General features: G+C 45.0%; 4 protein-coding genes and 1 long non-coding RNA gene across 12 annotated transcripts; 3 read left to right on the forward strand and 2 right to left on the reverse strand.

Moving 5' to 3' along the window:
* Positions 1–42307: 42307 nt before the first annotated feature.
* Positions 42308–53858, forward strand: NXT1 (nuclear transport factor 2 like export factor 1). The gene is made up of 2 exons (XM_054467138.2): positions 42308–50140; positions 53067–53858. The coding sequence occupies exon 2, from the start codon at positions 53128–53130 to the stop codon at positions 53548–53550; it is 423 nt and encodes a 140-aa protein (XP_054323113.1). The 5' UTR covers positions 42308–50140; positions 53067–53127; the 3' UTR covers positions 53551–53858.
* A 1788-nt stretch (positions 53859–55646) lies between these two features.
* LOC134738912 (uncharacterized) lies at positions 55647–57301 on the reverse strand. Its single transcript, XR_010125191.1, has 2 exons — positions 57010–57301; positions 55647–56191 (listed from the first exon to the last, which is right to left on the reverse strand). It is a non-coding gene; the product is annotated as an uncharacterized LOC134738912 (long non-coding RNA).
* Positions 57302–60584: 3283 nt separating this feature from the next.
* On the forward strand, positions 60585–71629 carry GZF1 (GDNF inducible zinc finger protein 1). 6 transcript variants are annotated; one of them, XM_063659368.1, is made up of 6 exons: positions 60585–61092; positions 63834–65221; positions 66481–66575; positions 68251–68418; positions 69078–69235; positions 69632–71629. In XM_063659368.1, the coding sequence occupies exons 2-6, from the start codon at positions 63855–63857 to the stop codon at positions 69875–69877; spliced, it is 2034 nt and encodes a 677-aa protein (XP_063515438.1). In that variant the 5' UTR covers positions 60585–61092; positions 63834–63854; the 3' UTR covers positions 69878–71629. The 6 variants fall into 6 exon arrangements, with proteins under 6 accessions (XP_063515438.1, XP_063515436.1, XP_054323105.1 ...); XM_063659366.1 differs by having other exon boundaries at positions 60981–61092; positions 69586–71629; XM_054467130.2 differs by lacking the exon at positions 60585–61092 and adding an exon at positions 61458–61706 and having other exon boundaries at positions 69586–71629.
* A 2290-nt stretch (positions 71630–73919) lies between these two features.
* NAPB (NSF attachment protein beta) lies at positions 73920–120909 on the reverse strand. 3 transcript variants are annotated; one of them, XM_063659369.1, is made up of 12 exons: positions 120706–120819; positions 105160–105211; positions 102302–102381; positions 96409–96525; positions 94477–94523; positions 94260–94337; positions 89564–89619; positions 89301–89385; positions 80625–80729; positions 79241–79309; positions 78819–78869; positions 73920–76865 (listed from the first exon to the last, which is right to left on the reverse strand). In XM_063659369.1, exons 3-12 carry the CDS (start codon positions 102348–102350, stop codon positions 76755–76757), a joined length of 768 nt encoding a protein of 255 aa, XP_063515439.1. In that variant the 5' UTR covers positions 102351–102381; positions 105160–105211; positions 120706–120819; the 3' UTR covers positions 73920–76754. The 3 variants fall into 3 exon arrangements, with proteins under 3 accessions (XP_063515439.1, XP_054323111.1, XP_054323112.1); XM_054467136.2 differs by lacking the exon at positions 105160–105211 and having other exon boundaries at positions 120706–120909; XM_054467137.2 differs by lacking the exons at positions 94477–94523; positions 102302–102381; positions 105160–105211; positions 120706–120819.
* A 12030-nt stretch (positions 120910–132939) lies between these two features.
* CSTL1 (cystatin like 1) lies at positions 132940–138222 on the forward strand. The gene is made up of 4 exons (XM_054467389.2): positions 132940–133101; positions 133439–133781; positions 137224–137334; positions 138060–138222. The coding sequence occupies exons 2-4, from the start codon at positions 133563–133565 to the stop codon at positions 138141–138143; spliced, it is 414 nt and encodes a 137-aa protein (XP_054323364.1). The 5' UTR covers positions 132940–133101; positions 133439–133562; the 3' UTR covers positions 138144–138222.
* The last annotated feature ends 1287 nt before the right edge of the window (positions 138223–139509 follow it).

Below are 139509 nucleotides of genomic sequence, written 5' to 3' on the forward strand. Positions count from 1 at the left end.
TCCCCAATAAGCCTGTCCCCCAAGTCTTATAAGGTTGGCAGCCATGCTAATCGTTTTTAACTGGCTGAAGTGGGCCCCGTATTTGGTTTGATTTGGTTCTAAAATGGAGGCTGAGAGCCTCGAAATGCAAGGACAGAGTTGGAGTCTGCCCCTCTACTCACTGTTTCGATGAGTATTGTACCTTGGTACCCTGGATGAGGTCCCCAGTATGAAGCAGCTACATTGTCTGGGGTATATACCTTGGGGTTCATTGTCTTGCACCAGGAAAATTTCGGACATGAACACACACGAGGAGTTTAGGAGTGAAGGTTTAACAGGCAGAAGAGAAGAGAAAGAGAAACAGCTCTCTCTCTCCAGAGAGAGGGGTCTCTGAGCAGAAAATACCCAAAAAGGGCAAATGTAAACACAGAGACATACACAGTAGAACGCCATGTGAAGGTGAATGCAGAGGTGGGAGTGATTGGTGTCTACAAACCAAGGAACACCAAAGACGGCAGCAAACACCAGAAGCCAGGGAGATGCATGGAACAGACTCTCTCTCCAAGCCCTCAGAAGGAGCCAGCTCCATGGCACCTGGATCTCAGACTTCTGACCCCCAGAGATGATACATTTCTATTGTCTGAACCACCCAGAACAGGTAGCATTTAGGGCAGCCCTAGTGGATTGGCTGAGTGGCTTTCTTATGTGGCTCACCGTGGGAGCTCAGCCAGGGCTCCTGAAGCAAGGACCTGCACAAGGCCTCCCTGTGGGACTGGGCGACTCACAGTGTGGTGGCCAGGTGGAAGAGTGAACGTCCCGAGAGGGAACATCTGGAGAGGGAGCGGGGTGGAGACTGTGAAGCTTCTTGGCCCACCTTGGCAGTCCTGCAACATCTCTCTGCTGCAGTCTGCTGGTCAAGTGGGTCCGTATGGCCAGCCCAGACTCAAGGGGAGGGGACTGAGGCACCACCTCTCAGTGGACAGAGCAGCAAAAGGTTTTCAGCCCTCTTTATCAGCCGCAAGCAGCTACTAACAAATAGACATTACATTGACGTGTGCATCTGTGCTGGGAAGTGTCCTATTGGCAGGAAACGTGGAGGGAGAGCAAGGTCAGAGGAGATCTACTCCTACCACGAGGAGAGTCTGCGCATTTGGGACCTATATGAGGCTGTCCCCCAGGAGGACAGAGAAACAGGGGCAGCTATTTTAAGAGAAAGGTCCAGTGACATGAACCGCAGTAGAATATATTCCATGAACTAAAATGCAGCCACATGGAAATATCATTAACTAACAACGGGCCACAGAGCCAGACATGGTGGCCCACACCTGTGGTCCCAGCTACTTTGGAGGCCAAGGTAGGAGGATCACTTGAGCCCAGGAAGTCAAGACTGCAGTGAGCCATGATCGCACCACTGCACTCCAGCATGAGTGACAGAGAGAGACCCCATTTCCAAAAAATAATGTGCCACTGAGACCAAACTCTCAACAGTATGAGCATGAATCAGGGACTTCCATACAAAACACTACCAAATGTGAGGGCACTTCCTGAGTCTGAAGTCTCGTGCTGCATCCATGAGCACAGGTGCTCTTCATGCTGCCTTCTCAGTGGAGAGTAGGGAGGTGGGCTCACCTCCTCCCCCTCCCTGCCGCCACCCTGCGCCCGCTCCCTACCACCATTCCCCCTCCTACTCCAGCTGCTTGTCCTGAACCAGCGCATCACAGACACGGGCAGTGCTGCCTCACCAGGGCCTGTTTGTCTTGGAGCCAATGTGCTGGGGTGAGGACTTGCTGGGCCAGAGCCTCTGTGATGTGCTAGGGAGGATGTGGCTTGGGGGCTCAGTCTTCCAGTAGACATCAAAGACCCTGTTCTCCCTGCTGACAGGGTTGTGGGGAAAGCACACTGCAGAGAGCTGAAAAAATACAGGGGCGGCAGTCAACAACAGAGAGACAAAATTCCTGCGGCACCTCTGATGCTTCCTCCTACCTCTTTTCCCAGTAGTCCTTATAAAGGAAAGTAGTGTGTACAGGGTGGCGATGATGGAGAGTTTGAAGGAAAGTCGTGTGTACAGTGTGGCAATGATGGAGAGGTTGAAGGAGAAGGGACTGACGATAGCTTCTCAGGGTGCTTCCGCAAGTCCGAGCAGGAGTCGCTGCTAAGACCCCAGGGTGCCCTGCAAGGAGCCCTCTCTGCCGGCTTCTGCAACACAAGCCCCAGCAGCTGAGCATCAACATTTCCAAAATTCTTTCTAGGTGCTGACTTGTGGCTGCATTCTCAAAATTATACACTGCATGTGCCAGGCTGCTTGCACATCTGACTTGTTTTCAAATGACAAAGCATTCAGTGACCAATGAGGAACCTGTTGTCCTTCTCCAGGGAGCGGGTAGGGGCCTCACATTCTAGTGCACCTGGCGCAGAAACGACTGGTGATGGGAAAGCTGATCTGGACAAGTTTGACCCAGGAAGGCAGTGATGGGAGCAGCCCCTACCTGACCTAACTTGAACTCAGACTCTCTCTTTCTCTCTCTCTCTCTCTCTCTCTCTCTGTCTCTCTGTCTCTCTCTCATTCTCTCTCTCCAGAAGAGTGGTGGGAGGCCTTCAGCTCCTTTGGCTCCGCTGAGGCATTCACACTGAGGCCCCGCTCACCCAATATGACTGAGCATGGTGGGGGACTACAGCCAAGCCATCTGCCCAAGGCAGCACCCCAACAGTGAGCAGCCTGTGCGCCAGGGCTCCCCCGCGGGGCTGGCTGAGGATTTCTCAGCATTTCCTCCCCATCCCTCATCCTTCACCCTCTCCTTGTCCCAGGGTCAGGCTACACAGCACGGTTCCCCAGCAGACCTTCCATAAGTCACATTTCATCTTGGCATCTGCCTCTTGAACCAATGCATCATCCAAATTCACCTTGAGCTTCTCTAATGATAAGAAACTCACCAGGAAGCCTGTTCTGCTTTGATGTGATTTAAAGTTTTCTTTCTTTCCTTCTTTCTTTCTTTCTTTCTTTCTCGCTCTTTCTTTCCCTCTTTCTCCCTCCCTTCCCTCCTTCCTTCCTTCCTTCCTTCCTTCCTTCCTTCCTTCTCTCTCTCTCTTTCTCTTTCTTTCTTGCTTGCTTTCCTTTTTTTCAGATGGAGTCTTGCTCTGTCACCCAGGCTGGAGTGCGGTGGCGCAGTCTCAGCTCACTGCAACCTCTGCCTTCTGGGTTCAAGCAATTCTTATGACTCAGCCTCCCGAGTGCCTGGGATTACAGGCACGTGCCACCATACCCGGCTAATTTTTGTATTTTTAGTAGAGACGGGGTTTCACTATGCTGGCCAGGTTGGTCTCGAACTCCTATCCTCAAGTGATCTGCCTGCTTCAGCCTCCCAAACTGCTGGGATTACAGGCATGAGCCACCACGCCTGGCCTAAAGTTATTTCTTACTGTATCATTGTAATGCTGGCAGAAAACAGATTTCTACTCAGAGGGTTCAGATGGGAACCTTTAATGGAGGGGCACTTTTCCAGGTGTGAAAGAGACAACCAGGATGACGAGCATCCGTGATGGGCGATGCCTGGGAGCTGTTAAAGCCTTACGCTGCAGGGCAGGTCTGCTTGGCGTTACTGCAGCCTAGAGAGGTGGGGCCATGTGGGTGCAGGTGCTGTCCCCTGGGGTCTGAGGCAGGGAAAGAAGGGCCACACTGTCCCCTCTCCCTGCTGGCCTGCTCCCCCTGTTCTTTGCACTGACTGTGCCTCATGGGGAAGGCAGTCTGCCAGAGCACTGGGCAGAGACAGTGCCCTGGTGTACAGGGACAGCCAGAGTGAGAACAGCATCCTGCCTTCCCAACAGCATCCCGCCTTGCCCGCCTCCCCAATAGCATCCCACCTCCCCGACAGCATCCCGCCTCCCCGACAGCATCCCATCTCCCTTCTTGGAGACCATGGGTGTGATTCTGGGCATCTCCTTTGCTGCTGTTCTCATCTGGAGCCTTACCTGTGATTCCCCTAGAATTTACTTTCAGATTTCAGCCTTGAGATTCCCTCCATCCCTCTCTGGGCTCATGCTACAGGCCTCAAGATGAAGCATCTATCTCCCACCGACACTCTCCTCTCAAGACACTAACCGCAGCCAGAACTAGCTGTTACTGAGGGTGTGCCACTGACAAGGCCCTGAAGTCATCACTGTCTGCTCTCTACTCATGGTGTCTTGGGTGGAAACACTTGGCCAACTGAAAATATTTACCAAACCACAGAACTCTATGAACTTCTTGTTCACAGTTACTCATTCCAGCAGGCAGGGACTGCCAGAGCCTGCCTCCTTCCACAGACTGTGTGTGGCTGAGACAAGTTTCCAGCCGACCTAGGAGCCTCTTTCATGCCAAGTTTGCAGACCTCTGGGAACTGTGCACACAACACTGTATGCCCAACTCTGTGCTTTCAAACCAGAACCAGAGCCCAAGGAAAGTCAGCATCATTGAGTTATAATGTACAAAAGATGAAATATACAAAAATCCAAATTCACCCAAGGAGTCTCAAGGGAGCTGATTGCTTAACCATTGTGTTTTCAATGGGATCTCCATGTGATGCACAAAGCCTGGATTTTTATCTGCAATAGCAGCTTAACTGATGCACTAGTCCAAACATAATGCTGTAGCTTGCTCACGTAAAAGCCAGGGAGCCCCTCACAGGGATAGGAATGAGGTTCCCCTTTATCAGCAGTGCCTTGGATCAGAAGTGTAGTGCCCCAGACTGTGTGACTCTTATGCAGGAGAATTAGGGCATTAAATTACAGCAAGCTTTTTATTCCAACACTATATCATAGCATGAAATAAAGTCTCAAAAATGACAACAGGCTTTGATTTTTAATGAAATTCTCAGACCGTTGTTTTCCAGACATACATCTGCTGCCGAAGGAAAAAACACATCTCCTCAGTTATTTACTCCCACCCTGAGAGTAACAATGAATTCCTAGGAGCCAATGACCAGAAGCAAGGAGGAACTCAAGCCTTCCCCACTCTGGCAGCACATACACCAGCTCACCTGGGATGCTGTAGAGAGAGAAACAGCTGACTTGGAGACCTCAGGGAGCCCAGAGCTCCTGGCAACAGCTGGACCTTTAAGCCACAGGCCTTCATACAGATTGCCCAGCCTGCACTGAATGCCTGCAGGGTGGAGAACCCACTCCCCGTGATGCTGAGTGGAGGACAGGCAGGCTTCACTCGCCACCACATTCTCAGGCCCGGCCTTGCTCTAAGTGGGTGTCAAGGTGGTATCTCACACATGCCTGTCCTTTGGAACCACACGACAAGGCTAAACTTCACAGGAACACTGCAATCTTAGAAAACAGCGAAGGTTAATGACTTTCTTCACAGGATTGGAAAAAACTACTTTAAAGTTCATGTGGTACCAAAAAAGAGCCTGCATTGCCAAGTCAATCCTAAGCCAAAAGAACAAAGCTGGAGGCATCACACTACCTGACTTCAAACTATACTACAAGGCTACAGTAACCAAAACAGCATGGTACTGGTACCAAAACAGAGATATAGACCAATGGAACAGAACAGAGCCCTCAGAAATAATGCCAGATATCTACAACTATCTGATCTTTAACAAACCTGACAAAAACAAGAAATAGGGAAAGGATTCCCTATTTAACAAATGGTGCTGGGAAAACTGGCTAGCCATATGTAGAAAGCTGAAACTGGATCCCTTCCTTACACCTTATACAAAAATTAATTCAAGATGGATTAAAGACTTAAATGTTAGACCTAAAACCATAAAAACCCTAGAAGAAAACCTAGGCAGTACCATTCAGGACATAGGCATGGGCAAGGACTTCATGTCTAAAACACCAAAAGCAATGGCAACAAAAGCCAAAATTGACAAATGGGATCTAATTAAACTAAAGAGCTTCTGCACAGCAAAAGAAACTACCATCAGAGTGAACAGGCAACCTACAGAACGGGAGAAAATTTTTGCAATCTACTCATCTGACAAAAGGCTAATATCCAGAATCTACAAAGAACTCAAACAAATTTACAAGAAAAAAACAAACAACACCATCAACAAGTGGGCGAAGGATATGAACAGACACTTCTCAAAAGAAGACATTTATGCAGCCAAAAGACACATGAAAAAATGCTCATCATGACTGGCCATCAGAGAAATACAAAGCAAAACCACAATGAGATACCATCTCACACCAGTTAGAATAGTGATCATTAAAACGTCAGGAAACAACAGGTGCTGGAGAGGATGTGGAGAAATAGGAACACTTTTACTCTATTGGTGGGACTGTAAACTAGTTCAACCATTGTGGAAGTCAGTGTGGCGATTCCTCAGGGATCTAGAACTAGAAATACCATTTGACCCAGACATCCCATTACTGGGTATATACCCAAAGGATTATAAATCATGCTGCTATAATGACACATGCACACATATATTTATTGTGGCACTATTCACAATAGCAAAGACTTGGAACCAACCCAAATGTCCAACAATGATAGACTGGATTAAGAAAATGTGGCACATATACACCATGGAATACTATGCAGCCATAAAAAATGATGAGTTCATGTCTTTGGAGGGACATGGATGAAGCTGGAAACCATCATTCTCAGCAAACTATTGCAAAGACAAAAATCCAAACACCGCATGTTCTCACTCATAGGTGGGAATTGAACAACGAGAACACATGGACACAGGAAGGGGAACATCACACACTGGGGCCTGTTGTAGGGTGTGGGGAGCAGGGAGGGATAGCATTAGGAGATATACCTAATGTTAAATGACGAGTTAATGGGTGCAGCACACCAACATGGCACATGTATACATATGTAACAAACCTGCATGTTGTGCACATGTACCCTAAAGCTTAAAGGTTAATTTAAAAAATAATAAATAAAAATGAATAAAAAGAAAAAATTAGAGATAAAAAAAAAGAAAACATCAAAGGTTAAGAAATCACCCCACCTTTTATGTTCTGAGAACACTGAAAAAACCCCTCATACGACTTAGATAAAAGTCACAGTTGCCCACCCCCATTTACCTATGATAAGGTCAGATACAGACCCTCAAACTCCCATTCCTTGAGTCATAAGTGATGCACTGAACTTCCTGTCCCACTGATCAATTGGAACAAAATGCTTGCTAACCACACTTTGGCAAAGCATCTCTCCTTCTGAGCCAGCACACAGCCCCTCCTGAGAACACTCTGGGATCTACCGTCTGGTCTCAATCATGCCATCTCTACTCCTTCAAGCCACTTTCCCCACTTGGTGGCCTTGTTGGCTCCCCTTCATGAAAGAAACGCCCTCTTTGCCTCACCGTTGTGACGCTGGCAGACCCCACAGTTGGAGTGATCTCCTTCCCTGTGGCAATAGCCCTCCTCCCCGTGCAAGAATCTTTTCCAATAACGTCTCTCCTTACTAAGACCGGGTTAGTTTTCATTTGGTGTGTAACAGCCATGATATCAACAGTAGTCAGCACCATCCCCATAACTGCGACACACACCTGCCATGCCCCTTGTTGCCTGCATGATCTAATTCTGCACAGCATTACTACTACCAGAAAGAGAGAGCAAATGGCAGAGAGAGAAACTGAGGTGCCAGGGCATCGGAAAGTGAATGAAGAAGTGCTGAAGCCATCCCAACTCATTCTGAGCCAAAATCTCCCCACTCCTCTGCTCATGCACAATCCATCGATTCCTGAGTTTTGCACAGTGTTCTAGTGTTCCTCAGTGTCACAACCACCTCACCACCCTCCCCTGCAAGATCTCAGAGGCCTTTCCTCTGTGGTTGAATGACGAACATCTGCAATGCTTGTGAAAGATTCTGTCAGTCTCCCAGAAGATCTGAGATTCCCAGGTTCTGAGAATAAAGTGGGCCAATAAATAAAGTCAACTGGGGTGTGGCTCTGTAGAGTTGAGAGGGTGTGACACAGACCCTGTTTCAACGGTGGCCATAGCAGTCCTGTCCTGAAGCTCTTCTCTGATGTGACCAATGTTCCTCCCACCCAGGGTGGGTCTACACCCCCGCCCCTGAAAATGCGGGCTCTTGATGCCCCCAGGGTGGACACAATGCTGTGTGACTTCTCAACTGAGCAAGATAACAAAAAGGGTCAGAGGCCACCAGTGTCTCCCTCCCTCTCGCCCTCCTCCTCCCCTTCCCTCATTCCCTCCTCTGTGTCTCCCTCCTCCTCCCCTTCCCCCATTCCCTCCTCTGTGTCTCCCTCCTCCTCCCCTTCCCCCACTCCCTCCTCTCTGTCTCCCTCCTCCTCCCCTTCCCCTGCTCCCTCTTCTCTGTCTCCCTCCTCCTCCCCTTCCCCTGCTCCCTCCTCTCTGTCTCCCTCCTCTCTGTCTCCCTCCCTTTTGCCCTCCCTCCTCCTCCCCTGCATCTCTCCCTCTCTCCCCCATCTCCCTCTTCCTGCTCCTCCATCTCCCTTTCTATCTCTCTCCCCCACTCCTCCATGCTTGCCCATGGAACCGGCCACCATGTTATAAGGAAGCCCAGTCCACATGGAGAGGCTCTTGTGGTGTCCCAGCTGAGAGCCAGCACCCTGTAGGCTTGTGGCTAGATGAGTTTTCAGAGATTCCAGCCTATGACCTTCACATCTTCCAGCTGAGGCCCATGGTGGAGCAAAAGCAAGCCATCCCACTGTGCCATGTCTGAACTTCTGACCCAGAGAAACTGTGGGAGATAGTAAAATGATCACTGTAGTTGGAAGCCCCCATGTTTAGAGGACATATGTTATGCAGTAAAGAACAACCAATCCAGGTGGAGATGGAGATGATATGCCAGTGGGTCAAAGCTCCACACCCTCCTTCTCCTGCCCCCTCACCTCTGCCCAGGCCACCCACCAGCTTCTCATGCTCTGCCTGTCTCTCCTGCTCACTCTCTCACGGAAGGCCCCACTTCTCATGCCTGGTAAGGCTGCTCTCTTGTTTCTGCTGCCAGTTCCTGTGGACCCATCTGCAGTCATCACCACCAGGTGTTCCTGCTTCAGCCGTCTCTGCAAGGCCACAGATCCAGCAGCCAAAAGTTGCGTACAGCCTGGCCATCTGTGAGATATGTGGCTTCCCAATTAGAGGTGACATTTCAGACGAGACAACCCAGGAGCCGCAGCCTCCACACAAAGACGCACTGTGAATAATCACAGTGATAACAAAGTGACTGCTAGAAAGAATTCATTAGTTGGGATCATCTTCACCCCAGAAATACATGTGAACATGACATTTGACAGCATCTAAAGTCTAATTTCACACCTGTCTGCAGCCACTACCTCCTTTCTCCTTCAGCTCATTCACTCTGACACCTCCTGCTATCCATCCAGAGCTTCACCCTGACACCATCCCACCCCACCCCTGCTTCCTCACCCTGCAACAGTCCCTCCTACACCAGCCTAGGTTGCAAGACCCTGCAGGGAGCCCACCAGCCCCCACGACATGGGTGCATCCCACCTGCCCTGGGACGGACTCTCCCTCCAGGCCAAGGACTGTGCGTTCCTCATCTTCCCCCCACACTTGGTCCTACCCCTGCTCACGACCTTTGCTCCTATTTCACCCCAAAAAAGTAGAAACAGGAGCCGGCTCTACCCTTAGGCCTGGCTGCCCCTACTGCCCCCAGTTGCTGGTGAGCCGAGGGTTCCACTGGCCTCGGGGACTCACACCCACCCACAGCTTCTCTGGGGCTGTGCCCCTTCCCTGGCCCTGGCTATCCCATCAGAGCCTGGCCTGCTCTCCACTTCTCTCTCGCCCTAAATGCTCTTTTCTTACCCCTGGAAGTTCTCACTATAGACACGTTCACCCATTCCCATAAACTCAAATAACCCTATAAGCCTGATGACTCCCTGTTATAAATCCAGACCCATTTCTCCCCTCAGCTCCAGTTTTGATTTTCCAGGGGTTACCCCATGTGGATGCCTCATGAACTTTATACACAGAAGGGCTCACATGTGCTCTGGTTTCCTCCACACACAGTAGGTCAAGGCAGGAAAGGCGGAAATCCTGGTTCCTCCCTTTCCTCACCCCAACAGCAATGCCAGATTATGCAATCCCCAAAATGCGTCTCACTCATGGCCCCTTTGCTCCGTTTTTCACTCCTGTCACCTTCCCTGACCACCACAACCTCTCTTCAAGTGCTTCAGACTGTGCCCATCCATTCCTATCCACCACCACCCCCCCGTCCCCCTCCCCTCCCACTCCAGCTCTCCAACCCATTTCCCACAGAGCCAGGGAGGGGGTGCCTTTTAATGTGCATGCATTACACCACTGCTGCACCTGCAACTATTTTGACAGCTCCCATTAGGTATGAACAGCATTTCTCCCCGTTCCTTGCCACACCAGGCCAGGCGTGACCTGTCTCCAGAGGCTCCTCCAGCCTCATCCTATGCCACTCTGTGGCAGGAATGCCTTCCCACCAACCTTGTGCACCAGCCATGAGGTCCTCCTTCTGCTCCTTGAACACTCCCAAATCTAGTCCACCACAGGGCCTTTGCATTAGCTATTCTCTTTGCCTACGATGATCTTTCCCCCCGATCTTCACAGACTTGACTAAAAGCCTACTCTTAAAGGCCTTCTATTGACAATCCTGTCTACGCCCAGTCTTCCCTTTCTTACTTGCTAGTCACTCCTTCTTTGCAATTCCTTTATTTATAAATAGGTCATGCAGGATTCTAGGTTCTGTTCCCTTCATAACATACAATGTGCCCCAAATTTCTTTATCATCTTCTGTGTTTGTGTGTGTCTGTGCGTGCGCATGTGTGTAATCTGTTTTGCCACCCAAGGGCAGGGTCATGACTCTTGTTTATTGCTGTATTTCACATTCAAAAGTACACACCTGGCAGTAAGTCGATGCCCAGTTACTATCTGTTGAACAAGCGAGTGAAAGAGTGAATATGTGTATGTCATGAGCAACACCAAGGACACTGCAGGGTTTTCCTTTGTAATCCTGAATCCCAGAAGATGAAAAAGGATGAAAAACGCTGTCATCAGTAATGTTTTCTATTGTGTGCAACCTCTCAGGGATACTGATAAACAGGACAAAAATGTAGAGACTTGTTAATCACAGGAAAAGAGCTGCCCTTTCTCCAGGAGGTGTCACTCTGACTTGTGCACTCTGTCTGCGACCTTCTAATAAAGAGCTGACAAATCAAGTCAACTCAGACGGCTGTCATTTTGTGCGTTAGGAGGTGTTTGAGGTGACAGCTGTCTTTATTCCTAGGAGTGGTAAGGCAAGAAGGAGCTGTCAGTATTTCCCACACTGGAGGCTGCCTCAAATAAAAGCATTCCTGGTGTTAGGACAGCCATAGATGTTACTGCACTAAACAGCAACCTGGTAACCTTTGTCACCAGGGTTCTCAGCTAACAACATCTTGGTTCATTGCTTTGACTGATGAAGCTCTGGAAACCTAAGTGATTTTCTTTGTGTTTGTCCTGGACGATGCGGCAAGCAGAGAAAGATAAATCAGAAAGTTCTTTGTAAAACATTGTCAGGTTCCCAAAATGATCCTTGGAAAAAAGGATATAGGCTTATCTGTCTTTACTTTTTAGAAATAGAATTAATGACAGACACAGACTATTTTAGTGTCCCCACATCTTGTCTATCAAAGACAGGGAATCAGATTGTTCTTTCAAAGATTGCACTGTTCATTTATTTTAAAAACATCTTGAGCACCCATCTTGAGCCAAACACTAAACCGGATCCCAAGAAATAGAAATAACCAAGACACAATCCTGATCTCCATGATCAGGATTGTTGGTAAGTGAAGAAGGCAGAGAAATAAGCAAAAGATCCCAAAACAGCAGGATAGGACTGTGATGGAGGTGTTCCCAGGGCTTCACCAGATGGGTAAGTGGAGGAGTGAGAGAGGGCAGCAGCAGAAGAGGCAGAAAGAGCTCTGGCGGGGGTGGTGGGGAGTGGATGGATGACTGGAGGAGCTTCATTCTGGGCAGAGGCCAAGAATGTCAGTGCTGGAGGGTGATGGGATTCAGTAGACTGGCCTATGCTCTTTGTCCAAGCCTTGGCATCTAACATGTTTAAATGCAGAGCTCTGCCCACAGGAGTCCAGGCAAAGGAATGGTCAGTGCTGGAAATATACCTTTTATAGGAACTTGGTGGCCATAGTGTATGGCACCTTCTCTTTGTAGAGCACTCAATGAAGACATGCTTTTATTGGGTTATGCCCCATCTTCCCAAAGACCTGGAAAGCTCTTTCCTTCACCACTCACCCCCACCACCAAACATCTTTTGGAGACAATCCTAGCCCAGGCCCAGGGCCAGGTGTTGAGGACACAAAGATGAGGAAGATGCCATCATCACCCCTCAGGTACAACAATCAAGCAGACCTTGAAGGCCAGGACCTCCTTTATCTCCGTAAACCCCCACTCCATGCATAAAGTAAAATGGGAACCTTACAAATCATTGTTGGCTGAGTTCCTTCCCCAACTCTGTCATTCCCTTCCTCCCTCCTGAATTCCAGCCAATGGCAGATTCACAGGGAACACACTTCCAGAAAGCAGAGAGCACAGAGCAAGGGAGTGGATGAAAAATAGCAATGCTGAAACTTTCACCATGTTTGGCAGATGTCATAAACACTTAAAAAATGATTATACTGATTGTGACAATATTGGAATATGGAATAAAGAATTTTTATAATTGTTAAATATGTGAAGCATACCCCAGACATCATGATATGTCACCTCTAAATACTTGGTATGAGGACATTTTAAAAACTGACTCTGGTAGATTCAGGGCCATGTCTCCAGAAAAAATACTAACAATAATAATCTTTGACACAGAAAGAACAAGTAGAGGAATTAGATTTTTGGTGTAGAGCTAAGGAGTTCAAATATATATATAAATATATTTGATATCTATATATTTGATACATAAATATATATAAAGATATTTGATATCTATAAATACATATAAATATATTGATATCTATATATATTATATATATTTGATATAAATATATTTGATATCTATATATATCTATATATATTTATATGTATAAATATATATAAATATATTTGATATCTATATATATCTATATATATTTGTACATATAAATATATATATAAATATATTTGATATCTATATATAAATATATTTGATATCTATATATTTGATATATAAATATATATATATCCTTCAAGTTTTTATATAGATAGTGAATTTCATGGAGTGGGTAATTGAAGCTTTATTTATTTATTTATTTCATTTTCTGAAACAAGCTCTCATTTTGTCACCCAGGCTGGAGTACAGTGGTATGATTATAACTCACTGCAGCCTCCAACTCCTGGGCTCAAATGACTCTCCTGCCTCGGCCTCCCAAGTAGCTAGAATTATAGGTACACACCATTGCTCCCAGCTAATTTTTTTTTAGAGACAGGGCCTTGTTATGTTGTCCAAGCTGGTATGAGACCTCAAGAGATCCTCCTGCCTCAGCCTCCCAAAGTGCTGGAATTACAGATGTGAGCCACTGTGTCCGGGCAACAGCAGCTAAATTTAGATTGTCATTTATTTACTTACTCTCATACAGAGTAGTTGATGCTGCTGTCAAAGTAGAAGAAATGGCCCCGGAGAACCTTTCAGCCACTCTCAATAAGTTGGTCTAGTGTCTGTCTGTTTCAATTATCTATTGCTGCGTAACAAACCAACCCAATGCTTGTGGCTTAAAATAACAATGTACTATATATATCACAGTTCTGTGGGTTGCCTAGGCAATTCTCCTGTACTAGTCAGGGCTTGCTGCTGTGGCTATCTTCAGCTGATGGCTGGGCTGGGCTGGGCTGGACAGCCCAGGATGACCTTGCTCCCACGTCTGGCTGGCACTGGTGGTGGCTGCTGGCTGGAATGTCTCAGTCTTCTTCCCACAGGCTGCACCATACTTCCACCTGTCATGGAGGTCTCAGACTCCAAGAGAGTGAGAATGGGAGTTCTCGAGACCAGGACTAAAATGTCATTCCTCTAGTCTGCGGGTCAAAGCAATTCCCAGGGCTAATCCAAATTAGAGGCTTCACTTCTTGCTGGGAAGAGCAGCAACATCACGTCGCAGAGGGGTATAGCCCTAAGAGGCTTCGCTGGGAACCATTTCACTATAAGCATGTGTCACAGTGCCAGGAAAAGCACAAAGGAACCTCAGGATGTGCAACATTTAGACCTCTGCTAAAGGTTGAAAGGAAGGCAGATATTCCCCAAGAGATCCTCTGATGCTCAAGGGGACAGGCTGCTACACGTGGGAGGGATGCCTGGCTCCCGTGTCAAAGCTGCACATTTGCTATGTCTCATTAAGGTGTTTCCTTCAAATTCCTGGGGAAATGACCATCGGCATGTCTCCCTATGGCCTTCGCTAGAAAAGCTTTTTCACTCAGAAATACAATTACAAACAAGCATGCACCCAGGGAGTACAATCCCAGCCGGCATGTGTCAATGCATCAGCCGCCGGTTCAGTGAATAGAACTATGAGAAAACGTGTTTTTCTGGTCTCACTTTGGGCTGAAGGTCAGTTTCATTCCTATTCAAAGAGAGCGTCGGATCACCCAAGGCTCCTCCACACCCTGGCTGATTCAAACAAACATGCTGTTCTTGGCAGACCAAAACCCCTGTCTCTGCAGGATTGCTCTCTGGAGTCCAGCATTTTCATGCTCCATCTCCAGACTGGGGCCACGAGGGAAATTGCTCAAGACACAGAGTTTTGATCAGCACAAAATATACCCCTCCTGAGAACGTGAGCACACATGGAGAGCCATGTATACCAGGTAAGAACCAGCTTCAGTCCCATCTCCGTGCCCTTTCCCATCAGCCAGCCCTGCCCAAGCAGGGACATTCGCCCCACTTTCCAAACAAGCTAAACTGAATTCAACAATATTCTGGCAAGTCATGAAGAGCCGGTGTCTCATTCATTTTGGTCCACCATCACCTGGCAAAAGATTTCAGTGTGCTCTAGCTGCAGGCTCCTCCTGCTGAGATCATTCCTGTGTATCCCCCACACATCCACCCTCATTCGTTTCCCCTGTCCTCACAGACCAATCCAGGGTACCTGGAACAGTCAGGGACCTTGTTTGCAAGCAACAGAGTCTGAAGCTGTCTAATGCAAGCCAAAAGGGAAATTTCAATAGAAAGCTGCCTAAGAACTCACAGAATCAATGCACAGTTTGGCAACCAGTCTTACATGCTCCTCTGGGTATATCATGCACCCCTAATGTGGCTGAGAGGTTCCAAGAAGCCTCTGCTGTTTAATAATATCTACACTGAGACCTGGGAGATATATAAGACTCACCAATGCAAGGTATCAGGAGGATCCAGCAGAGCCACTCCCTGCCAGCCTCCCTCAGTTTCCATCAGCTCTCTTTCACTAGACTTCACTAGGCTTCCAGACCTGACGCCACATAGGGATGTCCTAGTCTGGTCTTGGGGAAAGAGCGCTCCTTTGGGAGTCAGGAAATGGAAATATTTTTTCCTGCCCCAGGATCCAGGGAATGACACTGCTCAGCTATGGGCTTAGTTCCTTCCAGATATGGAAGCATGTGGACTTCGTGACTTTGAAGGCCCACCCAGTCTTATGTTCTATTTAGGAGCAGAGAATCCCAGCTTCTCTGTGTTCTACCTCCAGCTTTATAGAATCATGGCATGTTTTGCAGAGTAGTCACTGTGACTACTACTGCTTACTGAGCACCTAGTCAACCACAGGCTGTGCCCTGAGCTTCACAGCAACCCTGAGCCAGAGGACCCTGGACTCCTGTTTACCTGTCCCCCAAATGTCTCTGGGCTACTAAACTCTCACAGTACAAATTATCCCAATGTGCAAATAAAATGGTTCCAATCCCCACTCCGCTCCCAAATGGCAACCATACCTGAGTCCACAGGCTATTCAGCAGCCAGCACAGAGTGTCCACGATGCTCCCTGTCCACTCAATGGCTGTTCCTTGTTAACTTCTGCTGTCCACAAACTACCTGCCACTTGTGCCTGTCACAGGCACACCACGCTCCACATCCTGAGCTCTCCCAGCTATTTGGATGTTGAGGCAGGGCTGGGCTCTGTGTAGGGTGAGGGGTTCTTCCATCATGTATGTGGTCCCAAGGCAACTTGGTCTTCATCCAGATGCCTCGTGGGGTTATTTTCTCAAGGCCCATTCTTCCAACTCCGCCTTGCCCAGACCCTGTCCACAGCACTGAGTTCAAATGTCCTGCCATCTTCTCTAAGGGCCACCATGCACAGTCACGTTGCTTTTTCCTCCTTTGAGTAAAAAACCAAAGTTCCAGACAGAACAAGTCACATAATCTGCAGGGCCCAGTGCAAAATGAAAATGCAGGTTCCCTTGTTCAAAACTGACTAAGAATTTCAAGACGATGACCACAAAGCATTAACCTAGCATGGGGCCCTTCTGAGCCCTGTGCAACTGCACATACAATGTGCTGGGAAGTCAGCCCTGGCGCCAGGCACCTGGGTGGCCATGCACGGGTGGTGAGGAGGATCTAATGTGCATGTCAGAGGCCAAAAGGTCCCATGAGGGAAAACCAAGATGCTCTATGTTTGTGCAACTTTCCCATGGCTTTCTTCCACTCCACCCCTCCAAAGTGCTCAGCAAATGAATTTAACAACTGAATGAAAGCAGGGAGGAACAAACCTATGAGTTGGCAGGAAGCAGGACTGGTGCTTGGGTTTTCTGGCTCCTTCCTCATTGTTTCCATTCTTCCCAACTGCCAACCCTGTGCTGTAGGAGTTGTTTGCCTTAAGGGAAAGGTATAATTTTAAATTTATAACTAGGTCAGAGTAACCCAGAAACTTTTTCTACCCTTGCTAGGGAGCTCGTGCCCCACCCTCTTGAGTGACCTTCTCAAAATATTTTGCAAATGTCCTCTCCAGTTTCCAGATTCGCCTGTGTCAATACAAGATTGGTAAATTAACCAGAAAGTATAGGACCCAAACTCAGATGCTCAGATTTGAGGTCCCTGCTTGAAAGTGAGAACTCAAGCACCCTCAAAAGGGTCATAAAGCAAAATCACCCGGCTGTCCTTCCATCTCCATGGGGGAAGATATTTTTGGAAGGGCTTCAATGATTTCCCTACAATATTTTTGCCGTGTCACTACAGGACTGTGTCCTAAGCCCAAGCAGAAGCCCCTGTGAGAAGCTGCAAGAGCAAAACTATATGGTATAGAGGGAACCACTTGCAGACAGGCTTGTTTTGCAAACTACTTGTATTTGTCTTATTTTTTATTTATTTTTTTCACGACGGAGTTTTGCTTTTGTCACCTAGGCTGGAGTGCAATGGTGCGATCTCTGGTCACTGCAGCCTCAGCCTCCTGGGTTCAAGCAATTCTCCAGCCTCAGCCTCCCAAGTAGCTGGGATTATAGGCATCCTCCACCACACCTGGCTAATTTTTGTATTTTTAGTAGAGATGGGGTTTCACCATGTTGGCCAGGCTGGTCTCAAACTCTTGACCTCAGGTGATTCTCCTGCCTTGGCCTCCCAAAGTGCTGGGATTACAGGCATGAGCCACTGTGCTCAGTCCTTTTTTTTTTTTTGTCTGCCCTATTCCTCTACATAAACAACAATTAAGCTAACAGCAGCGAGAGGATAAAACCAACATAATCTCTTCTGTGTTCTTGTTGCATCCAGACCTTGCAGGCACCATGCACCCTGAATTATGCTTCTTCATCCACCCCTCACCCTTACCAACTGAACACATTATTCCCCAAGGTGAGATGCAATGTTGTAAATGGGTCCTAGAGCGATGAGCGGCTGAGCTCTGCAGGAGAAGCCCACACAGGGAGCTGTGCAGAGGGCGGGGGCCAGTGCTGGAAGAATTCTGGTTTTCATTAAGTTTAGGCAAAGTTAACCACATGGACGTATTCTTTTCTGCCAATTTCAGACATTCTGAGTTTTAAAGTGTGAACTAAATGCATTACATATCTAGAAGATACTGGAAGAAGGCAGAAGGGATATAGTCTGTTGTGGAAATCCAGTAGTGGACTTCCTCAAAGGGCACATGGCAATGCAATTATGGCAAAGCATGGCTGCTGGAGGATGGAGCTCTTTAAAGCAGTCCCATGAATCTTGCTGTGCCAATGTCAATCTTCACCTGCCTTCTTTCCCCGCCCCAGCCCTGCCAGGTGTGTTTTTGTAAATCTTGATTTTCGTGTGAAGCAAGACCTTGTTAATTAGAATGGAAACAGCAACAATTTTCAAACGATATGTTTTTTGGTTATTCATCTATCAGAAAGAAGAGAAGTTGACATCTGGGAATAACTGGGAACAATTCATGTTTGGGTTTTCCCTATAAAATGGAAGAATAGAGCTTCAGTTAAATAAGCCATCGTGGAACGGGAAAGGCCATGGTGAATGCTGTGTTGTGGTTTCCCAGACTCCCCTCATCCCCTAACAGACCACGATGGTGGCTGCCAAAGGCTCCCTGCTAAGCCCCTGTCTGGGAAATTTCCTTGGTCCAAAGACAGCCACATGGCCCAACGCCCACCCCTCCACCTGAGTTCCATGTTGTCTACCTTCTGATGTGAATTTCCTTTATTCATTCTTAAAAGAGGTTTCACGGTAGAGTAAGATTACAAAAGTCCAGTGACAAGGCCTAGAGGTGGGGTGTGGAGGGGAGCAGAGGTGGAGAGAGAAAGAGATAAGAATGCAATAAACCAGTACGCCACACACTTGGGATACCCAGTAAATGTTTGTTGGGTTATTGATCTATTTATGGAAACACTTGTAAATAACTAAGGACTGATGATCCCGAAAGCAAAATATAGTCTTCCTCCCACTTCTCCTGAACTTGAAGAATCTCACAGAATTCTGTATTCATACCAGCAGCATATAATATGATTTGCATGCTGTGATTTCATGAGATGTTTAAACCAGACTTTCTCAATCTCGGCATGATTGACATTCGGGGCTGGCTAATTCTTTGTTGTGGGGTATTGTCCTGTGCATGGAAGTATTTTCTAAGTAATGCCCCTGACCTCTACCCACTCAATGCCAGCAGCACCCCCAGTCCCAGTGTGACCAGCTGTCTCCAGACACTGTCAAATGTCCTCTGGGAGCAAAATGTCCTGCCTTGAGAACCACTGATTTAGAGCAATGACCCAGAAGAACTAAATAATTATTCAAGAAAAGAACTCTGAATTATTTTGACTCAGCTCTGCAAGAAACTTTTTATTTTTTTATTTTTTTATTTTTTGAAACAGGGTCTCACTCTGTCACCCAGACTGGAGTGCAGTGGCATGATCTTTGCTCACCACAACCTCCCCTCTCTCAGGCTGAAGCAATTCTCCTGCCTAAGCCTCCTGAGTAGCTGGGATTAAAGTTGCATGCCACTACCACTAGGCTAATTTTTGTATTTTTAGTAGAGACGGGGTTTCACCATGTTGGCCAGGCTGGTCTCGAACTCCTGACCTCAAATAATCCACCCGCCTCAGCCTCCCAAAGTGCTGGGATTACAGGCCTGAGCCACCATGCCTGGCCTGCAAGACCCTTTTTCAATAAAAATTGGCCAGCTGGAAACAAGATCCCAGACTCCACAGTGATCTGTTCCAAGCATCCTGGTTCTCCACGGTTGTTGTGTCCTCCTCCCCAGAAAAGCCAGGAGCCCCTCTCATGCTGCTTATTTGTTCCTGCATTCATCTAGCTGAGCACCTGTTGCACATCAGGCACTGCTCTGAGTAATGCGGATAAAGCTGCACACAAGATGGAGGCTAGCCCAGCCTCAAAGAACTTTCCCTCTAGTGGAGAGGAAGGGGACAGCACACAAGGAAATGAATATACAACTTCAGTGGGAAGTCCACGTGAAATGGAAGAGTTCCCTGACCCCCCTCGCATGACACACAATAGGGGTGTGGCTCATCTGTTTGGCCAGCTCACCTGCGCAAACCCCTTACAGGAAGGGGAGCATGCAGACGAGTAGGTGCAGGAGCCAGGGCAAGCATCTTGGGGCTCCAACCCCATGGTAGCTTCTAAGGGTGGGTGCCTGCAACTCCCAAAGCCCAAGTAGGCATGTGTTACAGTGCATTCTTTTAGCTTTGCTGCCTGCAGATAGCTTAAGTGTTAACCAGCTCAGTGCCCTCTTGGTACCTAGGTCCTCCTCCGGCATCCAGGAAGAATCAGGTCACACACAGACTTGAGGATGGTGAATGCAGGGTTTTATTGAGTGGTGGAGGTGGCTCTCAGCGGGATGGATGGGGAGCTGGAAAGGGGATGGAGTGGGAAGATGATCTTCCCCTGGAGCTTGGCTGTCCTGTGGTCTATGTCCTCTCTGACCTCCCCCAGCTGAATTTCTCTTGGCGTTCAGATGGTCCCTCTCTTCTCTCTGCCATGCCATTCTGCTGTTCTTCTGTTCTGCTCGTTCCCTCATCTGCTTCTGGAGCCTGGGGTCTGGGGTTTATACAAGTACAAGATAGGGGAGCATGGCAGGCCAAAAGGCAATTTTTGGGCTTGAAAATAGGAATGTCTGTTCTCATTTAGGGCCATGGGTTTCCAGGCTTGAGGGTGGGATCTTTGCTGGGGAACTGCCCACTTCTACTCGTATTTCCCTGTCTCCTGTCCTTATCACATGTAGAGAAAAAAGGCACTCAGCTAGAGAGGGATGGGGAAGGTGTGAGCTGTTTTAGGTAGGAGGGTCAGGGAAGGTCTCTCAGATGAGGTGACATTTGAGCAGAGACTAGGATGAAAAGAGAAAGCCAGCCCTGTTAGTGTCCTCTGCAAGAACAGCTAACCCCTAACCCTCAGCCCTGGGAAAGGAGCAAACACAGCTTGCTCTGAGAACAGCAAACAGGGCACTGGAGCTGAATTGGTGTGAACAAGGGTACAAGGGGGAGAAGATGAGGTGGGGAGATGGGGGGTGCATGCCATGCAGGGACTTGGCTTTGATTCGATTTTGGCTTATAGTCAGGGTGAGTGGGAAGCCATAGGAGGGTTTGAGCAGGGGGGGACTGACAAGTTTCTAAAGAACCACTGTGGTTGCTGTGTTGGAAATAAACAGTGAGGGGGTTGGGTAAGGGCAGGGGCAGGAAACTATATCAGAGATGTAGCTAATTAGGATCAGCTGCATGGGGCCAAAATTCCCAAATAACAATGACTTCAGTAACACAGATGCTTCTCTCTCTAATGTAAACCAAGTATACAGATAGCCCAATTGAGGCTGGTAATAGAGACCTTAAATTTTCTTCCAGCCTGCTTCCCCACCATCCAACATTGCTGCCTCACAGTCCCAGAGGGTGGTTCAGTCCCAGCCAGCACGCCTGCATTCCAGCCAGCTGCCGTAAGGAAAGGTCAAAGAAGAACCTGTTCTGTCCTTTTAAGTGTATTTCCTGGAAGTCGTATAGGACACTTCTGTTTATTTCCTATTGGCCAGAGCTCCAGGAGAGGCTGGCAAATGCAGGTCTGTATTCTGAGCTACCATGTGCCCTCCCACTTCAAAATAATCAGGAGTTCTGTTCCTAAGGAAAAAGGGAGATGAATGTTGGGGAGACCATTAGCCATCTTTACCTTGGAGGAGACTGCACCAGTCCAGGTGAGAGATGATGGAGGGTCAACTGGGACAGGGAGAGTGGGGGTGGGGGTGAAAAAAGAAAAAAACTTATCTGAGGAATATGAGTCTTTTTAAATGTCAAGCCCACAACAAGCATGTTAAAAAAAATGGTTAACATCACTAATCATCAGGGAAATTCAAATTAAAACTGCAATAAGGTACCACCTTACTCTGCAAGAATAGCATTAAAAAGTCAAAAAACAATAGATGTTTGTGTGGGTGTGGGTGAAAAGGGAATGCTTATACACTGCTGGTGGGATGTAAATCGGTATGACCTCTGTGGAAAACAGTATGGAGATTTCTTAAAGAACTAAAAGTAGATCTACCATTCAATCCAGCAATCTTACTCCTGGGTTATCTAAACAAAGCAAAATAAATTATTGTATCAAAAAGACACCAGCACATGTATGTTTACTGCAGCACAATTCACAATCGCAAAGATATGGAACCAACCTAAGTGTCCATTGACCAACGGGTGGATAAAGAAAATGTGGGATGTATGTGCCATGGAATATACTACACAGGCATTAAAGCCAACAAAATACTGTGTCTTTTGCACCAACTTGGATGGAGCTGGAGGCCATAATTCTAAGTAAAGTAACTCAGGAATGGAAAACCAAATACCGCATGTTCTCACTTATAAGTGGGAGCTAAGCTGTGGATACGCGGAGGCACACAGAGTGGTGTAATGAACACTGGAGACTCAGAAGGGGGAGGGTGGGAGGGGGATGAGGGATGAAAAACTACATATCGGGCACAATGAACACTACACTACTCAGGTGACAGGTGCACTGAAATCTCTGACTTCACCACTATACAATTCATACACGTAACCAAAAATCACTTGCACCCAAAAGCTATTGAAATTTAAAAAATAATTTTTAAAAATAATCATAAGTTGAGGGTAAGGGAGTACATGGATCTCACTGTACTTTCTGCTCAGTTTTGTTGTGAACCTAAAACTGCTCTATGTAAAAGAATAAAATCTATATAAAAGAATTTTTAAAATAAAAATAAAAATAAAAAATAGAAATAAATAAACATCAGGCCAGAGAGCTATTAAAATGAGACAGCAATCACGTGCTACTTCTGCCTTGAGCTATGAATTTATCTCCTGAAACTGCTTGCTATTGCCACAAGTAGCTATAACGTCTTATGTAGCTAATTAACATAATAATGCTTCAGCAGACACTATAACCCACACTCTATAGCTTAACAATGTGTAGCCAATCAATCACTAACCAATATTATTGCAGTTAAACCAATAAGAATTCCTAACAAACAACTTCGTACTGGCCCACTCCCTGTCCCCCTTTTCTGCCTTTGAAAATCCCCTTGTGAGTGCTGCTAAGGGAGTATATGTATTCAGGCAACTTGAATCAATGCTCCCAGCTTGCAATCCTCAAGGTTGGCCCGGATCAACTCTACTTATATAAATTGTGCCCCAGCTTCTTCTTTTTAGATTGACAGTGGATATTTAGAAGTGGTGAAATTCTGGAAATATCCCGGAGGCAGAGCTGACCTGTTTTGCTGATGACTTAGGTGTGGGTGTGAGTGACAGAGGGGAGCCAGGAACCAAAATTGTTTTCGGTTTCCATGGCTGCACAACAAATTACCAGAAACCAGTCTCTTGAAACAACACAGATAAAGCAAACAGTCCTCTAGAAACCTGGTGCAGGTCTCACTGGGCTGAACTCAAAGTATGCATGGGGCTGGGCTTCTTCTTTGGGTTCTAGGGGAGAATCCTTGCCTTGCCTCTTCCAGTTCTAGAGGCTGCTTGCATTCCTTGGCTCATGGCCACCTAACTCCAGCCACTCCTTCTGTAGTCACCTCCCCTTCTCTGACTCTGATCCTCCTGCCTCCCTCCTATCAGAACATCAGGCCCACCCAGACTGGGAAGCCAGGATCATTGCCCCATCACAAGATCCTCAACTGAACCACACATGAGAGGTCTCATTTGCCATGTAAGGTCACGTAGTCACAGGTCCCTTGGATTAGGACATGGTCATCATTAGGGGGCATTATTCTGCCTCCACAGAAGTTTTAGCTGAATAAACAGAAGACTGGACTTGTCATTTAGTGAGATGGAGAAGAAGGTTTGTGGGGAGGGGCAAGAGTCAAGCCCTGGTTTTGGCGGTGTTGATTTGGGACATCCTACTAGGCACCCAGTGAAGAGAAGTGGAGCTGGCTGGTGGGAGGTTGAATATGAAATTCAGGGATCTGAGCAGGAAATGTAAGTTGTGGGGTCAGCAACAATTGGATAGGATGTGCGACCCCAGGACAGGCTCTGTTTATATTGGGAATGGAAAGAAAGTGGTATGGGAACTGAACTCTGAATGCCAGTGCTTAGAAGACTAGGCCATGAGGAAAAACCAGCACAGGAGACTGAGAAGGGGCTTCTGGTGGGGAGAGGGAGACCCAGAGAGTGTTTCTTGTTCCTTTTATGAGTTTCACTGGGAACAGTAAGAAAAAGGGCTCCCGCTCTGGCTTTTGCCCAATACCCTGCCACTGCACCCCCTGCTCAGGAAGAAATGCAATAGGTTGAGGCAGCAGAAACAGGACAGAGGGCAGCTGGGAGGTTGAATCCACCTTAGGAGTGAGAAGGGGTAACAAGGTCCTTTGGGACTGACAGCTCCTGCCTTTTGGGTGGCAGCAGCGTCTTCCCTGGCACCAGGTCCCATCCTTCTCTGCAAAATAGCTCTTTCTGTAGGATGTTACCTTTCCTGCAACAGTGGACCTCAGCCTCAGCTATGCAGCTTTGAAAAATGCTTATGCTTGGGAACCACCCCAGAATTTTGGATTTAATTGATCTAGGATGAGGCCCAGATAGGGCAAGCTTAAACGGCTCTCCTGCTGATTCCAGCATGCAGCCTGCTCTCCAGCTACAGCAAACTCTCCATCCACTGCAATCCCTGCAGGAGACTGTTTTGCTAGCTTATACCTCAGATAAAGTCCTTTGTGTTTTAACTGTTCCTATGAAGTCCTGGTAAGGACGTGGAAGAACAAGAGCTCTCATGCTGTGCTGGTGGGATGTAAGATGGTGCAAGTGCTTTGGAAAACTGGCCATTCCTTAAGGAGTGAAATGTTCACTTAACCACAAGATCGCAATTATACCCCTAGATACTTACTCGAGGGAAATAAATGCTAGGCACGGTGGCTCATGCCTGTAAACCCAACACTTTGGGAGGCCGAGGCAAGTGGATCATTTGAGGTCAGGAGTTAGAGACCAGCTTGACCAATATGGTGAAACTCCATCTCTACTAAAAATAAAAAATTAGCTGGGCATGATGGTGGGCGCCTGTAGTCCAAGCTACTGGGGAGGCTGAGGGCAGCAGAATTGCTTGATCCTGGGAGGCGGAGGTTGCAGTGAGCCGAGATCGTGCCATAGCATTCCAGCCTGGGCACATGGGCACAGAGCAAGACTCTGTCTCAAAAAAAAGGGAGGGTGTGTGGGGCAGGGGAAATAAAAAGATAACACCACAAAAAGGCTTCTAGACAATATCCCCTAGAAGCTCTATTTGTCCAAAACTGGAAACAGCCCACAGGTAAATAAAGAGATTGTGGAACAGCCATACATGGAACGCTACTCGGTGATGAAAAGAGACAGACCATCAATGCACTGAACATGGATGAGTCTCGAAGATATTATGCTGAACAAAAGAACCCAAGTGCAAAGGATCACATATAAATGCAATTCCCCATGGGAAGCTCTAGAAGAGGCACACCCAATCCACAGTGACAAATGCAGGCTGTCTATCAAGGAAGAAAATGGTCCCTCAATATCCATTTTCTCCATCTCCAATATTCCTCTGAGCACATGGCCACTCAGCATAAAAGCCACATTCCTCAGCATCCTTTGCAGCTGTGCATAGCTATGTGCCTAATTTCCAGCCAGCAGGAAGTAAGCAGGAAGAAGTGTACAACTTCTTTAAAAAGAAGAGTTAACAATTTTGCCATCTAAGTGATGATGAGGACGTTTCCAGCCGCCAAGAATGCTGATGCCGAAAAAGAAGAGCTGTCTCCCCTTTCCTTCCCACCTTGGTCAAAGTATACCATCTTGCTTGGGTCAAGAAGATAAGGAATAGGACAAAAAAGTACCAGACACCGTGGACCATCACATTTGCCTGGGCTTCCTACACCTGCACTATTACATGGAAAGAATGCAAGTTATGCAAGTTATTTCTTTGTGGAACCTCTCTTATTTGGGGTGGCTATCAGAGCAGACAAATCTAGGTCCTAACCAATTCAGGTTCAGGGGATGAAGGGGACTGAAATCACAGATTCTCAGGAGGTTATCACAATGTAATTCCTCATTCAGAGGACATGAGGAATTAGCAGACAAGCTGTGGGGAAGGAATGGAGCCTCCCTGTCTCCAACCTCCCTGTCCACCAGGGCAGCCACTGGAAACCCAGGGCTTGGTATATCCCACAAGTAAGAGAAACACATGGTGTCCTCCCTCCCGAGCCAGGCCTCTCACGCGCGCTGATGATGGCAGCAGCCATACTGCTCTCAGGACCAAGGAATCCGTCCCACAGCCGCTGGGAGGTGTGTCGGCCGATACCTTCAGCTGTCAGCTCTGTCCAGGAGCTGCCTCAGCCCAGCTGAGTCCACATGAAGTCTTGTCTCTCCTGGGAGCAGCTGCACCCAATACTGATCCACCTGGAGGGTGGAGGCCCTCCCCTGAGCTGACCAGCTCTGAAGAGCCATTATAGCCTGACAGGTCCCCAGGGGGTGGCTGAGGCCTCTGTGGAGACACCTGCAGTCTTGTTTTTCCCCGGTGAACCTCCTGCTCTCCAGTCTCAACGCAGAGCTGCTCCCCCTATGGAACCAGCCAGTGACAGGCAGACAGCTATGTGTGGAACACAAGAACCACTTGCAAACATTCTCTCCACACATGCCCACAAGACCCCACAGGCCACTGCTACTGAGGTCAACAGTGGGTTCTACCAGTTTTTTAAAAATTAGATGAGGCTGGGCATGGTGGCTCACGCCTGTAATCCCAGCATTTTGGGAGGCCAGGGTGGGCAGATTGCCTGAAGTCAGGAGTTCGAGACCAGCCTGGCCAACATGGCGAAACCTTGTCTCTACTAAAAATACAACAATTAGTCGGGCGTGGTGGTGGGCGCCTGTAATCCCGGCTACTTGGGAGGTAGAGGAAGAAGAATCGCTTGAACCTAGGAGGTGGAGCAGTGAGCCGAGATCATGCCACTGCACTCCAGCCTGGGTGACAGAGCAAGACTCTGTCTCAAAAAAAAATAAAAATAAAAATAATAAATAATAAATAAAAATTAGATGAAATGAGGAAGAGCCAGTGTCCTGGGTTGGATGTCATCCATATCCCAGATGAGGCACATCATCTTGGGGGCACATCACGAACTTACCCACAATCTTTGCCTAAGTCACAGGAGGGCTGTAAAGAGAGCCAGGAGAGCCCCAGACACACAGAGGAGGCTGCAGGCTGGGAAGGCTTGAGGGGAGACCCTCAACCAGGGCCACGGGGCAGGATAGTGGGGATGGCTTAGACGGCTAAAGCCTGCTGAATGACAGAAACACCCTTATCTCCCCAGACGGCCTCAAGAAGATATCATTTCTCAACAGTGCCATAGCAAGGAATTTTTTTTCTGGGAATTAAGCAGTGCAGCGCAAGGGAAGAGGGAACCGTAGGAGGCCATAGGATCCCAGCAGAAGCCTGGGGATTTCAGCATCACCTGCATCTGGAAGGCAAGGACCTGAAAGCTGTATACCGCTCTGGCCGCTGGCCACCATCCGAAGGTCTCCCCAGCAGCCAGCACCCTGCACAGGGTTCACAGGAGGCTCAGTGTCTGCACAACACAGACTGCGGCAGGATCAGCGGGACACCACACTGGCACCAGCCACTGGGCCTCAGTGGGCCCCTAGAGATTAGATTTCTCCCTTCTGGCAAAAGAGCAAAGTGGCCGTCTCAAGCTGCAGGTCAAAAAGTTCTCCTATGTAATTGTCCATTTCTTATATTTAAGAACTCAAGGTAAAAACAAATTCTGCTGTAATTGACAGTTAGACCTCAGGCTGCTTGATGTTCACAGTTCCCAGACCTGAGCCACTGCTGGTCAGCACGGTTGGTGGTTAAGAGGACAGGCTGGACCTGAGCAAAGGAGGGCCATGCCACGCCGGGACCTGTTGGACATCTCTGCATCTGTCCATCGCCATATCCGACCTCAACCATGCTTGAGAGTGACTACTGCCACCTCACTGCAGCCTCCTGGATCTCAGGCAAGTTTTTCTTTGGCCAGCTGTAACCTGGAGCCATGCAGGGAAGGGGTTCAGGTCACAGAGCTTGGCCAGGTCGAAAGACACCATCCAGCCAGAGGCCTGAGGTGTAGCTGGCTGGTTCTTCAGGTGTGTGCAGCCCCTCCCTGGAGTCCTGCCCCAACAAAGAGCATGACGCTGCTTCTCACAGTGCCCCAACCTCATCTCTCAGCCTTGGTTTCCTCATCTGTACAATGGAGAGAGTCATAAAACCCACCTGACAGGACCATTGCAAAGATCTTCAAAAACTACAAAGCCATACCCAGATGAAAGCAGTCATCACCATTTAAGATGAGAAAATCAGCAATTAACTCAGAATCTTAAGAACAACGTTCAGTTTGGAGCATCAGTTTGCTTTTCCCTCCCCCTAAAAAAACTCCACAATTTAGGAGCTGCTGCCAATCATGAATCCTGACAGTGAATAATGATAATTTTGCAATTGTTTTACACAAGTTATTTAAAATAAAATATCTGATGTGATTTCCAAATTACAGGGCTTGTTCCTAAGCAACAGCACAGGCTTTAAGAAATATGCACAAGAACAGAGAGAATCCAGGGCTGTGTTTTAGCAGCAGCTGTGCTGGGTGAGGGTAAGCCTTGGCCGAGGATGTCTGCCTTTCCCTCACCATTGCCCTCTGCCTTAGGGATCTCAAGAAGAAAGTGGCCTTCTCCTCTTCTCTGGGGAGGCAGTTGACTCCTGACACATTGGCCTGGTGGGCTGGCTTCTACCCTGGCTGCCCTACTGCTCCCAGCCATTGGGCCTTCATGAAACCCCCAAGGTTCATGTACCACATTCTTATTCAGGGCTGGGAGTGCAACTCTGCAGGCCCTTGCACCTACAAAGGGCAGGTGGCCAACTTCTGGCTTGTTGGGGCCCCTGCTCTGCACACACACATGTGGGTGTAACTGCCCTCCTGAGACCTCTTGGTTTTCATGGACCATGGTACCACCAAGGCATTTCCCCTTCTCAGCCCAAGCCTTTAGAACCCCACCTCTTCCTCATGCCTGTAGTTGCCCAGCAGGCTCTCATTCAGTCCTTGTCCACTCTTCTTGGTGGGCCCAGACCCATCTCTTCAGTCTTTTTCCTTCATGGTGCAGCCCATAAGACATGGGGCCAACTAGACCCCACTGGGGCTTGCTGTTGCTATGGTTAACAGTGGGCTCTATCAGTTTTTAAAAATTAGATAAAATGAGGAAAGCCCAGTGTCCCTGGTTTGGATGGATACCATCTCTTTTGCTGAGCTGCTACCTAAACGAATGCCTTTATTTGCCATCTGCTAGAAAGATTAGGTCCTTGAGAGCTGAAACGACTACCCTAGCTGAAGAATTGTATCTGATAAAGTGAGATGCTGTTCTTTGCTCCATAGTGCCTATTGGAGTCATTCCTTGTTGCCACCACCCAATGATTAAGATTGGGATAATTTCTCCATCAAAGGCAATTTGTGGAACTCAGTCTGCTTTTGCATGGCTGCACCCTATTCTCAACAGTCAAGGATATAATAAAACTTCACCAAGTGTGATGGTTGTTTTGTGTGTCAACTTGACTGGGTCACGGGGTGCCCAGATAGCTGGTTAAACATTTTTCTTGTGTATCTGTGAAGCTGTTTCCAGAAGAGACCAGCATTTGAATTGGTGGACTGAGTAAAGCCGATGGCTCTCCCCAGTGTGGATGGGCATCATTCAATCTGTTGAGAGCCAGAATAAAACAAAAAGGCAGAGGAAGGGCAAACGCTTTCTCTTCTGAAACTGGGCCATCCATCTTCTCCCATCCTCAGACATTGAAGCTCTTGGTTCTCGGGTCTCCAGGCTCAGCCAGGTCTTAGCACATTGGCTTCTGAGTTCTTGGGTGGAAGAACTGCCTGACTGCTTGAGTTGGGACATGGATGTTCTGCCCTCTGTGCTTCTAGTCCTCAGGCTTTCAGACTGGACTGGAATCCACACCATTGGCTCTCCAGCTCTCGGGCCTTTGAACTACAGCACTAGCCTTCCTGAATCCCCAGCTTGCAGATGGCAAATTGTGGGACTTCTTGATCCCCCTAATCATGTGAGCCAATGGCTTATAATAAATCTCCTTTTTCTAGATATATATCTGGAAATATATTTATTCATATAATTCTTATATTTATAATTTATATTCATATATCATATTATTATTATATATTATATAAAACAGCACCCATTGAAGATATATAGATTTATATCTCCACTATCCTATTGGTTCTGTTTCCCTGGAGAACCCTCACTACTGTACCAAGTGTAGTAGCATTCTGGGTAGCTGACCATATCCCAGGATGATCACCCACATATATGCTACAACTGCCCCTTTCTTGGCCTTATTTTTTTCTCTCTTTTCTTCCTTTCTTCCTTATCAAATATTTATGACATAGGATTACTTATACTCAGAGATAGGGCCAAGCTTGTCTCCCACAAAGATGAAAGAGTTGTATAAACTCACCTCAAAGATGCTCCAGAAAGGAATCAAAACAGGTTCAGAACTTGAATAGGAACCAGGAAAGAATCAGTGTTAAAGTATATTTCTCAAAATACAAACCACCTAGGGTGGGAGTGGGGGCTTGTGGAAGTGCACATTACCAGGTCCTGCCCAGATGGACTGAATCAAAACACTAGGGATGGGTCTTGAGTTCAACATTTTAAGCAAACTTGCATAATTTGTTTGCTTGTGGTCGCACACAAGTTTGAGAACCAATGCCATAGATATTCAGGAACAAGGACATATGCAGGAGCTGCATTTTAGAAAGCTCAGTCCAGCAGTTTATGTAATATGCACTAAGGGGAGGGGGTGCTGGACACCTGGAGAAGGTCAAAGAAGGATGGAGGCACTTGCAGTAATCCAAGTGTGAAGGCAGACCCTCGAGTCAGGTCTTGTAGAAGCAGAGCCAGAGACAGGGGTGTGGGTGCCCATGACTGGAGGGAGGACTCAGGAGGAAGAGAGGGAGGGAAGCAGAACAAGTCAGGGAAGGAGTGAGATGGCCTCATATCCACTGCAGTCACACCTCAGCCTGGCTCCACTGGGGGCTCTGGAGCAGGGTCTGCACTGTAGCATTGCTCCACCTTGACTCACAGGCACCATGTTGGTAATGTGGCTATTTCCAGCCAGCACACACAACAGCTGGGGGTGTGACCACTCAGTAAAACGAATTGGGCAGGGCACCAGCAGAGTTACAATACATCAAACCTGGAACAATACACACCCCTTCGAATTTACTGACAGGCCAAGTTTCAAGCCAAAAATACAGTCCCCAAAAGGGTGTCAGTGGCTGGCCAAGGGAGGTATTATTGGTGTTAGAAGGAGAAAAGGAATCAATCCCTAGAGAAGATGCTGCTTCTTCAGGGTCTGATGATTTCATTTGCAAGCATTTTTATTGGTGTTTTTTCTAAGCAAAGTTTACTGGAAAATACTAAAAGAGACCCATGGCAGGGACTGGAAAGGGAAGAAGAAGAAGTGACTAAGCTGATGTTTTACGCATGACTGACTGGGACGATAACGGTATCAGTAACAGAAAGGACCACATTCAAGTCTTCTTTTCTGTTCCTCAGATGTTCGCTAGAGCCATATCTGACCAACCAAGGTTCTTCAGGAGGGACTCAATCCTGAGATCGTCAATTCATCTTTCTCTCACAATAGCTTCATTAAAAATCACCACAACTCAATGCTGACAAATCCCCATTACTTCCCATTATAAATCTTAAAACCATAAGAATCAGCGTCTTCCTTACTACATAAACTTCCAGCCCTCAAATCTCACCTTTTTTGGGTAAGGGTGAGCTATTTGTTGACACTTGCACAAACCTTTGCCTGGCAGAAAATTTTTAAATAATTTCTAAAGAATCATTCAAATAAAACACCAGACCCAGGAAGAAATAACCATTTCACTCACTAGCAACAATAATGTCTCCCTCAACCATCTATCCACACACGTCCAGGCACATCCCTTTTTGGTTTGGAACCGATCAGGTGTGCACTGTGAAGGCATGACAAGTTGCTTCAAGAAAAGGAAGATCAGGTGCACAGGCTGAGGTAGGCAGACAGGCTCTGATCTTTATCCCCAGTAGATCCATCACAGGGCATAAGTGCAGCATAGCTCTTTGAGTAACTGGTTTCTGTGCAAGCAATATATGACATTTCACAGACATTAGGCTCCCTCTGGGAATTCTTCTTCTGCATGGCTCCTTTACAAAACGAGATCCTCTTCAAGACTGGTTGGTGCATCTTGGTCAATAAGAAGAGCATCAGCTCTATCATCATCTAATCCTTGAGGGTTTTCATTTAAATTATTGATTACTACCCACTATTGTAAAACGGCCTTACTATATCTCGAGTAAAATGCCACTTTTACAACCCTTGGTCTCTACTTTATATTTTTATTGTGAGCTTTTCAGATCCTCCTGATATGGATTTAACTTACAATGGTCAATGAAAAACAACCCAAACAACCAACACGTATGAATAAAGACAAAACAAAAAAATTTAGAACCCAGAAGTCATTTGGCTTTCACTCTGTCCAGTGCCAGCTAAGTCCATTTTTCTTGTCCTATTTTCTCTGCTAAATGAGCCCCCAAAACTTGTTACAGAGAAGTGAATAAAATGCATGACTCAGGATTCCCATCTCATTTATCTGCTGCCTCATGGAACCAGAAACCCCTTTTGTCCTCCATCAACCCCTGGTTAAATAATATTCCCACCTGCAATAAACTCTTTCTTCGGTCTCCACCCAAAGGCCAACCCGCTGCATGCACCAAACTTCGCTGAGGGGTTCGGGGTCTGAGAAGTGACTGGCTTTGCCCTTCTATGCATGCTTGCTTTATTACTTAATATTATGACTTAATGCTACTTAATGAAAACCCTGGCTGGCGGGTCTGCACAGCAATGCTTCAGAAAGGGCTCTGGATAGATAATCACCCTTTGCCAGAGCCCCTCAGCATTCCCAGTGCCTCCTTTCTTTCTTTTTTTTTTTGAGATGGAGTCTCACTGTCGCCCAGGCTGGAGTGCAGTGGCACGATCATGGTTCACTGCAACCTCCACCTCCCAGATTCCAGCAATTTTCCTGCCTCAGCCTCCCAAGTAGATGGAATTACAGGTGTGCACCACCATGTCTGGCTAATTTTTGTATTTTTAGTAGAGATGGGGTTTCACCACGTTGGCCAAGCTGGTCTCAAACTCCTGACCTCAGGTGATCCACCCACCTTGGCCTCCCAAAGTGCTGGAATTATGGGCGTGAGCCACTGTGCCTGGCTGGCCTTTTTTCCCTTCCGTCTGCTTTCCCACTCCCTACTGGTGCTCCTGAGCATCACCTGCAAAATGATTAAGTAGTTCATTGTTAGGTCAGGGAATCCATTCTGAGGTCAGGGAGTTCATTCTGAGTTCAGAGAGTTCATTCTGAGGTCAGAGAGTTCATTCCTAGGTCAGGGAGTCCATTGTTGGGTCGGGGAATCCATTCTGAGGTCAGGGAGTCCATTCTGAGGTCAGGAAGTTCATTCTGAGGTCAGAGAGTTCATTCTGAGTTCAGAGAGTTCATTCTGAGTTCAGAGAGTTCATTCTCAGTTCAGAGAGTTCATTCTGAGTTGAGAGAGTTCATTCTGAGTTCAGAGAGCCCACTCTGAGGTCAGGGAGTCCATTCTGAGGTCAGGGAGTCCATTCTGAGGTCAGGGAGTTCATTCTGAGGTTGGGGAGTTCATTCTGAGGTCAAGGGTCCATTCTGATGGCAGAAAGTTCACTCTTAATAAAGAAGTTCATTCTGAGGTCAGGCAGCTCATTCCTAAGTCAGGAAGTTCATTTTTAGGTTGGGGAGTCTATTATTAGGTCAGGGGATTCATTCTTGTGTCAGGAAGTTTATTCTTAGGTTGAAGAGTCTATTCTTAGGTTAGGGAATCCATTATTGCTTCTGGAGTTCATTCTCAGGTTGGAGGTTCATTCTTAGGTGGGGAATTTATTCTTAGGTCAGGGGGTCCATTCTGAGGTCAGAGAGTCTATTCTGAGGTCAGGTAATCCATTCTGAGGTCAGAAAGTTCATTCTTAGGCCCAGGAATTCATTCTGAGGTCAGAGAGTTTATTCTAAGGTTGGGGAGTCCATCCTGAGGTGGGGGGTCCTATTCTTAGGTCAGGGAGTCCATTCTGATATCAGGAAGCTCTAAACTAAAACAGTCTTTAGCTGGAATCCCAGTGTGGCTACTTAGTAGCTGAGTGGTCTTGAGTAAGTCAGGACCTCCAGGTCCACATGATGATCCCACCAGGTAGGCTCGTTCCCTGGGCAAATCTCTCACTACTCAGCACCTGCTCTGCAGCAGAGATCCTGAAAGTGCCCACGTGTGGTGGGTGCTCAGTGCCCTCTTCAGATTCTGCTCCAAGGCCAGGGTACCCTTTCCCTACTGGTGGCTGAGCCCCTTCTGCATCCTCACCAAACCCCTGCTGGTCTAATGAGCAGCCTATGGAAGGGACATGGGGAACCCTTGCCTCAACTCTGCAGGCTTCCAAAGCTCCAAGCTCCCCAGGGGCCAGTGGAGGCCTCTGTTGCAGCAGCATCAAAGCCCCACTACTCTCTTACCCTTCCCAGGTGGGACTCCCAAGATCCCCTCCCCAATGAACCCCTACATGCAAATCTCCATCTCAGGGTCTGTTTCTAGGGGACCCAACCTGAGACGTACTTCATAATGTTGCTGCAATCATCTAGGACAGAATAATCATAAATAGCAAAGCTCTGAAAAACGTTAAAACATAAGTAGTAGTAGTAGTAGTAGTATTTTGTTATTGTCAACATTCTCATCATCAGGGTCTTATGGCCTGGACTCTGGCCTGTGGGTCTCAACCCTCCCATGGCCTCCTGCAACCATCTCTCTCCTACCCCTCCACAGCACATAGCCTTATAGATTAAAATGTTCCTAATGGCCCCCAAACTGGTTGTGGCTCCCCCAGTGCTTGGGGGATTTCAGAGGGGCTGGGGAACAGTTTGGCTTCTGCAGCCATTTCTGAATTTCACTTTTGGTTTGTTCATGCTGTGCTGATGCTTCAGGAGTTGACCACAAAGTAGCCACCAGCCACCAAAGTGGCACAGGCTGGCCTGAGGGTCATGAGCCGACCCACTGGGCCATGAGTAACAGAGGCGAGCCGGCTACTTGGTTTCCCCTCACATTTCAGACCCATTAAGCCAGGCAGGGGTGTGGGCATGCTGAAAGAACGCTCTTGTTCTCAATCTCTTTTAACTGGTGATGCCAAGAAGAAACTTAAAAAAAAAAAAAGAAAAACTGACCAGGCGCAGTGGCTCATGCCTGTAATCCCAGCACTTTGGGAGGCTGAGGCGGGTGGATCACTTGAGGTCAGGAGTTCGAGACCAGCCTGGCCAACATGGTGAAACCCCCGTCTTTAATAAAAATACAAAAATTATCTGGGCATTGTGGCAGGCGCCTGTACTCCCAGCTACTCAGGAGGCTGAGGCAGGAGAATCACTTGAACCCGGGAGGTGGAGGTTGCAGTGAGACAAGATCATGCCACTGCACTCCACCCTGGGCGACAAGAACAAGACTCTGTCATAAATAAACAAATATATAAATAAATTAATTTAATTAAATTAAATTAAACTGAGTTGGGCCAATGTGCAGCTTGAGGCAGTATTTCTCTGAGCCCTTTGTTCTCTAAGGATAAATCTTCCAATGAGCGGCCCTCACATGGGTGGTCCAGATGAGGTAGAAGAATAGGGTCTGGAGGCAGGGAACCTAAGGCCATTTCAAGCTGACTTCCTAGAACTAAATTCAAAGCAAAGCCCTAACTTTCCACACCTTAGTAACAAAAAGATCAGAAACTATTCCCTTTGCAAACCCTCACCTTTTCTGTGCAGCAGATGCGAAACCGAAAGTACCTCTGATTGGTTGCTTTTTGCAACCAATCAGATGTTGCATAGGAGTGTAACTTTGTAGCTTCACTTCAGCCTCTGATTGGTTGCAGAAAGCAGGCCGCCACTTCATTTACACCGGGTGAACACCAAGTGGCCAATGGGAAACCTCTAAGGGGCATTTGGACTCTGTACATTTTATATCCTGGACCTTGAGCTGCTGCTCCACGCATTCCCACACTGTGGAATGTACTTTCATTTTCAATAAATATCTGTTTTTGCTCTTTTGTTGCTTCATTTTTTCCTTGCTTTGCTGTGCGTTTTGTCTAATTCTTTGTTCAAAACACCAAGAACCTGGACAACTGGCAGTCAAGACCAAGACCCTCTACTGATAACACAGGTCAGATATTTCACAGCCTGCTACTGAGAGATGCTGTGGAGCTTCCTGGGCCCAGGATCCTTGTTGGATCCACAACTTTCCAAGTGGCCCTCAGCACTCTGCAACCCCCACGTGGCAGCCTCCTCCCAGGAGAGACTTCTAGCCTGTATTAGCTTCATGCCAGCCTCCCTGTGTGGCTGCTCATACAATATGATGGCTGTGTTCCTTACCCAAAGCCTCTGTTCCCCATGGGCAGGAATGCCCTTGGAAGAGGAGCACCAGCAGGGGACAGGCCAGACATAGGGCAGCAACCTCATTAAATCTCATCCTCAGGGTCTTTGCTTTCTCTCATTTGGCACTTCTTCTACCCAAATCTAGTCTCACTGGTAGATCCTGAGAAGACACCCATTTTTACATGCCACAGAGCCCTTTCCAGCACATTATTCTTCCTCTGAACCCCCTGGGGTAGCTTTGGTTTGGCATGCTGACTCAGCACCCCATCCTTTATCTGGGATCTGAGTTGACTCCACTAGTCACAGAGGTGGTTGCAAGAATGGGTCTCACCAATTAAATTACTTCATGCACTGTCACAGCTTAGTGCTTGCTGCCAACTCTAGCTGCATAATAAATATGCATTTGAAAAGGGCACAGCAGAGCCTGCTGAAGTCTCATCCATTGCACATCTGACAACTGATGTTTGCTGTCACTGGGGCCTCACTCAGCTCGTCCCCAAATAGGCCTGTCCATGTCCTCTTTCCAGCTGGCCTAGTCCAGGTTTCCTCACAGCATGGTAGCTGCATTCAAGGGTGAGCAGAGAGAGACAGAGATGTGGGGAGTTGGAGGGAGAGAGAGAGAGACAGGAAAAAAAAGAAGAGGGAGTGAACACAGGTGAGCTGAGTGGAAGCTGCATCACGTTCTATGACCCATCCTGGGAACTCCTCTCTGCCCAGATTAAAGGGGAGGAACATAGACACCACCTCTCAGTGAGAGCAATGTCAGTCATGTTGTTAGAGCAGGAGGTCTGGGACATCTTTAATTGTGCAGACGCCTTTGGGCAATGCAATCTGCCACCAGTGACATGCACTCAGTACCTACCTGAAGTCAGGCACCATGTGTGCATCAGGTCATAGCAACCCTTTGATCTTGCCAAAGCCTTGAGGCAGATTAACTAACTTGCCCAAGATCATGCAGCTGGTAAGTGGCAGAGCCAGCGTTTGAACTGAGGATGCTCAGCTCCAGAGGTTTCTATGGACTTGAGTCTGTTCTCATAAATTTTGAGAGGTAATTGCATTCCTTACATATAAAAAGGAACAAGGCAAAAAGTACAATAGAAGAACAGAATACTAGAAAAAAGGACCAGTCAGGAACATGAGATCATGAAAGGAAGCTTAGAAAATAAAGATATAATTGGCAAGATAAGGCAAATAATAAGTCAATAGAAAGGATACACAATAAAGTTGTTTGTTTTTAATTCCCAGGGCACAGGCAAAAAAAAAAAAAAAAAAGAAAAGAAAAAAGAAAAAAAGAAAGCAAGCAAGAGAGAGGCCAAAATTGCAAAAACAAAAGAAAGAGGAGAGAAAGTAAATGGGGGAAGCCATAAAAAAAAATAGAATAACTTTTCCAGTGGATGAAGGAAACCCATACAGACTGGAAAGGTCCAAGGATCATTAGGGAGTGACTCCAGGGCTAAAGGGCCTTTCAAGCAATGAGGGGTGCTCTGGAAAGGCTGGCCCACGAGATGAAGGGATTAAGGCACATTATTTTGTCAACAGCAAAAGCAACAAAGACAAAAACAATTAGGAACTCCAAGAAAAACAAGATCCTGTTCCATAAAGATATAGCCGAATAGAAAGTAAACTAAAATAAGCATGGTGTAAGGAGGGTTGGAAAAGAGAAGGCTGTACACTGGACTTTGAATCTGGGAAAGTCACCCTTTAGTGGGTACAGACATCGTGGGACAGAACAGAGCGAGTCCTACATGTGTGTGGTTCTATAGTAATCAACAGTTAGGCCTAATAGTGAAAATGCTGCTTATTTCTCTTCAATGCTTAGACTCAATCTAGACAAAGAATAAACCTAATCATCGCTGTAGAACAGAAGGTAAATGTAGTCATCCTTGATGTTGTAAATGTGAAGACAGTTCTTACTATATTATCTAGAACAGTTTTGATGGCATCTAACTGATGAGCTCAAAATGATGTAAACAAAATAGACTTGTAGTTCTCACTTGCCTAAAAGAGAACTTATCATAGCTCTATGAAATAAAGGGAGCCAAGTCCTTCCACCCTCCTCTCCACCATCCCTAGGATCTGGCCCACATCTGCATGGTCCAAAATAGCAGCCAAAGTGCCAGCCATCACATCTGCATTTCAGGCAGTTGAATGAAGACATGGGAAATGGCCCAGCCTCCCTAGTTTTAGGAAGTCCCACACAACACTTCAAACTACATCTCATCAACCAGATGAGGTATATGCCACAGCTAGTGGGAGAGAAACTAGGAAGCATGGTCTTCAGGCTGAGTGGCCACACGCAAGTCAGGGTTCTATTTCCGCAGGTGGAGGAGAGCATGGAGGTGACAGTGGCTCAAGGGTTAGTCACAGAGATGGGACTTAGGAAGAGATGGTTGAGAGAACTGTTATTCCCATCCGAGAGGGCAGAGAGTTAGACAACAGTCTCTATCACTGATGGAATAAGAAGCAGAGAGGAATTATGTATTTAAAGCTATAAAGGTCATCACTAGAACTAAATCTAATGAAATTAGCTGAGACTATTTTGTAAGATTCCATTGTAACAGCCATTGAAGACTGTCCAAAATTGATAAGTCAAGCAATTGAATTACAAGCTCATTATTTAGAATTACAGAGGTAACTGCCAAAAGAACAAAAACATAGCAACAGTTGCAAGTGTTTACCCCACAAGCCTGAATGTGAGGGAAAGCAAGGGGCAGGACAAGAGGTACCTGCTCTCCTTACAAACCTTCTATGCTCTTGGATCTCTGTACCACGAGTTGGAACTTTGGCTTAAATTTTTAAATTAAATTAATGCAGCCTGTGCTTCCACTCGAGGCTGGGGACAGAAGAGTTGCCAGAAAGAAGAGAGAACCACTTGGCCTGTTGCTGACAGCTGCCATCCCCCATCCCCATGAAGCCAGGGTCCCCAAGGAATGCAGAGGGCAAGGCTGGGGAGGCTTGGGGCATGGCCAGCTCTCCTGTCAGGGTGCCCCTTTCAAACCCAGCAGGGATGAGAATCCTCATCACCCGGAGTGCCCTCCAGGGGCCCACAGCTGGGAGCAGGAAGGGAGACTGGGAATGTTCTACCTGGGATGACCCTCTGACGTCACGGGAGAAGGGGCAGGGTCGTGGGGAGGGGCAGGATCTTCTCCATGTCCCCACCCCTCGCTGGTTGTAGGCACTGGCTGGCAAGACCGGGCTGCCTGGGGCCCTGCGCCGGCACCCTGAGCTGATCCCCCCACCTGCCATCACGCTCATCCCATTGTACACTGTACATTCATCGCCTCGGAACCATCCCGGGACCAAGTGCCAAAGTCAGCCATTAGACCAAAATGCTCACCAGGAAGCATTTTTGAGACAGCACCTCAGAATTTGAAAATAGCACCACACTAAAAGCTGTGCTGCTTTGGAGAGGCAGAGACATCTGCTTTCCCAAACCGTTTCTAAAATCTCCTAGGGAAAAACAAAAAAGCCTCTCTGAGCAGTCACCTGTCAAGACAAAGATTTTCTTGGACTTTTTAAATGCCCTATGTTTGATATAGGGAAGGAACACTTTGGTTTCTTGATCAGAAAAGATGTCACTCAGATCCTGTCTACAACGCAAGCAGAGCGGCTCTTGTCAAAGGCTAGACCACCCTCGTGTGGCTGCTTCTGTGAATGGCAATTCAGATTCGAAGAGCAAGACAGATCAGACAGCTTCAAAAGCGGGAAAACTGGCTGGGCGCGGTGGCTCATGCCTGTAATCCCAACATTTTGGGAGGCCGAAGTGGGCAGATCACCTGAGGTCAGGAGTTTGAGACCAGCCTGGCCAACATGGCAAAACCCCATCTCCACTAAAAATACAAAAATTAGCTGGGCAAGGTGGCACATGCCTGTAGTCTCAGCTACTCGGGAGGCTCAGGCACGAGAATTGCTTGAACCCAGGAGGTGGAGGTTGCAGTGAGCTGAGATTGCGTCACTGCACTGCAACCTGGCAACAGAGCGAGACTCCGTCTCAAAAAAAAGGAAAACTAAGCTCAAGAGTCAAGCCTGAACTAATTGCAGAAGAGTGTAAAATAATAATTTACTTCATTAAATAAGCTGCAGAGCACTTTTCAACCCAGGCTACTTTTATTCTCTAGTCAAGAGCAGTTGTTTTCAAAGTGGGGTCCCGGGTATCCAGCATGCCTAGAAATTGGTTAGAAATGCAAATTCTGGCCTTGCCTGGGCCCTGCTATGTCTGAAACTTTGAAGCTAAGGCTCTGGCACCCTAGTGTTAGCAAGGATTCTGACGCTCCCTCACTTTGAGAACTGTAGTTAGCATTAGATTTGTTACTGTCTGGCACCAAAAGAGAGCTGTTAGCCAAGGCATTGACCCTTCAAGGGACCAGGAAAACCCATCTAGACATTCTTCAGGCATTTTAATAGTGAGAGAAAGTCCTTTCTTTGCTCCCTAGCTTAGAGAGAGTCCCCAGCAGCAGCCCCTGAGACAACAATTGCATTGCAAGCCACTTATTTGAGAGGTGATCCCAGGGGCACCTGTTGGGGTGTGGGGATGTGAGGCAGGGCAGGGGGAAGCCAGTACAGGGGCAGCACTGCAGGTGCCTGGCTCAGTCCCTGGGGAGCTCCGGGATGATGCAAGGTGTGCCTCAGAGATGTCCTGCCTGAGGGGTTGGAGGGGTTGGAACCCTCCAATTCCCATCTGTCCTTATTGAAGGATGCTCTTGGGTGTTAACTCTGGGCATTCCTGCCCTGCCATGAGTAAGGTCCAAGACTGTGGCCAGAAAACCCTGGTCTGGAAAGGAGTGAAGAGGGTACCTCACTGTCTGCTCCACTCAGCTTTCCAAGGCTGCAGGGGGAGACAAAAAGTGCTTGCCGCTCACTTCTGAGCTCTCAAGACTATTTGATTCCTTATTCAAAGCCCACTCATCAATCAAGGCCTCTCTCAAGTCCCATCTTTGCCAAGCACCTCAGTGTCTCCCACTTGGGAGCAGCCTCTCTCCGCACACAGACCAGCCCTCAGATCCATGCATCACTAAAACGTCTCTGCTGATGCTGTGCAAACCAGGGCCTGGCCCTGAGCCCACACGGCCTGGCTGAACACTGGAGACAGAGCGAGAAATGAATGCCACAAAACGGGCACAGGAATGTTCAGAGGGGGGAACACCACAGACCTTTCCACAAAGTGGGATGGCTGTAAAGAGAAAGTGGCATCTGAGCCAGTTCCCGTAGGATAGCGGAAATGTGTGCAGAAATGGGGGCAAGGTACACAAGGCAGAGAGGGCAGCCTAAGGACTGGGGCAAGCAGCATGGATTCAGCGTGGCCGAAACATGGGACGGGGGAGAAATGGTGGGAACTCAGCTCATGTCTCATTATGGAGGGCCTCGGGTCTGGGACCCTAGTCTAGGATATGGGGAGCTCACAAGTAGGGATACTGCAGAGTGACAGTTGTGCCCCAGCCAAGTCCCTTTGAGGAGCATGTGTGGATTCAGGACCAGAAAAGTCAGTGACCCGTTAAGAGAGGAAGAGAAGATGGGAATGGAGTTGGGGTAATTGTGCCACAAGAGCTGCACCCACTACTCAGACATTGTTCAGCTATCTACATGCCAACATTAGGGAGCAGGTACTCTGATTTTACAGGCTCAGAGGGTTAGATCATTTACAGGAGGTCACGCAGGTCTATCTGACTCCAAGTTCACATGCTCTTCCTGCACTATCCACCAGGATTGTTCAAATGGCCCCAGAGAAAGAGAGCTGAGCCCAAACTCCAGACCCATAGTAGGAGCTGCAGGGGCATAAGCGACTCAGCAAGGCTGAAGTAAGTGTGAGCCTCAGAGTGTGAGAGGAATGGCAGGCCCCAGCCCCTAGTCCTGAATCAGGATGAAGGGACACAGACACTGGCCCCAGCCCTCAGCTCTCAGAGTCAGGAGAAAGGGACATATGGCAGCTGGGAGACAAAGCATCTAGAAGCAGAAGAACCCAGTGGCCATGAGATCACAAAAGTCACCTCCAGTTACTTGGACCAGAAGACATGCCTTTGGGCAGCTGGCATGTCAACTAAGCCTCGAGGAAAGAGAATTTTTTTTTTCTGTTTAATAATTTCTTGAGGTGAAGTTTATATAAAATGGGCTATTTTAACACAAACAATTCAATAGCTTTTAGCAGTTTCACAATATCGTCCAACCTCTATCAGTTCCAGAACATTTTCATTACTCAAAAGCCTGGTACCCATGAAGCTGCTTCTCCCCATTCCTCCCTGCCCACAGCCCCTGGCAAACACCATTCGGCATTCTCTCTGCAGATTCACCTATTCTGGATATTCCACAGAAATGGAATCCTACAACAGGTGACTTCTGTGTATGGCTTCTTTCACCACATTTTCAAGGTTCATCTACATTGCAGCATGTATCAGTACTTCATTTATTTTTATTTATTTTAGAAATGGGGTTTCTGTTGTCCAGGCTGCAGTGCAGTGGCATAATCATCGCTCAATGCAGCCTTGAACTCCTGAGCTCTAGAGATCCTCCTACATTATCTTCCCAAATAGCTAGTACTACAGGTGTGACCCACCACAGCTGGCAAGTTTTTTTTAAATTTTTTGTAGAGGCTAGGTCTCATGATGTTGCCCAGGCTGGTGTGGAACTCCTGGCCTCAAGCAATCCTCCTGCCTCAGCCTCTCAAAGCACTGGGACTACAGGCATGAGCCACCACACCTGGCCAGTACTTTATTTTTCATGGCTGAGTAATATTCCATTGTATGGGTATACCATATTTTGTTTATTCATTCATCCATTGGACATTTGGATTGTTTTCAATTTTTGGCTATTATGAACAATCATGCACAAATACTCACTTGGGTACCTATTTTCGATTCTTTTGGGTATCTACCTAGAAGTAGAATTGCTAGGTCGTATGGCAGTTCTATGCTGAATTTTTTTTGGACTCATCAAACAGTTTTTTACAGTGACTGGACCATTTTACATTCCCAACAGCGATGCACAAGGGATCCAATTTCCCCACATTCTCACCAACATTTGTTATTTTCCATTTTTTTATTCTAGGCATCCTAAGATTGCAGAACGGCGCCTCATTGGGGTTTTGATTTGCACGTCCAGAGGGCATTCCTGGTAAACAAAGCAGCACAGGCCATTTTACAAGGCCATCATTCCCTAAGAGCCTCGTGTTTGTAAGTGTCATGCCCTCAGCTCAAAGCTCAGCTCGAGAGCAGGGAGATCATACATCTTACCTTTCCTTTGTGTCATCAGCTCCGAACACCCATGGCTTAATGAGGTTCACAGGCCCTTTCCACTCAGATCTACAGTTGGCCTGCATGGTTGGATCAATAGGAATAGCCACCTCCAAGGCTATGCCCAAGGTCACCACAGGGTTGCTTGTGAAGCACACTGAATGTGCCGGGTCCTCCAGAAGCTGCTTGTGCAACCACTTACAATGCCTGCTATGATTGACACCTTCAGTGCCTGTCTGGGGCCTGGTACTTCCCTTTCAGGGGGCTCCAGCTGATTTCCAAATGACTAAGGGCTTCTTTTCCAGGCTAGTGGAAGAAAAGCTTCTCTGCCCCTCTTGCCAGACAAGAAAACAACACCTCCCCAGCAGCCCTCAACTCTCAGGAGTTGTGTGTAAATTCCACAATTCCCACACGCTCCGGCCCTCCAGGGGGAATAATTCTGAAGCATGTGTTCTATGCTGTTCTATGAGGAGCTGCACAGCATGATGAGGATCCAGTCACCCACAGTGGTAGCAGCCTGGGTAATCTACTCCTCACCCATCCCAATTCCCCACACCCCTATGCCTAGCAAATCAATGACTTGCACCAAAATACTTGCTTCGGATCAGCTTCTTGGGGAATCCAAACTAAGACATGTACCATGTGCTAGGCACTTCCTACACAGTATTTATAAAACTGGCTTAGAAGCAGAGAAATAACAGTGTCCTTGAGAGTTAAAAGTCAGTAAGACTTGGAACATACTTATGCAATGTCACCTTTAAGAGAAAAGAGGCTCCCAGCCCATGAGGTGAACAAATTAAAATATCCACCACCAGAATGTGGAAACACCCAAAAAAAGGGGTGGGGTAATTCACAGGGGCAAATGTGGGCAGGGCTGGTGGGAAAGGAATATGGTCACCAGACTCACTGTGGGGTATCTGGTCTCCCCGGTGACCACGTTCCTTCCTGAGAACGTAGATCCTTCAGGCCCTGTCAACTTGTGCCCTTGGCCACTGGGATCATGCCATCTACTGTGTTTCCTTGTTCTGACCCATGCTCTTATAGCCACCCGCACCTGCTCACATAGAGAGCACATGAACACATGCTGCTTAGTCCCTGGGAAGTTGGTTCTGGCTGTAGATGAACCAACCAACACCCGCTCTGGAGCGCAGCCTTGTGAGGTTCTTCCTGTGACTGTTTCTAGCCAATGGACCCATTTTCAGAAATCAGGACAAAGCCAGCCTCAGGACTGTGGTGAGTTCGTTGAAGTGGCATCACTACGTAAGGCATTGAGGGGCCTCCTTTTCTTTTCTTTTTTTTTTTTTTGAGATGGAGTCTCGTCGCCCAGGCTGGGGTGCAATGGCGTGGTTTCAGCTCACTGCAATCTCCGCCTCCCGGGTTCAAGCAATTCTCCTGCCTCAGCCTCCTGAGTAGCTGGGACTACAGGCACATGCCACCACGCCCAGCTAATTTTTGTATTTTTAGTAGGGATGGGGTTTCACCATGTTGGCCTGGCTGGTCTCAAACTCCTGACCTCATGATGTGCCCACCTTGGCCTCCCAAAGTTCTGGGATTACAGGCATGAGCCATTGCACCCAGCCGAGGGGCCCTATTTTCAAGGTTCCATTAGCAGCAAGTGGCAAACCCAGGTCAGACATAAATTAAAAAGGAGTTATTGCCAGCACTAGGCTATTCCCTGGAGCCTTGGGGCAGGACCACAGCAAGGACTTGGAGAAGGAAAGTATTAAGAACTCTGTCTTGCTGCATAGCAGACCACTACAAAACTTAGTGGGTTAGCATGACAACAATCATTTATTTTGCCCACAAATCTGCAGTTTGGGTGGGGCAAGGTAGGCTCATTTCTCTTCAAGCCTTTCCAACCTAGGACCACGGTGCTTCACACAAGCCACACAACTGGCTACTGCTGTGGGGTGGCTCAGCTGGAGCTGGGCTTTGCTTGCAGCACAGCACTGGACTCCAGGCACATGTATAGCTAGAGAGCAGCACCAGCCGTATCTCCTTTTACAGGCCAACCTTGGCAGACATGTAACACCATTTAGCCTGAGCTCACACAGTCACAAAGGCCTGCCTGATCAAGGGAAGGACTCAACACCATCTCCTGATGGGGGGTGGCAAGGTAAGGTTCCAGATGAGGACATGGGACCAGAAATTTATTTTATGTCCATTTTCAGAAAATGTAATCCATCATAGTAAGGAATCAAGGCAACCACTCTCCATAGCTCGTGTGTATGCATGTGTACATGTAAGTGTGCATATGAGTGTCCATGTGTGCATGTGTGTGTGCATACATGTCTTGCTCCAGTTCTCTCCTCTCTCTGGTCACATGACGTTGACCTCTGCTTCATCCTCTGTCTGTGCTCATGGCCTCAGTTATTCCTGCCTTCTCAGAATCCCCCCTCCTTCCTTTGGGAACAGCTCCTCCACACTACTTCTTTTGAGAAACTTCCTCCCCAGGTGTTTTTGGCAGGACTGTCCCTCAGGCCACCCATCCCTCCTGGGCAGCAGAGGGGTGGCACATGACTGAAGTTGGGCCAATCCAACTCTCTCCTGAGAATCTGACTTTAGTGGAGAATCCCAGGTGCTAGACACTGGTCACAGCTCTGTCAGTCCAACTCAGCCCCTGAGGCATCCACTGCCCAGTTCTTGCTCCCAGACTAAAAGAGCCACCTTAACAGTGCCTTCTGTAGACTCTGCAAACATCCTGCAGTCTTCCATTAAATACTGATAAATATGCGTATTTAGTTCCAATTCCACATACAGGCTTTGCAGCCGTCTGACCTCTCCCACAATTCCAGATGGCTGGTGGCTGAGCTGGGAAGAGGGCTGAGATTCAAACCAGAAATGATCCGTACAACCTTCTCAGACAAATGGCATCACTGCGGGCTGGGCAAATGCTCCAGATGGTGCCTCCTTTATACACTGCCATTTAATGTCTACAGTGTCCACACCCCCATTTTACAGAGGCAGTAACTGAAGGACAGAGAAGGCAGAGCTCAGATTTCACAAAACACTGTCTAACCCCATAGGGTTTGCTCCTTCGGTAAACCTCAGAATCTCCTCAAAAGTCAGGTCCCCAACTGCCCTCCTGGAAAAGCAGCCCCAGCTCACTTTGAACTGGCAGTGGCTCAGATGATCCTGCTAAGGCTGAGAGACAGAAAAAAAAGTGTTTTTGGTGGCAGTACATTAGAGTCACAACTGCTTTGCTGTCACCGTAGATTGACTGGCTCCAAGTCATGCAGCCTCTCATGGCAAATACTGTTAAGATCCTGCGCCAGAGAACAACATTGACAATGAGGGAAAAGATCAATTCTGTGTTTACAGACTTAAAGATCCTTAAGTCAAGCCTGTCATCAGAGCTGCCAAGGACTCTGCCTGTGTGACCAGATGTGCCCTTCCTCCCTGGACGGACTCCACGCTGCACATGGGACCACTGGGCTCATCTTCAGAAGGGCCCATGCAATTTGGTGACAAATCCCACCAATTTGTCAATACACTTCTTCCAAGTTTAAATGCCAGTCATTGGAGGGATTGTTGGCAAATAAGGAAGTTGCTGTAGATGCAAAATGTCAAAGCATGATTCTGCTTTCCTAACGCTTTCTGGATGCTACTTCATGCTCGGCCCCATATGAAGCACTTAGCATGCATTGTTTCATTCGCTCCTCACGTCAGCCCGAGGAGATGGATATGACCGTTGCCCCTATTCTACAGAGGAGGCAGCTGAGCCTCAAAGAGGCTAACTCACTTGCCACAGCCACCCTGCTAATGCTTAAGCCACACTAGTCAGGTTGCAAATAACTTTATATTTATGCCCAATTTTAAATAGTATAAAAGATAAAAGGATTTCCTGGCTCTTGAAACTGAAAAGTCCAAACTTGAGGGATGGCCAACATAGTCACCAAGAGCCTGATTTCTTCCCAGCTTTCCTGTCTGCCTCATCAAGGGTCTACCACTCAGGGCAGCAAGATGGCTGCAACAGTGCTATCCACACACTGTGAGTCCAGAAGGAAAGGGAGAAAAATCTCCTTCCCCAGAATCCCTCAGCAAACACCTCCAGGCTCAGTGGCCCTAATTGGGCCTCCGACCACCCTCAGCTGTGCTCAATGCACACAGTGCCAGTCGTGTGTGTGTCCTGTGGAACCAGGGATGTCTCTGACCTCCCCAAACTCTAGGATCATAGTAAGGGAGAAGACCACCCCTCATATTGTCTTATGCCCAATTTCTGCCTCCAAAGAAAAAAGTAGTAAAAACTAAAAGGCAGAAATGAAATCCACAAGCAGACAGCCTGGTGCCACACCTGGGCCTGGTAAAGATTGACTCCTGACCTAATTGGTTATTTGCATAAAAAAGGCACTGTGAAGATCCCTGTCCTGTCCCGTTCTAATTACCTGTGCATGCAGCCCCAGTCACGTACCTACTGCTTGCTCAATTGATCATGACCCTCTCACGAGGACCCTCTTAGAGTTCTGAGCCCTTAAAAGGGACAGGAATTGCTCACTTGGGGAGCTCGGTTGTTGGAGACGTGAGTCTCCAGGCTGAATAAAGCCCTTCCTTAACTTGGTTTCTGAGGGGTTTTGTCTGGGGCTTGTCCTGCTACAATAGGGGGAATAAAAGCCAGGGCTGCTTCCAAAGAGAGCAGGGAGTGAGTGTTGAGGACAGATCATCACAACTATGCAGTTGAGGAGCAATGATTTGAACCCAGGCTTGTCTGTTCATTCAAACAGTATTTATTGAGCCCCTGCTTTGGGTCAGGCATAATTTTATATGCTAGAGACACAAACCTAAAAGGACCCTAACCTAAAAGGCAGACCCCACAAACCTAAAAGGCAGAACAGCTGCCTCTCAAGGCTAAAGTCTCGCATTTTTAAAGGGCCTTGGAGCTGCATTAATGTTCTTCTAACCAGCTTTTCTAGGTATGAATCGCCCCTGTGACACCAGGATGGTTCTTTGTCAGCCTCCTTGTCTATAAAATCAGAAATAATGGTACCTCCCCCAATAAGTTATGTGAAAGAAATTAAAGGGGCTTATTATATAGGAAACAAAAGCAGAACAACATCCAAACTACTGAGCATGCAGTAAATCAACTCATTCCCACTTCCATTCCATCCACGCTGATTTAGATCAATCCAAGTATCACTGCCTTGGGGTTCAAAAAGCCATTTTAGTTCATAAAGCCCCGAAAATGCTCCTTCACCCACTCTGCTCAGCCTCCAACGTGTCTGTTTAATAATCCAAACTTTCCACCTACTTAACTGAAGTGTGTGTGTGGGGGGGGGGGTGCGGGGGGAAGGGGTGGCCTATACTAAATAGCCCAACTGTTTTCAACTTATCCTGAAATCTGAGACCAAGATTCTCTTAGGAATGCAAGCAAAGGGAGCCGACGGGACGCCAAGAAAGCACAGGTTAAACTACCTCACTTCATCTAGCCCCACTTCTCTCCTCGCTTTGCAATTAATTATTCAGCCTCAGACCAGCAGATGGAGCTGAAAATGTTGTCTAAAGAAATGAGGTTTTTCTTTTAATTTACAAGCTATAGTTTCTCATGCTTCCACACTGAATGGTTACATCCTGTTGAGCCTGTTCGTAAAGTTCAGTAAAAATCCAGTTCTCATTATAGAACAGCTGAATCGTAGCTAGGGACGCGGAAGAACAGAATCCCAATCCCAGCCGGGCCCGGGTTTCCCGGGGCCCCTCAAGCCTCAAGGCAGTGGGGAACCGCCGTCACGCCCCCGCCTCACCCCCGTCCCACCCTCGCCCCAGTCTCCTCCCACTTTTAGCTACTTTTCCCATCTGATTAAAACTGGCTCCCTCCGTGTCCACCAGGACGTCGCCTCTAAGTGGCCTAAGCTCCTAAGGAGCGTGATCGGCTCAGGCACTCCGCCACGCGGATTCCACGGGGCGCGGCCCGCGTTGCCCTCGCCGTGGCCTCAAGCATTGCGGCGCCTCACATGTTGCCGGACGGAAGGCCTCGGCGGGGTCAGGCAGCTGCTGCTGGCCGTGACTACATCAACTGGTGACGTTTCACGAGACTTTTAACTGAAATCACTCCAATACAGGCGCATGCGGGACAAGGGGAAAGCATCTCACCCGACCCCACAAACCTTCCCCTCCCTCTCCAGACAAGCGGCTTCCGCGCACCGGAAAAAAAAGCAGACGCCACTCCCAGCTCTAGGTGCGAGACCTGAGAGGTTTGGCCCAATCAGGCATCCCACCTAACCAGACGGGCCGGGTCTGTGACCCGGTTGGACCAACGAAAACTCTACGGCGGATTTGCCGGGATTTCTGGGAAAGTGACACTCCCGGAAGCTACCGCCTCTTATAAGCCACACATGGGCGGAGTTAGCCTTCCGGCTCGCAGTCCCACTGACTGACTTCGCTGCCCGTCACGGGAATGGGGGAGAGGGCGGGGCCGGGGCGCTCGCGTCTGCGCGGAGCCCGGCTGGCCGCGCGCGGGAAGCCGCGGAACTGCGCCGCAAAGTCCCCCGGCTCTGGGGCCCCGGTGATCCAGAGTAAGCCTCCAAGAAGGAAGAGGAGGGGAGAAAGGCGTCTCTTCCCGTGCCCCTACCCGAGGCTTCGGTGGACCCACCTTGTGACCTCCGCGGCCAGCCCCTCAGTGGAACTGCGGCCCGCGCGGGGGGCGTCCCGACCGTGGGGGCCGCGGCCCGCCTGACCCTGGACGTCGCCGCGCAGGTAGGTTGCCGTCCCCCGGCGGCCTGACCCCCGAGATAGCCCCTTGTGCATACCCCACGCCCTCCTCCATTGTCGAGAATGAGACACGGCTGTGCCTTTGTCCACGTGGTAGAGTTGCTGCCGGCGTGAGGCTCTCGTCTGTGCAAAAAGCGTGGCAGCGAATTCTCGTCAACGAGGAGAGGCGCGTCCCCTCACAGAGCAGCTCTCGGGTCTGAGGAGGGCCGGGCAGGGCGTGCGTTTGTCTAGGTTTGAATTAAAGGCGACTCACAGCAAATAAGGCCATGCCACTGTGGCAGCTTCTCCCGTCCATCTCTGGACACTCGACGGTGTGGGCCGTGCGAGGAGGCGGCGGTCTTCACAGCCTCTTACTCTAATCATCACGGTCAGGTTCTTTTTCTGATTTGACACAGACAGCGGGACTGACGGCCCCATAGGTAGCTGAGAACCATAAGTGGAGATGGTCCTTCTATGGGGTGTGGGGGCGTGGCCAGTTGTTAGATTGTGTTTGGAAAGACAGCCAGGGGCGGAGAAGAGGGGCATTTCTGAGATGATGGGGGGGACTGGTGCCGTGGAGGGAGGAGGAGTGAGGTGGAGATCGGGAATTCCAGCCAAAGAGAAATGGGGTCCCTGGGAGAAAATTCCCACTCCAGCAGTCCTGGAGTCGGGCTCATGGAGACTTGCTTACGCGAGTACAAACAAGGACAGCGTCGTCTTGACAAAATTTCAGCCCTCAGTCTAGTCTTGTAAATGATAGATCAGGAGTGTACTTAACCGTCGTTACCTTGATCCAGCCCTAGGTTTCCCTTTTCTCATTTGTAAAATTGTTATAGTAATACCTTTTTCATCCATTTGTGGTAACATTTAAATGAGGTAATTTATGTGAAGCCCTTAGCAAACACAGCGCTTCTTATTCGTGGGTTCCGCGTGGGGTGGACTTAACCAACCTCAAATCAAAAATATTCTTCAGAAAAAGAAAAATGTGTTTGTACTGCACATGTAGAGGCTTTTTTTTTCTTGTCATTATTTCGTAAACTACACAGTATAACAACTATTTACATCTCATCTACATTGTATTAGGTATTATAAGTTACCTACAGATGATGAAGGTATATAGGAGGATGCTGCGCATAGGTTATATCAAACAGTACACCATTTTATCAGGGACTTGAGCATCTGCAGGTGTTGGTATCCTCGGGGATCCTAAATCCAGTTCCTCACAGATACCGAGGGACCGCTGTACTCAGACCAGAGTACAGTTGAGGCTTAACTATGAGGTCTGTGGAGGGCGTGGAAAGACCCACTTCTGAAATTGGCTCTTAACTGCTCATTTTTAGGACAGCTTCCCTCCCAGCCAGCCCTTTAGCAGAGGCAATGCACCACCTTTGCAGCCGTTATAAGTACCTGGCTCTTTCCAGCCCTATGTGGAATGTTTTATCTATTTCATAAGCTAATCATTATATATATAAAAAAGTGTTTTTTCTGAAATGAAAAAAACTGTTCACTATTTAAGTTTGTAAGTATAAACTATTTTAGTAATGCCCTCTATTTTAGTAATGTCCTCTTTTTTTAAGTGAAATATTTTAATTATGGAGAAAAGAACATAACAGTTGTACCTGTACCCTGAAAAAAGTAAATGTCAATTTTTTAAATGCTTTTGGATTTTTTTATTTGGGGGACAATGTGACATTTCAGCTATAGTTCATATTCTGTGCCCACACACCCAAGAGCTTTGAAATCTAACATGCCTTTCTGTGGAGGCACTGTGGCTCCACAGGACTTATCTGGTGGATATTAGTACCTGTGTAAGCTGGGTGTCCTCCCTTCTAATCCCCACTCACCCAAGAGGTTTGCTGCTTCCAGCTTATCATGGGGATTATGGCTGCCATTTTGGTTCTGTCCTCATGTCATTTGTGTTTCTACCCTCTTAAGAAACCTGCCTTCTCTGACTTCCCAGTTCCTCCTGAGTGAGCTCATGATAGACTTTCCCAAACTCAGCAGCTGAAGAGTATTTCATTGGTTTGGTTGGCCTTTATTGGGCCAGTGACCACTCTTCCCTTCAACATGGTCCACTGTCTTTACCAAGGGGCTGTCGTGTCTGTTGCAAGCATTCAGGAAAGAGTGGCCTTCCATAGTCAAATGTACTCTATTTTATAAAATGTGATTTAAAAAATCGTGGTCCAATCAGGCCTCCTTATCCTCTGGGAATTGATTCCAGCAGCCCCCCTACCCCCACAACAGACCAAATCTGCTGATGCTCCAAGTCCTTGATACAAAATGGCGTTAAGGCCGGGCATGGTGGCTCATGCCTGTAATCCCAGCACTTCGGGGGACCGAGGCAGGCAGATCACCTGAGGTCAGGAGTTTGAGACCAGACTGGCCAACATGGCGAAACCCTGTCTCTACTAAAAATACAAAAATTAGCCAGGCTTGGTGGTGGGCATCTGTAGTCCCAGCTACTTGGGAGGCTGAGGCAAGAAAATCGCTTGAACCTGGGAGGCGGGGGTTGCAGTGAGCCGAGATCACACCACTGCACTCCAGCCTGGGTGACAGAGTGAGACTCCGTCACAAAAACAGAATGACGTAGCACAGTCAGCCCAACGTATTTGCAGGTTTCGCCCTGAGGTTGGCTGAATCTGTGGATGCAAAACCCTCAGATATGGAGTGCTGACTATAACTAAATGTTTTTAACTAAACACTTAAGGTATACTGTCTCAGTTTGCCACAGTGGGAATCCCATCTTAACAATGAGCAAACTGAGTCTTAGTAAAATTAGGCATTTAGGCGTTGGGTACTATTTGAGCCTACAGTCATTGTTCTGCAGTCTGTAACTATTTTGCCAGTAGTAGAAAAGGAGGAATGTTCTATTGTCAGGGCAGAATGAACTTTGGCATTCACATGGCGTCTCTTCAACCTTACTTCCCTGCAGCCCCTGGTACCCCAAGGCAGAGGAAATACCCTGGTGGAGCCCTCCTTCCATAGAACCAGAGATGGCATCTGTGGATTTCAAGACCTATGTGGATCAGGCCTGCAGAGCTGCTGAGGAGTTTGTCAATGTCTACTACACCACCATGGATAAGCGGCGGCGTTTGCTGTCCCGCCTGTACATGGGCACAGCTACCCTGGTCTGGAATGGCAATGCTGTTTCAGGACAAGAATCCTTGAGTGAGTTTTTTGAAATGTTGCCTTCCAGCGAGTTCCAAATCAGCGTGGTAGACTGCCAGCCTGTTCATGATGAAGCCACACCGAGCCAGACCACGGTCCTTGTTGTGATCTGTGGATCAGTGAAGTTTGAGGGGAACAAACAACGGGACTTCAACCAGAACTTCATCCTGACCGCCCAGGCCTCGCCCAGCAACACAGTGTGGAAAATCGCAAGTGACTGCTTCCGCTTCCAGGACTGGGCCAGCTAGTGGGGGTGGCAGAGGTCTCTTTGCTTCATTCAGCCCTAGCTCTGTAGAGAAATGCAAACCTTGACTCTCAAGGATGTGAGGAACACAAGTTCATTTCTGTTGTTGCGGAGACACTGCAGACTCCACTGTGCTGAGGTTGAACTCTTTTTTTGTTGCTCAAGTTCTAGGAGTCCCTTTCCTGAATATATACTTGTTTGTCATAGTTTCCTTTTCAAAGTAGTAAACTTTTCTATTTTTCTACTTGCCCAGTAGAGACTCTGATTCTGGAAATTCTGACAAATAATTTAATAATACACGTTTCTTCTTTCCCCCTGTCTGATGTGTTTGATCAGGTTGTGAGGGAGGAGGAGGGCTAAAGGCAGAAAGCATAATAGGAAGCACCCGCACAGGGGTGAGGATCAGGGCTTAGTACCTACCCCAGGCACCAGTGTGCACATAGTTGACCCACCTGGAGCTATGATTCACAGCCCCATGCACACTAGAATCCCTTGGGACACTGGAAATTACCTATGCCAAGGCCATACTCCAGACCCAACCATGCTTGAGTCTATGTGTGTGTGTGTGGTGGTGGGTAGGGGGGTTGGTTTTGTTCCAGGCTGGAGTGCAGTGGCATAATCTCGGCTCACTGCAACCTCCATCTCCCGGGTTCTAACAATTCTCGTGCCTCAGCCTCCTGAGTAGCTGCGATTGCAGGCACATGCCACCACATCCGGCTAATTGTTTGCCTGAATCTTTGAGGATAGGGCTGGGCATGGGCCGTTTCTAAAAGCACCCTAGGTGTCTTTTAGGATAAATCACCTTAGGATACAGCAGAATCACCTAACAGATGGCTGGGCCCTACCTTAGCACCTTAGCTGAGAATTAAATGATGAGAACACATGAAATACTAGAGTTAGCTAATAATTGCTTATAAATGAAGCCACTATATTAAACTCATTCATAAAGAGAAAGTGAATCAGCACTGATTCTGAGAGGAAGAAGCACTGAAACTGGGATGGAGGACATCAGAACTAGAAGCTGCTGTTACTGATCCTAAAGGCCAAACCCAGTTGCATTTCTTCAATGTGAAGAATAGAAAACCCTGTAGTAGTTGGACCAATAGATGATGTGCCTGCCATGCTGCAGCTTCCCCAGTTAAGTTGTCTTTGGTAAGAGTGTGCTAGGTTTGGGATAGGGTAGTCAAGATACTGGAATGGGAAATTTTGAGAAGGGTAAGAATCCTGATAAGCACAGTGACACAGGTAGCCATTTCCCCTTGACATCCCTTCCCTTCTCTATTATCTGAAGCCCAGTGTTTTGAGAAAAAAGGGACCCACCTTAAATACTTGACTTTCTCATTCAATTTGTAGCTAGGCCTGACGTGATTAAGTTCTGGCCAATGAAGTAGGACTGAACTTGGGGGAATTTTCCTTCAACAGACCCTTCTTTCTTTCCCACTCTATCCTGCTGCCTGGAAAGGTTATGCTGGCCTGACCACAGGCTCTGGCTCAGTCTTGGCCAAGAGAACAGCTCAACTATACCCTAGAAGTAGGATAGTGCTGAGCTAAAAGGAGCCTAGGTCCCATGTGGAAACACCAAAATAGCCCCTGCTCACTCAACCAAAGACTTCTTTTTAAATGAGAAATCCCATCTTAAGCCATTATCAATTTGGGGTGTGTGACACTGACACACAGCAGTAATCCTAAGTGAGGAAAAGGATTTGAATGGGGCAGACTGTTCACTATAGGGTCCAGAAGACGCGGGGACGGCCCCAACTACTGCTCCTCAGGTCAGGGCCAGACCCACAGTGGGCAGGACGGGTAGGGTACAGGGCGTGTGTCCCTACCTACACTAGCCTGGTTGCAGGCGGCCTCCAAGGGCACAGCGGGAAGCTCCGCCCTTGCCACGCCCCCGCCACCCGGGAAGGCAAGACAAGTGTGCGTGGCACCCTCCTCCTATTCTGGGACACATCTCCACCAAGCGGCCGTTCGGCAGGTACGGCCAGATGGTCCCAGCTCCTCCCTGCGGGTGGGGTTTCCCACCGGCGGAAAGCGCAAGCCCCTCCCTTTCTGTCCAGCGCGCTGCCCGCTGCCTTAATTATAAGGCAGATGAAGGTGAAGAGTTTACTGGTTTTTATTTTTTGCAACTTTTTGTAAATTTTAAATTATTCTAAAAAGTTTAAGAAATTAATTATGCTGAGGAGTATAATCACGCAGTGCGAGTTCTTATAGTGGCCACGTCCACAAACCCTGTGGTGTGGAAGAACAGAAGGCGTTCTGCTTTCTGTGTTTCGCCGTCTCTCCCTCGCTTCAACTTCCAGGTCCCGGAGTAGTGGTGACAGCAAGGTCTGTTGGTTTCTTTGGTTTAGGTTTGATGAAAGGCCACTCCAGTGGGGTAGGGGGTGGGCAGGGAGAACAGGGGCCAGGGTGGGAGGGGCAGGAGTTGGGGCCTGGGGGTGGAGGAGATGAAGGGGAGAGTGGCTTGGAGAAATCTTGAAGAAGAGACATTGGAAGGCCGGGGGAGGTGAAATGGACACTGCGTGAAGCTGAGGAGTCCTAGTGAACCATGTTACCTCTGATCCAGATATTCCCAGAACACCAGGAAATCAAGAAGCTTCTGAATGTGGTCTGTTGCAAGCTTGGAAGGTGCACACCTGTTGCTGCTAATTTGGACAATTTGGGGGAAGAGCAAAGATTTAGATGTTGCTTTGGTCGACCTTAAACACCAGCCCTGCCTCCCCTGCCACCTTCCCAAATTAGGGCCCAGTCTCTCTAAAGAGCAAAGAGAAAACTGCAGAAAGTTGCTTTGTCCTGTAGACAAAAGGCTGGGACTAGGTAAGAGGAGGGACCCAGGATGCAAAATTTAAGACCAGCCTGGCCAACATGGCGAAACCCCGTTTCTACTAAAAATAGAAAAAATAGCTGGGCGTGGTGGCGGGCGCCTGTAATCCCAGCTACTCAGGAAGCTGAGGCAGGAGAATCGCTTGAACTCAGGAGGCGGAGGTTATAGTCAGCCAAGATCGCGCCACTGCATTCCAGTCTGGGCGACAGAGCGAGACTCCGTATCAAAAAACAAACAAACGAACAAAAAATCTTAAACATCACCAACAAGCATTGTGAGAAATGGTTTAACGTTGTGAGACCTTGCCCAATTTTAAGGCAGGTAAAGGCGTGTGTTAAAACTCAACTCTTGAACTGAACCCCAGCTGCCCTTTAGGGCATGCTTAATTTGATGTGGACTGTAACCTCTTTTGCAGCATTGTAGAGATTTGCAATCTGCACATTAGGAAGAGACCCCACAAGGCGGTGGCGTTCTTTCTCGTTCGGAGCTCACACCCCTCCTGGGGCGCCCTCTCCCAACCCGGGCTCCCGGTGAGCGCGGTCGCCGCTCCTCTGAGGGCTGCTCTTCCCTCGCTTCTGAGCCGAGGCCCCCGCGACACGAACGCCACGCCCGAAGCAGCTCTCGCCAGGACGTACTGACCGAGGGTAGGCTGCCCAGCCGGGTGGTAATGTTGAGGAAAGGACAGCAGCTTCGCAAAGGAGCTGGGTAAAACCACAGCCCAGACCCCGCTGGCCACCAGCCCGAGACCAAGACGCAGGGGGTGGCGCCGGTTTCGCACTCAACCGCAGGTTCCAGCATCCTCAATACGGCCGACGTCATTACCCTGCGACCGCTCAGGACACGTCGGAGGACTCTTTCGACAGCTAGCAATCGCGCGGTGGCGCGACCACGTGACTCCGGCGCCCTAGCCCCGCCCTCCGTCTCCAAGGAGCCCTGGAAGGAGCTATACCAGCGGCTCCAGAAGGCGGGGAGAGGCGGGGCCGGACTCCGGGACAGCCAATGGGCAGGGAGTGCCGCCCAGCCTGACCCACCAGCCGCTCCCTCACGAGCCTGTGGGCGTGCGCCGGCTGTGCAGGTGAGGGGCAGTGAGGGCGCCTAGTGGGTAGGGCGCCGGCGTTGCGCGTGCGTCAGTGTTTTTCCTAGTGCAGTTTAGAATTTGATAGATTTCTTTCCAGTCTATTTCTATAGATTTGTTTTCAAATCAGATCAGACCCTGTGTAAAATAGTGTAGCCGTCTTTACTCATTATAACATGGTGAGCATTTCCCCAAGCTATTACACATATTTTTAAACATTGTTTTAATGACCGGCATAATAATCCAGTGCTTGGATATATCAAATTATTCGGCCATCTCCTTATTGGTGAGATTGTTTCCAAAGTTTCACTAATGTAAGTGCACTGCAGTGAACGCCCTTACGTAAAAATTGTTCACTCCCGTGTACTTTTCTCGTGCAGAGTTCTACAGCATGAAACACTATATTTAACTTTGTCAGGTTGATGTTTATCAGTGGTTTATTATTGTTTTTATAGTATTCCATTGTCAGTGAAGTATGCCATTCACACTGTCAAGTGAATTGTCTATTTGTATTATTAAAAAAAAATCACACACATAAACTTAGAAAGGAGAGCTTTATTTCTTTAAAGGGTGATAACCTGCAAGGTGGCCCTTCTGACAGGCTGGGAAGCATAGCTTCTGGCAGAAGCTCAAAAGGCAGGCAGCTGGAGGGAAGGGGGCCTAAGACAGGAATTTAAGCTGAAGGACTTAGCCAAGTACACATATGAACAGGCCACAGGAAGAGTTATGAATATTCATGAAACGGGTCCTGACCCATGCTTACTGGACAAACGTGCATGTTACAGGTGACCTATGTTTACTTTGGGGTGGACTCTTAGCATTTACATGTATTCATGTATTACATTTAGACCCTATAAGTTGAAAGATCTTTTCAGGACACTGATGCACTTGTGTGCAGCCTCTGTAAACCACCAGAATCAGCCCCTGTTCGGTTGTTTCCCATCAGGAAAAAGCTACTGCAGTCAGTCTCTGGTCCAATCAAAGCAGTAATTATTTGTGGAAGTGGTGGGGCTGGGGTGTGTGGCATGTCAGTCAGCATGTGGAGGTGGATGAGAAGCACATTGTTTGAATATTGCTTATCTAGAGGCCAGTGCTTGTTTAGCTGCTAGAGAATAAAAACCTTGTGGCAGTTAAGGCATAGTTTCTTCTTGAAGTGTAGAGGTGCATGACAACCCTTGCCAGGCATGGCCCTTCATTCTTTATCATTTAATATTGCCACAAAGAGTCTGTGAGTCTTATGACCTCTATTTTAACCTTAATGCTAGGATGGGTGGTGCACGGAAATGAGGCCTGTCCAACCTCTTGTTCCATCATGGCCAGGAACTCAGTTTTTAAGGTTTCTCTGGGGTAAAAAAAAAATGTTTTTAAGGTTTGTTTTCTCCCTCTTGGCCAAGAGGGAGTCTGTTCAGTCAGTTGAGGGGCTTAGAATTTTATTTTTAGTTTACAGTATACTTTGCTACTTTTGTGTTAGGCTGGTGTTTTTTACCTTGATTTCCAGAAGTTCCTTTGAATAAGCTTGTTGTAATTTCTACCTTTGAACCTGATCTAGTTTATAAATTCCTGTAGCATTTCTAAAGATAATTTTAATATAAAATATATGATTATCATATGCCTTTTCTTTCTTTGGTTAGGCATTAAAGCTATTAAGACACTCAACTAAAGCAAGACTTTCAGCATTGAATGCTAGCTAACATAATCGGAGACGGAGTCTCATTCTATTGCCCAGGCTGGAGTGCAATGGCATGATCTAAGCTCACTGCAACCTCCATCTCCTGGGTTCAAGTGATTCCCCTGCCTCAGCCTCCTGAGCATCTGGGATTACAAGTGCCTGTCACCACTCCCGGCTAATTTGGTTTTGTTTTTTTGAGACAGAATTTTGCTCTGTTGCCCAGGCTGGAATGCAGTGGTGCAATCTCCGCTCACTGCAACCTCTACCTCCCGTGTTCAAGCGATTCTCCTGCCTCAGTCTCCTGAATAGCTGGGATTAAAGGCATGTACCACCTCGCCCGGCTAATTTTTGTATTATTAGTAGGGAAGGGGTTTCACCATGTTGTCCAGGCTGGTCTTGAACTCCTGACCTCAGGTGATCCGCCCACTTCGGCCTCCCAAAGTGCTAGAATTACAGATGTGAGCCACCACACCTGGCCTAATTTTTGTATTTTAGCAGAGACGGGGTTTCACCATGTTGGCCAGGCTGGTCTTGAACTCCTGACCTCAAGTGATCCGCCTGCCCCGGCCTCCCAAAGTGCTGGGATTACAGGCGTGAGCCACCGTGCCTGACCACCTTTTTGTAATGCAAAACAAAATCATAAAACACGATTCTGGGCCTGCTGGAGCCATAGGTGAAAACTGTATTCATTCCAATTTCTTCAAATCATGGAATGCAAATATAAAGAGAGTCGGCCTAAGAAAGATTTCCGTCACTCATCTATTCTTCAAATATTTATTGAGCACCTACTATGTGTGGGAAGCTGGCTCCTGTTCAGGAAATATAATTAAAAGTACAATCTCCCAACCCTCTTCAGAAAGGTAGTGGAGAAAGAAAACACTTTGTAATTGAATAAGCATTAAACTAGAATGTGATACCCATCACAGGCAATCCACTAAGAGACTGCAAAGACAGAACGAAATCTCACTCTTTTGTGCAGCCAAGCAATCTATTACACACATTTTCAACATAAACAATAACTAGTTCTCAAGGGAACTTGGCAGCATTTTTCATCACACACAGTTCATCTAACCTGATATTTGGGGTGATCCTCTGTGTTAGCCAATTGGCTTTATCTAGAGGAAAGAGAAACTTTTATCTTTATGATATGAGATAATTTTGTAAGTTGGAGCAAAGGGCCCACTGAAGTCAGGCTCCTACTCTCCCATTAAAACTGGGAGATAGGGGCATTAACTCCCTTGATACTTAAAGAGATGGCTCCTAGGTCCTAGAAAAAGACTTATCTAGGTTATAAAGCGGACAAAAAGGCCTAACTAGTCTTCAAAAGGATTTATATATTTCAAAGAGAGGAAAAAGTACTTAAACTAATTACCAATTTTCTAAAAGTAAATTTTCAAAGAAAAAGGGAGGGAAATCTCATATTTTCAACAGGAAGTAGTAAACCTCTTAAATTTGTATTTGTCCTGACAGTCCCCAAACATTACAAACTCAACCTGTCGATAAGACAAGGCTGAGTTAACTGCTGGCCACAGTAAAGGACAGCACGACCTGGCAAAGCTTTACCAATGGCTGGGAGCAAAAGGCAAGGTCAGTTTATGGAGAACTGGAAGTCTGACTCAAGGAAGGTGTTTCAAAGCGGGCTTTAGTCAGTACTGAACAAGAATTGGTGGAAACAGCAAGATTTCGAGGAGTCAGTGAATCTTAGGGAATCAATTGTGCTTTCCCCGGAAGAGTGGATGGGTCTCTGGGGTAGTTCTGTAGTGAACAAAGTCTTCGCCGGAATGGGAACTCCTGGAAAAATAAAGCCCTGCAGTAAAGACGGCAGGGTGCAGTCCCAGCTCCTGGCGCGTCGAGTTCCCCAGCAGGGCGGGGGCACCGCGGAAGAAGCGCCCCAGAGGAGAGCGCCGCACCCCGCCTGGCGCCAGTTCTCCAGCGCCCGTGGAGGCATCTGCGCGCGGCTGCGCCCCTAGTAGCCACGGTGAGTGCCAGCTCCAAGCCCGACTTTCCGCGAGGTCCCTCGCCTGGCCACGGTGCCCTAAGGGTGCGCTCGGCCTCGGGGACGTGAGCAGCTGTTAATAGGAAGCGAGCTGCAGGTCACGCCCTGACCGCAGGCTGCTGGGGCCCGGAAGCGTTGGCGCCTTGCGGCCAGAAGCCCTGAATGGACGCGAAAGTGACCAGGCGAATCTGACGCTCACGTGACTTTTGGCGACTGGCCCCGCCCCCCTGTGGCGTGCCGCAGCGCAGACGTCGCCGTCTCCTGCGCAGGCGCAGGCCTTGGCTCGCGGCGGGTGGCGCAATGCGGCGCGTGACGCAATCCGGCGCGTGACGCAATCCGGCGCGTGACGCAATCCGGCGTCGCCAGTAAGTCGCGCGGCCAGATCAGGTAACTGCCCGAACCGCTCCGCCGCCCGACGGGTGGCTCAGCCCCTTCCTCAGCCCCGCCAGGGGCGGGGCCGGCCGCGGGAGGGGAGGGGCCTACAGCTACCAATCGGCGGTGCACGCGCAGGGTGCTACGCCACGCCCAGCCAGGCCGGCCGTTCCTACCGGCCTGGCCCAGCGGACAGCGGCGGCACCGGGGGCGCCGTCTGGGAGGTGAGTGCTCAGCCCGCAGGCCTGGTCCCGGCCCCTTGCCGCCCGCCGCCGCCCCTCTGTCCGCGCGCCCCGGCTGCTCTGTGGAGCTGCGCGTCTCGGGGATGCGGGAGCGGGGACAGGGGGCGGCCCGAGGGCCTCATCCACGCGGCCCCGGATGCCCGCGTCGGGAGGCGGCGCGTCGAGCCGAGGAGGGGCTTCTCTGTGGCTGCAGTAGTTTGTTCTCCGGGTCGTCTTTGGAGTGGCCGAGCGGCGTCCGGGCGCTGGGGCGGCCAAGTGGCGCGGGAAGGGTGGGAGGTGCCGTGAGGGCGGCGAGGACAGCGGCGGCTTTAAGCCCCCCTGGAAACCCAGGCCCTTGTGGCCGTGGACTGGGCTGCCGGTAGCAGCGTCTCCTGGAAGGGCTCTGGCCCCGTGAGTCTCGGGGATTCAGGGGCCGCCGACGTTGGTGCAGATGCCGGGCGCACTGGGAGGCGGTCGGAATGCCAATGAGATTCGGCGGATACGCAGCTGTCACCGGCCACAGACGGCCCTGTCGCCACCTCCAGTGCCTGCACTCCAGTAGCCAAGCAACATGGGAAATCGCGCTCAGAACCCACTTTGTTGATTGAGAAATCAGGTCCCCTCGAGGGCCTTGTTGGCAGAGGTCTGGGGAAGTCAGGGCTGGCCGTGCGTATGGGCATCAGGCTGAGAGAGCCCTCTGCAGTCTTGTTTCCCCAGGCTGGGGTTGGGACCACTGAAACCCTGCCCCACTCTTATAGATCCCTTGCTTAGGCTTTGTCAGTGTTCTCACAGTTTACTGTGGCGTCTCCTTCAGGCGACATTGATCAAACCTCATAGGTACCTGTTTACAGCGGAACTCCCAGAGGGCAGTCTTTTCCATGTTTGGGGGACTGGTGGTTGTGGGGAGCGGTATCATTGATGAGACTGGAGAAGGGGAGAGGGGTGGGACTAGTTTTTCAGGGAAGATGATGACAAGTTTTTTTCTAGACATGTTGAATCCAAGGTGACATCTGTGGTCTGGCCGAGGGAGGCTAGAAGGAAGGCATGTGCTTTGGATGGATGGAAACAGGAATCAAAGAGGAAGGTAGATTCAGGAGCTGAAGGGCAGGGAGAAAACACATTCAGGGAGTTTGTGGCAAAGCAGCAGAAATGACGATGGGGTGAATGTATCTGGAGGCCTTAGGTGGGGTTGGTGAAATTTGCATGCCCGCTGCAGTGGAAAGATTTAGGGGCTAAAGATAGCCCTTTGCCTTTGGCAAGGCTGAGGGGAAGAGTGTGTTGAGTAGTTTGAGTTGAATCCGGGCACCAGGCCCTGGCTCAGGTCCCAACCAGCTATTGACTGTTACCTTGATAGATCTTCATCTATGAAATGGGGATCACTGTAGCATCTTGGCCTATGTGTGGGAAACCAATAACAACTAGCCAACAAGTTTCAGGATCATGGAACCCTGGTAACAGCCGGTCAGCCTTCTTCAGAGGAGGAAATGGGTTCAGAGAAGTTGCTTGCTCAAAGTAACACAGCTTGTAAAAGCTGTGGAACTTACATTATTTCAGTAGAGTAACAATAATTCAAATTATGAGGAGTTTAGGATGTCGGGAATGGGCGATGAATTGTGAACTACTTTTCCAAGAAATTTTCCTCATGGAAAGTAGTTATTTAGTTGGTTCTTTTTAAAGGCAGAAATGATTCCCTATGGTTTTGGATTTGCTCCCAGATGGTGGTGGCTATGTGTTTTAATTATCTGGTTTCCTGATCAGAGAACTAGACATTATTGTTGCCATGAATTCTTTTACAGTTTTGGGGACTATGTAAGCAAATTGGTCACTACCTTGGTGAGCAAATTACTGTGTTAATGTATTTCACTAATCACAACTTCCATCATTTGTTTATCACTGGAGGAAATCTTAGTATACACAATTTTTTCATGCCAATTTATTACCTTAGGAAAATGCATGAGGAACTTCACTTTAGAAAACTGCTAAGAAGTAAAATGTCATTCGAATCTTTACCTGAGTAAAGCTAGGTTGTTAATGAGTCTATATCCTCTCAAGTACTGAAGGAATCCTCATAAATTTTAGTCCTTTTGCATCAGTGGTTGCTCATGCATAATTCTTGTTTCTTTTTCAAAGCTGTTTTTGGAAGGAAGAAAGATGGAAAGCGGTGCAGTTCTGCTGGAATCCAAATCCTCCCCATTTAACCTACTGCATGAGATGCATGAGCTTCGCCTCCTGGGTCACCTGTGTGACGTGACAGTCAGCGTGGAGTATCAGGGCGTCCGCAAAGACTTCATGGCCCACAAGGCAGTGCTGGCTGCCACCAGCAAGTTTTTTAAGGAAGTGTTCCTTAATGAGAAGAGTGTGGATGGTACTAGGACTAATGTCTACTTAAATGAAGTGCAGGTTGCTGACTTTGCTTCATTTCTTGAGTTTGTCTACACTGCAAAGGTACAGGTGGAAGAAGATCGGGTGCAGCGAATGCTGGAAATGGCTGAAAAGCTGAAATGTTTGGATTTATCAGAAACTTGTTTTCAATTAAAGAAACAGATGTTAGAGTCGGTACTTTTGGAGTTGCAAAATTTCTCAGAGTCTCAGGAGGTGGAGGTGAGCAGTGGCTCCCAAGTTAGTGCTGTTCCTGCCCCCAGGGCAAGTGTGGCCACCGATGGCCCTCACCCCAATGGTCTCACGGATTCCTTGGGCTACCCAGGAGAGAGAGCCAGCAATGGCATGTCTTCAGATTTGCCACCGAAGAAGTCCAAGGACAAACTAGACAAGAAGAAAGAGGTAGTTAAGCCTCCCTACCCTAAAATCAGGAGAGCTAGTGGAAGGCTGGCTGGGAGGAAGGTCTTTGTGGAGATCCCTAAAAAGAAATATACGAGAAGACTCCGAGAGCAGCAGAAAAGTGCTGAGGGTGATGTGGGGGACTACAGGTGTCCCCAGGACCAAAGCCTGGACAGGGTGGGCACGGAGCTGGAGCCGGTTTCCAAAAATGAGGGTTGCCAGGCAGGTGCTGAGTTGGAGGAAGTGTCAAAGAAAGCAGGGCCGGAGGAGGAAGAGGAGGAGGAGGAGGAGGAGGATGAAGAAGGGGAGAAGAAGAAGAGCAACTTTAAGTGCAGCATTTGCGAGAAGGCATTTCTGTATGAGAAGAGCTTCCTGAAGCACAGCAAGCACCGCCACGGCGTCGCCACCGAGGTGGTGTACCGCTGCGACACCTGCGGCCAGACCTTCGCCAACCGCTGCAACCTGAAGAGCCACCAGCGCCACGTGCACAGCAGCGAGCGCCATTTCCCATGCGAGCTGTGCGGGAAGAAGTTCAAGCGCAAGAAGGACGTGAAGCGGCACGTGCTGCAGGTGCACGAGGGCGGCGGCGAGCGGCACCGCTGCGGCCAGTGTGGCAAGGGCCTGAGTTCCAAGACAGCGCTGCGGCTGCATGAGCGCACACACACGGGAGACCGGCCCTACGGCTGCACCGAGTGCGGCGCCAGGTTCTCGCAGCCGTCCGCGCTCAAGACGCACATGAGGTACGCTGGGAGCCGTCCAGAGGGGTCCCTGCGCACTGGAAGGGTGTGTCAAGCACTGAGGTCGTCCTGGGATTTGATGTCTCACTGCTTAATTTCTCCGCTCCAAACCTGGGGGCTTATTTCGAGACAGCGTTGAGTTCTCTGTCAAGGTACAGGGGCTGCGAGTGATGGCTCTGCTCCCTTGTTCTGAGACCCCTGGGGCGCCCCTGCTGGCCGGGACGTCCCCCTGGTGGGACTGCGACAGCGGCCACGGGCTCGCCCCACCGTGCTGGAGGAAGAGTTGGGCCTCGTTACCTTTATTTCTACTTTCCCGACTCTTCATTCAGATCTTGGGGTTCTGTGACCCTCCGGGTCCCACAGTCTCAGTAGAGACCTCAGTGAGATGCCATTTCAGGCTTTAGGACTCGTCTCTGGTCTTTTGGTTCTCAGGCTTGGAAGGAGTGCCATCTGGGCAGTCTACACTCCAGAATCAGGACAGACAATGCTTTCTGTTTCTTAATATGTTTCTGAGCTGTAGGTGTGTGGTGATGTTTTTAAATAAGTTTCCTTATAGTTCTTAGTATATTTATTCTTGAAATCCCAGCAAGCAGTTGTTTTCTCTTCTATTCTAGATCTGCCCTCAAACCTAGGTCAGTCTTGGGTTAGCAGCATGGTGTTCATTTTTTACTCTATATAATAAGTTAAAAATACTTGGTTTAGGAAGTGCTCAGTAAATTATGTTTGATTGCTACTTCATACTAGTTGTGACATTAAAATGCTTATGCATTTTAAAAATGCCACCTTCAGCAATTTGAGAACAGTTCTCCTTTCTCTACTGGTGATGTCATATTAGGAAATGAGAGTAACATTTTTGATCATGTGACACTTAATCAATCAGCAGTAGTTCCTAAGGTGTTTGTGGCTGATTATTATGTATGAGACAGCTTTACAGATATTAGATTGTGGTCTTTAGTGTTTTAAAAAATCTGCAAAGGCCTGGTCTCTACCTGCACATGCCTTATAGCATCAGCAGTAGGGCTTGTGATCAGGTGTAGATGAACATTCCAGTCAGTGATTTATGGAAAATGTGTGGATCCATTGACCTTGTGCAGAAACTCAGTTTATTTTGGGATGGAGATTATGGGCTCTTGACCTGTCACTACAGTCATTCTCATTAGGTCTCTTGGAATAAATGATTTTTGCAGGATAGAGTGGAAATTGTATTGCAAAGTGAGCTTTGAAATACATCCTAAGTTATCATCTGAATGTTGTACTTTCAGAATTCATACAGGGGAAAAACCTTTTGTCTGTGATGAATGTGGTGCAAGATTCACTCAGAACCACATGCTGATTTATCATAAAAGGTGTCACACAGGTAAATACCCATGCTGTTGTGATTGAATGTCTTTCCTAGATCTAGAAGGAAATGCAATTGATTAATTTTGAAGTTGGCATCTACCAAGGTGGTGCAGGTTAAAGCCATGATATAGCTTTTCCATCTAGTAAGTGAGCAAAATGAATAAACATACACCCATTGCCTTGTTGCTAGTGTGCACATGGCCATGGCTTTTATACCACCAGGCCATAGGATCTGGCATGCAGGTCTTAGGTATCAAGAGATATAAAATAGTTCTTCTGTAACCGAAAATTTTTTTTCTAAGACTCTGTCCTAAAAAAATTGTCCAACATATGGGAAGAGCTGTATGCTATTATCCCCCTTCTTGCTATTTTTATTAACTAAGAATGGGAAACAGCCTGATTGTCCAACCACAAGGAAGTGCTCCAGTAAACTCTGGTAAATCTATACCCTGGCTTATGACCCGGCTATTCAGAGTAAGGGCTCTGAATGGCATGAAAAAGTCTGTGCTTGGATGTTCAACTTTAAAATGCACAATTAAGCATACAGTTAACCTCAACTATATTGAAAACCTGCACATAAAAGACTAGAAGAAAACAAGTTGTTATATGATACATTAAGGTAGTAGGATTATCTCATTTCTGTTTTCCAAAGTCTTTATGATTTATTATGTGACAGAGAAAATTTAAGTTGGCTTTATTCTGCTTCAGCACAGTAACCCTGAGGTTTAGAATCTTGTGGAAGATACGGAAGCATACAGCATTGAAGTGTTCCTATTCTTCTCAGTTTCTTCTTTGCTTGCATATTTTATTCTTACTTGTAAACACCGGCTTACAAGCCTCAAGTTCAAATGCATGTGAGACAGAGATGACATGTCTCTGACTCATTAGACACCACATCTGTGTGATTAGACACCAATTCTGCTCATTCTGAAGTTATAATTCATGTCATTAAATGAAAAATCTCATTTAATGTCATGAAATTAGCATTTAATGACATGAGTTTGACTACAGAATGAGTAGAATTGGTGTTTAAAGAAAGCTTGGGATTGGGGATAAGGTCAGGTTATAATGAAGGATTAAGTTAGAATTGGTCCTTTGATAAGAATATTAACATGGTAAGATTTTATTAAAGTCGCTATTTTTATTCTGATGTCTGTGAAATCGGGCACAGCTAATAATTTGGTGAGTCTGATTGGTGGGATTAAACTACAAAAAGTGAGATGATATTTAAAACTTTTGTCCTACAATTCAGTCAAGTTGATTGGAGTTGCTACTCTAGAATAGTGATACATATCCATTGTCAACTTCCCCTTTATTCTGATAAAGATCCATAAAAGTGTTCCTTTGAAAATAATCCAGCAGTTCCTCCAAACAGAAGTTGTGAAATTATTTTCTTGTTTGGAATGAGTAAATTTCTAAAATGTGAGCCAGCTGAACAAACAATACCTCTTTTATTCTAGTCAAATGGAATTTTTCTTGCAATTTCCAAGGATATTTTACACCAACTTTCAGTAAGTAGCAAGCATCTTACATGAATACATATTTTATGATAGTTTTTACTAGAAAATGTAACATGCTGCCTACCAAGGCACTTTTGAGGAGTTCACGTGGGTTTTAACAGTGGAGACCTACTGTTCCATGTGTTTTTAATGCCTTTATTGTTTATGACTTTGTTTCATTTTTTCATGTAGGTGAAAGACCTTTTATGTGTGAAACATGTGGCAAGAGTTTTGCTTCTAAGGAGTACTTAAAACACCACAATAGAATCCATACTGGATCCAAACCCTTTAAATGTGAAGTATGTTTCAGGACTTTTGCCCAGCGGAATTCACTCTATCAGCATATTAAAGTCCACACAGGTATGGTTGGAATGTCCCAGGGAAGGGAGTTTAGTTTGGCCAAAAAAAAAAAAAAATTCCAAAGCTTGTAGATTTACCAGTAAATTACTTGGAACTAAGCTTTTGAAGAAAACTGGCCAAACTTTGTATGTCATAATAGCATTTCTTTAGAGATTGTTTCTAACTGTGAGAAACTGAAAAGTGGGAGCACTTTTGTGTGTAAATGGGAGAAGACTAAGTCCCTTTGCTACATGTAGTTTTTACTGAAAAGGACAGACAGCTTAGTCATGGTGTGAATGTAGGAAGTGGATGTGGATGTGTGGACATAGGGATAATGATCTGTACATGTTAGTAAATGCACACGCACACATGCATATTCAGTTGTTAGGGGTCTTGTAATTTTATACTCCATTACCGTGGAAAACAGGTGTCATTCCTATAGTTACAATACCTGCTGCAGGCACATGTCCTGGTCCCTTTTTGGTGTAGGCCATAAATTCTTGGTATTATAGAGATAGTAGATTTGTAGCCCTTAAGTTGTTCCCAACATAACCTTCCTTACGTTGGATGCTGAGGCTTCCCAGTGGTTTGCAACAGCATCATTCATTCAAGTGTGTATTCAGAATTAAGCACAGTAGGCCAAAGGGACCCACCAGCAGTCTCCTCTCTCCCTGCCTCAGGGGAGCGTCCCTACTGCTGTGACCAGTGCGGCAAGCAGTTCACCCAGCTCAACGCCCTCCAGCGCCACCGCCGCATCCACACAGGGGAGAGGCCATTCATGTGCAATGCGTGCGGACGGACATTCACCGACAAGTCCACTCTTCGGCGGCACACCTCGGTAAGCAGTGGGTTGGCTTATTTGAGAAACAAGCTGCTACCCTTAGATACACGGAAAGAGAAATACCTACCACCATTCTTCAAGGTGGTTAGAGGTTGAGACAACAGGTACTTTCTCCTTGGGTTGTCTCTGCAGTGGAACACTCATGGAGTGAATGAAGTGGAACAACCAAGCCCCAAGGCCCAGGGAAAGCACAATCCACGATGACTACTCTGTAACAGTGAGGGTGGTGGCAGGCGGGTACTTATTAGTGAAAGTTGAAAATTGAAGTTGTAGAGGGGCTATTGTTTTAGAAGATGCACTTGTCCAGAGACACATTCAGTGACTTTTGTTTTGTGTTTAACTTATAGATACACGATAAGAATACTCCATGGAAGTCTTTCCTTGTCATTGTAGATGGCTCGCCCAAGAACGATGACGGACACAAGACTGAACAGCCTGACGAAGAGTATGTGTCATCCAAGCTTTCGGATAAATTGCTGTCTTTTGCAGAAAATGGCCATTTCCACAACCTGGCTGCAGTCCAAGGCACTGTACCTACCATGCAGAACAGTTCTGCAGACACAGCCTGCAAGTCAGATGACTCCGTGGTGTCCCAGGACACCCTGCTGGCCACCACCATCAGCGAGCTTAGCGAGCTGACCCCACAGACAGACTCGATGCCCACACAGCTTCACTCTTTGAGCAACATGGACTAAGAGCTTCAAGCAGTTCCCATCCTGTTAGTCTGCGTGTATGGTAGCTGAACTCAAGATGATGTGGGGCTAAGAAAAATAATTGTCCATGTGCAAAGATGTGGGCAAGAATGGCCTCTGCAGATTTTCCTGAACTTCTGCTAACTTGCACGGCTTTATCACAGCATTTTTAAAGCTTTCCCTCAAAAGTCCTGATCTGCATGATCTCAGCTACTTTATTGATAAACAAGGCAGTGAACATAACCTCACTTAATTCTGGTGTAGGGTGTATGTGTTAATCGTTCTAATTCTTGATTATCTAGTTTAGATAACTGCTGGTCTTAATTGCAGAGTACAGAGCACTGAACCAGCTCTTGATATTGTCGTTAGCAGTCTTCCTGGCTTCTCACCCTGCCTTATATTTCCATGTGGGTTTACTTCTCTCATAACTACTTTCAAGGTATTTTTCTTCCAAGCTGAAATAAAACTGGGGCCACATATTTTCAGCCATTTCTTCCCTGTTGAATTGAAGCAAATCAGATTTTCTGTGGGGACCCTCAAATGCAACTGAAGAAATCGATGGTTGCGTTCATTCCTCCCCACCCCCCATTTGTAGGCAGTAAACAAGGTATGACAGATTGAACACCTGCAAAACTGCTAGCGTAATCTCAGCACATATGCAGCTAGGAAGTTTGTCATCAAATCAACTTAGAAATGAGATGAGGCTGTTCAGTTTCAGTCTTAAAAAAAATCAGATTAGGTAAAAGCTGTCCTACCAAAGAGTCTAGCAAAACAATATAGTATTTTTCTGCAGAGGCGTGAAAAATTAAGACGCTTTAGAGTACTTGAAAGTTGTGTAGTCATTTTATTTGCAAAATGAGGTGACTATGGCAAATTATAGAACACAGAGTATTATTATTTTTGCCAGGTTTTTCTGACTTCTGTAATTTCCAGAAACCCAGACTTCTCATTTCCACACCTAGAGATGGAAACAGGCAAGTAACTGACATGTCTATTTCCTTGGGAGCATGTGAGGACATAGCAGTAGGGACCAAAAGTCTCAGCACACTTACCTCCGATTATGCCTTAAAGAGTTGATTGTGAAGACCCAGTAACTTTGTCTCAAATGCTTCTTTGGCTGTTTCATGCAGGACTTAATTATTGCTTTAAAAAATTCACAATGAAAAGACGATTCTGCTGTATTTGTTAAACGTTGACATTTGGTTCTAGGGCCTTGAGTATGTGCCACGTGCTTGTGAAATGCTTTGATTCACATGTAACATTTAAACATTAATTTAAAAAGGGAACCTTGGAGAATTCTGTTGTTCACTAGTTCCTTTTTTCTCTACATTTTTAATTTATTAAACTTGCTGTGAAAACATTTTGATTTTCTAAGAGGAAGGTACTTTGTCCTTAAGTTCCAGGATGAAGATGTAGCTGCACTATGCCAGAAATTAATGAGGGAAGACTTTCTTCCTAAGTGCTTACGTTTTAACTTATGTTAGTGAAACCACTACAAGGTGTTTCAGGCGCTGATAACATGTTTCACACCTGCCCTTGGAGGTCACAGGACTAATTTACTTCAAATTTAGTTATGACAATGTCACTGTATCCTAGTTATGTTTACAGAACAAATAAATAATGACTGTCACACATCCAGAGGAGACCGAACCTGCCCAGCTGATGTACTGTTTTATGGAATAAAGTCACTTGATCAGAAGGAATTGAAACAATAGATCATTTTGTTACCTACTGGAGGGATTTTTGTCTTGAATTTGTTTCTTTAGAAATTCTACAAAAAAATATTGTTAATAAATGTCTGCTTTATAAAAGCAGTTTTGCAATTTTTTAAAGATCTATTTCTGTTATAATTTAGGTTCTGCAGAAATACGATTCTTAATTGAAACATATAATTAGCTTAATTACGTGAATAATGAAATGTAAAATCCGGGTCCATAAGCCTTTATTTCATACAGTCCTAGGATTAAGCTGTTTAACTGCTTGGATCCCAGTTGGTCTCTGGCAGTGGGATCCTGGAGACGAGAAATCCTGGCCTCTGCTCATGCGCAGGCCGCAAGCAGGCTGGAAGTGCGGTTGAGCTCTCTGCCACTTTCTTCAATGTAAAAAGAAGGCATCAAAGATGACTTCTACTATATACATTTCTCTGTCCCTGAGAACAGAGAAACCTAACCCTGTAGGGGACTGGTTACAGAGGACCTCCTGGAGCATCGCCCCATTCCTCCAAGTCCAAGCACAGCCATGCTGAGTGGAAGCGAGGCCACCCTCTGAGTGGATTGGTCCCAAGTGTGTAATGAGGAAAGTGGCCAGGTGCCAGCACAATGCCTCTCCCAGAGCCTCAAGAAGGGCCATTTAGGAGCTTACTTCAACCATTTTCCAACCATTTTCTGTGAAATACTCTCAGCCCAAACTCCAAAGGGATGTGCAGCCTTTCGTTTTACCAAATTCTTTGTTGTCATTTGGAAAAAATGGGCCATGTGGTGGAAACCTTTATTTAAGGTGATTTTTACAGAAATGTGATTTTGCTGTAGGTGATTACCCAAACAAGTAAATTTGAGTGTATAATTTAAATTTTAACCTGTTAAATAAATCTTATCACTCCAAGGAGTTCATTTTTGGGAAACAAGATGGGTACTTGTCAATTTAACCAAATGTCATGATATTCATGTACTCAGGAGTAAAAATATTTCACTTGATGTGACTGAGAAAGCCACACAGGTCAAAGGATCATCTAGCACAGCAGTCCCCAACCTTTTTGGCACCAGGGACCACTTTTGTGGAAGACAATTTTTCCATAGGTGGGGGGACAGAATGGTTTCAGGATGATTCAAGCGCATTACATTTATTGTGCACTTTCTATTATTATTGCATTGTAATATACAATGAAATAATTATACAATGCACCATAATGTATAGTGGGAGCCCTGAGCTTGTTTTCCTGCAACTTGACAGTCCCATCTGGGGGTGATGGGAGACAGCAACAGATCATTAGGCATTAGAGTCTCATAAAAAGCATACAACCTAGATCCTGTGCACGCGCAGGAGTAGCTGCAAATACAGATGAAGCTTCACTGCCTGCAGCTCACCTCCTGCCATGAGGCCCAGTTTCTAACGGGTTGGGGACCCCTGATCTATCACATCATCCTAAATGAGACTCAGAAAATCATCTGCATACCTTTGGCAATCCGTACGTGGACTCAGTTTAACTAAGGCTGACAAAACTAAGCTTTTAAACTACCATGGTGGCATCTTCATTAGGAAATTGATTCTAAGAAGAGCCACTTGATTTAGGCTTTGAATGACCAACAACTCAGAATGCCTAGATGGGGACAGCTTGTTCTACCATTTAAAACATTTTGCTTTGACTTACCTGAAGTGTGAATATACTTTAGGACCTGAAATCAAGGCTCTATGATAGGATGGTAGGATGAGCCAGTCTGCACTACCCCCCATGGGTCCTCTTCATCAGAACTCCAGGCCTCAGTGGTCAGTGGGACTGACCCTTCCCCAGGGGCATCTCCTCTCCCTGTGCAGATACTTTGCAAAATTAAGATAAATGCCCACATTGACCAGATAGTTGAATGGTACTTTCTTGGGGTAGGAGAGTGTCAGGCTTAGGGGTGCCTCACCTCCCCACCAGTCTTCCAGCAACCATGCCTTCCTCAACTTTGCAAGTAACTGTAGACCCTAAAGGATTCAAGGAAGGGATGAGAACGTGGGGTCTGCAGGGTTATCATGTACTTTAGTGGACTGCATCAACAGAAGTAACCAGGGTTTCCTTCTAAACCCTCAGTCTGCAAAATCATTACGGTGCCCTGGAATTCCCATCAAATGGCCAGAGCCTAGAGAGTATTAACGTCTCTTGCCTTAATCTTAACGGGAACAACTTGAAACAATGGAAGCTACTTTTGACCTATGCCAATTTATCAACAAGACTCGTCAAAATATTACTGATAATTTCCACTTTACAGGTTAAAATAAAACAAACATACTTTTTCTGCTAAGGTAGATTTATTGTTACACATGGTTAGTTTTCATAATGTAATCCCCTGCCCCAGAGCAACTCAGGACTCCATGGAACAGGAAGCCTGCTCTTGGTCATAGCTCATACCACAGCAGGCAGGTCACGGGGGCATGCTGTGCTGCCAAGTCCTCCAAAGGAAGTCACAAAGGTTTGCATTTGGACATTTAAATGCACAAAATCAGGAGAAACAATAAATGCACAAGGGCTGGTGCATATACTTTGGTTACAGTGACGCCACCACACACGGTCACGACTGTGCAAAAATACTGCTTTCAAATCATTAAATAAAAGAAGGAACTCACACAAGCTATAAAAATGTTGCCACAAAAAGCAAAACTTTCCTGTAAGAAATATTAACTGACTTTGACTATGAACTAACTCCAGATTTGCTAAAGTACAAGAATCGTACCATAAATAATTACATTTTGTTCATAAGTAACATTCTATAAATCTTGAAGACCTAGCTCACAGGCATCTTGAAACATGGCACTGTCCTACATCCATGGGACATTTAAAGGAAGTAAGTTTGCACACCACTGACTGGGCTTTTCTCTCATTCTTTTTTTTAAATCTTCTGGCAGGTCTCTTCTAGCCATTACAATTACTTTGATTCTTTTCATGTGAAATATTAAAAACAAAAATTAATTCTTAACCCCGGAACTGGTCCCAGTGTTTATTGCAATACAAACAAGTGACCTTCTAATTGACACATCAAGATGTTACAAACATTATTGTTAAAAAAAAAATACCCCTTCAGACGGGTCTGTTGGAGTATCATGATGAAAGCTAAACATAATTGCCCTAAAATAAATCATGTGGTTTTTACTTTAAGTGGTCAGACCAAAAGATTCTTTAAACAAGTAGAAACAAACTAACTTAAAACCAGAGGACTCAAGCTGCAGAACCACTCCTCACACCTCATCTTCACAAAAGTGCATTTGGCTGGTGGTAGGATATATTATTAGGTAGGGAAACAAAACCCCACTTTTCTCTCTGATCATTTTTTCATAAGAGATTCAAAGAGGGAGTGAAAAAGTACCAACTGGACTCCATTCCAGGTCTTACCTCTAGAGACAGCCAGCTCTCATTTAAGAATCACATTAAATTCTAAGGCCCAACAGACAGAGTGTCTTCATTGCCACCCCCAGTAGTGGGGACTACAGTGCACCTGTAGTCCCAGTGGATGCTCTGACATCACAGAGCTTCCTGCTCTACCAGCCCACCTCATGCATGTCACCACCATAACTATAGCCTGCAAGTCCTCGTGGCCACCTGATGTGGATCCTCTACAATCTGTCCTTGGCTGGCCCTTCCCACTTCCTTTCCTGCTACTTTCTCTTTCTTCCTAGACTGACCTACTCATCATTTCTCAAACAACCTGCACTCGACCCTTGGCCTGGAAACACTACCAATTCCAGTTGAGAGCCACCAAAAATGAAAACATCATTCCAATACTACTCACTACTACCTGACATAACATAGGAAGTTTCGTTACCTGTCATCAGTGAAGCTCCGTGATGTCAGAGTGTCTGCTGGGTTAAGTCTGGCAACACATTTCAAATATAAATCATTTAACTATAAAATATGCAGAGGACATTCAGGAGACAAGCATATGTCTAAAGTGCAATATCAGCATATAAAATAATAGAATCAAGTTCATGAATCAAGATAGCATACATATATTATATAAACCAATTAAACATGACAGAGTTCAAACACATAAGCCAACATATTCCACCAGCTAAGAGAACAATCAAGTCCCCTGAGAAAGAAGTTGGGGTTCTTGCCCACTTGGGCATACAGGACATTCCTGTACCACATTCACCCCACCTAACCCATCATGTACAATAAACAGGAAAATTACATACATTTATTCATTCTCAAGCTTGACTTAGATAATCTATCCAGCCCTGACCAAGATTTCTAGTCACAGCACAGAACACACCACCTCAACATGGGAAAGTGTATAAACATGAAAATAATGAGCAGACTGTACCAATTAAAATACTTTAATGCAAATATAAAGGGATTTCCACTCCAACTAAAAGTGAAAACTATCTCCAGAAAAAGAGAAAAATTCCATTTCTAATAGATCTTGTGATATGTGTGTGTGTGTGCGTGCACGTGTGTCCAAGGACAAATCAAATTCACTTTGACACTCATCCATACATGAAGCAAGTACTTCCAGAAAGCTCCTTTCCTCACAATGTGATGCCTACAGACCCTGGCTGTTCTAAATTTTTGCCATGCACATGTTAGCATACGGAACAACACAAAAAGCAAAGAAACTAGTCACTAGCACCATCAAAATAATCACAGGATAACAAAAATAGAAATGATTTCTAATAAAGTTATAAACTCATTCCTAGTAACTGTCCTAAACTAAACACACATTTAAAGAACATATCCAGATGCCAAAGCACAGAGAAAATGCAAAGCATCTATGAGAACAACTGGGCTGAGTACTCAAGTCCAACAAAAAGGACATAAAAACACGTGGCAACATTAAACATAGGCTCCGCAAATACCAATGAAATATGAGGAATGAGATTCTGAAGTACTTCTCAGAAAACGCTGGGGGTTCTGATAAGCATGAAACAACCCATCATTACCACAAGATGAACAGGAGCTTCTCCTTCATTCATTTCACAGCAACACAGACTTGGCGAGCTTAAACAATACACAGGCCGTCTGGCTCATATGCAACAAAATTAAGCCATTAAATAGGCATCCCATAAAGATCACTTGACCCTAAGACAAAACTAAAGAGGAGTTAGCTGCATGCCACAAAGACAAAAACATTTCATTTTAGGTCTCCATCTCCTTCTCCATCCCCTTGGATGGACTTTTTGATGCGAAGCAACATGGTGGTCAGCCACTGATCCAAGCGAGATATTGAGTCAAATTCCTTCACCTAGTATAACGAAAGAGGAACAGGAATTACCCCATGTAAATACATTAAAAACACAAAATAATAGTACCCCAAGCTGTTTATACCTTTACAGCCATAATCTACTAACTTTCTTCATCATTTGAAATTAATCATTCCAGTTTATAACTTTCTTCATTAAAAAATTGTTTATTTTTTCATTATCCTGTTACTATTTTGATGATACTAGTGACAAGTTCCTGGGCTTGACATTTCTCTGTTTTCAAACATGTGTAAGAAAAAAATTCATTAACAGTCATAATTATTGTGGCAAAAGAAACTGGACATTGTATAAAAAGTTGAAAGGAATATGGAAAATTAATACTCACTGAACATGGGAAAACATTAATTACAGAGTTAGAATATGTATGGAAGCGAATTAACACATTTCAATGCATTACCCAAGAATAAAATTACAATAGGATGAAAATGATGTGGTAAGCAAAAGTTAGACAGGAAAACATTCCTTTCCACTAGCACTCCTGAGCTGTGATGAACATGTTACAGGAGGCTACTGAGAAATTTGCTTGAGGCTGGATGTAGTGGCTCATTCCTGTAATCCTTGAAGTTTGAGAGGCCAAGGCACATGGATAGCTTAAGCCCAGGAGTTAAGAGACCAGCCTGAGCAACATGGTGAAACCTTGTCTCAACAAAAAATACAAAAAAAAAAAAATTAGCTGGGGGTGGTGGTGTGCACCTGTAGTCCCAGGTACTTAGGAGTCTGAGGTGGGAGGATCACCTGAACCCAGGAGGTTGAGGCTGCAGTGAGCTGTGATCACACCACAGCACTCCAGCCTGAGTGACACAGTGAGGCTGTTTCAAAATACATTAAAAAAAATTTTTTTGCTTGATTCTAAACGTGAGACGGCAAAAGATGGAAAAACAAAAAGTATAAAGAAAAAAACCCTCATTTTTCTAATATATATATTTTTATTTTTTATTTATTTATTTATTTTTAAGATGGAGTTTCACTCTTGTTGCCCAGGCTGGAATGCAATGGTGTGATCTTGGCTCACTGTAACCTCCACCTCCTGGGTTCAAGAGATTCTCCTGTCTCAGCCTCCCGAGTAGCTGGTAATTACAGGCACACTCCACCATGCCTGGCTACAATTTTTGTATTTTTAGTAGAGACGGGGTTTCGCCATGTTGGCCAGGCTGGTCTCAAACTCCTGATCTCAGGTGATCCACCCGCCTTGGCCTCCCAAAGTGCTAGGATTATAGGCGTGAGCCACCGTGCCTGGCCACCTTCCATTTATTTCATGCCACAAATACAGCAAATTCTCACTACTTAGTTTTTATATTTTAAATTATATTTAATTTTTTTTTTTTTTGAGACAGAGTCTCACTCTGTCACCAGGCTGGAGTGCAGTGGCGCAATCTCAGCTCACTGCAACCTCTGCCTCCCGGGTTCAAGCGATTCTCCTGCCTCAGCCTCCCGAGTAGCTGGGACTACAGGCGTGTGCCAGCATGCCCGGCTAATTTTTATATTTTTAGTAGAGACGGGGTTTCACCATGTTAGCTAGGATGGTCTCGATTTCCTGACTCATGATCTGCCTGCCTCGGCCTCTGAAAGTGCCAGGATTACAGGTGTGAGACGCCGTGCCTGGCCTTAACTAATTTTACTTTATACTTATTTATGGGTCAGATTATTTTCAAAAGAAAAAATTAAAACAGCAAATTATAAGAATATAAATGGAATATTTGCTCCTGAACTAGTCTCACAGCTAAATTAGTTTTGAGTATAAGTCGAATCTCAGCATGGCTAATGGAACTGTTTAATTTGTGTGATATATAAAAGGTGACGTTTGGAAAATACAACTTAAGGTATGCTGGAGTCATGTTCAAATAAATGTTTAGAATTTACATAATCAAAAAGAAAAGAAGTTTCTTTAACTTAAATCTTCAAATAATGTACCATGTCCCAAAAGCATAACTTACTGCTTCAGTGTAAGCTTCACTGTTCTGTTCTTCATGAGCTTCTAGGAGTTTCTGGTAGCATAAAAATATTTTAAAAAACAGTTCTGTAAGATGAAGTCCCATTTCTAAATATATACTTTAAGTATAATACCAATGTTGCCAAATATTGCACACAACTGAGGAAATACTCATATACAAGTCAAGAGCCAAGTTAGGGATATAGCTTTTGTACTAACATTTCTCAGGTGCCTATTTCAGAACACAACTACATGTTTCTGACCTTAATTGCATTTGAACAGCGATAATGCGAAAGCAGGAAAGTACCAGGGCCCCTCAGTTAGCAGACTTTATATATTAAAACTTCACTTCATGCCCAATCCCACTTAGGTGTTGTCACCTGACAGAACAAAAGCATTTTTCTTCAAAGTTCTAATATTACTTACTTTCAATAATTTACATTCTCTTGAATCAGTAAATGCTGGAAACATTTCCTCATATTTCTCAAGAGCAAGCTGAGAGAGAAAAACCACTCATTAATTTCAGACTTACTAAACAAACAAAGCTTTCAACATTCTATCAGCTTCAAATAAGATCTACCTGTATCCTATTAAGTGTTGAAGAAGTATGTAGTTAAACTCAACAGCAGAATCAACATAGAAAATCTGTGTATTCTGAATTTTCCATTTCAATAAAGAAGAATTTCTAAACTACTTTTTTCTGAGTTAGGCTGCTGCCGAGAAGACAGTGTAAATGAAAATGAATTCTTAAACACTCACAGACCAGGTATCTGTATCCATCCATTAAATGGAGAAGTTCTTAATACAGTGCAGATTCCAAATAAATTACATTTAGCTTCCTGCTCGAAGCTGACAGAAAGAATAGTTTCTCTTACTGGCTTTAATTCTGCTCTTCCAACTCCAGACACTGGCCACGCCAAGGCTGCCTGTCTTTTTGCCTCTTGGCTCCCAGTGCTCACTGTGCTTTCCAACTTCTTCCCAGTCCTCACTCCAACACCATTTCTGAGCTTGCCTGTTGTTTTGGTTGTTTTTTTAAATGGATATTATCTTACTCTTATTGTCTCCTCCCTTAGTTCCTTAATTGCTTTCTTTTTTTTTTTTGAGATGGAGTCTTACTCTGTCACCCAGGCTGGAGTGCAGTGGTGCGATCTCAGCTCACTGCAACCTCTGCCTCGCAGGTTCAAGTGATTCTCCTGCTTCAGTCTCTCAAGTAGCTGGACTTACAGGCACCCGCCACCACACCCAGATAATTTTTTTGTATTTTTAGTAGAAACGGGGTTTCACCATGTTGGCCAGGCTGGTCTCGAACTCCTGACCTCAGGTGATCCACCCCACTTGGCCTCCCAAAATGCTGGGTTTACAGATGTGAGCCACCATGCCTGGCCCCCTTAATTTCTTTAAAGCAAAACTACTGAAAAAAAAAAAAAAAAAAAAAAGGTGGCTACCAGTGAACATATACATATATTTAAGCCTATAGCACTAAGTATTCCCAGGCAGTACCCCCCATTCAAGTACCAGGCTCTACACTGCTTAGCTTCTGAGATTAGACGAGACTGGGTGTGTTCAGGGTGGTATGACTATAAACTATCAGGGAACTTTTGAGAACAGCTTTGACAGCTGTTAAAAGATTACAACTGGGACACATACCACAGAATAATACTTATTTTTAATGTACCCAGTTTATTCTTGGTACTAACATCAAAATGAAATGATACCAAGAACAAGAGAGAATGTGTACATATTCTTATGGGTGAAATCAGTCAATCAGTGCTCAAGGAAATCAGTCAATCAGTGCTGAAGGACTCCTTACCTTGGCATTCAACTCGTCTACTATGAAGTGGCAGAGGGCAGCTTTGAAGAAGTAATCCTTTGCACTGTATTTCAACAAAGGATTATCCATTGTGTTTGCCCCAACCTAGGCACAGAACGCAGAGTTAAATTTAAAAGGTTTACCCTCTTATATCAGGCAAAGTCATTCTCATCTGTTGTCCTTTAGAAAATAATTATGTATCTTATGTTAGTCTAGCCATGAAATACATTATTTTATCCCAATACCATATAGTAGAAATTTTACTAGACAAGACCGTTAAATACATGAAGTCTTAACCAGTTAAAAACAGCTCAGAAGAATTCTGCTTCCAATAAGATGGAGTAAACATCCTTTCCCCTAATCCTCCCACTAAGCACTACTAAAAGCCCAGGTCATTTTCTAAAAAACAAACGTTTCCCAAGGGAAAACGTGGTGGTGGGTTCCCTCGGTTTTCTTTTCCCTTCCTATATCCATGGCATGAAACTGAAGAACCAGCAACCCAGAAATGCCAGTATGCGCAGATCAAAAGAGAAGAGACAAAAGCCTGCTCTCTCTGGCCAAAGGACTAGAAAAGGGGCAGCCCAGCAAGAGAGAAAACACTTAGACAATAACTGCTCTACTCCAGCCAAATACCACAGAAAAACTGAGGCCCTAACCCCATTTACATCATCAAAGGCTGAAGAAGGAGTCCTAAAGTCCATTCTTGAAAGACTGTAAGAAGGACCCCAATACCTCTGCTTAGGAGCTTCAGAGAAGGCCAAATAGGGAGCTGAGGCTTGATTCCCACCCAACCCCCTGCCACTAAGGCGGTGCAGACCACACTGCGAGCCTGCATCCTGTCTCTGTCCAGCAGGAAAGAGGTTCCCCTTCTTTCTCCAGCTGGTGTGCTGTCAGAAGAAACCAAGAACAAACCAGCACTGTGCTGGCAGAAACAGATAAGGAGAGGGGATGCCACTTCTGCCCAGGGCTGACTAGGCCCCTCAGGTGTCAACAGAGACCTCGTGGGGAGCTGACACCTCTACCTCCACCTGGCAGTAATGAGGTAACATCCCCACCTTCCCCAGCCAGAGGAATGTCAAAGAAGACCAACTGAAAGAGAAGGTTTAAACAAGACCCAGTCTCATAACCTAATGTGCAATTGCCCTGTTTTCAATCAGAAATGACTTGTAATACCAAAAAGACAGGAAGATCTCAAGCTAAATGAAAAAAGACCATTAACAGATGATGGTTCCAGATGACGGAAATGTCCAAAATATCCCACGAAGATTTTAAAGAAGCCCTCATAAAAATGCTTCAACAAGCAATTACAATAACACCTGAAGCTAATGGAAACATGGAAAGCATCCACAAAGAAAAAGGAAGCCACAGGAAAAAAGATATAAAGTAAAAACAAATAAAAATTTCAGAACTGAAAAAAAAACAGTACCATACATAAAAAGTGGGTGGGCTCAACAGCAGGATGAAAGGGACAGAGGAAAGAAGCACTGAATGGAAGACAACAGGAACAACAGAGAGAAGACAAACTGACAAAAAGGAATGGAGCATCAAGGACCCATGGGATAATAAAACAGTCTCACTTTTGTGGCATCTGTGTTCTAGAAGGGGAGGAGAAAGAGAAAAGGGCTGGCTGGGCATGGTGGCTCACGCCTGTAATCCCAGCACTGTGGGAGGCTGAGGCAGGCGAACCACTTGAGGTCAGGAGTTCAAGACCAGCCTGGTCAACATGGCGAAACCTTGTCTCTACTAAAAATACAAAAATTAGCCAGGTGTGGTGGCAAGCACCTGTAGTCCCAGCTACTTGGGAGGCTGAGACAGAATTGCTTGAACCTGGGAAGCAAAGGTTGCAGTGAGCCAAGATCACGCCATTAAATTGGCACGCCTGGGCGACAGAGCAAGACTTGGTCTCAAAAAAAAAAAAAAAAAAAAAAAGGGGAAGCTGAAAAAGTACTTGAAGAAATAACTGCTAAACAATTCTCAAATTTGACAAGAAACATAAACCTACAGATTCTGTAAGTTTAGGGAAACTCAAATAGCTTAAAACCAAATATATCTATCCAAGCCACATTATAATTAAACTTCTGAAACTAAAAGAAAAAAATCATGAAAGTGTCTAGAGAATAACACCTTTTTTATAGGGGAAAACAAGTTGAATGACAGCAGACTTCTCATCAAAAACAATGGAAGCTGACTGGGCGCGGTGGCTCATGCCTGTAATCCCAGCACTTTGGGAGGCTGAGGTGGGTGGATCACTTGATGTCAGAAGTTTGTAAAACCATGGAAGCCATGAAGTGCAAATTTTTCAAACTAAAGGAAAAGAACAATCAACTTAGAATTGTACTCTCAGGAAAACTATGTTTCAGAAATGAAGGCAAAATCAAAATGTTTCCAGATAGATGAAAACTAAGAAAATCTGTTGTCAGCAGACCCACCCTAAAAAAATGACAAAAGGAGCTTCTCTAAATAGAAAGGAAACAATAATCTTGGAACATCCAGAAGGAAGAAAGAACACGGTAAGCAAAAATATGGGTAAATATAACAGGCTTTCTTTCTTGAGTTTTCTAAATTATGTTTGATGGCTGAAACAAAAATTCTAACATTGACTCATGTGGTTCTAAATGTATGCAAAGGAAACATTAAGACAACTATATATTGAATAGGGGGAGTAAAAGAACAGAAAGGGAGATAAGGTTTCTATATTTCACCAGAACTTATAAAATGATGACACCAACCTAGAGCATTTAACCACAAAAGCTACACAAAGATATATACCACTGATTCTCCAACAACACTGGTTTAAACTGTGTGAATCCACTTATATACGGATTTTTTCAACCAAATGTGGATTGAAAATACGGTATTCTTAGGAATTCAACACACATATAAATGGAAGGCCGACTTTTTTATAAGTGAGTTCCACAGGGCCGACTGTGGGACTTGACTATGCACAGATTTTGATATATGAGAGAGGTCCTGGAACTAATCCCCTGTAGACACTGAGGAATAACTGTACTTAGAAACACTAGAAAATCAAGTCGGCTGGGCGTGGTGGCTCACGCCTATAATTCTAGCACTTTGGGGGGCTGAGCTGGGCAGATGACTTAAGCTCAGGAGTTCAAGACCAGCCTGGGCAACATGGCAAAACCCCATTGCTACAAAAAGACTTGAGCTCAGGAGTTCAAGACCAGCCTGGACAACATGGCAAAACCCCATCACTACAAAAAATAGCCAGGTGTGGTGGTGCATGCCTGTAGTCCCAGCTATTCTGGAGGCTAAGGCTGCTTAGCCTTAGTGGGAGGTGGGAGGACTGCTTGAGGTTGAGAGGTGGATGCTGCAGTGAGCCAAGGTCTCACCATTTCCCTCCAGCCTGGGTGACAGAGTGAGACCCAGTCTCAAAAAAAAAAAAAAAGAAAAGAAAGAAAAACAACCCATAAAAAGGTTGGAAAAAGAAAACAGAGAAACAAAAAGCAAAGAATAGAAAGCAAAAACTAAAATGGCAGAAAGCAGAATTAAGCCTTAACATATAAATAACTGCATTAAATGTGAATGATCTAAATACACCAATTGAAAAACAAAGATTGGCACAGTGGATTAAAAAACAGGATCCAGGCTGGCTGTGGTGGATCATGCCTGTAATCCCAGCACTTTGGGAGGCCACGGCAGGTGGGTGGATCACCAAGGTCAGGAGTATGAAACCAGCCTGGCCAACATGGTGAAATCCCATCTCTACTAAAAATACAAAAATTAGCCGGGCGTGCTGGCACGCACCTGTAATCTCAGCTACTTGGGAGGCTGAGGCAGGAGAATTACTTGAACCCAGGAGGTGGAGGTTACAGTGAGCCAAAATCACTCCACTGCACTCCAGTGTAGGAGACAGAGCAAGACTCTGTCTCAAAACAAACAAACAAAAAAAACAGGATCCAACTACAAGAAACTCACTTCAGTTATAATGATACAGACAGGCTGAAAGAAAAAGAATGGACAAACATACCATATAAACATAATCAAAAGAAACCAGGCAGGACTATAAAGTGGATAAAGTAGACTTGAGCCAAGAAAATTACCAGAGACAGAGAAGGACATTATGTAATGATAAAAGGGTCACTCCAGCAAGAATAGTAATCCAGAGCTGCAAAGTATGTGAAGCAAAGACTGACAATGAAAGAAGAGTCAGACAAATCCACAACTACAGTTGGAGATTTTAACACCCAACTCTCAATGGATAAAATTAGAAAGAAAATCAAAGGCCAAGCGCGGTGGCTCACACCTGTAATCCTGGCACTTTGGGAGGACAAGGCAGGCAGATCATTTGAGGCCAGGAATTCGAGACCAACCTAGCCAACATGGCACACACCTGTAATCCCAGCTACTCGGGAGGCTGAGGCACGAAAATCATTTGAACCTGGGAGGTGGAGGGTTGCAGTGAGCTGAGATCAAGTCACTGCACTCCAGCCTGGGTGACAGAGCAAGACTCTGTCTGAAAGAAGAGAAAGAAGAGAAAGAGAGAGAGAGAGAAAGAGAGAAAGAGAGAAAGAGAGAAAGAAAGAAAGAAAGAAAGAAAGAAAGATCAGCAAGTATATTAAAGAACTCAACAATGCCATCATCCAACAGGAGCTAACCAACATTTATAAACATCACCCAATAACAGCATAATCATAAAACATATGCCAAGACAGACCATATTCTAGGCCATAAAACAAAACAAATTTATAAGAATTGAAATCACGCAAAAATATGTTATCTAACCACAAAGGAATTAAAAACAAGAAGTCAACAATAGAAAGATTACAGAAAAATCTCTGCTAGACACTTGGAAATTAAATAAAACACTACTAAATAATCCATGGGTCACTGAAGTCTCAAGGGAAATCAATAAATCCAACTAACTGAATAAAAATAAAAGTATAATGATATAATAAAATTGGGAAGTAGCCAAACCTATCAAAGGGTAACTGATAACACTAAAAATGCATACACAACAAAGGTGAAAATCAGCAAGTTAAACTTCCACGTCAAGTACCCAGAAAAAGAGCAAAACAAATCCAAAGAAAACAAAATGGAGGAAATAACCATAAAAACAGAAATCAGTGAAAATAAAAACAAAAAAAGAGAAATAATTGAATTCTACCAAACATTTAAAGAGGAATTCACACCAATCCTTTACAAACTCTTCCAAAACACAGAAGAGGAAGAAGACATCCTAATGCATTCTGAGACCAGAATTACCTTGATTCCAAAACCAGACAAAGACACCACAAGAAAACTAACGATCAATATCCTTTATGAATACAGACATAAAATCCTCAACAAAATGTTAGCAAACCAGTTCTGGCACTTACAAAAAGTAAAGTCAGCCACAAGGGTGGTCAACATCTATGTCACTGGACCCCAATAAAAACTCAGAACACCGCATTCAGGGGAGCTTCCTTGGTTGGCAGCAGTCTACGCTTATTTTCACTTATTACTGTAGGGGGAAGTAAGTGCTGTTTACATAACTCCACTGAGAGCAGACAACTGAAAGCTCTTCCTGGAAGTCTCCTAGACCCTGCCCTATGAGTCTCTCCTTTGACTGAGTTTAATCTGTACCCGTTTGCTGTAACAAACCATAATTGTGAGTATAACAGCTTTCAGTGAGTTCTGTAAGTTTGTCTAACAAATTATTAATAAACTTGAGGGTGTTCTTGGGAAACCCCTCAAAGTTTGCAATGACCAAGTAGAATTTATTCCAGGAATGTAAGGTTGGTTCAACATATGAAAATCAATCAATATAATCTACAATGTTAAGCTGATTAGGACAAAAACCATATGCTTATCTCAACAGATGCAGAAAAAAGTTTGACAAAGGACAAAAACCATATGTTTATCTCAATAGACACAGAAAAAAGTCTGACAAATAAAGGACAAAAACCATATGTTTATCTCAATAGACACAGGAAAATCCCTGACAAAATCCAATATGCTTTGATGATAAAAACACTCAACAAACTAGGAAGAGAGGGGAACTGCCTCAAACTGATAAAAGTATTTACCAAAACCCTACTACCGATATCTACCGATATCATACTTAATATGAAAGACTGAAAGTTTTCCTTACAAGATCAGCAACAAGACAAGGATGTCTGCTCTTGTCACTTCTATTCAACACTGCACTGGAGATTCTAGCCAGGGCAACCAAGAAAATGAAGTAAAACACATTCAGATTGCAGAGGAAGAAGTAAAACTATTGTTATTTGCAGATAACATGATTTTGGATATAGAAAACCTAAGGAATCCACACAAAAAAACCTATTAGAGCTAATAAACAAGTTTGGCATGGTTGCAGGACAAAAAATTGATACACAAAATTCAACTGTATTTCTCTACACTAGCAGTTAACAATTTTAAAAGGAAATTAAGAAAATAATTCAATTTGTAGTAGCATCAAGAAAAAATAAAATACTTTGGAGTATATGTCACCCAAGAAGTACAAAACTTACACACCAAAAACTACAAAACATTGTTGAGCAAAATGAAAGAAGATCCAAATAAATATAAAAGGGACTCTGTATTCATAGACTGTCAGATTTAGTATTGTTAAGATGGCAATACTCTCTGTGATGACTGATTTTATGTGTCAACTTGAGTGGGCTACAGGGTACCCAGATATTTGGTGTTATTCTGAGTGTGTCTGTGGGGTGTTTCTGAATGAGATTAACATTTGAATCAGTAGGATGAGTAAGCAGATTGCCCTCCCAAATGTGGGTGGCCTCATCCAATCTACTAAAAACCTGAATAAAATAAAAGGTTAAAAGGAAGAATTCATTCTCAATGCCTGTCTTAGAGCCAGGACACTGATATTCTCCTGCTTCAGACTTGGACTCAGACTAGAAATTACATCATCAACTCTCCTGGTTCTGAAGCCTTTGGATTTGGACTGGAGCTATACCACTGGCTCTCCTGGGTCTTCAGACTGCAGATCTTAGGCCTTCTCAGCCTATATAATCAAGCAAATTAATTCCCTCCAGTAATTTCTCTCTCTAAACACACATACACACTCACACACACACAAACACACACACATACACCTACACCTCTTATTGGTTCTGTTTCTCTGGAAAACCCTAAAACCACTCCAAATTGGTATGCACATTTCATACGATCCCTATCAAAATCCAAGCTGGCTACTTTGCAGAGATTGACAAGCTGATCCTAATATTCGGATAAAAATGCAAGGGATCTGGAATAGCCAAAACAATTCTGAAAAAGAACAAAAAGCTGGAGGACTCACACTTACTGACTTCAAAACTTACTGCAAAGTTACAGAAATAAACAGTGTAATACTGGCATAAAGATGGATAAATAGATCAATGGAATAGAGAGCCCAGAAGTAAGCCCTCATATTTCATATGGTGAAATAATTTTCAATAAGGGTCTTAATACCATTCAATAGTTGAATAAAGTTGGACCCTTACCTCATACTATATACAAAAATTAACTCAAAATGGATAAAAGACCTAAACCTAACAGCCAAAACTATACAACTCTTAGAACAAAACAGAAAGGAAAAGCCTCATGATATCAGATTTAGTGACAATTTCTTCTATATAACAACAAAAGCCAGACAAAGAAAAAACAGACAAACTGGGCTTCAAAAATATTAAAGACTTCAGTGAATCAAAGGACATTAATAAGAGTCCAGAGACAACCCACAGAATGAGAGTAAATACTTGCAAATCACATATCTGATAGGGGATTAATATCCAGAATATGTAAAGAACACCTAAAACTCACCACCAAAAAACAAACAACCAAATTAAAATCCGGAGAAAGTACTGGAATAGACATTTCTCCAAAGATATACAAATGGCCAATAAGCAAATAAAAAGATGCTCAACATCACTAGTCATTAGGGAAATAACAATCAAAAACAGAATGAGACAACATTTCACACTCATTAGGTGACTATTATTTAAAAAAAACAAAAACAAAAACAAAAACAAAAACAAACCAAAACAAATATTGGTGAGGATGTGGAGAAATTGGAACCCTGTGCATTGCTAGTAGGAAGGCATAATGGTGTAGCCACTGTGAAAAAGTCTGGCAGTTCCTCAAAAAGTCAAACGTGGACTTACCACATGGCCCAGCAACTGCAATTCTATTCCCAGGTATGTAACTAAGAGAACTGAAAACATCGCCACAAAAACTTTAGCACAAATGTTCACAGCAGCATCACTGATAATAGCCCCAAAGTGGAAAAACCCCAAACATCCATAAATTGATAAATAAACCATGAGGTATTAGCCACGAAAAACAATGACATACTGACATTTGCTATGACATGGATGAACCCTGAAAACAATACACTAAGTGAAAGACGGCAGTCACAAAAGGCCACATGGTATGTGATTTCATATATATTCAAGGTTCAGAATAGACAAATCCATATAGACAGAGAGTAGATTGTGTCTTCCAGGGACTGGGAGGAGAGAATGGACTGCTGGGCTTCTTTTGGGGATGATGAAAATGTTCTGGAATTAAGTAGTGGTGATAGTTATACAACTTTGTGAATAGACTAAAAACCGGTGAACTGTACTCATTGCGTGATGTGTGGATTATATCTCAATAAAAAGAAAAATAAAAAGTTTAATTTAAAAAAATTATTCAGACAACTTCTCCCCAAGGAAACAACAGTATCCTCACCTGCTCATAGATCTCAATGGCTTTCTGGTACTGCTCAAGCTGGGCAGCATATGCTGCCACCTTCAGCAGACACTTGTTTGCTGAGCTGAAATCAAGAACCAAAGCAGAGTGAGTAACAAGCCAACGGAAAAATAAAAGATGTGCACTGGGCCTCAGTACATCTTCATTTGGTATAGTCAAATACACTCACAGAGTATAAAGAAGTATTTCTTTATCATACATAATAAAACCCATTAAATCATATTAAGAAAAGTAATACTTGCCTGTTGGATTCTTCTCCTTTGTAATAATCAGCAGATTGTTCATAATGTGCAATAGCCTGAAAACATACATATTTTTTTCACACACAATTTATTTGGAGAGCTGCATTTTAAAACTACATTTGCATAGGTATTTTTCCATAAATAAACCAGCAAACTTTTCACAACTTGGCCTACTTTCTTTAGGAAATACAAGAAAGCATGCACCTCTGGAAGCAGAATGCTTGCTGACCATCAAAATCTGTTTCCCCCTTCCCACATGGCATATGCCCAGCTACACCACTTCCTCAGCTTCCTCTATAGTGAGGGGCAGCCTATGACTAGCTCTCTCCAGTGGAATGTAAACAGACATGCTGGGGGCCACTCCCAGGCTTGGGCCATATATCTCACTTTGCATCCTCCTCCAGGCCTTCCACTTCCCATGAGCTAGGATGGCTATGGCCAAGTCCAGAGTGACACTGTAAGCTAGACACCAAAATGGCAGAACTGTCAGGCAGGTTCCTAAGTAACTACAAAGGACACAAGGTACCTCCAACCCCAGTGTCTCTACCACTGTCAAACCCTTAGCAGCCACACTGGATTGTTAAGAGAGATATGAAGCCCTAATTACACTTATTACTAATTATTAATTAGTGGGTGCACAGACTGCACCCACTAATATCTTAAGTGTCACCTAGAATAAGGTTGTTGCCGTCAATCTAAAATATATGGCACCAAGTGGAGAGCAAACAGAGATCACAGGCCAGAAAGCTAGAAGTCTTTGTCATGCTGTGGTGGAAGTTAGTGAAATCAAGCATGTGACAACTCAGAAAAAAGAACTGGTGTCGGCCAGGTGTGGTGGCTCATGCCTGTAATCCCAGCACTTTTGGAGGCTGAGGCAGGTGGAATACCTGAGGTGAGGAGTTCAGGACCAGCCTCGCCAACATGGTGAAACCCTGTCTCTACTAAAAAGAAACAAATATTAGCCGGGTGTGATGTGGGCACCAGTAATCCCAGCTACTTGGGAGGCTGAGACAGGAGAACTGCTTGAACCCGGGAGGCAGAGGTTGCAGTGAGCTGAGATCGTGCCATTGCACTCCAGCCTGGGCGACAAGAGTGAAACTCTGTCTCAAAAAAACAAACAAACAAAAAAATAGGTGTCTACCGGAGTCCAAAACTAAGCAAAATGGCTGAGAAGAGCCAGATGATAGTGTGTGCTGCTGTTTTTAGCACAGTTTTGTAAGAGCTGAACTCTGCAAAGAATCAGCTGGTTTGTAGACAGTGGTAGACAGCCTTAGAAATAAGGCTCTCATAAAATTGAAAAAACCTTCTATACCCCAAATAACAAGAGGTAAGTATGAGCAGTTATTTAAACCAGGGCTCTAGCCAAAGTTTTTCTCTAACAGGTCAGACAAGAAATATTTTAGGTTTTGTGCATCTTTGTTGCAACTACTCAGCTCTCTTGTGGTAGCATAAAAGCAGCCACAGACAAGATATAAATGAATAAGTGTGGTTGTGTTCCAATAAAACTATATTTATTAACAATGAAATTTCTAATTTCATATAATTTTTACATGTCGCAAAATGTTTTTTTCTCTCAAGGATTAAAAACTGTAAAAACCATTTTTAGCATGCAAACATACAGAAGCAGGTCGTGGGTTTGCAGGATACTTGAATGACAAAGGTTTTCCAGCAAATGCAAATGAGGGAGCTAGCAGTCTCTGAAAATCAGATTAAAGGTGCTTCCTTTCTGCCCAAGCCCATTAGTTAAGTGACTTCAAGGCAGCTCCTAGTGAGTTAGAAGAGAGCCGCAGGGACAAGAAAACAAATAAAACAAAACAGGCCATGGAACTATAGGCAGCTTTCATTTGTGATGCACTTTGTCTTCATTCACTTAGCATCTGTTACTGAGCACCCACTTCGTAAATAGTCATCATGCTAGGCTCAGGGCTGTGACGGTGAGTGGAACAATTATGGGCCCTGCCCTCACAGAGCCCACATTTTAGAGGGAGGAGATGTACCTTCATCAGGTAATCTCACGTGTGTGTATATGACAGCTCTGACAGGTGTTCCAAAGAAATATTTTCTTCCAGACTATTTCTGTATGTGACTAAGTATTTGCAAAAAGAGAACCATAGTATACCTATTCTTTTATAGCTGCATTTTAAAATTCAGTATTCTGTGAAGGTCAGGCATGATGGTCCATGCCTGTAATCTCAGCATTTGGGAGGCCAAGATGGGAGGATTGCTTGAGTCCAGGAGTTTGAGACCAGCCTGGGCAACATGAAAAGATATCATTTGTATGAAAAATTAAAAAATTAGCCAGGCATGGTGGCACATGCCTGTAGTCTCAGCTACTCAGAAGGCTGAGGTGGGAGGATCACTTGAGCCCAGGAGGTTGAGGCTACAGTGAGCTGTGTTCATGCCACTCCAACCTGTCCAGCCTGTGCAACAGAATGAGGCACATGCCACCATTCCTGGCTAGTTTTTTTTTTATATTTTTAGTAGAGATGGGGATTTCGCATATTGCCCAGGCTGGTCTTGAACTCCTGGGCGCAAGTGATCCTCCTGCCTTGGCCTCCCAAACTGGTAGGATTATAGGCATCAGCCACTGTACCTGGCCTTTTTTTTTCAAGAGAAAAAAAGAGTATGTCACATTTCATTTTATCTGCTCTCAAGTTTATGGAAACCCATGTGTTGGAGACCATGCCTGGGCAGCAGAAATGACACAGCACTGCAGGCTCCTGCCCCAGAGTGCCCTTCTGACTACTGTGAAAGAAGAAGCTGGAACAGGAGCCTCTGCTGGCAAAGATGCTCTGCACACAGTGCTCATCCCCGCAAGACTCACTCAAACCTAAATAAAGATACTGTGGCCATCCCAGACACCCTGACCAAATAAACACCCCAGCCACACCAGACCCATCTCCCTCCCGTTCCATCATCAATTCCACACCAGGGAACAAAGGAGGTTCAGGTCCAGCTCCATCACCTTCCTCCAGGATCCACAGGTAACCTTCCAAAGAGAAGGCTCACACACACATGTCAATGCACAGGGTGGCCCTGACTTGATCAAGATCAGGGAGTATCCTCAGAAAAGTATGGCAATTATAAAAAAAGAAAGGTCAAATAATAAATTTATGTAACAAATATGAGCAAATTTTGTGCTGAATAACCAACAGGTGGAGGTCACACAGTCAAAAGAGTGAACATTAACAATGCCAGTCCAATTTCAGCAATGCCTAGCAGATCTTTCCCCAGACTAGGAAGACTCCATTTGGTATGGTGGAGGTAGGGGTAGCATTTGTTTATTTAGCAAATATTTAGACCCCACTAGGTCCCAGAGTTCTGGGCTCTTGGGACACATCAGCAAAGCAGAGACAAAACTCTCTGCTGAGACATGTGCCCATTCTGGCGGAGGGAGAGAGACAACCAATATGAGAATGATGAGGAAGCATATGAGAGGGCATGTTGTAAGGAGACATCTGCTCAGCAATACAAGAAGTTAAGTGAGGTGTGTGGGGATCTGCTATGTCTTCCTGGGGGGCTAAATTAACTAGGGGGATAAAATAGGCCTCATGGAAAAGGTAATAAATGAGCAAAAATGGAAGGGCATGGGGAAGTTAGCTACGTGGACTTGAAAGATGTGAGGAGTCAGCCAGGTGGACATCTAGGGAAGAGCTTTGCAGACAGAGGAAATGGTGGATACAAAGGTCCTGAGGCAGGAGCGCTCATCTGGCATGTGTGCAGAACAGCAAGGAGGCCAGGATGGCTGTGCAGGGTATGCAGGAGGAGAATAAGAGAAAAGAGGAGAGGCCAGGCCACACAGGTGCATGGGGAGTGTGGGGCTGGGAGGAAGCAATTCAGTGGAGCCATGAAGGCTCTGCACAGCTCCAGCTGTTCCTCTTAGTGAAAGGGGTCTAATGAAAGGCTGTGAGCAGTGGAGAAACAGAGTATGATGCAATGCTTAGAAGGCTCACTCTGGCTACTCTGTAGCATGGGGATGTGGGCTTGGCAAGGTAGGGGGAGCAAAAGCAGGGAGACCGGTTTGAAGGATCCTGCAGCGATCAAGTGGGAGCTGGAAGACAAGGTAGTGAGTTGTGCCAAGACTTGGGAGCAGGAAGGACACCACTCACAAAAATTGCTCACAGGTTGTAGAGAAAGAGAAAAGGCAAGGAAGCCTGTAGTTTAGGGGGGAACACTGGGTTGGGGACAGGGCATCTGAGAATCCAGTCCCAGACATGTTGGGTTAGAGATGACTGCTGGACAAAGTGGAGAGGTCAGCAGGCAGGTGGATACAGGAATCTAGCATTTGGAGAGAGGTCTGGGCTGCAGTCAGATTTGTGAGTCACTGGCACACAGATACTTAAAGCTGTGATGCTGACTGAGTGTACAGAGGTGACATCTTACACCTTCTTCACTGGGCCTTAGAGTACTAAGCAATACGGCTGAAGGTTATTTTGGCAATGCTAATGTTCTGACGTAAATCAGAGAGAGTAGAAACAACAGGTGAACTCTGTAAATCTTAACCAGCTCTCATGTCTTAGATGTCCACTCCAGGAAAACAGCCCATCTACTTAGCCAGCTAGACCCTGAAAGTCTCCAGGCAAGGCCATCTATGACCACTCTACACCTACGATCACTCTCAAACTGAGGAGAAGAGAGTTCTTTGAGTCAGCTTATCTGCCTGCTTCACATCTGAGGAAATGTGCCCACTGCTTACCTTCTCAATGTCTACAAGTTCAGTCTCATAGATCTCTGCAATAGTAATGTGGTGCTTGGCTGCAATTGTAAACCTTCCCTAGGGGAAAAAAGAAGAAACAATCACACACCCATTTTACCTATCTGAATGCCAGTTTGGGAACATAAAAAAGAAAGATAGAATTCTAAGCCATCTCAAGGCTCCACCCCACAGCCACTCAAGCAATGCAATGTCTTACCATGTCTGTGTAAATGTCGATGGCTGCATTTAAGCAGTTGATAGCCTCTGAAGCGTAGGCATTTAAGAAAAACAATGAAAAGTCCATTCAGTCAAAGAGGGTTCAGGTGAGGCTGTCTTCTTGGCTGTTATTAGAACGTTAATGAGGTATAATTTTGGAGTGGAGGGTGGGCAGGTTAGTGAGAAGCAAACAAAAATCATGCACAAGTCCAGATTCATCAGCATGGCTTTGTTCCCAGCAGCTACAGTATAATTTAGGGAACTGTAGCTGGAGTAACATTGGCTTAGTTACTCTTAACCTTAAAGTGAGGACTCCACCCAGGCAAAAGACTGTATTATAAAGAAAATAAAACCATAGAGGTTGTCACCAACACTGATAAATTATATCTGCTAAAATATGAATGCCAACATATTCCTCATTAATACCATGCATATATATTAATTTTGGAACATGGCACCACATCACAAGAACAATCACCTCAATAGATTCTACTCTCCATGCAGCCAAAAGCAAAAGCACTTTGAAATGCCTATTCAAACAACCCATAAGCAAAGTCAACATTCTGTATAATGTTCAAAGATGCTAAATTGTAGCATACTAACAAAATGAAGAAACAAATCTAATAAATAATAATGCTAATAAATTATACTAATTTTCTAAAAAAGTGAGCCAAAAAATTTTCCCTATCATAAAATGATGGTGTTTATAATGCTGGCATACAGTGACAGCTCCAAGTTTATTACGTTTGGTTTAAAGAAGCAGCAAAGTAGAAAGGCCTGACTACAAAATTAGAAAGGTAAGCAGATGAACAAAAATTGAAACAATTTCCCTCTAAACTACATAAAAAATGTGGATCCCTGTTACACCTTTTAAAATAGAGAATATAAAGAGAAAAATAATCTATCAATAATCCCACTCAAATCCATTGTTAGTACTCAAATGTACTTTTCCTTTGTGTTTATTAGACACATTTCTATGTGCACAAACTTTTTTCTCAAAATGATATTATACAACATTCAGTCTCATGTGCTTCTTCAATTGATATGTAAACATTTACCAGGTCACTGAAGATTCTCTGAAACCAGGGATTTTAATGCCTGCACCATATTCTAAAGTACTGATGCATTATAATTTTACCACTCTAACAGCTCATTTAACCTGTGTCCAGTTTGTCACTTTGGGAAATAAACTGTGATTAATCCTTATACCAAAGGTCTTGAAGATACCCTATTTCTTTATGACATATTTATTCTCAAAATTTGGGATCTGTGTGTTAAACAAAATGGACTGCTAAAAGAAAAAGGAAAAACAAAATTTCGGCTGTGCACGCATGCGGAAGGGAAGAAATTAATACTTTTAATTACACTCTTCTAACTAAAAAGAAATAATCTTTGCAAAATTTTACCACATTAAATATCCAATTGCATTCTTTCCTCAAAACAAATACTTTGAAAAACTTTTTAAAAAACCAAATGGATACTGTATGAATAAGACTTTTTAATGATTGAATATTACAATCTCCCATTAACTGGATCTGAAAACTCCTTAGGTATTTAGGAGTAAGGGAACATAAGAGTTTCCTTTTATGAACAATATACATTTTCACAAAATTAAGATATAAGAAGTCTTAGATAAAATTAAAGGTAATTTCCAAAAAATTCTCTAAAATGCAATATAAATGGAGTTTAATTAAATGATGCTATAAACTAAACAGCCAGTAAAAATTTAACATAATTTCGCCTCATAAAAGCCCCCAAATGATTAAAAAAGAAAAATCCCTAAGGTTATCAAAATTTCTCTATTATTCCAAAATACAAAAATTCCTTTTTACCAGGACTTGAAAGCACACCAACACTGACCTTAACGTTGAGGGAAGTACTGACTGGTTAGTTACACACAGAGATAGGCATGCTACATGCCTGGCTGTCTTACCTTGGGGATCTGCCTTTTTGTAAGCATTTCCAGCATCCACAAAGCTGGTAGCGGAGTCATGTTTGCTCTGAAGCTGCATGTGGAGCTTGGCTGCCTGACAAAATGCATTTCCTGCAGCTGAAGAAGACACTACAATTAAACACAGAGGAACAAGTCCCCCCCCAGAGCAGCCCATGCTCTAAGTACTGGACCTCCCTAGAAAAATTATATTCCACTGAAAAGAAGCATTCTAGTCAGAAGCAAAAATCCATGTGGTCCAGTGCACGTCGGGCAAATATAAAAATAACCAGAATCAAGTCAAACAGCGATGAAAGCTTCTCCACCTCAGCTCCAGCAGACTTTCCAAGTGTCCCTGGGCACTAAGCCACCATTCCCTGATCTGGCCATTCAATACCAATAGCCAAGTCTTGGGCTACTCAATTCAATTCCACTAACATATAATAAACACCAGCTAAGGGCTTCAAGCCACAAACGATTAAAGAAAGGTAAAACACTGAGAGCAAAGATATTTGCTCACTTTTCAATCTTAGTGTCTCCTACACTTAGCTGTCAGTGTGGAAGAAACTGCTAATGAAGGCTTCATGGATAAAGTAAGTTTCCTAAAGAGTGAAAATCAGACCCACAATTTTGAAATCCAAAAAAGTCTAAAAATCCAATTTTTTTTCTTTAGTTTATAGCAAAATCTGACTGAAATTTATATGAGGTTTAATTTATTTTACCACATTTAGTGTGAGAATTTACAAATTTCCCTGCAGAATTACTGACGGATCTGGTTGTGGGGTACTGCCCAGGTCTCCAACTGGGACACGGTACAACATATAAGGTACATGAACTAATCTTTTTCAGAAAAGGTGTTGGATCAGGGACCATGGATTCTGGAGTGCTGGAAAAGAAAGAGGGAAGGAATCGCTAGCAGAGGAGTCACAGGAACACAGAAGAAATGCTTGAAGGTAAGAAAGGGCTGGAAGTGGAGGCCAGTGACAAGCCTGCCCTGACTGGAGGAGGCCAGTGGAAATCAAGGCTGAAGCTGCATCAGGCCACTTCCCAGAGGGTTTAAACATCAACATGCGAAACTTCCTGAGTTCAGAGAAAGCAACGCGGCAGAGTGCCTCTAAAAAGTGAGTCACATTGGGGAAGTCAGTACAGCAGAAACTGAGAGGAAAGAATCTGATCTACCAGGAAAAGCATGGTTAAGAGTATCACAAAGCCTTTAGGTTTCTAAAAAAATTATCATAAAGCAGTACTCACTGCTGGTATTAAACATTTGCTATGAATTTTTTTGTGAGAAAAAAATCCAATTCTTTTCTTTTTATCGAGACAGGGTCTCAATCTGTCACCCAGGCTGCAGTGCAGTGGCGTGATCACAGCTCACTGCAACCTCCACCTCCCAGGATCAAGAGATCCTCCTACCTCAGCCTCCTGAGTAGCTGCATGTGCCACCACACCTGGCTATTTTTTATTTTTAATTCTTAAAAAAAATTTTTTGGCTGGGTTTGGTGGCTCAAGCCTGTAATCCCAGCACTTTGGGAGGCCAAGGCGGGTGGATTACCTGAGGTCAGGAGTTCGAGACCAGCCTGGCCAACATGGTGAAACCCTGTCTCTACTAAAAATACAAAAAATTAGGTGGGCATGGTGGCAGGTGCCTATAATCCCAGCTACTTGGGAGGCTGAGGTAGGACAATTACTTGAATCTGGGAGGCGGAGGTTGCAGTAAGCTGAGATTGTGCCACTGTACTCCAGCCTGGGTGACAGAGCAAGACTCTGTCTCAAAAAAATTTTTTTTTTTTGTAGAGACAGGTTCTACGTTGCCCAGGCTGGTCTTGAACTTCTGGGCTCAAGCAATCCTCCAGCCTCGGCCTCCCAAAGTGCTGGGATTACAGATGATTATACCTGGCCATAAACATCCAATTCTGCTAAAGCTTCAGCTGCATCTCTTGTTCCAACTCCCCCTCCCCAGAGGAAATGCATAATTCTCACATAGGTTTCTGAACCTGAGGGCAAAGGGACAGTACAAGCTCTGGAGCCCACCTGCCCAGGTTCAATTCTTGCTCTGTACCACAGTTTCTGATGAAAAAGAGTACCCAGGCATCTTTGAAAAATATGTAACCACCAGCATGACATGGGTAGTGCTATGAACTGAATGGTAGTATCCCCTCAAAATTTGTATTACTGGAGCCTGATATCCAATTTGACAGTATTAAGAGGTGGGGCCTTTCGGGGAGTGATGAAGTCATGACAGCGCCACCCTCATAAATGGGATCAGTGCCCTTATAAAAGAGGTTGAAGAGAGCTGCCTTGCTCCTTCCACCACGTGAGGACATAGCAAGAAGGCGCCATCGTGGAAGCTGAGAACAGTCCTCACCAAACACGGGATCTGCTGGCACCTTGATCTTAAACTCCCCAGCCTTCAGAACTCTGAACAATACGTTCGTTTTCTTTATAAATTATACTAAGGTATTTTGTTATAGCAGCAGAAGAAACCAAGGCACTGAACAATCAGAGTACATGCCAGCCTCAGGGCTAGAGCTGGAACTGAAGAAGCCCTGCTGGCCCCTGGTGAATCATGAGAGGCTGGTGGGTATCCAGAAGGGGCAAAGGCCACTGCCAGGGCAGTGGCCAGGCACCTGGGATACTTGGGGCAGCACTTAACCATGAAGTGGCAACTCAGGAACATATCTGGCTAAGTGGAAGCTTTGATGGGCTCTGCCTCAGAAGAACGTAGTAATAGCTTGGACTTCGCAAGTAAAGTGCTTAGAAGGGCCTGACTCACATTACACACGGTGGCCACTTTCATTATTACATGCAAATCTAGCCTTAGATCATATCTGTGGTTTGGCATATTGAAATGCCATCATTTTTTTTACAACCTACATCCTTGCTCTCCTGCTGGCATTTCATTTTTTATAACTTATCTATGTTTCCTGTCTCAGAATCAGTCATGGGCCACCCTTTTCTTGCTCAGTAATACCACAACACCCAGGCTCTTCTGGGCTGCCTCCATTTCTCCAGACAATAGTAAATGCTTTAATTTTACATTTTCACATTTCCACATTCCAAAACGAGTTGCTGGCTTACTTTTTCACTCTGACTATTCATTCCAATCACTGACAGCAAATGCTAGCTCGGTCTATCTAAACTTGGAAGTGTCGGGCCGGGCACAGTGGCTCATGCCTGTAATACCAGCACTTAGGGTGGATCACGAGGTCAGGAGTTCAAGACCAGCCTGGCCAACATGGAGAAACCCCATCTCTACTAAAAATACAAAATTATCTGGGCGTGGTGGTGCATGCCTGTAATCCCAGCTACTCCGGAGGCTGAGGCAGGAGAATCGCTTAAACTCAGGAGGTGAAGGTTGCAGTGAGCCGAGATCGCGCCACTGCACTCTAGCCTGGACAACAGAGCAAGACTCCATTCTCGGAGGTGGAGGGGGAACTTGGAACTGTCTTTAAAGGATCATATATTAAACTAAATGGCCTCTGGGAAGCCACACAACTTAGGCTAAATTTCCTCACCTGCAAAACTGGTATAATACCTGTGAGGATGATCTCTCAAAAGCTGAGTAGCAAACAAATTAGCTTAGTCATTATGAAAGAACTTTTAAAACTATAAAGAGATGCAATGCTGTTATGATCATCACCAATGCAACATGGATAGAACTTCAAGGAGTCTAATATTCATCCACTCAACAAATATACTGAGCACCTATGACTTTACAGGTAATAATCCAGGGCCTGGAGATATAGCAGAGATAAAACACACAAACATGGCCTTCCAAGGTTTACTTTCTAATGAGAATCACCATATAATAAAAACATGTAAATATAAATGAATAAAACATGATGTAATTTATTTTTGCTAGATGGTGATAACAGCGTTGGAGAAAAAAAAAAGTTTCCAGGAAGGACAAGATTGTTATTTTTAAAAGGGGTGGCCAGAGAAGACCTCACCAAGAAGATGACATGTGAAGAGGGAGCTGAAGGGACCCAGCAACATTCTGTTTGGGGGAAGAGTAGGGAGACAGAGGGAACAGTACATGCAAAGGCTCTGAAGTGGGAGCTGGGTGCACAAGGAAGGGGATAGTCTTTGAGGGCCACTACAGGGACGTCAGCTCTTATTTGGAATGATATGACCTTACTTAACTTGTGTTATGTTACTTCATTAACACATTTATGCCTAGTGTTCCTTTACTGGAACACTAAGCACGTGGGAGTTATTTATATCCTATCTTACTGCTCAAGGTCATCGCCAAGGTCTGATTTCCAAAATTCAAAAAATTGCAACCTCAGACATAAATGGAAACAGACTGGAAAAGTGCAGCCATATGGCAATGTCAGGAGGCTAGAGCATCACCCCAGGCAACAGATGACGGGGGGTGCACATACAAAGCCTCCTTAGTTACATACATGATCAGTGGCCTCTCTAAAATGGGATTTCCAAAGGTTAGAATACCTGATCACCAGATACAATAAGTAATAAGTGGTCTCAGCCGGGCGCAGTGGTTCATGCCTATAATCCCAGCACTTTGGGAGGCTGAGGTGGGTGGATCGCCTGAGCTCAGGAGTTCCAGACCACCCTGGGCAACATGGTGAAACCCCGTCTCTACTAAAATACAAAAAATTAGCTGGGCGTGGTGGCGCGTGCCTGTAGTCCCAGCTACGCGGGAGGCTGAGGCACAAGAATCGCTTGAGCCCCAGAGGCAGAGATTGCAGTGAGTCAAGATTGCACCACTGCACTCTAGCTTGGGCTACAGAGTGAGACTCTGTCTCAAATAAATAAATAAATAAACAAATAAAGTAAGTAAGAAAATAAATAAGTAAGTAAGTAAGTGGTCTCTTCAGGTAAGATCACTTTTTACTTATAAGACCTGAACAAAATAAAAGAAGGAATGTGAAACAAACTGTTTTCTCCTCCATTTTAAAAATACAATATAATTCAGGCATAAGTGTGTTTTGAAAAATAGCATATCTAAAGCCTTAGCTAAAACTAAACTTCTTATACAGATCTTTAAAGCCAGAAGAGACCTTTTAGATTCATCTAGCTCAAAAGCATTTCCTCCTTTGAAATGGTTTTAAAAGTGTCTGCCTTAAAACAGCTTGTAGAGGGCGAGTCCCACTTCCAATCCCACAGCAGCTGTGAGCCAGAGCACAACACCCACGTCCCCTGCTCTGGTCAACGGTGGTCTCCATTTTCACTACAGAAATACCCCATCACTAAGGCATGAAAGATCTCTTTTGCTGAAGGGAGAGGGATGAATTTCTCTCAAAGAGCCGTCCCATCTCAGACCAATGAAAATAATAATCCTGTGAATTTTGTTATGCCTGGTCTCACTGGGTAGAAAGCATTATTTTAAAAAATAACCATGAGTCTATTGAGGTTAATGTAAATCCATTTCCCCTCAAACCCCACTGTCATAGTTCTCAATGGAATCACAATCAGTTATTGCATAGCAGGAAATGGTCATTCTCAACCAATGTTCAGGTAAAGAAAACCAGGCATTTCTCTTTATCCCACTAGTTTTAATGACTTTTATTCCAACTTTCATTCCTTATGGCACTGTATTTATTTGAACATATTAGTAAGAAGCAAAGATTACCCTAATTCCAAGTAATTTTAACTATTTTTAGTTACCACATGCCTACTGTATTAAGAAGTTTACAGAAACTAAGACAGACACTGTCCCTGTGCTTGAACTTAAGCCAGGCTTTCCAGCTTCATTCACTTAGAGCACACCCCTTCAGTCTCCACATGTCAGTAGCAGCCACACCAGTTATTCAGCACTGACACCTGTCTCTGGGGCCAATAGTCTTGCTCTTCAAGGGGAAAACAGTCATTTCTTCCTTCAAAGTGATTTTAAACCATTTGCCTAAAAAACAAACAAAAACTTTGTACATACCACTCCAATTTTTAGCCATCTTGAACATATTTGCAGCTCTGGTATACATTTCACAAGCCTCTTCTATTCTTGTGTTTCCTCTGAGAAAAAGTTAAAAATTAGGTTACATTTTAACAACCATCCACATCTCTAATTCTCCCTCCCTCAAATGATAAACATTTAGTATATACTTGCTATGTGCCAGACAAGCATTACAGAATCTTAACCTCTATTTAAAGGAGATACTCTTACTATCCCTGTTTTCCAGATGAGGAAACTGGGGTGTTAACTGGTAAAGTAACTAGCCCGAGGTGACAAAGAAAGGATAGCTCAGAATTAAGACGCACACACAGGGCAGGGCATGATGGCTCATGCCTGTAATCCCAGAACTTTGGGGAGGCCAAGGCAGGCGGATCACCTGAGGTCAGGTGTTCGAGACCAGCCTGGCCAACATGGTGAAACCCCATCCCTACTAAAAATACAAAAATTAGCTGGGCATGGTGGCATGTGCCCGTAGTCCCAGCTACTCAGGAGGCTGAGGCAGGAGAATTGCTTGAACCTGGGAGGCGGAGGTTGCAGTGAGCTGAGATCGCACCATTGCACTCCAGCCTGGGCAACAAGAGCAAAACTATGTCTCAAAAAAAAAAAAAAAAAAAAAAAAAAAAAAAAAGACTCAAACACAGATCTGGCTGACCCCAGAACCAGAGGTGTTACAAACTAAAGATGTTATTCTGATTACATCTTTAATCAGAGTCCTTCCCATCTATAAAAGCTGGAAGTTTTATATCACTCTGAGTAGTTAAAAGTACATTTTTCAAAGGAGATTAAATTTGGAAGGATAAAGACATCTTTACCCTGTTATCTCCCAAGAGTTCAGCACTATGTTTATTTAGAAGCCACATCTTATGAGAAAGTGGCACGACATTCTACAGCTGTATGATGTCAACTCTGGTAAGGGCTAGTCCCTCTCCAACCTGGAGGAGGCCTCAGGGTCCAGCCCAGTTTAGAAATGCATTTTGCAACACCCTGAGAAATGCATTTTACAATACCCTGAGAGAAGGGTACCTCCACTGTTGCTTGAACATAAACAGTTCTGCAAAGTTCTTCACCAAGCAGCTGATTCCACTGAGGGACAGCTTTAAGCTACTTGGAAAATTTCTTCTCACATAAAAGCCAAAATTATCCTCCGTAATCCTCCCAGAGTTAACTTTGCTTTTACTACGCTAAGGCCCCTCCATGAAAGATGTTTATCTATCTTATCTATTTATAATCATAAAATAACCAGTGGAAAACTGAGATGCAGTAGACTCTGTACAGTACACATAACAAGGAACTCAGTGGGGTATGGACATAAGGACTCAGAGACAGGAGAGGTCAAGGCTGACACTGGATGCTGGGCCTGGTATGAACACATGTACATGAAAGAGTGCACACACACGTGTTAGGAACTCCAATAAACTCCAAGCTCCAGCAGAGGAGCTTGCAGCTCCCCGTCAACACAAGTCCTAGTGCAGAGCAGAGGCTGCGCATACAGCAAGGCTCAGGTGTGACTCAGACCTTAGGCAATAACTACTAACAGTATGGCCCTGGACCAGTTCTTTAACTCCTTCACACCTCAGTTTTGGCATGTGTAAACTGAAGATAATATTATGTATACCTAGGAGTTATTATGAAGATCAAAAGAAATAATCCATATACAGCTGCCACTGCAGAGCTTCACCCAGAGTAGGTACTCAATCAGAATGGTTATCATATCTAGATCCATGTATGGAAGGCATAAAAACTTTTGGGAATATTACATTGTATGTCTCTTAAGGAACATGTATGTATCTAGAATAAATGCAAATCAAAACCACACATGTAATACCACGTGGCTCCTGCTAGGCTGGCTAGGATGGGCTACTGTCTGTCAAAAGACAGAAAATAACAAGAGTCAGGGAAGACGTGGAGAAACCTCATATACGACTGGGAGGAATATAAAAGGGTGCAGCCACTTTGGAAAATGTTACCATATAACCCACCAATTCCATTCCTAGGTAGTACACACCCAAGAGAAATGAAAACACATCCCGGAGGGGCGAGGAGGCTCATGCCTGTAATCCCAGCACTTTTGGAGGCCAAGGCTGGAGGATCACCTGAGGTCAGGAGTTCAAGACCAGCCTGGACAACATGGCAAAACCCCATCTCCACTAAAAGTACAAAAACAATTAGCCAGCGTGGTGGCACATGCCTGTAGTCCCAGCTACTTGAGGGACTGAGGTTGCAGTAATCCGAGATTGCACCACTGCACTCCAGCCCACCAGTCTGGGCAACAGAGCGAGACTTTGTCAAGAAGAAAAGAAAGAAAGAAAGAGAGAGAGAGAAAGAGAGAAAGAAAGAAAGAGAGAGAGAAAGAGAGAAAACGCATATCCACACAAAAACTTGTATGTAACTGTTCACAGCAGCATTAATCATAATAGCTAAAAAGTGGCCAGGCAGAGTGGCTCATGCCTGTAATCCCAGCGCTTTGGGAGGCCGAGGTGGGCGGATCACTTCAGGGCCAGGAGTTTAAGACCAGCCTGGCCAACTTGGTGAAACCCCCATCTCTAGTAAAAATACAAAAATCAGCTGGGCATGGTGGCGGGTGCCTGCAGTCCCAGCTACACGGGAGGCTGAGGCAGGAGAATCACTTGAACCTGGGAGGCGGAGGTTGCAGTGAGCCGAGATAGTGTCACTGCACTTCAGCCTGGGTGACAGAGCGACTCCGTCTCAAAACAAAAAAAAAGCTAAAGAGTAGAAACAACCCAAAAGTCCATCAACCGATTAACAGATAAATAAAATGTGGTATACACATACAATGGAATATTAATGCGCAATAAAAAGAAATGAAGTACCAGTACCTACTACACCATGGTTGAGCAGTCACAATGAGATTCCATTTATATGACAGGTCTACAGTAGGCAAATTTTTAGAGACAGAAAACAGGTTAGTGGTTGGTAGTGCTATGGTTTGAATGTTTTTGTCCCCTCCAAAACTAACTTAAAATTTAATCCCCAATGCAACAGTGTTGGGAGGTAGGGCCTACTGGGAGGTGTTTAGGTCATGAGCCCTCTGCTCTCATGAATTTATTAAGGCCACTAATAAAAGAGCTTGTGAAAGGGAGGTTCCATTTTCTCTGGTTCTCTCTTCTACCATCTGAAGACAAAGCAAGAAGGCCCTCACCAGATACCAGATGCTGGTGCCTTGATCTTAGACTTTCCAGCCCCCAAAACTGTGAGAAATACATTTCTATTCTTATAAATTACCCAGGCCAAGGTTACTGTGTTACAGCAGCGCAAAGCAGGCAAAGACATCTAGAGGTGGGAGTGTTGGGGAAAAACAGGGAGGTGAGGGAAAATGACAGCTAAATGGTACAGGGTTTCTTTCTGGGGTGATGAAGATGTTCTAAAACTGCTGTGGTTGCATAGCCCTGTGAATAGGCTAAAAACCTCTGAATTGTACATTTTAAATCAGTGAATTGTATGGTATGTGTATTAAATCTCAATAAAACCTCCTCCCCAACACACACACAAAAAATCAAAACACAAACAAAAACCTTTGGGGACTATGTTACCCAGTGAAAGACAGAATGGCAACAAGCCATACCAAAAATGAAGTGTCAGAATAAGCTACAGCTTTCTCTCACACCTTCATGTCCCTTTCCCTCCACTTCAAATCTACACATTAAAAAAAAGAAAAGAAAAACAGCTAATAAGTTTCCCAAATGGAAAATTCCTGACATGAAAACGTTCTCAACCGTAGCCATACCTCCCTTGGCGTAAAGTCTTGCTACTTTCTTGGGTCTTGTTTTTCTAAAGAGTACTGGGAATCTTGAACTGTAATTATAGTTCAATCATTCTTATTAAAGGTTTCTAAATAAAACTAGCTTAATTAAAATGTACCTTATCCACTTATTTTCAGAGACAGGATACAGCTAGAATTAACAGAGTTCCTACATTATTCTAGGTTTTATGCTAGATATTTCCATATATGTTATGTCATTTTCATTATTACAACCATGAAAGACACTATCTCCATTTTACTGAAGAGAAAATGGTATCTAGAGGTCAATGGCTTATCCAAGACTACCCAGCCAAGGTCAGTAGTGTACCTGACACTTGACTTCAAGTTCAGTGATCTTTGAACTTTGCTAAACCATGAGATCCTCATGTCTCCTGAAACAGAATCGCCAGAGGTAGCCTCACTTTAAAAACCCATTTGTCATAAACCGACCATAACTTTAAAACTTCCTGAAAAAAGGTACTTTTGAAATTACGCCGGATGCTTATTTTGTTTTATGTGAAAGTTAATTTTTTGTAAATTTTATGGACATGTATTCAGAATTTGCATTCAAAGTAACAACTGTTATCCAGAGGTCTCACAGTGAGGCAGAAGATCCTTGGAAAAAATATTCTGTGAGGAATCCGTATTACGCAGCGACATAAGTTAAATACATGGCACTCAATTGACATTAAGAAGCTAAACTGAGCTAAATTAACTATTTTTTTTGTGTTACAGGAATCTGACTTGGAAGAAGAAAACATTTTCCCCACTGTGAAAGAAAACACTGCCCAGCTAGCACAAAAACCACTGCCACCTGGCTGGCCCAGCTGAACCACCCCTGCATTCCAGAGGCAAGGCAGACTCTCTTCTTCTTGACCATACTTATTCAGGAAATATTTACTGAGATCCATAAGTGCCAGAAAACACTAAGGAAATAAACTTCTTGCCCACAAGGAGGTCACAACACTGAGGAAAGAATATCAAGCTTCACGGCTAGAAGGGTCTGAGAAAAAGCCTATCAATTCCCCATGTTCCCCTGAGGAAACATTGTCAAAGCCACAAATGTCCCACCAGGAGCCAGTGAACAGCAGAGCTGTGAAAACCAATTCATCTTCAAATAATCTAAAATCTTGATTTCCCCCATCCTGAATAATAACTATTTCAGAGCATCGTAAAACTATGACAACTATAGGCCGTACTATTTTAAAGCTGTGGGTGGGAGGAAGGAGACATCGTAGAATTGTGAGAACTAATGACACACACATCATGAGATGTACCTCAAAGAAAAAGGCTGACAACTCCTGAGATAGAAATTAAGTTGCCTCTAAAATCACAAGATATTAGAGTAGAAATACCACAAAAAGTGACAGTGACAGTACTATGAAGATAAGCACGTAGAACCAGAGGCAAAATTCAGCTCTAACATCAAGATGCCATGAAGGGATGTGTCAAGCCACCCCAAAAGACTGAAAAGGGACTTGCCCAGTGTGGGGATCCTGGGGGATCCCCACAAAGCATGGTACCTCCTTCTTATTATTTACCAGCTGTATCTCCTTAGCCACTAGACTGATGCTCTGGGGAAGAGGAAGCAGCACAGGGCCTGGCACACAGACCACAATAACAAGGCTGACTGCTTAGTGTCTGGATGGAACAAACTGTCCACATTAATTTTTTAAGGTTTCCCATGTATGCCTCAAAATAATAAGCAAATGTAGAAAGAATCCAGAAGAGAGGAAAATTCAAAATCTGTCTGAAAGTGCCTCTGCTATATAGAACTACTCTGTGATATTATAGGCTCTACAAACAATTTATTTCCACCTGATGCTTCACTTCTGGAATCTCCACAGATTCTAAAAACTTGGGGCTTTCCTAGGTAAACTTAACCCTTCCAAGATTACTTTATTCCAGGGCTTAATATATTTTAAAACAGTACAAATCTTTTATGTGATGCAAAAGTAGAGATTTCTTCAGTGGGGGAGATGCAGAGGCCCCAGGAGGACACAAAACAACTGGAAGAGATATTTTTACATGTCCTCAACACAAAGAAATGATAAATGCATGAGGTGATGAGTATGCTAACTATCCTGATTTGATCATTATACAACACAGACGTATATCAAAAAATCAAATTGTACCCCATCAATATATGCAATACAATGTGTCAATTAAAAACTATTTTTTTAAAAAAGGTAGGAGGGAGATACTCTCCAGAATGCTAATTTGAATTCTTACATCAAAAGGCAGCATTTAAATGTTTCACTGTTCTTTTATAAATCGGTAATGCAGAAGCCCAAGGTATGGTGGAAAGGCCCAGGGCATGGGATTGAGTCAGACCACCTACAAATGAACACTGTCATTTATTTACCAGCCTCCAGCTCCCTGGAGCAGCCAGGCCTGTCTTGGCCTTGGAGAGAAAGAAAAATTCCACCAAGCCAGCTAGCACTGTATCAGTAAGGGGAGCGCTGTCTCAGTGGCCTTGAACTTTTGGAATCAATTTTCTAAGAACTTTTCACTTTACTTCTGCTTAATTAAGGACAAAAATCATAGATTCTCAAACAGAGAAAATAATCAGAGACATTTAAGGACTGTGACGAAAATATTTGTGTTTAAGCACAATTTCCTGAAATAAAGCTTATGAGAACAAGTATAATAAAGAAAGCTAGTTAGACTTTATTTTGACAATAGTTTTCTAATGCCTCAACTTTATATGGGGAGTAGTCATCTTTATAGAGAAGAAATAGGTATAGACTGGACCTATTTATAAAACAAAACAAAGATATTTAAATACTTAAGAAAGATAATGGTAACTGCTAGATTAATTCAGAAATGGCTGTTACACACAACCTGATTGACCAAGAACAGTTTTTAAATTGAATTTCAGTCTTTATAAAAATTTAAGCTGAATTTCAGTCTTCAGAAAATACTGATGAGACATGTGATTCCCAAAAAATCATGGTGGCTGCTTACAGATAAATATATCCACACATCCTCCAAAAACCTTACAGATCAACAAAAAGCAAACACAACCACCCATAATCCGTGCCTACAGCAAAAGGAGGCAGTATTCAGCAAGCCTCCGTTAAATATAATTGAGGAAATAAAAAATCCAAAACTACCAGAGCTAGCAACACTGCCTCTGCTGCCAGTCAGAGGGGCGTCTGTGGACAGGAGAGGGGAGTTTAACCTGGCAATCACTGTCCAGGGAAGAACTCTCAGCAAGGAAGTGCCCTACCAGGGTGGGCAAACACCCCAGACCAGGTGGAAGACCTGGCAGGTTAGAGCACTGCAGTTGGGAACTGAATAGAGGGGCTTTGCCACAGGCGGCAGTTTCCAGAAGACACTGCCTCTGGGAGAAGGCAACTTAGAAGGTGGGGGCAGCCCTATGGAGGCTTGGCAGTGAAAGTAAAGAAGGCAAGTGATGGAAATACATTCTTGAAACAAAAGAGTATCACAGAATTAGAAGTCACACAAACCTACCCCTCCACAGCACCATTCATTAAAGAAACCACACTTAACTGTACCTACACGAGGCAGCATTTAAACTAAGAAACCCATGAAGTCAAACCCCTCATCTCCTGTCACAGAAACACATGCTATTGTGTGTCCAAGAAACTCTGTGACTCTCTACACTAAACAGAAAGGAGAAACAGCATCCATATGAAGCTACTATATAAGAAAGAAGATCCTAACTGAATTAATGCAGGAATAGAAAACCAAATACCACATGTTTTCACTTATAAGTGGTAGCTAAACACTGGATACCCATGGGCATCAAAATGGCAATAGTAGACACTAAAGACTCTAGAGGGGTATGGGGAGAGAAACAGTTGAAAAACTATTGGGTACTATGCTCAGTATCTGGGTGACAGGATCATTTGTACCCTAAACCTCAATATCACACAATATACCCAGTTAACAAACCTGCATATGTACCCCCTGAATCTAAAATAAAAGTTGTAAAAAAACAATAAACATTAAAATAAAAATGAGTCATACCAAAAAAGCCCCAAAACAAAAAAGAAACAAGAATTAAAATACGTTCCCTAAAACAATCACAAGGCACAGGAAAACAATTCCATATGACTGAAATATTATTAAACAGACATGAAAGTATATCATAAGGTAGAAATTTAAAAATTCATCATGGAAATACACAAAAAAATAAGATGATGAACTCTTGTTTCAAATTCTAGAAGGATAGAAATAAAAAGACAAAATGATCTCGGAAATAAAATCTCTGTTATAACATACCTAAGGGGAAAGCAGATTCTACTGACAATAAGGAAAACTATGAAAACAGCCAAGAGAACAAAAATGAAGAGAAAAGGATCTAAGTAAAAGTAATACAGGATGGGCAAAGAGCCAACATCCATGTAATTAGAGTCCCTGAAGAAGGGAAGAAAAAAACCCATTTTCACAATCTGAGAAAATTTTCTGGAAACAAAAGGCATGAATCTAAATACTGAACAGGCCTACACGTACTTGGAAAACTGACCCAGAATAGTCTACTGTGAAACATATCCTAGTAAGATGACTAGATTTTATAAATGAAGAACATTTCTGGTCTTCCACATAAAAACGCAAAGTTACTTATAAAACTAAGAAAATCAGGCTAAGACTTCAACAGCAATATACAGAGCAAAACAACAGTGGAACAATGCTTTACCGGAAACTCAAGGGGGAAAAAAGTGTAAGCCAAGGATTATACAACCAGGCCATCCATCACGCACCCCCCAGTATAAGCCAGGACCCAAGGGATAACTAAGAGATGACTAGGAAACATAGCTGAAATGACTGGTAGTGTCACTGCATATGTTGTATTGTAGATCTAAGACAAAATTTAAGGACAAGGGTAGAAAAATAATAGGGAAACACTTCTATGTCTGACAAAGTACAAACAGCTTAAAAAAAAAAAACAGGCATATTAGAGAACAAGAGATGTAGAACATGCTCACTGAGAAGCACATAGGTAACAAGAGTTTTCTGGAGTGAACAAAATAATAGGCGCCTAAGTAAGGAAAAGGAGCTAAGGATATTTAAAAACATTTACAGCATAAAGGTAACCAGTAGAACAAAATTACAAACCTTCCTAAATAAAAAGAGAGACGACATGAAGACAAATAGCAATGAAAATATAATATACAGTAAATAGAGTAGTATGACAGTTAAGAACCAATCATATACTTGTCATTTTCAGATCTGCTCAAAAAACAAAACCCAACTTTGTGCTCAATACAAGAAACACAACTAAAATACCTATTCCGAAAGGCTTAAAATAAAGAGATGGTCAAAAGTATACCAAACAAATCAAGCAGCTCTTGTTAGAGCTGTCATAACAGCAAATAACCCTGACATCTCCCAAAGGCTTCTCTCAGTCACTTGACTTGTTTACTGCAGACTGGCTGTGACTGCTGGCTCTTTCTCCGAGTGTCATCATTCTCTACTCTGGAATGTAGCATTTATCCAGTATATATACTCTTCTTAATTTCTTACAGGAGGGTAAAAGTCATGGCAGAAGTGCCTTCCACTCATACTTCATCAGTCAAAGTCAGTCACATGGCCACAAGTGGCAGCAGAGGGCACAAGGTAACAGACAGCATGTATGATCCTCTTACATAATACAGTCCTAAGGAATGCAAACACAAGCAATAAGAAAACAGAGATTGCTACCCTGCAATGAGACAAAGTAGAATTTGGGCTCAAAGGCCTTAAATGAAATAAAGAAGTTCACTTCATAATGCTAAAAATATAATTCATAATAATATTAGCTGTGAAAATCTATGTGCCAAAAACACAGTAGCCCCCTTTATAAAGCAGAAGTTGCAAACGTAAAAAAAGATAGAAATACACTTATAAGAAAGCAGATATTAATATGCCCCTCTAAGTCCAAAACAGATCAAGTGAACAGAAAACACAGACATCAAAGACAGAGACAATATAATCAATAACTAGACAAGAGGGATCTCTATCAAAATTTGATAAGAAAATATCCACCTTCTAAAGTATACATGGGAGCTTACAATCCCAGCACTTTGGGAGGCCGAGGCAATTGGATCGTTTGAGGTCAGGAGTTTGAGACCAGCCTGGCCAACACGGTGAAACCCTGTCTCTACCAAATATACAAAAATTAGCCAGGTGTGGTGGTGCATGCCTGTATTCCTAGCTACTGGGGAGGCTGAGGCAGGAGAATCGCTTGAACCTGGGAGGCGGAGGTTGCAGTGAGCCGCACCACTGTACTCCAGCCTGGGTGACAGAGTGAGACTCTGTCGCCAAAAAAATAAAGTGTACATGGGGGCTGGGTGCAGGTGGCTCATGCCTATGATCCCAGCAGTCTTTGGGAGGCCAAAGCAGGGGGATTGCTTAGGCCAGGAGTTCAAGACCATCTTGGGAAATACAGCAAGACTCCGTGTCTAAAAAAAAATTTTTAAATAAAGTGTACCTGGACCATTCATGAACACCAACAATATATTAAGTGGCAAAGAAAATCTCAGTAAGCTCTCTGATCATAATGAAAAAAAAAAAAAGTTTAAGTAATAATATACAAAGAAAGGCCATTCTTTCTACCTGGAATGAAACCTTTAAAATAAAAACATCTTGGAACAAAGGGGAAACAAACTAAGATAAAAACATTATGTAACAGGATCTATAAAACACAACTGAAGCAGTTTTAAGAGAAAAAATGTATAGCCATGAATATTTTAATCCATACAAATAAAGTAATGAAAACAGTGAATAAACACCTCCCTAGAAAAATGAACCAGAGGGAAAAACAAAAGAAGCCAAAGAAAGCAATAAAGATAAAAGTATAAGTCAGTAAGACAGAAAACACAAAACCAGTAGAACAAATCAATCAAAATATTGGTTGTTTAGAGAAAAAGAATCAAAAGAATCAAGGAAAAAGGGGGAAAAACACAAATACAAAAATAAAGTGACAGAAGAAAATTACTAAAACAGAACATTTTTAAAAGCCAGAAAAGACTACTATGCACAATGCAAATGCATTTTTTAAAACTTAGATAAAATGAATTATTTCCTAGGAAAACATAATTTACCAAAATTGACCTCAGTAGAACTAGAAAATTTAAACATTACAAACTCCAGAGACAAAAACACGAAAGTTATCAAAGAAATACCCATCAAAAGCCCCAATGGTTTCACTGTGGTGTATTCTTAAACCTTCAAAGACCAGAGTCCAAAAAAAAAAAAAAAAGAAAAACATCCAAATTATTTTTAGGAGGCACCTGTAACAGCAATACTTCAAGCTAATAAAGTAAAGCCATATACAAATGAATTGTAGATAAAACAATCCTAAATCATGTATGTAAAAATAGAATCTAGGCCAGGCACAGTGGCTCACACCTGTAATCCCAGCCCTGTGGGAGACCAACCAGGCAGATCATTTGAGCCCAGGAGTTTGAAACCAGCCTAGCCAATATGGTGAAACCCCATATCTAATAAAAATACAAAAATTAGCTGGGCATGGTGGCCTGTGCCTGTAATCCCAGCTGCTGAGGAGGCTGAGGTGGGAGGATCACTTAAGCCTGGGAGGTGGAGGTTGCAGTGAGTAATGAGCATATCACCGCACTGCAGCCTGGGCGACAAAGTGAGACCCTGTCGCAAAAAAATAAACAAATAAATAAAAATAAAAATGGAATCTACATTTAAAAATATATTATAATCCTGAGAAGTTTACTCCAGGAGTGCGAGTACAGTACAACACGAGGCCTCATATTTACTAATTAACATATAATAACTCTAAGGAGAAAAATGTTCATCTCCACAGATATTCAAAAAGGCCTTCAAAATACAACACTAATCCCTAATGAATACACGGACTAAAACTGGAATTGACAGACAAGTCCTCACCATGAAAAAATATACCTTAATTCAAGAAAGTACTGACTTATTAGATTTTGTTATTACTTATAAGTTCCACTTAAATACAGAAATAGTTAACATTCTGAAACTCTACTTCCAAGTTTCCTTACTGTGAACTTTATTAGTCACTGAAAATTCTTTGAAGGTACAAAAGCTTTACTGATTTTATCATCCAATCAAATAAACACAATGTGAAAATCTAAGAAGAGTATATGAAGTCTGTAACTAGGGTGATTCTGTGTCCTCATTGCATAGATATGCTTGACTTGTACCCATTTTCTTAGTATCTCAAAAATATCACAATTTGGACAATATATTCTCTTTGACTCCATAACTCATAAAAATAGAAAAATATATTAAAAAATTTTTAAGTATAATATTTTGATTAGCTTAATTATTCAGCATTCATTCATATGATGAATTAAGATTTAAATAAGCTGTTTATATATAAAAGGTAATAGAGATTGAGACATAACTAAGTAAAATGAGGAAGTAAAGGGGAAAATGTAAGACCATGTAAGTTATAATAAATTCTTCATCATTTTTAGCAAAATCAATAGATACTGTCTAAAAATCAAGATATCAGGAAGTAGAAGTGCTCTAAAATTACTTAGAAATATAGTGGTAAACATCAGAAAAACTATTGAGAAAGTTAAAAATGGTTGCTTCTTGGGAGTGAGATTATGGAAAAAGAAGACTCAGAGAACTTTACTTGTCAACTGAAGACTCTCTGCGCTGGGCACGGTGGCTCATGCCTGTAATTCCAGCACTTTGGGAGGCCGAGGTGGGCGGATCATGAGGTCAGAAGTTCAAGACCAGCCTGGCCAACATGGTGAAACCCCGTCTCTACTAAAAATACAAAAATTAGCTGGGCGTGGTGGCACGCATCTGTAATCCCAGCTACTCGGGAGACTGAGACAGGAGAATCACTTGAACCCAGGAGGCGGAGGTTGCAGTGAGCCAAGATCACGCCACTGCACTCCAGCCTGGGCAACAGAGCAAGACTCCGTTTCGAAAAAAAAAAAAGAAGAAAACTGTACTCCTTGTACTTTTCTACCGTGTACAGCTACAATGTTTATAATAAGCAAATATTTAAATAAAATGCCTAGTACAGTGGCTAACACCTGTAATGGCAGCACTTTGGGAGGCTGAGGTCAGCAGAGCAGATCGCTTGAGTCCTGGAGTTGGAGACGAGCCTGGGCAACGTAGCAAGACCCTGTCTCTACAAAAAATACAAAATTAGTCACGCATGGTAGTGCATGCCTGTAGTCCTAGCTACTTGGGAGGCTGAGGTAGGAGGATCTCTTGAGTTCAGGAGGTCAAGGTTGAAGTGAGCAGATATCTCGCCACTGCTTTCCAGCCTAGGCAACAGAGTGAGAGCTCGTCTCAAAAAAATAAATACATAAATAAAACGAAGAAAGCGACTTAAACTCTCCTTTACTTGGTATAGCTTTGCTCTTGAAAACTAGGTAAGAATAAAAGAAAAAACATCAGCATTTGTATTAGCATTAATACATTCATTCTCTCCACCAATATTTACCACGTGCCCACCGCATGCCTCAGGCTGGGTGAGGTGTTAGCCACAGCAACAAAACAGGTAGACTTCCAAGGAGACACACATGATCACTGGCCCTCCCTCTCTCTCCAGAGTAACTGCACCTCACAGAGAGCTCACAAGAATGAAGGAATATGTGGAGAAAACTGCAAAAATGCAACAAGAAAAAGGCCAGTCTGGTAACAGTTTATCATTTGATACCAAGCTGTAACAACCTAAAATCAGAAAACCAAACAATTATAATAAAGTTATATAGCTCTGTGTAACTGAATAAGCATTCTGACCTCACTCAATCCTTAACAATCATGAAAAATAGATTCTGTCCCTCTGCCCATCTGAAAACTAAAAAAAACAAGTTCTGAATATGATTTACTTGACTATGGTCACCAAAATAGTAAATGAGAGAACCTGAGCCTCCACCCGGTCTCCCCATGAATAATAATATAATTATATTTCTTATGTATATTATATAATTTATAAAAATAATTGTTCAATTTATAATCGATTTCTTCTGAGAAAGATACACAAATATACGTATATATTTCTTATACTGTATCACCTGTCTCTGTAAGTAAACCTGAACCTAATAATTTTTTTAAAAGTATAATCTGCATTTGAACAAGAACTGTAACTGAGGAAAACCTAAATGCTTCACCTATGTTATCACATGGCCCCACCATATTTTGGCCAAACTTAAAAGCAATCTTTCTTGAAATAAACACAAGTGAAGAATACTGATAATTTACAGTCTACAATGCTTAAGAAATATTCACAATTTTCACAAACAACTAATAAATTATAGATTCATAATTATTTCAAGATAACCCAATGGGGCCTTTCATCAAATTTACATTGACATTGCCAGATTTATAGCTCTTGTGTAAACTCTGAGACTAAACACTGAAAGGCAAAGGAAGACAGCGTTAACCATAAAGAACATCTTTCCACTGGCATTTTTTTTTTTTTTTTTTTTGAGCCGGAGTCTCGCTCGGGGGCCCAGGCTGGAGTGCAGTGGCACAATCTCAGCTCACTACAACCTCCGCTTCCAAGGTTCAAGTGATTCTCCTGCTTCAGCCTACCAAGTAGCTGGTATTACAGGCACCCATCACCACGCCAGGCTAATTTTTGTATTTTTAGTAGAGACGGGGTTTCACCATGTTGGCTAGGCTGGTCTCAAACTCCTGACCTCAAGTGATCCACCCGCCTCGGCCTCCCAGAGTGCTGGGATTACAGGCATGAGCCACTGCACCTGGCCTCCATTGTCAGTCTTAAGCACTTTCTTCTACGTGCATTGTGCAGGTAGGTTATTCCCAATCGGGTCTCATAGCAACAAGATGGAGGGGATAGTATTATAAGAGGCTTTTCCAATTCAAAACTATCTTAATGTCAGACTCAGGCCAATTTAAAATCATACCAGTAGTTCATTAACGTTATAAGTGGAATTTGAAATTAACTACAAAATTCCATAGCTCATCCCTGGCAACAAACTAAAGGACAATACAACTCCTTTGGAAGTAGTTTTACTAAATGTACTATACTACAAACTTGAGAAAAAGTTTTAATTCCACAACTACAAAAGCACATCACTGCTTAACCGGTAATTAAGCAGAAACACAAACCACCACAACAGTGGTTTCCTGCAATGTTTGCATCCCTTGTCAGCTCTTTTCCTGGGGAGGAAGGTGGGGATGGGGAAGGAATATTGATACCTTACCTATCAAGCAGATAAGGCAGAGGATTTGTGCCTTACACAGAGAAGAAATATTTGACTGACACATTCTCATAAATACATATGCATATTTTCATCTAATTTTACTGAAAGCAAGAAACAAAAGCTATAGAATACTACTAAGAATACAGTATTGCCACAAAACCACTGTGAGTGCTAAACACTAGAGAACTCATGACAGGCTTTAATCTGCAGATAGAGCATTCAGAACGTCTGTGATGTGAAATATCTGCAATATGCCAAGCACCTTTTAACGACTGCCACAACCTCAAAACAGATGGCTTATCCTCTTTAAAGCACCAGCTAGTCAGCTCTTAAACACATGAGCTCTGATGATATTCAAGTCAGTATGTGTGTTTTATTAATTTTGTGTTACATTAATTCTGGAGTCTGACATAGAGATGGATTACCCTGCGTTTTAAATAAAGGATTACATGTAGACGTTTAGGAATGAAAATGGGGACATTCTATAGCTAAGAAGGCAGGGGCAGGGTGGAGTAACATGTATTCCAGTCTATAAAGGTGATGATACATGCCATCTATAAGGTAGGATTCTAAACATCTAAAATTGATACAGAATCTTAATTGTCCTACTGTCACAGAAACACTACGTCTGTTTTCTGGCTTCAATAATTATACATTACTAAACTCCTAAAACTCTAAGTACTCTTCTTCCTGCAAGCTTTCCTGGAGCAAGTATTACTAGAAATAACAGTCTTCAAAGTATAAATCACACTTGCATGGTACATTAATGGTTAAAGCTCTTTCAGATATTTTATTTCATTAAAAGATCAATGAGGCTAGGTGGTGGCTCACGCCTGTAATCCCAGCACTTTGGGAGGCCAAGGCAGGTGGATCACGAGGTCAGGCGTTCGAGACCAGCCTGGCCAACATAGTGAAACCCCGTCTCTACTAAAAATACAAAAAAAAAAAAAAAAAAAAAAAATTAGCCGGGCGTGGTGGCGGGTGGGTGTAATCCCAGCTACTCAGGAGATTGAGGCAGGAGAATTGCTTGAACTTGGGAGGCGGAGGTTGCAGTTAGTTGACATCGCGCCACTGTACTCCAGCCCGGGCGACAGTGTGAGACTCCGTCTCAAAAAAAAAAAATCAATGATGCAGTCTATGGCTCTGAAATTCTGGAAAAGTGATCTGTTTGGCCTACTGCTTCTTTGATAAATAACTGGAGCTGATAATTTTGATGAATATGCTAATTAATATCTCATGGTCACTGTCTCCAACATCCATGGTTCCAAATGTTTTACAAACATAACCTCACCGAACCCCCATAAATTTTGAGATATACTATTATTGTCTCCATTTTATACACTGGAAACTGAAGCACAGAGAGGCTAAGTAACTTGCCCTAGGTCCCAAAGCTAGATAATAAACCAACCTGTTGTACCCAGGTAAGAGCTAAGATGCATTAACTTTTGTGTAAACTGAGTGTGAATGGTGAAGATTGGTCTTCGTATATGTCCTGTCAATAACATAGGTAGCAACATTTAAAAGGGAGATGTTTCTTTAAAAACAAAGGCTTTTCAAAATCCTTTAAGGATTATAAGCTCAAGATTTGGCCTAGTTTCCTAAAAACATCGAAAACCTCTTTCCCAAAAGGAGTGTTCTCCTGAGACAAGCACCAAGTGCTGTCATGCTTTTTCCTCTGCCAGTTACAGACTCTCCCACAGGGAAGCACTTCCTGACTTGAAATAATGTTGTAACATTAAAATAACCTCCTGGCATGAGGTACTATGACATTAAATTTTATCAGAGTGAATTTTAAATGTTTTGTGAATCAAAACATTTAAAAGGAGTTAGTGTGGCGCTAGCACTTGACGGTACTGTCATAATTTTTAAATGCAAAACAAAACATAATTCATAGCTATATCTCCTACATATCACATGAGAAATTTAGAAACCAGCTGTGATAAATGTCCTCTGAGAGGTCCCTGAGGACAGGGACTCTTTATCTTCTTGCATTTTTGCAGCCCTTTATGCATTTCTGCAGTTATGCGTACTGCATGAAACTTGTCCTTAAGCATTTCCTAAAGATGTATCAATAGTGGTAAAGTATTATAATTTATAGCCAAAAGAATGAAGTTGGCAAAACACGCTAAGAGCCCATTATGTCTGTCTTCTGAAATAGAGTCTGAACTGAATGTGTACAGAAATAAAATCGTGTCTAGTCATGCAATGGGTTAAGTTATCTGCTCCTGGTAACAGCAAAGGATCTTTCACTTTCAAAAGAAAACAACAAAACAGGCACACACAAAATTTCTGCCTTTCTTATCCTAAACAGCTGAATCATTCACATATTCAACAGCCCAGAATTCTTCCGGACTGTCAGTGCGGGCTCTGCTTTTTGAGAGGTTGGAATTTAAAATCCTCCTTAGGAGAGCACGGAAGAATTACAGGAAATTAAAGGGATTCCCAAAGGGCGCTGACTTAAACAGGAGCAGAGTTACCGTTAATCAAACAGGAGGCCCTGGCTGTCAATCAATCTCTGCAGAAGGAAAAATACTATGCTGAGAAAATATATTGGTTCATTATTCAAGTATTTACTAAAGGTGCACTCGGCGAAAGGCCCCTGGAGGGAGGCCAACAAGCACACCAGCTCTGGATCCCGCGCCGGACCGCCCCCTCCCCCGCGGGGCCCACCTGCAGGCGGGACGCCCCCAGATGCGTGTGCCAGGCGGCCGGGGGCGGCCCCTGCACCGACCCCTCCGGCTCCACCAGGGCGCGCCTCACCCGGACTGGTCTCCGGAGCGATACCGGCTTCAGCGTGGCGAAATGCACCAATACGACTCGCCACGCACTGAGAAGGGGGGCCCACGCGCGCCCCGAGCTACTGCGCCCGCGGGCCTCAGGGAGCCGCTGACCTTCTAGGTCGTGGGACCCCCGCACCAACCCGGGCCAGGGCGAGGGGGGCGATCTGGGGTCTCCAGAGAGCGCGTGGGGCTGACAGCCCCCCCCCCAGAGTATTCTAGGGGCTTCGTGGGGCGCTTGGGGGGCTCTGGGGGTCCTAGGGGTTCTCTGAAAGGCGCGTGGGAGCTGAGGGTCCCTGTGAGGCTCTGGGGATTCTAAGGGGGCGTGTTAGGGGATCCGGAGGGCGTGTGGGGGCTGAGGAACCCTGGGGAGTTCTGCCGGCCCTAGGGGGTCTCTAAAGTGCGCGTGGGGGCTGAGAGCCCCTGGGAGGATGCGGGGTTTCCAGGGACCGTGGGGGGCCCTGTGGGGTCTCTGGAGGGTGCGTGCGGACTGAGGGCCCCTGGGCGTCCTGGGGGCTCCAGGGGGCGCTGGGGGACCCTACAGGATTTCTGGAGGGCGCCTGCAGGCTGAGGGCCCCTAGGCGTGGTCTGAGGGCCCCAGAGGTTGCGTGGGGGCTCGGGTGGTCAGCCTGAAAGGAAGGGGGCCAAGTACGGAGACCCCCCCCCCCCACCCCAGGGCACGCACGGTCTGGCGCTCACCCAAACAGCCCTCGGAGGAAGGAGTGGGAGGCCTTGACTCGCTTCTCGGCCTCCGCCATCAGCTGTACTGCCTCACGCTCCTTCCCCGCGTTGTCCATGTCGCCCGCCGCGGCCGCCACAGCCCCCTCAGCCGGCTCGCTGAGCGCCCAGGCGCCTTAGCCCTCCCTCTGGCGGCCGCAGGGGCGCAGGCGCAGGCGCGACGCGCGAGGCCTTTCGGGAGCTGTAGTCCGGGTCTTGTCATGGCGGCGGGGATTCGCGACCCTCCTACTACAGTTCCCAGGAGGCCCCGGGGCGGAGTGTGTGTGAGCCGAGCTTGCGTACCGCTAGCTCCCCGGACATCGGCGCAGGGGGCGTGACCCCCCCGCCAAGGGGTCCTGAGCCAAGGTGAACTTTAATTTTGTATGTATGCAGAAATGGAAAATGATCCGTGGCCTCTAGTAAAGATCACCTACTCAGTAAGACTCGCATGGCAATGGGATGGATGAAGGAACAGGGGATAACAGATTGCATGGAACCCACACCCTACATGCAAGTTCTGCAAAAGAGAATCTGGTGTAGCCACCAAAGCATCACATGCTTGATACCGCCCACCAAAAAACGAGCAACAGCTGGCAATAAGAGCCATTTTTATCTCCAAGAGCAAGACGTCCCCAATATAAGTTCAGTTATTTTTAAATCTCCCCAAACTGTAACTTTCTCTTGGTCCTCTCTTCCTTGATTATAAATGAGTTGCATATATGCAATATATGCATAATCCACTCTTTTGTTGACTGAATTATATTCAATGGATGTGAGCCATTGAACTCTTGTCCTTTACATAATACTGGCCATAGTGGATGGATCTCCAGGGACAAAATGTTTGCCTGCCAGGAAGACTTCTAATCTCCTAGGAGAAGTATCCATAGATAGATGGGATCCTGTGCCAGAGACTTTCAGGCCTGTCCCAGAGGGAGTTATTTTTGAATACAATGTCTAGACCATTCAAGCTTGGCAAGTGCTAAGGCAGAGATGCTGAAACTAATAAGAAAATCACTGCCAAGTGAGATTTATGAGAGTTTCAAACTGTTAATAAATACACTCTGGGCACTGGCATGCAAAATTTTGGAAAATGAAGACTGTCTGTAGAGGGCAAGGCAAGAGGGGTCAAACTCCTAGAAAGAAAATTGACTAAAGCACATGTCACAGAGTTCATACATTTCAGGACTCTGTAGAGATAGAAAGAAATCTCAGCTCTTCATGCAGTTTATTTACAATTACTACATGCATTATTCTAACTTTGAAAAGCTGATCTGTGTGCTTTTGGAGAGGGAAGGAGGCAGGAAATTGGAGGTGACCGTAAATGCAGGGGAGACCAGAGAAAAACTGTAAAAAGTGAACATAAGTATTTGGAAAGCAGAGCAGTCTATGGGGGCTTAATGGAGTGAGGCTAAATCAAAAGCTCCTAAGTAAATCAATGTGTTGATTAAATCAGTTCCCTAACGTGGTTCAATGCAGAAGCTCTAATGGATATTTAAGAAATACTGATTCCCAGGCCACTGGGTTTTGGTATCAAGGTCTCTTGCAGCTGGGGTCTAGAAAATGCACATTTTGAAAAGAACTCTCCATCCCTATTCTAAAACACACAGTTCTAGATTCTCATATCTGTAGTCAGTTGAAAAGGAACTGGAACAGACTGCCTCCTCGAAGCTGCTACTTGCAATTAAGAGAGACATTTTTGGTGGTTTCTGGTAATTTCCTTCATTCTCTTCTTTGTCACAGGAAATTTGTGGGCACTCCCACTGTTCTGTCAGTCCACACCAAAGTGGGAGAAAACCTTCAAACCTTAATTACTGGGTAGAGCTAGTGTTTTATTCTCCCAGAGGCTGGGGGAGGAAAGGAGGCAGGGCAGAGAGATGAACCTCACAGAATAAGGCCTGACTAGAGAGACAGCTGAGGAATCCTTGAAACAAGAAGGAAAAGAAAAGGAGAAGCACCCCTGCTGTGGATCAGGAGAAGAGTAGAAGTCATCTTGGAGAAGAGCCAAATGACCCACTGCCCACACCTGCGCTGCCCAGGATGGAGCCACTCACCACTGGTGGCCATTTACATTCAAGTTAAATAATATTAAATAAAATGTAAAGTTCCATTTCTTGGCTGTACGAGCCACATTTTAAGTGCTCAATAGCCACACATAGCCAGTGGCTACTGAAAGAGTTAAAAATATAGCATCCTGGTGGATTGACTAAGTTAGACACTTGGTGGATTGACTAAGTTAGATACCTGAGGGCGGTGGCTCACACCTGTAATCCCAGCACTTTGGGAGGCCGAGGCAAGCGGATCACTTGAGGTGAGTAGTTCAAGACCAGCCTGGCCAACACAGTCAAACCCCATCTCTACTAAAAATACAAAATTTACAAAAAATACAAAAATTAGTTGGATGTCGTGGTGCATGCCTGTAATCCCAGCTACTCAGAAGGCTGAGGCAGGAGAATCACTTGAACCTGGGAGGTGGAACAGAGGTTGCAGTGAGCCGAGATTGTGCCATTACACTCCAGCCTGGGCGACCGAGTGAGTGAGACTCTGCTCAAAAAAAAAAAAAAAGTTAGACACCCGAAAAACGACAGGTGCAAGAAGATTACTTTGACTTTTTCTTTTCTTTTTTGCATACAGAATACACACTGGACACTTTGACCTCTTGTTTCTTTTTTTTTTTTTTTTTTTTTGAGACAGAGTTTCGCTCTGTTGCCCAGGCTAGAGTGCAGTGGCGTGATCTTGGCTCACTGCAAGCTCTGCCTCCCAGGTTCACGCCATTCTCCTGCCTCAGCCTCCCAAGTAGCTGGGACTACAGGTGCCCACCACCACACCAGGCTAATTTTTTGTATTTTTAGTAGAGACGGAGTTTCACCGTGTTAGCCAGCATGGTCTCGATCTCCTGACCTCGTGATCCACCCGCCTCGGCCTCCCAAAGTGCTGGGATTACAGGCGTGAGCCACCGCTCCTGGCCCCAACCTCTTGTTTATTTAAAGGCAAGAGATGAAATTCCCATATGAAAGATGTCCTTCTTATACTAGAACTAAAGCCACATTCTTATCATCAAAGACAGGAAGTTGAGGCCAAGAGAATTCTGTACAAACCCGGTTAAACTAACCCTTGTCTTCTTAGTCACTTTTCTATCCAATTAACTACCCTAGCCCAAGCCCCTCTGCCTCATCACATTTTCAGTTTACTATTCTTTGTCCAATTCAGTAAATAAGTAACACACTCTCACTGCTTTTTTGGGTTTTCATTTCCTTATGAGGCCTCTCATGTCATGTAAAACTTGTATCAGATACATCTGTGTGCTTTCCTGCTATTAACTCGTCTTATATAAGTTTAATTTTCAGACTCCACCAGGAGCCTAGGTGGATGGAGCATGAGATGCCCCCCTACACTACTATATTGGACTGCACAGACAGATAACAATTTTATCATTGCACAAGTCCTAGTGGATGGCACTAGCCTCTATGTGCTTTGCTTTTCAGAAGCTCTGGACACGTGTAAGAAAAGAAGAAAAAGGCTTCAGGGAGTTTCTGAGAAGGCAGAGCAGGAAAGGAGCCTGCAGCCTGAACAAGGCAGAGCCAACAGTACTGCTGGCTTTTCCCTGTGAGCAGATTGAGGTGGACACCTGGACGCTCAGACTGAATCAGCACATACCCCGAAAGATGATCCATCAAGACAGGGCTGAAGCTACTTGAGAACCCCAACACTAAGAAAGCCAGAGTCAGAAAAGAACAGAATCGATATGGAGAAAGGGTGTAGCCATCTGTGCGTGTTCACAGAAGGGGAGAAAGCACCAGGCAAAGATCCAGTATGGAAAGTTATGGGACATCACTGCTGCTTCACTGAAGCAAAGCAAGAAGGCTCACCCACATTAAAGCGGAGGGAAATGAGACGACATCTCCTAATGGGAGGGCCTCTGAGGATTTGCAGATGTTTTCACACCACAACAGCTAGGTTAGTGGGAGTCCGTGCTCACCCTGGTCCACTCTGGTTGCATTGACACAGTTGGGAAGCTGGAGCCCCTACGCTGGGGTTGGGGGACAGCCCTCAGCTCACATGGCCCTGCATGGCATGGCCCAAAGGTCCCTGCCAAGGTCTGCAGTGGCCCCCTCTGATGACATCTCAGCCTTGGTTCTGCCTGAAATGCTAAGCGTGGCTCAGAGTCATCGGACAAGGTCAAACCATCTAAAGCAGAGTGTTCTGCTTCAGAAGGCAGGGAAGGAAGAAGTCCATTTCAGGAGGCTCTTCACCCAAAATCGTTAAAGGAATGCATTAATGAAAATAAGTCTTCCATCTGTGTGGATGAGGTTGTGCAATTCTAAGGATAGAATTTAATTGTTCTGTTTACAGTGATTCTTTTTGTTTTTCTCATAGACTAACAAAACCCACGAACATTTGAATGGCACATTTCAGAGAAATAATTAAACAGCTTTTGTTAATCTCTAAAAAACTTTTTGAAACAACATCAGTTTATCTGTTTGTGTGTTGTGTGTGTGGGGTGACATTTCACACCCTGTCAAAATTGTTACAAGTTTCCCCAAATGTAACTTTATTAATCTTACTTAACCTTTCCTTAAAAAATTACTCTATAAAATTCAGACCAAAAAGTTAGAAAAGGTAAAATTAAATATCCACAAATATCTGTTACGGAAAACAAAAAATGGTAAATTAAGTTAAAATAAATGCTTTGAGAAAATATATATTATTGTCATTAGTAAGTGTTCTTCTTCTTCTTCTTCTTTTGTTTTTGAGACAGGGTGTCGCTCTGTTGCCCAGGCTAAGGTGCACAATCAAAGCTCACTGCAGCCTAAATCTCCCAGGCGTTAAGTGGTCCTCCTACCTCAGCCTCCTGAGTAGCTGGGACTACAGGCATGTACCACCAAACCCAGTTTTTTTTTAATTTTTATTTTTAGTAGAGATGAGGTCTTGCTGTCTTGCCCAGGCTGGTCTCAAACTCCTGAGCTCAAGCAGTCTTTCCATCTCAGCCTCCCAAAGTGCGGGGATTACAGGCATAAGCCACTGTGCCCGACCAAATATTCTTCTTTTTATTAGTTGATGTAAAAGTCTACAAACAAGTTTTGAAATTAACTTGATGCCTTTATTTATGGCAAACGGGCATAAGATCATTTTGACAATTTTTATTTATATTATATATTCTAGGACCTTTCTTATCTATGCTTAATATAAGTTATGGTTGTGAGCCACAGACACAACTGCTTAAAGGGAAAAATGGTTTATTTCTCACATACTCTTTGAATTCCTTTCACATGATTATTTAATATTACATTAGGAGAAATTTTAGGGAAAAAAAGTTGCTCATAATTCTACCTACCCAATGAAACATTTTTAATTTTTTATACATATATAGTGCTATCTCATTTTTATCCATCAAACTCACACATGTGTAAGTATTATTAGGAGTATGCTTGTAGTTTGTATTTTTTGTTTGTTTATGAAACATATATTTTCTCTGTTGCTATAAGTGTTTGTAATTTGTTGTTAATGGCCAATAGTTGAATGAATCAAATTTCACAAAACCTTTTTCCACTGTGGCATATTTGGTTTGCATCACATTTGGCTCTTATGGAAACATCTAAGACTGTCTTGGAAAGTGAAATAATTTCCCCATCACTAGATTACACCGTCCCAGGCTTATTTAGGGTGCGGTGCTAGCATTTCTTCATTATCAGGTGGGAAGAACTGGGTCTTCACAAATCTACTCTTAGCATGGTAGTAACTGGCTTTAAAAACACAGTCAACCCTTATTATTCATGGATTTCATATTTGCAAACTCACCTACTTGCTAAAATTAAGTTGCAATCCTAAAATCAACACTTGTGGCACTTTTGCCGTCATTCACAGACACTCAGAGTGGGCAAAAATGTGGGTGGCCTGACACATATGTTCCAAGCTGAGGTCAAATACAGCAGCAATCTGCCTTCTTGTTCCAGCTATTGTTGTTTTTGTTTGTTTGTTTGTTTGTTTTTGAGATGGTGTCTCACTCTGTCTACCAGGCTGGAGTGCAGTGGCTCGATCTCAGCTCAGTGCAACCTACACCTCCTGGGTTCAAGCAATTCTCCTGCCTCAGCCTCCCAAGTAGCTGAGACTACAGGCACATGCCACCATACCCAGCTAAGTTTTGTATTTTTAGTAGAGATGGGGTTTCCCCATGTTGATCAGGCTGGTCTCGAACTCCTGACCTCAGGTAATCCACCTGCCTTGGCCTTGAACCACCACTCCCAGCCTTGTTCCAGCTCTTATATTGTTAACGTGTCCTTCTTCACAGCCTGTTTAGTGCCACATTTCACAATTTCGTGTTGGTTTTTTTTTGAGGTGGGGTCTTGCTGTGTTGCCCAGGCTGATCTCGAACTCCTGAGCTCAAGTGCCTTCAGCCTTGGCCTCCCAAAGTGCTGGGATTACAGGCATGAGCTACCACATGTGGTTTGAGTTTTGTGCTTTTTGGTTGGTGATTTTGCTGTTTAAAATGGCCCCAGGCATAGTGCTGCAGTGCTAACTAGTTCCTAAGCACAAAGGCTGTGAGGTGCCTTATGGAGAAAATGTGTCTTAAATAAGCTTCATTCAGGCATTTACAGGGCTGTTGGTGATGAGCTTGATGATGATGAGTCAACAATATATATTTTAAAAGACACCTCTAACTAGAGACACACATAAAACGAGGTTATATATTGATCAATTGACAGAAAGTGTTGTAACCAGAGACTCAAGGAAACCAAACCTTGTATTTTTCCTGGGCACGATGGTTTAGCATTTACTACTTCTGTGTTTGCAGAGATTTTATAGAAGATAACTTCTGCAAATGATGAAAATCAGCTGCGCATTGGGAGAGTATCTGGATAAAGAAATGAAATGAAGTCAGATCATAGAATCTCCCTTTCCCAAACCCTAAGAGAAATGGGCAAAAAGGTAAAAACTAGCAGCTCTTCAAGAGAACTAAGACAGAGGGAAATTGTCTGGTGCTGGCTAATTTCTGTTTGCCCCCTAGCCCCACGTGCTCACCTTCTGTTATGGTTAATTTTATGTGTCAACTTGACTGGGCCACAGAATGCCCACTCTCTGTTGAATGTTATTTCTGGATGGGTCTGTGAGGAGGTTTCTGCAAAAGGTCAGCATTTGAATCAGTGGACTGAGTAAAGCAAATGGCCCTTCCAATGTGAGTGACACCATCCAATCCAATCCACTGAGTGCCCGAGTGGCAGATGGTTGAATTAGCTCTGCCTGGCTGTTTGGACTATGACATCAGTCTTCTCCTGCCCTCAGCGCTCCTGGTTATTAAACCTTCAGACTCGGGTTGGAATCTACACCCGTGGCTCTCCAGCTCTCAGGCCTTCCAACTATACCATTGTCTTTCCTTGGTTTCCAGCTTGCAAACAACAGATGGTGGACTTCGAGGCCTCCATAATTGTACAAGCCAATCCTTTATAATAAATCTCTTCATATCTCCATGTTTCTCTGGAGAACCCTGACTAATGCACTTTCTCCATGCTGCTCTCTGCTTCACAACACAGGTTGCTATGGTCTCCATCCGTGGAGCTCTTGTGCCCTTTAACTTCTGCTTGTATTTGACAACAAGATGCCTAGGAATGAGGTAGAGGACAGAGGGGATTGACATCATGGTGTTTGTCCCCTGCTCCCTCCACAAAGTGCCCAGCTGGCACTCCAATTCTTTCTAGATTGTTTGCCTCATCTTTCAGGCTTAGGGTAGCTGGCATGGCTGCTGCAGACACTTGCCCTGTGTCCCAGGGTTTCTGTGTCCCTGCACCATTGCACAGTGCCCTGTATAGAAACTGCCCTGAACTCTCCTGTTGCAAGTGTGCCTGTGCTGACTGTGGAGACCCAGACTGACATGCTCCCCAACCCGTTGGATGAGGCCAGTATAACCTTGAAACCCAAACCAGGAAAGCACAATATGAGAAAAAACACACAGGCCGGTTTAACTCATGAAGATAGATACAAAAATTCTGAAGAAAACATTAGTAAATATACCACACACAAAAATCTAGATGGATTATGGACGTAAATGGGAAATGCTAAACTTTAAAAATTTCAGAAAAATATTTAAAAGTAGCTTTATGACCTTGATTTCCTAAATAAGACATAAAAAATGCAAACCACAAGAGAGAAAAATCAATACATTCTTTCCATTAAGATTAAGAATATTTTTTCATCAACATGCCATAAATAAAATGAAAAGACAACCATAACCCAGAGGATAACATTTGCAAGAAGGATAAATAAATCCTACAAATCAATTGAGACAACCAAACAGAAAAATGGGCAAAAGATTTGAACTTGAAGACTTAATTACAGATTTCAACAAACTCTTGGCCCTCTTCCGCTTTTGCTGCTCATTACTTCAGTGGGAAGAGCATCTGCTTACAGAAAACCAGAAAGATCACAGGAGAAGGTGGAAGCAGGAGTGTCGCAGCCTGCAGAATCCACCTGATTTTTCTTTGCTTTCAAAATGGAACCTGATGACTATTTAAGAGCTGGTAAACAGATATCGTGTTGTGGAAAATGTCTGCAGAAAGGAGACCAAAGGCTGGATGAGGACGATGACCTCCCCACAAGCCCCTCCACCCTGGGCATCCTTGGCCTCTTGTGACACGCTCTGACTTTTTAAGCCTTGTGATTTCTCATGTTTCTGTGTCTGGAAAGAGAAAATGTATCCTGGGACCTTTGGAGCGATGCCAGTTTGGAGCCATCTGTAGCACCGCCTTGTTTGCTGACTTTCTGTGCGCCTGCTGCTGGCCTGCTCCCCAGAATCAGAAGGCATTTCCAGCCGAGGTCAGCCATGTTCTTCTGCTGCTGCCCTGGGGGCGAGGGCTCAGGGCTGCAGTGGGAGCTGCTGCTGGCAGCATGGACTCTGCTCCCCTACCCCCACCCTGCAGCCATGGTTGGGAGATTCCTCAAGCAGGCACAGACTGCTGACCGTTCCTTCCTGGGCCATGTTTGGAGGGTGCCCGGCAGCAGGTGGGTCACAAATAGATTTGCTTTCTGCCTGGGTTATATCCAGGTCAGCAGCCAGCCTAGAACAGGATTATTTAGGGGACAAAGAAGAGCTTGTCAAATAGTGCTACATGCAAAAAAAAAAAAAAAAAAAAAAAAAAAAAAAAAAAAAAATTAGGGAGTGGAGAGAAGAAACCAACCGAGATCAGCCGTGTTGTTGACAGAGGATTATTTGTTTCCCCAGAGTGATGAGAAAATTTCAGATAGCAGATGTCGGCTGATGAAGAGAGTGTCACAGTGTGACCCTTTCCCAGCACCAATGCTATATCTACTGGTGAAGGAGTGATGAAAAACTACAGCCAGGAAGCTCCCTGTCTGCAGGTTCCTCAGCCCACACAAGCAGAGCCTGCTGGGATAAAACACATCATCATGTTCTTGTTTATTTCCTGCTTCTCCTAGGAGCTGGACTGATAAAGAAATCCCGAGCTTGATCGTCAACAGACAGAACCAGGAAGTTGTGCAGCTTATAGAGGGCCTCTGTGGGACACACACCATCTCGCCCACACAGCACCCAGCCACGGGTTGATCCAACAGGAATCCCACACTTGCCATCATGCCTGGTCCAGCAGTGGCCTGTTACCAGGTTCAGCTTATGAGACAGGAGGTCCGGTTTGCTGGACTCCTGGGAAACATACTTTTTCTTTCTTTCTTTTTTTTTTTTTTTTTTCAGACGGGGTCTTACTCTGTTGGGCAGGCTGGAGTGCAGTGGCACAATCACAGCTCACTGCATTCTAGACCTCCTGGGCTCAAGTGATCCCTTCACCTCAGCCTTCAGAGTTGCTGAGACTATAGGCGGGTGCTCCCCGGCTAATTTTTGTGTTTTTTAGTAGAGATGGGGTTTCACCGTGTTGGCCAGGCAGGTCTTGAACTCCTGGCCTCATGTGATCTGCCCACCTTGGCCTCCCCAAAGTGTTGGGATTACAGGTGTGAGCCACGGCGCCTGGCCAAATTGCACATATTTAAAGTGTACAATTTGATGAAATTTGTCGTACGTATGCACCTGTGGAATTATCACTACAATTCATACAAGAGACATATGTATCACCTGAAGTTTTCTCATGCCCTTCTGCAACCCTTCTCTCCTATGCCCCTTATTCCACAGACATGAGCAGACCCCACATTTCCTGTTATTCCATGGTCTAACCAGAGCTCATATTTTTCCTTTCTTTTATTGGCAAGAACAGGGCTCCTATTTGTTATAGCCAGCACTCCTAATTTACTCTTGTTCCACGGAAATACTCAGGCCCCTATTTTTCCATTATTTCACGGCAGTAACCAGACAACAACTAAGTCCTCTATTTCCCTTTGTTCTGTCGCCCAGGCTGGAGTGCTTGGTGCGATCTCAGCTCACTGCAGCCTCGACCTCTCCTGGGCTCAGGCGATCCTCCCACCTCAGCCTCCAGAGTAGCTGGGACTACAGATGTGTGCCACCATGCCTGGCTAATTTTTGTATTTTCTGTAGAGACGGGGTTTCACCATGTTGCCCAGGCTGGTCTGGAACTCCTGGGCTGAAGCAATCCTCCTAGTCTCAGCCTCCCAGATGTCATCCACTGTGCTCTGCCCCTATTCCATGCTGTAACCAAGCTCCCTGTCTCCCTTTATACATGTACCTTACCAGAATCATATTTTTTTTCCTGATTCCATGTCCACAGAATCGGAAATCGGCGTTCTGCTGACACAAGCTAAGGAATGCCAGTGTGACCTGTGAGGCCCCTCACATCTCCTTCTGTGGCATAGTCAGGGTCTATGTTTTCCTTTTCTTCAATTAAAATTGCCAGTGACTCATTTTCCTCTTTATGGACACAGCCAACTCCCATATTTCTTAAGCAGATTTATTGTTTATGCTTTGAGCCCCACATCCATGGGGTTTCTAATACGGCCCACCCAATGTTATTTTTCCTCTCTATGGGCCTCAGCCTGATGGGGGTGTCCCAGGTGTCTGGGGCGTGCTGAGATGGCCCAGGTCTGAGTGGCTTCCCTGACTACTCGGAATCCTTCATTATCTATTCTACAGCAAGTGGCCCTTGGCAGCTCAGGCTTAGGGAATTTCAAACGTATCACCTCCACTGGCTGGACAAGTCCTCTCAAGACAGGCTCTGGGGCCAAGGGAGGATGTTGTGACAGGTGCTAGCAACATTGTCATGATGGAAGGTGGCCTGGCTTCTGGGACAGGAGGGACCTGACAGGCCATGGGTTAAGTGTGGGTTCAGAGTCACAGAAGAATCACGAAGAAGACATTCTTATGCACCCGACATCTGACTTGGGAGCAGGTTCTTTGCCTACATCCAGTTATTCTCTACCACAATTCAAGTGGAGTCTTTCTCCCCATTCTCATATTACAGGTGAAGAAACCCAGCTTAGGGAGATGAGGTAACTCTCCCAGAGTCCCCAGCAAAGGACTTGAGCCAGGACAGTTGGATCCTAAGGCTCCTGCTTCCCCTCCCTCAGCACGCTACTCCTCATAGAACAATGCTTTATTTAGTTTTGGACGTTTTAACCTTTATTTTGGAATAATTTCAGACTTACACAAAGGCTGCAAAAATAGCATAAAGCATTCTCGTATACCCTTCATTCCACTTCCCCAAATGTTAACATATTATACAATCACAATACAATGGTGAAAACTAGAATATCAACATTCACACAATACTATTAACTAATCTGCAGATTTTATTCACATTTCATCAACTATTCCACTAATGTTTTTTCTGGTAGGATTCCATTTAGGGTGTTTTTTTTGTTTTGTTTTTTTTTTTTTTTCCTGAGACAGAGTCTCGCTCTGTCACCCAGGCTGGAGTGCAGTGGCACCATCCCGGCTCACTTCAGCCTCCATCTCCTGGGTTCAAATGATTCTCCTGCCTCAGCCTCCCGAGTAACTGGGACTACAGGTACACGCCACCATACCCAGCTAATTTTGTATTTTTAGTAGAGACAGGGTGTCACCATGTTGGCCGGGCTGGTCTCGAACTCCTGACCTCTGGTGATTCACCCACCTCAGCCTCCGAAAGTTCTGGGATTACAGGCGTGAGCCACCGCGCCCAGCAAATGTTTTTAAAATAGGGCATTCATGGGCTTTTGGGGGTGACACCTAATCTTCAGGGGTCTGCAGGATAATTTCTAAATGGAGCTCACAGCTTATTACTCCCTCATAGGGAGGCTGCAGTTACCTCACAAAGCTCCACTAGGGTCACAACAAGATAGCAAAAGCCAGTGCAGGGCCTGCAGGTATAGGGGGATCCCGCAGGCAGAAATCTGTGGTGGGCGGGCGGCAGGTGAGCAAGGAGAACGTGTCTCTAAAGGAAGCACAGGGAACAGGTGGTGGCTTTGTAAGACAGTTGGAACCCAAGGAAGGTAAGAATAATGTACCACCCCTTGCTCCATATGACTGCTTCCTTATATCTCAGTTCAGATATTACCTTCTCCATAAGGCCTCCTCCCTTCCTGTAAGTGATACTTCTCTATCTACGACCCCGGCTCTTATTACAGAGCACGGTAGGGGCTGTTCTGGGGGCTTTCTTCCCTGAGACATGTGAAGGCAGGGAATGGGGCTTGCACGCCTTGGCAGGGGTTTAAAAATTTTGCTTGCCTGGATCACCAAAGAACTGAATGGGTGGTGTAAATGGGTAGAAAATGAACTGGCTGGAAAGTGAGTGACAAGGTTCAGGTCTGAATCTCTGTTTGAATGCAGGCAGGCCATCCCCCAGGAAAGCCTATGTTGGTGAGGGTTACGGTGGGAGAACGAGTGAGCTACAGCCTGGCACCACCACACCCTGGAAGGTGCAGTTGGGAAGAAGGTTTCTGAGGCTGTAGACATGAGGATCAGATGCTGGAGAAACCCCCTGCTGCTGCTGATTGCCCTGGTCCTGTCAGCCAAGCTGGGTCACTTCCAAAGGTGGGAGGGCTTCCAGCAGAAGCCCATGAGCAAGAAGAACATGAATTCAACACTTGACTTCTTTATTCAATCCTACAACAATGCCAGCAACGACACCTACTTATATCGAGTCCAGAAGCTAATTCGAAGTCAGATGCAGGTTTGTACCTTGCTCTCCCCAGACATCAGCAGGCCCTGTTCTTGCCAGTTCAGACATGTGAGGATTCTGGGGTGGCTCCCAAGAGAACCAAGCGGTGGTCCTCCGTGAGGTCCCAAGGGAGAGGCATCTTCACTTGTAGCAGTTACATTGTAGAGTTGTTCAGATCCCAGAATGTCCTTAGCCACGCTTCCAAAATGCTTTCCTAAGGACTGGCATGAACTCTAACTCCATTACACTTAGAGGCAAAAGTGTTCACTGAGGATTAAACTTTTTTTCTTTTTTTGAGATGGAGTTTCGCTCTTGTTGCCCAAGCTGGAGTGCAATGGCATGATCTTGGCTCACTGCAACCTCCTCCTCCCAGGTTCAAGTGATTCTTCTGCCTCAGCCTCCCAAGTAGCTGAGATTACAGGTGCGTACCATCACACCTGGCTAATTTTTTGTATTTTTAGTAGAAACGGGTTTTCACCACGTTAGCCAGGCTGGTCTCGAACTCCTGACCTCAGGTGATCTGCCCACCTCAGCCTCCCAAAGTGCCGGAGTTACAGGCGTGAGCCACCACGCCCGACCAACTCTTTTTCCTTGGGAAGAAATGCCTTTCATTCTGATATTTGACCCTGCTGGAGTGACAGCAAGGATAATTTTGCTCCCTTTAAAGTTCTCATTTGGCAAAATACAAATATTCTCTGTAGGCCTGTAGCCCCCAATATTTTTTCAATGTGTAGGGTTGTAAAATTCAAAGCTGGGTGTTCTGTGTTATACAAACTTCCAATTACACAGAGGGTTTATTCTGGAAGTGGAGGGGATGTGAGAGATAGGGTTCAGCCAGATCACCTCACCTTCTGTTTTACATATAAAATTTCTCTGAAATATATCAATTGAAGGATAATAGAAGAAAGAAAAGTTGTTAGGGAACCCCTTTTATTGGTACAACATTTCCTCAAGGTCAGATAATAAACTATACAGTCACCCTTGGTGTCCAGGAGGAATTGGTTCCAGGACCCCTCAGGATGCCCACATCCACGGATTCTCAAGTCTTTTATGTAAAATGGAATAGTGTTTCCACATAACCTATGCACATCTTCCCACATATGGTAAATCATTTCTAGATTAATTGTAACAACCGGTACAGTGTAAATGCTGTGTAGATAATTATTATACTGTATTGTTTAGGGAATAATTACAAGAAAAAATGTTCAGTATAGAGGCAACCATACATTTTTTTTTCCTGAATATTTTGATGCACAGTTGTTTGCATCCACAGATATGGAGCTCATAAGTACAGAGGGCCGACTGTAGAAGTTGGGGCAGCAACAATGCTACGTCCTAGTTCAATTAGCTGGATTTGGGAAAACACAACTGGCTATGGGAAAGCTCTCTGGCCAGAGAGCAAGGCAGCTGGAACAGAGAGAACCCGCAAGGCAGAAGGGCAGGGTGGGGAGGACCAGTCAGCCCAGGTCAAATCCTCATCCCAATGCAGACTGTCCCGCAGGCAGGCTCAGTGAGGCACTTCTACCACAAGATGGCGATGTTGCCCATTTGGTTCTTGGTTCTTCCAGGATTGGTTAAGACCCCAAGGAGGCTTGCCTTGTGAAATCAATCCATCACCATTAAGTTAGCTGTTAAAGAATAATGATGAGCATTTGATGTCATTCACATTGATAAGCAGACAGAGCAGGAGTGCCTCCTGGTAGCTGGGTGATCTTGGCATGGGCCTCTGGGCACCCCCACACCCATATGACCATTGTGTCTGTCCTTACACCTCACAGAGGGGACAAGAGCAGGCATGGAGGGCTGCCAGGTGCCTCTGGGGCTTCACGCCCAGCTCCTCCCAATTGAGGCTCTTGGTTAAGTGACATCCAGACTCTCCAGACCTCAGTTTCTTCACCTGCGAAGTGGCTCAGAATAGGAGGGAAGTACTTAGCACAGTGCCATCATCTAGTAGCACTTGTAAAAATCTTTGCTGTTATTATGACTACTCCTGTCATTATCGAACAAATAAATCTAATAACGAATAACACTTTGCACACTGGAATGTCAGTTACAGTGATGACCGGTGGTTTAGTTTTTTCTTACATTCTGAGCGTGCTGAAGGTCAGCGTAACCATGCCTGGGGCAGCCGTGCAAATGCCCATGCATGGATGGCCCCCACATGCTTGGGTGTGGGGAGGCTGGTACTGCCCTCAGGCCTAGGCTCCCTGCTGCCCTGTCCCAGTGTTTGCTAAGGGTGTCTTCCTCCCAGGAGCAGTGTGGGCACTCTCTGCCTCAGTCACCATCCCAGAGATGACCAAGCCCTCTCACTGGGCTTGACCAGTGACAGGGCAAGGCAACAGGGAGCCTCCCAGAGCTTCTCCTGCACCAGTGAAGATCCACTAATCCACGTATCTACTTGGGAATCCAGCTCAGAACTGGACAGGGAACCATAACCCCCAAGCTCTCTGTTAGAGTCTCCCTTCTGGGTGTAGGACCTCCCTGCCCACAAGGGCTTTTCCAGGCTCCAACCCCTGCAGGCTTCATGGCCTCACACTTGATCACAAGTGAAAGAGCCATGGGGAAATCCCTGGCGTGCTTTCTCCATGGCTCGTGTACCCACCATGCCTCCTTCGTTCATTTCTGTACACGCTAGGAGGAAACTGGCATTATTCTCCTCATTTCCTAGAGGAGGAAACTGAGATTCAGGAAAATTTACAGAGTCTGCTGGGGTAAAGCCAGATTTTGTGTTCTGTCACTCTCTTAACACCGAATCTGCTTCGAAGTAACGCTGCAGACACTTTGCTAAAAGATTTAATAACTTATAATTATGAAAATATTTAAAATTTATTTTATGCATTAAGAGAAATGCAAGCTTCCATTTAGCCCACATAACAACTCCACGGGCAGGCACAATTGTGGTTTGTAGTTGGTAAGTGAAAAAGCTGAGGATGCTAAGTAACTTGCTCAAGGTCACAGTCACTAAATGGAAAATGCATGCCCCAAATCAATTCGATTCCAAAACTGTTTTTAACTGTATTGCTAAGCTGCCTTCCGCTAGGTTGGTCAGGAAGGATAGTAGGGAGAGAGGAAATGGCAGAAGGGACTGGGGGGGTGGGGACAAGATGCTGGCTCTGATGCATTATGAAGGCCACATCTGCCAGCCTGGGAGTGGCCTGTGGTGGCCAGGCAACCCAGCTTGATGTTGCCTCTTCTGTCCTGAGGATGGGAGGGAGGCAGGTGAGAAGTTTTCTGTGGCTGCTGCAGCAAAACCAACCTATGACCAGGGGCTTTGGCTGCCATTGCCCTCCCTCCAGCCAGAAGTAGGGAGAAGGGAGCCATGCTTTTGGTGGGTAAGCTCCGGGAACAAGGACTGTGGCTCTGGGGGCATTACTTTCAGTCCTAGCTTCTCCAGGAGAGGGTCAGCCACTGGATGCTTGGAGTCCACACTAACAGCACAACTGATTCTTGGCAGCTGACGACGGGAGTGGAGTATATAGTCACTGTGAAGATTGGCCGGACCAAATGCAAGAGGAATGACACAAGCAATTCTTCCTGTCCCCTGCAAAGCAAGAAGCTGAGAAAGGTGTGTAGTGGAAGTCATCCCAAAGGGACTTGTGAAGTGAACATTTTAAAAAGCAACAGCTAAAAGTTGGCAGTTTTTCCACTTGTGTGGATTGGGGCCAGCTGGGGCCCAGCCCTGGGGCTGCCTGGCACCTCCTGAGGCACCTGGGGGAAGGAGGGAGGCTTTATATTTGGGCTGGTACAGCCCTGCACCCAGGCCTCTGGTCGCCTGGACCCTTCTCCAACCTGGACTGCTCCCCAGACCCTCTGCGTGAAAGCAGTGTTTCCCTTTCCTTGGGGTCCTTCTTCTGTTTCCTCTCTCCCTCTCCAGGTCTCTATGGTTGTCCAATTTCCTCCTTGTTCCCTTCTATTTTTCCTGGTCCCTGGGTGGCACCCCTTGAAAGCTGGCAGATACAAGGGGCTCCCCCATGCCTGGGGAGGTGCAGGAGGAGGAGACCATGCTATTGCTCCTTGCTGGCCTGCCTGGCCCACATGACAGGGTCCTGCCAGGCCGCAGGCACCAGGTTCACCTGCTGTGGGTCCCAAGTGGCTGGGTAGGGGGAAGACAGGGTGACATTCCTGTTCCAGACTGGCCCTCCTTTCTGTTCCTGCCCTTGACTGTAGGCAGCTCCCCTCTCTGCCCATGGGGTTCATGAGCAGCCACAGGGACAGACCTGGGGAACAGGCGCCTGCTGCTCGCCTTTGAAAAATACTTCCCCAAAGTCTGTTTTCTTTCTTCTTCCACAGAGTTTAATTTGCGAGTCTTTGATATACACCGTGCCCTGGATAAACTATTTCCAGCTCTGGAACAATTCCTGTCTGGAAGCCTGAGCATGTGGGCAGAAACCTTGGATGAGGGCTCAGACGATTGAGTTGTGCACTGGCTGTTATTAAACTGTAAAGGATCATGTATCCCTCATTGGGGTCTCATTACACATGCACACACACACGAGTGTACACGCACACACACGTACACACTTACCTTCACAACCCGCACACACAATGCTCACACTCACGACACCCTCACACTCTCACCACTCAACATACATGCACACTCACTTTAACAGCCTCACACACTCATTCACCCGCCCACCCACTCACTCATACATGTCAAGCACATGCACACTCACTGGCACACACATTCAGTGGTCTTCAGGGGTTGGTGCAATCTTTTCTTTCTTTTCCTTTCTTTCTTTCTTTCTTTTTTTTTTTTTTGAGACACAGTCTTGCTCTGTTGCCCGGGCTGGAGAGAAGTGGCGCAATCACAGCTCACTGAAGCCTCGACTTCCCCAGGCTCAAGTGATCCTTTCACCTTAGCCTCCCAAGTAGCTGAGACTACAGGTGCACACCACTTTGTCCAGCTAATTTTTTAAAACACTTTTTTTATGGAGACAATATCTCCCTTTGTTGCCTAGGCTGGTCATGGACTCCTGGGCTCAAGTAATCCTCCTGCCTCAGTCTCCCAAAGTGTTGGGATTACAGGCGTGAGCCACCGCGCCCACCCAGCTGATGCAATTAGAACAGAATGTTCATAATCACTGGGGAAACCTCATCATTCTTTCTACACCACCCCACCTCTCTATGGCTTTTCTGAATTTAGCATGTCCCTGAGCTCTGACCCTAGCGTGGGGAGCCCTATTTCTTCCCAGCACACACACAACACTGTGACTCACACACATTTTTGTGAGTGTGTCTGAGATTCCCAAGACCAAATTCACATTGAGTGACTCACTAGAGGACTCACAGGACTTAGCCTAGAGTAATTCTCATGGCTGTGATATGACAGCAGTGGGACCCAGGGCGAAACCAGCAAAGGCAAAAGGTGCATGGGGCTAGGTCAGGAGAAAACCAGCCAGGAGCTTCCAGAGTTCTCTCTCGGTGCCGTCACACAGAGCACGCTCAATTCCCCCAGAAGTGAGCTGTGACAGTATGTGTCACAAGGAAGCTCCTTAAGACCCAGCAGCCAGGGTTTTTACTGAGGGCTGGTCATGAAGGCAGCCTCTGCCTGGCACGTGCTGAAATTCCAGACTCCCAGAGGATAGCAGGGGTTCAACATCAACCTCACTGCTGTACAGAGAATGTAGACACACTGAGGCCCTCTTATCATGCAGGAAAAGTTTTCTATCAGTGTAGGGAACTGTTGACCCTCCAAGTTCTCAAACTCCATCCAAGGCCAGCCTTGCAAGCAGCCTTTCTT

The sequence above is a fragment of the Pongo pygmaeus genome, chromosome 21, assembly GCF_028885625.2.
Source record: "Pongo pygmaeus isolate AG05252 chromosome 21, NHGRI_mPonPyg2-v2.0_pri, whole genome shotgun sequence".
Lineage (NCBI taxonomy): Eukaryota > Metazoa > Chordata > Mammalia > Primates > Hominidae > Pongo > Pongo pygmaeus.

Bases quoted from the DNA above. Each gene is read 5' to 3' on its own strand.
- NXT1 (XM_054467138.2), top strand. From the start codon at position 53,128: ATGGCATCTGTGGATTTCAAGACCTATGTGGATCAGGCCTGCAGAGCT.
- GZF1 (XM_063659366.1), top strand. From the start codon at position 63,855: ATGGAAAGCGGTGCAGTTCTGCTGGAATCCAAATCCTCCCCATTTAAC. The intron at 66,576-68,250 runs GTAAATACCCAT...TTTTTCATGTAG, and splicing joins TCATAAAAGGTGTCACACAG to GTGAAAGACCTTTTATGTGT. The intron at 68,419-69,077 runs GTATGGTTGGAA...TCCCTGCCTCAG, and splicing joins GCATATTAAAGTCCACACAG to GGGAGCGTCCCTACTGCTGT.
- NAPB (XM_054467136.2), bottom strand. From the start codon at position 120,803: ATGGACAACGCGGGGAAGGAGCGTGAGGCAGTACAGCTGATGGCGGAG. The intron at 94,524-96,408 runs GTAAGACAGCCA...CCTACGCTTCAG, and splicing joins CAAAAAGGCAGATCCCCAAG to AGGCTATCAACTGCTTAAAT. The intron at 79,310-80,624 runs GTAAGGAGTCCT...TTTCTCTCTCAG, and splicing joins TAGACGAGTTGAATGCCAAG to CTTGCTCTTGAGAAATATGA.
- CSTL1 (XM_054467389.2), top strand. From the start codon at position 133,563: ATGAGGATCAGATGCTGGAGAAACCCCCTGCTGCTGCTGATTGCCCTG. The intron at 133,782-137,223 runs GTTTGTACCTTG...GATTCTTGGCAG, and splicing joins TAATTCGAAGTCAGATGCAG to CTGACGACGGGAGTGGAGTA. The intron at 137,335-138,059 runs GTGTGTAGTGGA...CTTCTTCCACAG, and splicing joins AAAGCAAGAAGCTGAGAAAG to AGTTTAATTTGCGAGTCTTT.